This window comes from Salmo trutta, chromosome 31 (genome assembly GCF_901001165.1).
Source record: "Salmo trutta chromosome 31, fSalTru1.1, whole genome shotgun sequence".
Classification (NCBI taxonomy): domain Eukaryota; kingdom Metazoa; phylum Chordata; class Actinopteri; order Salmoniformes; family Salmonidae; genus Salmo; species Salmo trutta.
Window position 1 is genome coordinate 40102667 of NC_042987.1, and position 126339 is coordinate 40229005.

Consider the following 126339-nt stretch of genomic DNA (forward strand, 5'->3'; position numbering starts at 1 on the left):
TCTCTCCTATCACCCCCCCCTCTCTCTCTCTCCCTCTCTCGCTCTCTCTCTCTCTCTCTATTCCCCTCTCCCCCTTCGCTCTCTCTCCCCCCCCTGTCTCTCTCTATTTCCCTCTCCCTCCCCCTCTCTCTCTATCCACCCCCCCTCTCTCTCTCTCTCCCCACTCTATTTCCCTCTCCCTCCCCCTCCCCCTCTCTCTGCACCCCCCTCTCTCTCTCTCTCCCCACTCTATTTCCCTCTCCTCCCCTCTCTCTCTCTCTGGTCCCTCTCTCTGTCTCCCTTTGCCAACATCACTGTATATGGTTGTATTCTGATATTGATTCTTGGAAGTTGCCAGAGAAGTAACTATTTTTTAATGTTGGGTTCAATCATTATACAACACAATTACACTGGCCAATTTCCTATTGGTTCTAATAGAAAGACCATCTAAGACAGGGATGGGCAACTTTATTGGGAATGGGGGGGGGGCACCAAAAAAATCTGAACTCGTCATGAGGGACCACAGTGGCTTGCGGGTCTGTGTACCCACATCCATGCCCACACATGGAGGCAGAGCCGGCCCTAGCCTTTTGGGGGCCTTAAGCAACATTTTGTTGGGAGGCACCTCCACACCTTGAGAGCAAAACATTTTAGACCCCCCCCCCCTCTTGACAGTGTCGAGAGAATAAAACATACGTTTTAGAGCTAATTTCATGCAATTATACACATTTTGCCGTATGGTGGAGAGAAATGTTTGCCGTTTTTAATATGATATCTGAGCGAGAGTGAATAACAAAAATCAATGGGGGCCCCCTGGTCGGTAATTCCACTATGATTACTACACGTTTAGATAGCTGGAGTTTTAGCCTGCCTAGTGACATCACCAGGTGGTAAATGAGTTAATAAACCAATAAGAAAGAGCGTTCCAAACCTCTCTGCCAATAACAGCTAGTTGTCAGTTTTCCCCACCCCACTCAGACCACTCCCAAACAGTCCTAGCAAAATTCTTGCTTGAGAAATTTGTTCTTTGCTAAGAAACTATTTTTGTTTCTCTTTGACCATTTTAATGTAAATCTATTACTGTAAGGAACTTAATTGATACCCAGAAATGATTTGATATTGAGATAAAAAAAAAATGGCTGCATTGGACCTTTTTAAATATACATTTAGATTTTTCTTTAAATTAACAAAAAATCTTTATCGTCAATTATCTAAAAACCCGTCTATGTGTTGTAGATTAGACCCTGTAGATTAGACCCTGTAGATTAGACCCTGTAGATTAGACCCTGTAGATTAGACCCTGCTTCACATCATCTGAGGTTTTTTGTGTTGAATGCGCCATCAATCATAGAATGGACCTGTACCTTCAGACCACTGCAATTTCAATTGAAATGATAACTTCTTATTACTACCACAAAGATGGCCGCCGGTCCAGCCCACCATCGAATGTCAATTTAAATGGCCACGTCTATTGTATTACCTATAGTTCTATGATTTCAATAGGTTTCCTCTTGGAGGATTGACAGTATTATTTAAAAACAACTGATATTCCCATTCAAGTCACCGTTGTCTGATGTGTGGAACGCCAACCGTCTTTGTGTTACCGTTTGAAAGTACATTTATCTGCCAAAACTTGACACTTGACCCTGTATTCAAAAGGATGATGGCGGACACAACATGAAACATCCTATTATGTAAAATAGGTTCGGCTACAACATATGCGAATATGAAAATAATCGTTGTCTATGCATTTTTAGATAATGTACGTTTAAGATTAAAAGATTACATACATAAAATTAAAATAAAAAAATGTATTTTAAGAAATTATAAAATAGTTAGACAACACTGTTTGTAAGCATTTAAATTATAGCAATCTCAAGTGTTTATCGTTTCCAGTGACGGTATGGTGGGGTATGCAAAATAGATCAACTCAGAACACCTTTATCTCTGAATTTTGGGCATTCAGGTCCAAAAAGACTCTGTACGGAAGGTTTCCTTCAAATCAAAAGGGATTCTGTATAAAAAAAAAATGGATTGAATTGAAAGAGATTTACCTCCTTCAAGGCTTCCGGAGGTGAAATGGAGTGTGGAGAGACAAGGGGTATCGACATCACCTTTACATCATTTTAGACATAACCATAACCATAACCATAACCATACTGTTAACCATAACCATACTGTTAACCATAACCATACACATACTGTTAACCATAACCATACTGTTAACCATAACCATACTGTTAACCATAACCATACACATACTGTTAACCACACACATACTGTTAACCATAACCATACACATACTGTTAACCACACACATACTGTTAACCACACACATACTGTTAACCAGACACATACTGTTAACCACACACATACTGTTAACCACACAGATACTGTTAACCACACACATACTGTTAACCAGACACATACTGTTAACCACACACATACTGTTAACCAGACACATACTGTTAACCATACATATACTGTTAACCATACACATACTGTTAACCAGACACATACTGTTAACCAGACACATACTGTTAACCATACACATACTGTTAACCAGACACATACTGTTAACCATACACATACTGTTAACCAGACACATACTGTTAACCACACAGATACTGTTAACCATACACATACTGTTAACCAGACACATACTGTTAACCATAACCATACACATACTGTTAACCACACACATACTGTTAACCACACACATACTGTTAACCAGACACATACTGTTAACCATACACATACTGTTAACCAGACACATACTGTTAACCACACACATACTGTTAACCAGACAGATACTGTTAACCAGACACATACTGTTAACCATACACATACTGTTAACCAGACACATACTGTTAACCACACACATACTGTTAACCATACACATACTGTTAACCAGACACATACTGTTAACCAGACACATACTGTTAACCATACACATACTGTTAACCAGACACATACTGTTAACCATAACCATACTGTTAACCATACAGATACTGTTAACCATACACATACTGTTAACCAGACACATACTGTTAACCACACAGATACTGTTAACCATACACATACTGTTAACCAGACACATACTGTTAACCACACACATACTGTTAACCATACACATACTGTTAACCATACACATACTGTTAACCACACAGATACTGTTAACCAGACAGATACTGTTAACCACACAGATACTGTTAACCATACACATACTGTTAACCACACACATACTGTTAACCATACACATACTGTTAACCACACAGATACTGTTAACCATACACATACTGTTAACCACACAGATACTGTTAACCACACAGATACTGTTAACCATACACATACTGTTAACCACACAGATACTGTTAACCATACACATACTGTTAACCACACACATACTGTTAACCATACACATACTGTTAACCACACAGATACTGTTAACCACACAGATACTGTTAACCAGACACATACTGTTAACCATAACCATACTGTTAACCATAACCATACTGTTAACCACACACATACTGTTAACCAGACACATACTGTTAACCACACACATACTGTTAACCACACACATACTGTTAACCACACACATACTGTTAACCACACACATACTGTTAACCATACACATACTGTTAACCATACACATACTGTTAACCACACACATACTGTTAACCACACACATACTGTTAACCACACACATACTGTTAACCATACACATACTGTTAACCACACACATACTGTTAACCATACACATACTGTTAACCAGACACATACTGTTAACCATACACATACTGTTAACCAGACACATACTGTTAACCACACACATACTGTTAACCAGACACATACTGTTAACCACACACATACTGTTAACCAGACACATACTGTTAACCAGACACATACTGTTAACCAGACACATACTGTTAACCACACACATACTGTTAACCAGACAGATACTGTTAACCACACACATACTGTTAACCACACAGATACTGTTAACCACACACATACTGTTAACCAGACACATACTGTTAACCACACACATACTGTTAACCAGACACATACTGTTAACCATACATATACTGTTAACCATACACATACTGTTAACCAGACACATACTGTTAACCACACACATACTGTTAACCATACACATACTGTTAACCATACACATACTGTTAACCACACAGATACTGTTAACCAGACACATACTGTTAACCAGACACATACTGTTAACCATACACATACTGTTAACCACACACATACTGTTAACCATACACATACTGTTAACCACACAGATACTGTTAACCATACACATACTGTTAACCACACAGATACTGTTAACCACACAGATACTGTTAACCATACACATACTGTTAACCACACAGATACTGTTAACCATACACATACTGTTAACCACACACATACTGTTAACCATACACATACTGTTAACCAGACACATACTGTTAACCACACACATACTGTTAACCATACACATACTGTTAACCATAACCATACTGTTAACCAGACAGATACTGTTAACCACACAGATACTGTTAACCAGACACATACTGTTAACCACACACATACTGTTAACCACACACATACTGTTAACCACACACATACTGTTAACCACACACATACTGTTAACCATACACATACTGTTAACCACACACATACTGTTAACCACACACATACTGTTAACCACACACATACTGTTAACCATACACATACTGTTAACCAGACACATACTGTTAACCACACACATACTGTTAACCATACACATACTGTTAACCATAACCATACTGTTAACCAGACACATACTGTTAACCAGACACATACTGTTAACCACACACATACTGTTAACCAGACACATACTGTTAACCACACACATACTGTTAACCAGACACATACTGTTAACCAGACACATACTGTTAACCAGACACATACTGTTAACCACACACATACTGTTAACCAGACAGATACTGTTAACCACACACATACTGTTAACCACACAGATACTGTTAACCACACACATACTGTTAACCAGACACATACTGTTAACCACACACATACTGTTAACCAGACAGATACTGTTAACCACACACATACTGTTAACCACACAGATACTGTTAACCACACACATACTGTTAACCATACACATACTGTTAACCACACACATACTGTTAACCAGACACATACTGTTAACCATACATATACTGTTAACCATACACATACTGTTAACCAGACACATACTGTTAACCACACACATACTGTTAACCATACACATACTGTTAACCATACACATACTGTTAACCACACAGATACTGTTAACCAGACAGATACTGTTAACCACACAGATACTGTTAACCATACACATACTGTTAACCAGACAGATACTGTTAACCAGACAGATACTGTTAACCACACACATACTGTTAACCACACAGATACTGTTAACCACACACATACTGTTAACCAGACACATACTGTTAACCACACACATACTGTTAACCAGACACATACTGTTAACCATACATATACTGTTAACCATACACATACTGTTAACCAGACACATACTGTTAACCACACACATATTGTTAACCATACACATACTGTTAACCAGACACATACTGTTAACCATACACATACTGTTAACCACACACATACTGTTAACCATACACATACTGTTAACCACACAGATACTGTTAACCACACAGATACTGTTAACCAGACAGATACTGTTAACCACACAGATACTGTTAACCATACACATACTGTTAACCACACACATACTGTTAACCACACACATACTGTTAACCACACAGATACTGTTAACCACACAGATACTGTTAACCATACACATACTGTTAACCACACAGATACTGTTAACCATACACATACTGTTAACCACACACATACTGTTAACCATACACATACTGTTAACCATACAGATACTGTTAACCACACAGATACTGTTAACCAGACAGATACTGTTAACCATACACATACTGTTAACCATACACATACTGTTAACCACACACATACTGTTAACCACACAGATACTGTTAACCACACACATACTGTTAACCAGACACATACTGTTAACCACACAGATACTGTTAACCATACACATACTGTTAACCACACACATACTGTTAACCACACAGATACTGTTAACCACACAGATACTGTTAACCACACAGATACTGTTAACCACACAGATACTGTTAACCAGACAGATACTGTTAACCATACACATACTGTTAACCATACACATACTGTTAACCAGACAGATACTGTTAACCAGACAGATACTGTTAACCAGACAGATACTGTTAACCATACACATACTGTTAACCATACACATACTGTTAACCAGACAGATACTGTTAACCAGACAGATACTGTTAACCAGACAGATACTGTTAACCATACACATACTGTTAACCATACACATACTGTTAACCAGACAGATACTGTTAACCATACACATACTGTTAACCAGACAGATACTGTTAACCAGACAGATACTGTTAACCAGACAGATACTGTTAACCAGACACATACTGTTAACCAGACAGATACTGTTAACCATACAGATACTGTTAACCAGACAGATACTGTTAACCAGACAGATACTGTTAACCAGACAGATACTGTTAACCATACAGATACTGTTAACCAGACACATACTGTTAACCACACAGATACTGTTAACCAGACAGATACTGTTAACCAGACAGATACTGTTAACCAGACAGATACTGTTAACCATACACATACTGTTAACCAGACAGATACTGTTAACCACACAGATACTGTTAAACAGACAGATACTGTTAACCAGACAGATACTGTTAACCAGACAGATACTGTTAACCATACAGATACTGTTAACCAGACAGATACTGTTAACCATACAGATACTGTTAACCATATAGATACTGTTAACCATATAGATACTGTTAACCATACAGATACTGTTAACCAGACAGATACTGTTAACCACACAGATACTGTTAACCAGACACATACTGTTAACCATACAGATACTGTTAACCATATAGATACTGTTAACCATACAGATACTGTTAACCACACAGATACTGTTAACCAGACAGAAACTGTTAACCAGACAGATACTGTTAACCACACAGATACTGTTAACCATACAGATACTGTTAACCATACAGATACTGTTAACCATACAGATACTGTTAACCACACAGATACTGTTAACCAGACAGATACTGTTAACCAGACAGATACTGTTAACCAGACACATACTGTTAACCAGACACATACTGTTAACCATACACATACTGTTAACCAGACACATACTGTTAACCAGACACATACTGTTAACCACACACATACTGTTAACCAGACACATACTGTTAACCACACACATACTGTTAACCAGACACATACTGTTAACCACACAGATACTGTTAACCACACACATACTGTTAACCACACAGATACTGTTAACAATACAGATACTGTTAACCAGACAGATACTGTTAACCAGACACATACTGTTAACCAGACACATACTGTTAACCATACACATACTGTTAACCAGACACATACTGTTAACCAGACACATACTGTTAACCACACACATACTGTTAACCAGACACATACTGTTAACCACACACATACTGTTAACCAGACACATACTGTTAACCAGACACATACTGTTAACCAGACACATACTGTTAACCACACACATACTGTTAACCAGACAGATACTGTTAACCACACACATACTGTTAACCACACAGATACTGTTAACCACACACATACTGTTAACCAGACACATACTGTTAACCACACACATACTGTTAACCAGACACATACTGTTAACCATACACATACTGTTAACCATACACATACTGTTAACCAGACACATACTGTTAACCAGACACATACTGTTAACCATACACATACTGTTAACCAGACACATACTGTTAACCATACACATACTGTTAACCAGACACATACTGTTAACCACACAGATACTGTTAACCATACACATACTGTTAACCAGACACATACTGTTAACCATAACCATACACATACTGTTAACCACACACATACTGTTAACCACACACATACTGTTAACCAGACACATACTGTTAACCATACACATACTGTTAACCAGACACATACTGTTAACCACACACATACTGTTAACCAGACAGATACTGTTAACCAGACACATACTGTTAACCATACACATACTGTTAACCAGACACATACTGTTAACCACACACATACTGTTAACCATACACATACTGTTAACCAGACACATACTGTTAACCAGACACATACTGTTAACCATACACATACTGTTAACCAGACACATACTGTTAACCATAACCATACTGTTAACCATACAGATACTGTTAACCATACACATACTGTTAACCAGACACATACTGTTAACCACACAGATACTGTTAACCATACACATACTGTTAACCAGACACATACTGTTAACCACACACATACTGTTAACCATACACATACTGTTAACCATACACATACTGTTAACCACACAGATACTGTTAACCAGACAGATACTGTTAACCACACAGATACTGTTAACCATACACATACTGTTAACCACACACATACTGTTAACCATACACATACTGTTAACCACACAGATACTGTTAACCATACACATACTGTTAACCACACAGATACTGTTAACCACACAGATACTGTTAACCATACACATACTGTTAACCACACAGATACTGTTAACCATACACATACTGTTAACCACACACATACTGTTAACCATACACATACTGTTAACCACACAGATACTGTTAACCACACAGATACTGTTAACCAGACAGATACTGTTAACCACACAGATACTGTTAACCATACACATACTGTTAACCACACACATACTGTTAACCACACACATACTGTTAACCACACAGATACTGTTAACCACACAGATACTGTTAACCATACACATACTGTTAACCACACAGATACTGTTAACCATACACATACTGTTAACCACACACATACTGTTAACCATACACATACTGTTAACCACACAGATACTGTTAACCACACAGATACTGTTAACCAGACAGATACTGTTAACCATACACATACTGTTAACCATACACATACTGTTAACCACACACATACTGTTAACCACACAGATACTGTTAACCACACACATACTGTTAACCAGACACATACTGTTAACCACACAGATACTGTTAACCATACACATACTGTTAACCAGACAGATACTGTTAACCAGACACATACTGTTAACCACACACATACTGTTAACCACACAGATACTGTTAACCACACAGATACTGTTAACCAGACAGATACTGTTAACCATACACATACTGTTAACCATACACATACTGTTAACCAGACAGATACTGTTAACCAGACAGATACTGTTAACCAGACAGATACTGTTAACCATACACATACTGTTAACCATACACATACTGTTAACCAGACAGATACTGTTAACCAGACAGATACTGTTAACCATACACATACTGTTAACCATACACATACTGTTAACCAGACAGATACTGTTAACCATACACATACTGTTAACCAGACAGATACTGTTAACCAGACAGATACTGTTAACCAGACAGATACTGTTAACCAGACACATACTGTTAACCAGACAGATACTGTTAACCAGACAGATACTGTTAACCAGACAGATACTGTTAACCATACAGATACTGTTAACCAGACACATACTGTTAACCACACAGATACTGTTAACCAGACAGATACTGTTAACCACACACATACTGTTAACCAGACAGATACTGTTAACCATACACATACTGTTAACCAGACAGATACTGTTAACCACACAGATACTGTTAAACAGACAGATACTGTTAACCAGACAGATACTGTTAACCAGACAGATACTGTTAACCATACAGATACTGTTAACCAGACAGATACTGTTAACCATACAGATACTGTTAACCATATAGATACTGTTAACCATATAGATACTGTTAACCATACAGATACTGTTAACCAGACAGATACTGTTAACCACACAGATACTGTTAACCAGACACATACTGTTAACCATACAGATACTGTTAACCATATAGATACTGTTAACCATACAGATACTGTTAACCACACAGATACTGTTAACCAGACAGAAACTGTTAACCAGACAGATACTGTTAACCACACAGATACTGTTAACCATACAGATACTGTTAACCATACAGATACTGTTAACCATACAGATACTGTTAACCACACAGATACTGTTAACAATACAGATACTGTTAACCAGACAGATACTGTTAACCAGACAGATACTGTTAACCACACAGATACTGTTAACCACACAGATACTGTTAACCAGACAGATACTGTTAACCAGACAGATACTGTCTGTTAACCACACAGATACTGTTAACCATACAGATACTGTTAACAATACAGATACTGTTAACCAGACAGATACTGTTAACCATACAGATACTGTTAACCAGACAGATACTGTGTGTTAACCATACAGATACTGTTAACCAGACAGATACTGTGTGTTAACCATACAGATACTGTTAACCAGACAGATACTGTTAACCAGACAGATACTGTGTGTTAACCATACAGATACTGTTAACCAGACAGATACTGTGTGTTAACCATACAGATACTGTTAACCATACAGATACTGTTAACCATACAGATACTGTTAACCAGACAGATACTGTTAACCATACAGATACTGTTAACCATACAGATACTGTTAACCATACAGATACTGTTAACCAGACAGATACTGTGTGTTAACCATACAGATACTGTTAACCAGACAGATACTGTGTGTTAACCATACAGATACTGTTAACCATACAGATACTGTTAACCATACAGATACTGTTAACCAGACAGATACTGTGTGTTAACCATACAGATACTGTTAACCAGACAGATACTGTTAACCAGACAGATACTGTGTGTTAACCATACAGATACTGTTAACCAGACAGATACTGTTAACCAGACAGATACTGTTAACCATACAGATACTGTTAACCATACAGATACTGTTAACCAGACAGATACTGTTAACCATACAGATACTGTTAACCAGACAGATACTGTTAACCAGACAGATACTGTGTGTTAACCATACAGATACTGTTAACCATACAGACACTGTTAACCAGACAGATACTGTGTTAGCCGATGGCCACATGACGGGAGTCTTGCGTTGGTTGATTATTGTCAGGAGGAATATCCATCAGAGACCATTTTACTGTTTAATGAGCTCACTTGAACATTGTGTGTGTGTGTGTGTGTGTGTGTGTGTGTGTGTGTGTGTGTGTGTGTGTGTGTGTGTGTGTGTGTGTGTGTGTGTAGACAGTCAAGCCTAAGGAAGGCTGGCAGGTGTACAGCTCGGCCCAGGATTCAGAGGGGAGGTGTATCTGTACAGTAGTGGCTCCTGAACAGAACCTCTGCTCCAGAGATGCCAAGGAGGGACAGCTCCGACAGCTACTGGAGAAGGTACTGGACACACACACACACACACACACACGCACACGCACACACACACACACAGATGCACTCTCACACTCATTATGAACCAACGTCACTAGCATTACTCTCATCTATGATAATAATCTATGAAACATGGGCCTTTAATGTATTCTGTCTGTATAGCAGGCCAGGGGGTTTCTCTATCTTATTCACTGTGGTCCAGTGTGGTAAAGTTAACACTAATGTACAAACATGCCTTAGGGCAGTTTCAACCAGGCCGTTTCAGGATCCCACCATTGGAAACAGAGGAGTGTGGGTAATGTAGCACAGAGTTTGAGTTTGACGTAGTGGTGATTTTGTTGGTTCTTTTCTGTAAAAGTCAAACACAATGGAGGAAGCATTGTAACTAACTGTTGGCTGAACTTGGTCCAGACCCGTTCCACACCAATTGATGAGCTATAAAAAATTAAATAAAAATTAACTTCAAATTAAACCCACCACTGTTGTCCCTATCCATTAAAAATAAATCAACAACAAAAAATATATATATATGAAAACAAAATGTTACAAAATAAAATCAAAACATTTGAATCTTGAGGGTGCAGAAAACCAATGTTGTGTCTTCTTCTCCTCTTTCGTTGAGGTGCAGAACAACTAATGTGATGCCTCTTCTTCTCCTCTTTCGTTGAGGTGCAGAACAACTAATGTGATGCCTCTTCTTCTTCTCTTTCGTTGAGGTGCAGAACAACTAATGTGATGCCTCTTCTTCTCCTCTTTCGTTGAGGTGCAGAACAACTAATGTGATGCCTCTTCTTCTCCTCTTTCGTTGTGGTGCCGAACAACTAATGTGATGCCTCTTCTTCTCCTCTTTCGTTGAGGTGCAGAACAACTAATGTGATGCCTCTTCTTCTCCTCTTTCGTTGAGGTGCAGAACAACTAATGTGATGCCTCTTCTTCTTCTTCTCTTGTACTGTAGGTCCAGAACATGTCCCAGTCAATCGAGGTGCTAAACCTGCGGACTCAGAGAGACTTCCAGTACATCATGAGGATGGAAGGCCAGTTCAAAGAGCTAAGGTCAAAGTTCAGACAGATAGAGACCAACAGGAAGACACAGGTCAACAGGAACTTCCAGGTCAGTCTGTTTGATAGGAACATTAGAGGAACATTTACAGGGACATACAATACCCTTTGACACAAGCTACCAAGCTTTCAAATTAACATATTTTGTGACATCATGGTCAGGTTGTCAACTGATTTTTTTCTTCTAATCTTGTTATGTGATTTATCTGCAATCAGAAAACTCCAGGATGCTAATGATTGATGTTCCGGGATGATAATGATTGATGCTCCATGCAACATTTTGTCCTCTGGGCTTGTGTTTGTCCTTCCCCAGGAGTTGAACTGAATTGAATTGAACCATATGTTTCCCCAGGAGTTGAACTGAATTGAATTGAACCCTGTGTTTCCCCAGGAGTTGAACTGAATTGAATTGAACCCTGTGTTTCCCTCCCTATAGGAGTTGAAGGGTAAGATGGATGCCCTACAGCCTCTGATCCCTGTGTTGGAGCAGTACAAGACAGATGCCCAGCTCATCTCCCAGTTTAAACAGGAGATCAGGAACCTGTCCATGGTGCTCACAGCCATCCAGGAGGAGATGGGAACCTATGACTACGAGGAACTACAACAGAGGGTCTTGAATCTGGAGAGCAGGCTACGCAACTGCATGAGCAAACTCAGTGAGTCACAAGCAAACACACGGACAGACACATCAGTGGCGGTTTGTGACGTTCGGGATTCTTTTTTTGAGCATGGTTTCTATTATAGCATATTGGATGACTGTCATTCATATTCTATTCACCCAGCTCAATGTAACAGCGATAGGTTTAGGCTACTACAGTGGCTTGCGAAGGTATTCACCCCCTTGTCATTTTTCCTATTTTGTTGCCTTACAACCTGGAATTAAAATTAATTTGGGTGGGGGGGGTTGTATCATTTGATTTACACGACATGCCTAACCACTTTGAAGATGCAAAATATTTTTTATTGTGAAACAAACAAGAAATAAGACAAGAAAACTGAACTTGAGCATGCATAACTATTCACTAAGTCAATCTTTGTAGAGCCACCTTTTGCAGCAATTACAGCTGCAAGTCTCTTGTTGTATGTCTCTTTAAATTTGGCACATCTAGCCACTGGGATTTTTGCCCATTCTTCAAGGCAAAACTGCTCCAGCTCCTTCAAGCTGGATGTTTTCCTCTGGTCTACAGCAATCTTTGTCATACCGCAGATTCTCAATTGGATTGAGGACAATCCAATTGAGAATCTGTGTTATGACTTCTTTACACCAGCGGAACCCATCCACCTTGAAGGAGCTGAGCAGTTGTGCCAAGCCAAGCTTATAGAGACATACCCCAAGAGACTTGCAGCTCTAGTTGCTGCAAAAGGTGGCTCTACAAAGTATTGACTTTGAGAGGGGTGAATAGTTGTGCACGCTCAAGTTTTCTGTTTTCTGTGTTATTTCTTGTTTGTTTCTCAATAAAATATTTTGCAACTTCAAAGTGGTAGGCATGTTGTGTAAATCAGATGATACAAACCCCCCTAAAAATCCATTTTAATTCCAGGTTGTAAGGCAACAAAATAGGAAAAATGCCAAGGGGGTGAATACTTTCGCAAGCCGCTGTATATGTGGAGGTCTGAAAACTGATCAACTTTGATGTTGGAGTGAACTGTGACGGTCTCTTTTGCACTAGTTTTGACCAGAGCTTTATGGGAATAAGGAATAGCGCTCCATTTGGGACGCAGCCCTGGTCACAGATTAACTAGATAACAGGTGGAGTGTTCCAGTGGTCAGAGTTTAATGCCTGTGCCATTAAACCCCTACAACTCATCCAGAACGCCGCAGCCCGTCTGGTGTTCAACCTTCCCAAGTTCTCTCACGTCACCCCGCTCCTCCGCTCTCTCCACTGGATTCCAGTTGAAGCTCGCATCCGCTACAAGACCATGGTGCTTGCCTACGGAGCTGTGAGGGGAACGGCACCTCCGTACCTTCAGGCTCTGATCAGGCCCTACACCCAAACAAGGGCACTGCGTTCATCCACCTCTGGCCTGCTCGCCTCCCTACCTCTGAGGAAGCACAGTTCCCGCTCAGCCCAGTCAAAACTGTTCGCTGCTCTGGCACCCCAATGGTGGAACAAGCTCCCTCACGACGCCAGGACAGCGGAGTCAATCACCACCTTCCGGAGACACCTGAAACCCCACCTCTTTAAGGAATACCTGGGATAGGATAAAGTAATCCTTCTAACCCCCCCCTAAAAGGTTTAGATGCACTATTGTAAAGTGTTTGTTCTACTGGATATTATAGGTGAATGCACCAATTTGTAAGTCGCTCTGGATAAGAGCGTCTGCTAAATGACTTAAATGTTAAATGTAAATGTAATGAAATGAGCTGTTAAGAACTAACACAGTCAGGGGAAATCTATTCTGAGTTGTGTGCTTGTGTGCTTGTGTGCTTGTGTGTGTGTGTGTGTGTGTGTGTGTGTGTGTGTGTGTGTGTGTGTGTGTGTGTGTGTGTGTGTGTGTGTGTGTGTGTGTGTGTGTGTGTGTGTGTGTGTGTGTGTGAACAGCATGTGGTAAACTGATGAAGATCACTGGACCTGTGACGGTGAAGACCTCTGGTACACGGTTTGGAGCTTGGATGACTGATCCACAGGCCTCCCCTAGAAACAACCGGGTGAGTGGAGGGAGGACCGACCGACCGACAGACCGACAGATATATAGATAGTTTCTTAGACCAGGGGGTTTGATCTAAACACAGACACAAGTGTGATACCTCAGTTTCAAGGGTGTTTATTTAAACCAATAAAGAAAAATAAAATTAACCGGTCTCCTCCAGCAGACCTCCTCCGGGAGACCTGCTCCAGTAGACCTCTTCCAGTAGACCTCTTCCAGTAGACCTTTCTCAGTAGACCTTTCCCAGGAGACCTCCTCCAGGAGACCTCCTCCAGGAGACCTCCTCCAGGAGACCTCTTCCAGGAGACCTCCTCCAGGAGACCTCTTCCGGGTTACCACCTTCTGGGCTCCGGGGAATGCTGTCTCCTCTGGAGTAGAACACCGAGGCCCTCGGCTCTAGCTGACCGTGAGGACGTATATCAACCTTTCACCTCTTCCAACCTCTCCCTTGTGCTGCCCTCCTGGCAGCTTTATGGGCCCCGTACGGCTGGTGAGCAATCAGCCCCTAGATTACTCCCCAGCCTCAATCAGCCCCAATTAGTCCTGGCGGGTGGACCCGTCGAGACCTGGCACGTCCAGCAGAGGTAGCCACCACCGCGTGATGTAGACTCCGTCTTTCACCAGGCCTCGACGAGACTCCCTCTGGTGGCTAGTCCGCGGTACGCCACAATAGATAGATTAGACAGATTAGATAGATTAGACAGATAGATAGATAGATTAGACAGATAGATAGATAGATAGATAGATAGATAGATAGATAGATAGATAGATAGATAGATAGATAGATAGATAGATAGATAGATAGATAGATAGATAGATAGATAGATAGATAGATAGATAGATAGATAGATAGATAGATAGATAGATAGATAGATAGATAGATAGATAGATAGATAGATGTAGTTCATGGGTGTTATATTTATGAATAATTATAAACTGGGTGGTTCGATCCCTGAATGCTGATTGGCTGACAGCCATGGTATATCAGACTATATATTATGGGTATGACAAAACATTTGTTTTTACTGCTCTAATTACATTGGTAACCAGTTTATAATAGCAATTAGGCACCTCAGGGGTTTGTGGTATATGGCCAATATACCACTGCTAAAGACTGTGTTCAGGCACTCCGCAATGTGTCCCGCAATGTGTCATGCATAAGAACAGCCTTTAGCTGTGGTATATCTGTAACGGCAGTCATAGAGGGGACCAAGGCACGGCGTGTTGAGTGCTTATGATTATTATTTAATGGAAAAATGAAACACTTTACAAAGGAACGAAAACGACAGCAAACAGTTCCGTCAGGCAACAACCACAAAACGGAAAACAACTACCCACAAAACACCATAGAAAACCCCCAACTTAAATATGATCTCCAATTAGAGACAACACGAACCAGTTGCCTCTAATTGGAGATCATCCCAAAACTCAACATAGAAATAGAAAAACAAGAACTAAACATAGAAACAACAAACATAGACAGCCCCCCCATATCACACCCTGTCCTAACTACACAGAGAAAAAACAGCTCTCATAGGTCAGAGCGTGACAATATCGGTCATCATATACCACAACCCCCCTGGTGCCTTATTGCTTTTAAATATACTTTTGGGCTGGTCTAACTACATCATACTGCCCCTGCTTTCAAAGTGATGGAAAGGTATTTGAGACAAAGAGCTGATGTGGCTTTGTCCAACCTTCTGTATGTGTGTCTTTCCACGAAAAGAGGGTCTTTTGGGTCCCTTTGATATTTTAAGTAGAAATTGTGCACCAATATTGAATTTTATAAACTTGTTATATTACACAAAGTGCACTTTAATACAGACTACATGGATAATTCAGTAATTCAGATTTGTTTTATATGAATAAAGACTTGCTAAAGTGCCAAAATTCTGTATTTTGACCCTCCGTCAACCCTGTGTCACTTCTAGGAATATTTTAACCCAATTAATCCCAAAATGTATCGCAAGTTTGCACCATCATTGCAAAGCCCTAGTTATTTTGTTTCTTTGACAAAGTCATTTCTAAAGATAATAGTGATAAATTTACGTCTGTCCCTCATTTTATGGTCAACACTTTTACGTGAACGTGAATTCTCCTTTTAATATGGTAAAACTATTTATTTTCAGAAGAAACATCTAATAGTAAAATAATAGCGTTAACGCAGGTGAGCTGGTTTCACTCTTTTTTGTCAATTTTTCTGGTGTTTTGTGGTGGAAAACTGAGTGGGACGAGCATAACACGTAACCCTGTTACTAATAGATAGACAGACTAGAAATGTAAAATATCTACATTTTTTTATGTGAAGCTTGCATTCAATTGTCACTCCCTGTTTCATACAACACGCTTCCACTCCTCCTGTCACAAGGGAATTTATGGCTTATCCAAGATGAACCCCGTTACTTTATTTGATACTTAATATGCACTTATTACTATAGTATGTATTGTTATTTAACCTCTTGAGATGGGAAAACAAGTTTAACGTACTTTTTATGACAATGTTGAAATTCGGTATAAAATAGTTACAGTACACTTCAAAAGGATTGGTGGAACGACCCATGTGCTATGCTGTGACTAATGTACGTACAGAGTAGACCTTTAAATTGTTTATGTTCTCTTGTACTTGTGTTCTAACCACAGGTCTGGTACATGGATAGCTACACCAACAACAAGATCGTCAAAGAGTACAAGTCCATAGCAGACTTTGTTTCCGGGGCCGAGTCTCGAACCTACAACCTGCCGTTCAAGTGGGCCGGGACCGACCATGTGGTGTACAACGGCTCTCTGTACTACAACAAGGTCCAGAGCAACATCGTGGTGTGTTACCGCTTCGAGACGGGCCGCGTTGTGACCCAGAGAGCCCTGGAGAACGCCGGCTTCCACAACGTCTACCCTTACACCTGGGGAGGCTTCTCCGACATAGACCTCATGGCCGACGAGCTGGGCCTGTGGGCCGTCTACGCCACCAATCAGAACGCAGGAAACATCGTCATCAGCCAGCTCAACCCCGACACGCTACAGGTCCTCGGAACCTGGAACACGGAATATTCCAAACGGAACGCTGGGGAGTCCTTTATGATCTGCGGAACGCTCTACATCACCAACTCTCACCTGACTGGTGCTAAGGTTTACTACGCATACTCCACCAAGACCTCTAACTATGAGTACACAGACATTCCCTTCCATAACCAGTTCTTCCACATGTCCATGCTGGACTATAACGCCAGGGACCGGGCGCTGTACGGCTGGAACAATGGACACCAGGTTCTGTTCAACGTCACGTTGTTCCATATCATCAAGACAGAGGACGATTCGTGAGGAGGAAGAACCGCCGAGGAACTCAAAGGATTCCACTGACTAACATTCCTGGTGTTCCGGTGTTCCGTCAGTCATTGTGGGAGTTCTATTGTTGGGTCTCTAAATGGTATTTTTTGCTCTCTTCTTTTGACAATCCATCTTCGGATCTATTGGCTTCCCTTTCAAATTCCTGATGCAACAATTACTAAAGATGTTGGCCTCCGAACTCTGAACTGTCTCCCAATGTCATGACAGAGTCATGATATTCTATGGTAGTCCTACCTAGCAACCCCAATTTTAAATCATCTGGCCCTCTAACGATGACATCATGCACTGACAGTCTTCCTCTTGGTTTTTTTAAAAATTCATTTTCCTCTCTTTTGACACAAGCCTTTATTTTCACTTTATCCCTTTCCTTTCAGCTACTCTACACTGGACTCTATGAGAGATTGTCTGGGCTGGGTAACATGCCTCTGATTGGCTGGGCTAGGGTAACATGCCTCTGATTGGGTGGGCTTGGGTAACATACCTCTGATTGGGTGGGCTTGGTTAACATACCTCTGATTGGGTGGGCTTGGGTAACTTAGCTTTTGTATCCATTGCAACAGTATCAATAGGAGTATGCCTTATTCAGTACAGTCTGTTCTGTAAGTCCATAGGATAACAGGTGTCCTGTCCTGCATGAATGTCTATGATAGCATGTCTAGCTCTCTGTGGTTTGCATCCAAAATGGCACCCTAGGTCCCAAAGGGCTCTGGTTAAAAGTAGCACACTATATAGGGAGTAGGATGCCATTTTGGATTCAATGTATGGCTGTCCTGATAGAATCTATAACTCTGTCTATGGACTCTCTCAGCAACCATCTCTCTTTCCCATTGTAACACAATTAATGATTATTGTCTGATTATACTGTATATGGATAAACAGGAAAATACACATTTATATACATAATTACTGTTACATTATGGAAATAAAGTTATTATTGTTCTTGATTAAGTTTTGTAGCCGGAGTATTGATTTGCTCAGAATATTAGTTTGTGTTGAACTGCAATGTTACTACGATGTAGTATCTTTATTTTGTAACTTGATGAGGGAATCGATTGTCTGTGATAACACATTATGCTAACCACCATGGGCCCTATTCAGACTTAAGATAAGTTGACTTAATATGGACTTAAGTCAAACATTTTGCCTTAAAGATGGAATGCGCGGAACGGGGAAACAGCGCCACTGGCCGCCTGGTAAAAAAACTATGTAGAGTACATATTGTGTTGTTCTATCGCGCGTACAATGATGTCAGAGAAATGATGTCAGAGCAATGATGTCAGAGAAATGATGTCAGAGGGTAAAAAAACAGTGTTGGTTGTTTGCTGTGACTTCTTTGTTGTTGTAATATCGCCAACGGACGAGGCAGTTTCACCATTAAGGATTCCAGCTTTAATTCCATGTTTTAATGACTTAAGTCCAAGTTTCCAGTATGAATCGGGTCACAAGAACATATGATATATTCGCATTGTTAGTGATCTCTATCAGAACAAACTGAAGCCTTTCTAATCAGAATTGCAGGAGAATAGCAGAGTAAATGAGCTCCTATGGTGATTACCACTCTATCAGGTCTGACCTGAGTGTTGTTGCCATGGTGTGTGTGCCTGCGTGCAGGTGCGTGCATGCGTGTATCCAGACGACCATGCACCAAAGCACCCTGACCTCCCCATCAGAAGCCCCACCCACCACCAGCTCCAGAATCCCCACCCACCACCAGCTCCAGAATCCAGAATCCCTACCCACCACCAGCTCCAGAATCCCTACCCACCACCAGCTCCAGAATCCAGAATCCCTACCCACCACCAGCTCCAGAATCCCTACCCACCACCAGCTCCAGAATCCCTACCCACCACCAGCTCCAGAATCCCTACCCACCACCAGCTCCAGAATCCCTACCCACCACCAGCTCCAGAATCCCTACCCACCACCAGCTCTAGAATCCCTACCCACCACCAGCTCCAGAATCCCTACCCACCACCAGCTCCAGAATCCCTACCCACCACCAGCACCAGAATCCAGAATCCCTACCCACCACCAGCTCCAGAATCCCTACCCACCACCAGCTCTCTCTCCTAAACCAGACATACAGTACCAGAGGCTGTGGTTCAGCTAAGACCAGAGACATACAGCACCAGAGACATACAGTACCAGAGACATACAGTACCAGAGACATACAGTACCAGAGACATACAGTACCAGAGGCTGTGGTACAGCTAAGACCAGAGACATACAGTACCAGAGACATACAGTACCAGAGACATACAGTACCAGAGACATACAGTACCAGAGGCTGTGGTACAGCTAAGACCAGAGACATACAGTACCAGAGACATACAGTACCAGAGACATACAGTACCAGAGGCTGTGGTACAGCTAAGACCAGAGACATACAGTACCAGAGACATACAGTACCAGAGACATACAGTACCAGAGGCTGTGGTACAGCTAAGACCAGAGACATACAGTACCAGAGACATACAGTACCAGAGACATACAGTACCAGAGGCTGTGGTTCAGCTAAGACCAGAGACATACAGTACCAGAGGCTGTGTGGTACAGCTAAGACCAGAGACATACAGTACCAGAGGCTGTGTGGTACAGCTAAGACCAGAGACATACAGTACCAGAGGCTGTGTGGTACAGCTAAGACCAGAGACATACAGTACCAGAGGCTGTGGTACAGCTAAGACCAGAGACATACAGTACCAGAGACATACAGTACCAGAGGCTGTGGTTCAGCTAAGACCAGAAGCATACAGTACCAGAGGCTGTGGTACAGCTAAGACCAGAGACATACAGTACCAGAGGCTGAGGTACAGCTAAGACCAGAGACATACAGTACCAGAGACATACAGCACCAGTCAAAAGTGTGGACAAACCTACTCATTCCAGAGTTTTTCTTTATTTGGACTATTTTCTACATTGTACAATAATAGTGAAGACATCACAACTATGAAAAATCCCATATGGAATCATGTATTAACCAAAAAGTGCTAAACAGATCAAAGTATATTTTATATTCTTCAAAGTAGCCACCCTTTGCCTTGATGACAGCTTTAAACACTCTTGGCATTTTCTCAACCAGCTTCACCTGGAATGCTTTTCCAACAGTCTTGAAGTAGTTCTCACACACACTACCGGTCCAAAGTTTTAGAACACTTACTTATTCAGAGGTTTTTATATATTTTTACTATTTTCTACATTGTAGAAAAATAGTGAAGACATCAAAACTATAAAATAACACGTATGGAATGATGTAGTAACCAAAAGAGTGTTAAACAAATCAAAATATATTTTATATTTGAAATTCTTCAAATCTCAACCCTTTGCCTTGATGACAGCTTTGCACACTCTTGGTATTCACTCAATCAGCTTCATGAGGTAGTCACCTGGAATGCATTTCAATTAACAGGTGTGCTTTCTTAAAAGTTGATTTGTGGAATGTCTTTCTACAGTGTAGAAAATATTAAAAATAAAGAAAACCCCTGTAATGAGTAGCTGTGTCCAAACTTTTGATTGGTACTGTATGTGAAAAAATAAAACCTATTCAGACTTACCTGTGCTAATGGTTTTCCCAAAGTCAAAAGATCCAAATCACTTTGCTCGTGATGCACGCCTCTCAAATGATTCAAATGTAACAACAGCCTGAGAACACTGGACTTAAAAAGACTTTAAACAACCCCACAGATGTAACCATGTGATGTTTACTGTTTTATCTGACCTCCACTAGTGCTCCCAAGTCAACAGTCCAATGTGCATTCTACAGGTCACGTTTATCAGTGAGTGATTATATTATCAAGATTAGGATATATTTTTTGGCACACCTGAGAGTTCCTCAAGGCACACCTTTTGGGAACAACTGCCGAGAACTAGAATCAGCTGTCCCCTCACCTAAACCATTAGTGTGGTTTAGGGCTGTTTAACACCAAGTTTTACAACACCAGGGCTGGTTAACCCCACGTTTTAGAACACCAGGGCAGGTTAACCCCACGTTTTAGAACACCAGGGCAGGTTAACACCACGTTTTAGAACACCAGGGCAGGTTAACACCCATTTGGACACACCTACTAAACCAGGATACCACATTTATATTTTACCTTTATTTATCTAGGCAAGTCAGTTAAGAACAAATTCTTATTTTCAATGACAGCCTAGGAACAGTGGGTTAAGTGCCTTGTTCAGGGGCAGAACAACAGATTTGTACCTTGTCAGCTCGGGGATTCGATCTAGAAACCTTTCGATTACTAGCCCAACGCTCTAACCACTAAACTACCTGCCACCCCACCTCTGAAGTATCTCCTGAACGAGGATACCACATCTCCTGAAGTCTCTCCTGAAACAGAATAATGCATCCCTGAAGTATCTCCTGAACCAGAATACCACATCTCTGAAGTATCTCCTGAACCAGAATACCACATCTCTGAAGTCTCTCCTGAACCAGAATACCACATCTCTGAAGTCTCTCCTGAACCAGAATATCACATCTCTGAAGTCTCTCCTGAACCAGAATACCACATCTCTGAAGTCTCTCCTGAACCAGAATACCACATCTCTGAAGTCTCTCCTGAACCAGAATACCACATCTCTGAAGTATCTCCTGAACCAGAATACCACATCTCTGAAGTATCTCCTGAACCAGAATACCACATCTCTGAAGTCTCTCCTGAACCAGGATACCACATCTCTGAAGTCTCTCCTGAACCAGGATACCACATCTCTGAAGTCTCTCCTGAACCAGGATACCACATCTCCTGAAGTCTCTCCTGAACCAGGATACTGCACCCCTGTGCCGGAGACCGGGGTTTGCTTCCCGGTACAGGCTGACCATTTGTGATCTGTCTCCCCCCTCTATATTCTACTGTCTGAATATAAAAATGAATTATTTTTTTAATCTTCTCTGCTATTCAACAACAGTCCTGCCCTAAAGTGATGTTGTTCAGAACACCAAGTGTTGCCTTCTCGTGATTAATGATGGAACAGCTGTTTCATAGCCATCTCACCCTGTACGTATTGCACTTTACATTGAACCCGATCAATAGATGTGATTGATGTCTTACTAATGAGACGCCATACTGTCCTCAGAGGATTTCTGCATCCCAAATGGCATCCTATTGCCTCTATAGTGCACTACGTTTGACCAGAGCTGGTCCAAAGTAGTGCACTATACTGTATAGTGAATAGGGTGCATTTTTGGGGTTGAAGACCTGGTCAGCAAACAGCTGATCTGTTGCTCTGGTCTGACGTCAATCAATCAATCAAATGTATTTATAAAGCCTTTTTTACATCAGCCGATGTCACAAAGTGCTGTTACACAGAAACCCAGCCTAAAACCCCCAAACAGCAAGCAATGCAGGTGTAGAAGCACGGTGGCTAGGAAAAACTCCCTAGAAAGGCCAGAACCTTGGAAGAAACCTAGAGCGGAACCAGGCTCTGAGGGGAGGCCAGTCCTCCTCTGGCTGTGCCGGGTGGAGATTATAACAGTATAAGATCTTCAAATGTTCATAGATGACCAGCAGGGTCAAATAATAATAATCACAGTGGTTGTCGGGGGTGCAACAGGTCAGCACCTCAGGAGTAAATGTCAGTTGGCTTTTTCATAGCTGAGCATTCAGAATTAGAGACAGCAGGTGCGGTAGAGAGCGAGAGTTGAAAACAGCAGGACCGGGACAAGGTAGCACGTCCGATGAACAGGTCAGGGTTCCATAGCCACAGATAGAACAGTTGAAACTGGAGCAGCAGCACGACCAGGTGGACTGAGGACAGCCAGAAGTCATCAGTCCAGGTAGTCCTGAGGCATGGTCCTAGGGCTCAGGTCCTCCGGGAGGGGAGGGAGAGGGAGAGAGAATTAAAGGGAGCATACTTAAATTCACACAGGACACCGGATAAGACAGGATAAATACTCCAGATATAACTGACCCTAGCCCCCCGACACATAAACTACTGCAGCATAAATACTGGAGGCTGAGACAGGAGGGGTCGGGAGACACTGTGGCCCCATCCGACGATACCCCCGGACAGGGCCAAACAGGCAGGATACCACCCCACCCAAAGCACAGCCCCCACACCACTAGAGGGATATCTTCAAACTTACTACCCAGAGACAAGGCTGAGTATAGCCCACAAAGATCTCCCCCATGGCACGAACCCGAGGGGGGCGCCAATCCGGACAGAAAGATCACGTCAGTGACTCAACCCACTCAAGTGACGCACCCCTCCTAGGGACGGCATGGAAGAGCACCAGTAAGCCAGTGACTCGGCCCCTGTAATAGGGTTAGAGGCAGAGAATCCCAGTGGAGAGAGGGGAACCAGCCAAGCAGAGACAGCAAGGGTGGTTTGTCGCTCCAGTGCCTTTCCGTTCACCTTCACACTCCTGGGCCAAACTTCACTCAATCATAGGACCTACTGAAGAGATGAGTCTTCAATAACTTCTGATGGACACCTGTTTTAAATGTGCCTCAGTCAGTTTCAAGATGGCTGTGACTATATATAAATCTCTATCAGAGCATGTGTCCATTTGTCTGGATGGGTAGACAGTCAGAACCTTTTGCAGGGTATTGAGGAGTGTACACTCTAAAAATGTATGGTTCAACAAGGGTTATTCGATGATCCTCAAAGTTCTTTGAAGAACCTTAGATTTTTGGCCCTGAAACATGGCACCCAAAAGGTTATTCTAAGAACCCCATAGAAGGTGGGGTTCATCGAGGTGCCTCCTTAGTTAGTGGGGGTTCTTGCAGGAACCTAACTGCCCAACTGAAACATTTTTATTTGAAAGGACAGCAGGTGCAAGCATTTAACTGAAGAATGTTAAGAACTCCATAATTTAAGATAAGGTTTGTCCCTTAAATTATTTAAATGTATATTGTTTCATGATGATACCATCTATCTTTTCATATTTGTGCAAATCTTTCTAAAACAGAAAATGGACACAATTCAATGGATATCAATCAACAAAGAGGTAAGAATATGTAGGCTATAAGAATATGTTGAAGGCAAGAAGTATTGTGGGAAAATGACTGAACTGCTCACTTTGTGTCTGCAGGTATACAGATGAGGAGGCATAAAAAAGGTATGTCAATTGGTATTGGTATGTTATGCAAATTACATTTACCATCCTCCTCCCTGACCTCTTCAATCAATATCCCATAGGCCTCTACATTATGGACAAGGTTTGTGTATGAATACCATTATCAAAACAGTTTTTTATTCACATTTCCCACAAAAAAAAAACTATGTATGAAGAATGTCATGTGTATGTTTTGTTAATTACTGTATAATTGTATAATTACAATTTTTGGAGGGGATTCACACCCTCTCTACACCTCTGATGAATATAACAGGAAAACTGTTCGATCACCATGCACTGCAAAATCATTCTGGCTATGGATACGGAGAACATCAACACGCCAGAGGATAAACCCATTGGACTTGGGGCTCTGCAGGTAGGAACACATAATCAAATACAGGTAGGAACACACCCACACATTCAATACAGGTAAGAACACACCCACACATTAATACAGGTAGAAACACACACATCAATACAGGTAGAAACACACACACACACACTAATACAGGTAGGAACACACACACATTAATACAGGTAGGAACACACACACACATTAATACAGGTAGAAACACACACACACATTCAATACAGGTAGGAACACACCCACACATTCAATACAGGTAGAAACACACCCACACATTAATACAGGTAGAAACACACCCACACATTCAATACAGGTAGAAACACACCCACACATGCAATACAGGTAGAAACACAAACACATTAATACTGTCACGTCCTGACCAGCAGATGGAGCTGTTGTAGTCGTTTTGGGGTCAGGACGTGGCAGTCTTGCGTGTGAATGTTCTGTGTTGGTCTTGTGACTCCTGATCAGGAACAGCTGGGAATCGTTGTTCCTGATTGGGAGTCATATATGTAGGAGTATGTTTGTCACTTGGTTTTGTGGGTAGTTGATTTTGCACTGCGTTTTGTATAGCCTGCAAGACTGTCCATGTCGTGAGTACTGTCTAGTGTTTTTTTTCAAGTGGATGCCTTACATGTTTTGTCAGTAATAAACATGAGTGTCCACAATCCCGCTGCGCCTTGGTCCTTCTCTCTCCCATACGACATATTCACCGAAGAGTACGACATCTTATGTGACAGAATTCCCCACCAAACCAGGACCAAGCAGCGGAAGAAGTCTGGCGAGGACTGGGGAGCACGACGGATAAGGGAGACCGAGAGGCACCCCCAAGATTTTTTTAGGGGGGGGCACAAGGGCTGTTTGACGGGGCAAGACTGGATTGCCAGTCAACAGTTACCAGAGCTGCCCGCCAGTCAACAGTCACCAGAGCTGCCCGCCAGTCAACAGTCACCAGAGCTGCCCGCCAGTCGTACGTCGCCAAAGCTGCCCGCCAGTCGTACGTCACCAGAGCTGCCCGCCAGTCAGGAGTCACCAGAGCTGCCCGCCAGTCAGGAGTCACCAGAGCCGCCCGCTAGTCAGGAGCCGCCAGAGCCGCCCGCTAGTCAGAAGCTGCCAGAGTGGCCCGACTGCCCGGAACTGCCAGAGTGGCCCGACTGCCCGGAACTGCCAGAGTGGCCCGACTGCCCGGAACTGCCAGAGTGGCCCGACTGCCCGGAACTGCCAGAGTGGCCCGACTGCCCGGGGCTGCCAGAGTGCCCTGCCTGTCAGGAGCTGCCAGAGTGGCCCGTCAGTCAGGATCAGCCCAAGTGGCCCTCCTGTCCTCCGGCCCAGCCCGAGGGGCCCTCCTGTCCTCCGGCCCAGCCCGAGTGGCCCTCCTGTCCTCCGGCCCAGCCCGAGGGGCCCTCCTGTCCTCCGGCACAGCCCGAGGGGCCCTCCTGTCCTCCGGCCCAGCCCGAGGGGCCCTCCTGTCCTCCGGCCCAGCCCGAGTGGCCCTCTTGTCCTCCGGCCCAGCCCGAGGGGCCCTTCTGCCTGGCGCAGCTATCGGCGCCACCGAAGTGGGCGACGCCGAGGGTGGAGCAAGGTCCACGTCCTGCACCTGAGCCACCTCCAGGATAGGTGGGTTGGGGAGGGAGGGTGTAGCACAGTGCCGTCGTTGACGGCAGCCTCCCTCCCTTATTGTTTAGGGGTTATTGTTTATGGGTTTTGTTGGGGATTTTGTTTGTTGGTGTTTTCTGTTAGGTGCATTCCGGGGTCTGCACCTTGAGGGGGGGGGGGTACTGTCACGTCCTGACCAGCAGATGGAGCTGTTGTAGTAGTTTTGGGGTCAGGACGTGGCAGTCTTGCGTGTGAATGTTCTGTGTTGGTCTTGTGACTCCTGATCAGGAACAGCTGGGGATCGTTGTTCCTGATTGGGAGTCATATGTAGGAGTATGTTTGTCACTTGGTTTTGTGGGTAGTTGATTTTGCACTGCGTTTTGTATAGCCTGCAAGACTGTCCATGTCGTGAGTACTGTCTAGTGGGTTTTTTTCAAGTGGATGCCTTACATGTTTTGTCAGTAATAAACATGAATGTCCACAATCCCGCTGCGCCTTGGTTCTTCTCTCTCCCATACGACATATTCATCGAAGAGTACGACATTTTATGTGACAAATACAGGTAGGAACACATAATCAAATACAGGTAAGAACACACCCACATATTAATACAGGTAGGAACACACCCACACATTAATACAGGTAGAAACACACCCACACATTCAATACAGGTAGAAACACACCCACACATGCAATACAGGTAGAAACACACACACACATTAATACAGGTAGAAACACACACACACACACACATTAACACAGGTAGGAACACACCCACACATTAATACAGGTAGGAACACACAAACATTAATACAGGTAGGAACACAAACACATTAATACAGGTAGAAACACAAACACATTAATACAGGTAGGAACACACACACACATTAACACAGGTAGGAACACACAAACATTAATACAGGTAGAAACACACACACACACATTAATACAGGTAGAAACATACACACACATGAATACAGGTAGAAACACACACACACACACATTAATACAGGTATGAACACACACACATTAATACTATAAGGGCACAAGGCGAGACCCAAATGTAGACACAGGAGGCAGATGGTTGAGCTCCGATATTTATTATAACAAAAGAGGTAGGCAAAAGACAGGTCGGGGACAGGCGAGAGTTCATAAACCAGGTCAGAGTCCAAACAGTACCAGGCGATAGGCAGGCTCGAGGTCAGGACCGGCAGGGGTCAGAAATCAGATCAGAGTCCAAAAACAGTACAAGGGAATGGGCAGGCTGGTATTCAGAAGAGGCAGAGTGGTCAGGCAGGCGGGTTCGGAGTCAGGACAGGCAAGGGGTCGAAACCAGGAGGATTAGAAACAAACAGAGACTGGGAAAAATAGGAGCAAGGAAAAACGCTGGTTCACTTGGCAAACAAGACGAACTGGCACAGAGAGACAGGAAACACAATCATAAATACACTGGGGAAAACAAGCGACACCTGGAGGGGAGGAGACAATCACAATGACAGGTGAAACAGATCAGGATGTGACAAATACAGGTAGGAACACACACATGAAATACAGGTAGGAACAAAAAACACATTAAATACAGGTAGGAAGACACACACATTAAATACAGGTAGGAAGACACATTAACACACACAGTAAATACAGGTAAGAATAGGTCTACCTGAAGACCTAGGTCTACCAAAGAACAATGTTCTTTGAGTTCTCCAGTGCTTTCAATACCATACAACCCCACCTGCTGGGCCAAAAGATAAAGGACATACAAGTAAATCTACACACAATCAAATGGATTGTGAACTACCTGACCACAGTTCGTAACACTGAATCAGGTAGTATCAGATCGGATATGTACAAACACAAGGGCACCGCAGTGGACAGTCCTTTCAACATTTCTGTTTAACTTTTCCACAAATGACTTAACAAACACAACAGTGAACTGAGCCACTTACAGCAATGATCTGATGACTCTGCTATAGTAAGCTGTGTGATGAGAGGAGACTGCTCATCACAGGGATATAACAGAGTCCTTTGTGAAATGGTTTGAGGCCAAATTCCTTGGACCTGAATTTATTTTGAAGACCAAGGAGCTAGTGGTAGATTTTAGGGAAAAGAAATATGTTTTTTTTATCCCATTTTTTTTTCATTAATGGTGAGGAGATTGGCACTGTTGACTCTTATAAGTACCTGGGTGTAATAGTGGACAACAGACTGAACTGGAAGGAGAATCCTCACCATGTCTACAAAAAAAAACCCAATCCAGATACTATGATGCATATTATTTGATCACGTGTTGGTCATTGTTGCGTGTCCCGTCATTTGTAAGTCATTGATGATGCATGCTGCGATAAAACAATTCCCCAAGTTGGAATAAATAAAAGTAACACTTTACTCTAATCTTTCACGCCAGCGTCCCGGGTTCCCTTCTCTGCACCACCGTTCACTTCAAAACTATTGCTCATTAAAAACAACAAAAAATCTTAACACACCTGAAAACTTGGTTGGATATTGAGAACAAGTTCTTAGATAGCATAAAAGTACACAGCTCTGAAGTCAAATTCTGTGTTCCTAAAGGGTTGGTACTGGGCCCTGCTGTTTCTGTATACACTGTATATATTTATGCTACTGGGACCTGTATGGTCTGTAGGTTCCAGTAGAATAGTAGACCTAGCTGTAAGTCTATAGGTCCCAGTAGGATAGTAGACCTAGCTGTAGGTCTATAGTTTCCAGTAGGATAGTAGACCTAGATGGTCTATAGGTTCCAGTAGGATAGTAGACCTAGCTGTAGGTCTATAGGTTCCAGTAGGTTAGTAGACCTAGCTGTAGGTCTATAGGTTCAAGTAGGATAGTAGACCTAGCTGTAGGTCTATAGGTTCCAGTAGGATAGTAGACCTAGCTGTAGGTCTATAGGTTCCAGTAGGATAGTAGACCTAGCTGTAGGTCTATAGGTTCCAGTAGGATAGTAGACCTTGCTGGTCTCTAGCTTCCAGTAGGATAGTAGACCTAGCTGTAGGTCTATAAGTTCCAGTAGGATAGTAGACTTAGCTGGTCTATAGTTTCCAGTAGGATAGTAGACCTAGCTGTAGGTCTATAGGTTCCAGTAGGATAGTAGACCTAGCTGTAGGTCTATAGGTTCCAGTAGGATAGTAGACCTAGCTGTAGGTCTATAGGTCCCAGTAGCATAGTAGACCTAGCTGGTCTACAGGTTCCAGTAGTATAGTAGACCTAGCTGTAGGTCTATAGGTTCCAGCAGGTTAGTAGACCTCGCTGTAGGTCTATAGGTTCCAGTCGGATAGTAGACCTAGCTGGTCTATAGGTTCCAGTAGATTAGTAGACCTAGATGTAGGTCTATAGGTTCCAGTAGGATAGTAGACCTAGCTGTAGGTCTATATGTTCCAGTAGGTTAGTAGACCTAGCCGTAGGTCTATAGGTTCCAGTAGGATAGTAGACCTAGCTGGTCTATGGGTTCCAGTAGGATAGTAGACCTAGCTGTAGGTCTATAGGTTCCAGTAGGATAGTAGACCTAGCTGTAGGTCTAAAGGTTCCAGTAGGATAGTAGACCTAGCTGGTCTATAGGTTCCAGTAGGATAGTAGACCTAGCTGGTCTATAGGTTCCAGTGGGATAGTAGACCTAGCTGGTCTATAGGTTCCAGTAGAATAGTAGACCTAGCTGGTCTATAGGTTCCAGTAGGATAGTAGAACTAGCTGTAGGTCTATACGCTCCAGTAGGATAGTAGACCTAGCTGGTATTTGTCTTCCATGGCACTCAGCCAGTTGCTTCCTGTGTCCTGGTGAATCACGTCCCCTCTGTCCTTCCTCTCTTCGAGGGGGCGGGGTGATGGAGGCCACCTTCTCCTTTTAGACACAAACACACACACTCTCTCTGTGTGTGCTCAGGGATGAATCAGAGCTGTCAGCATGACATTTTTTCACAACAGACTAGTTTCTATCACTCCCTGGGCTCAGGGTGGGCTCAGGGTCAAGTGTGTGTGTGTGTGTGTGTGTGTGTGTGTGTGTGTGTGTGTGTGTGTTCCAATTGACACTGAAGTGTAGAGTAAACCAATCACTCTTCCTGAAAGAGTGGTGATCATTAAACAGAAAGCTAGTCATTAGCCAGATATAGTCTGACAGCTAGCCATTAGCCAGGTATAGCCTGACAGCTAGCCGTTAGCCAGGTATAGCCTGACAGCTAGCCGTTAGCCAGGTATAGTCTGATTGCTAGCCGTTAGCCGGGTGTAGTTTGACAGCTAGCCATTAGCCAGGTATAGTCTGACAGCTAGCCGTTAGCCAGGTATAGTCTGATTGCTAGCCGTTAGCCGGGTGTAGTCGGACAGCTAGCCATTAGCCGGGTGTAGTCTGACTGCTAGCCATTAGCCAGGTATAGTCTGACAGCTAGCCATTAGCCAGATATAGTCTGACAGCTAGCCATTAGCCGGGTATAGTCTGACTGCTAGCCATTAGCCAGGTATAGTCTGACTGCTAGCCATTAGCCAGGTATAGTCTCACAGCTAGCCGTTAGCCGGGTATAGTCTGACAGCTAGCCATTAGCCAGGTATAGTCTGACAGCTAGCCGTTAGCCAGGTATAGTCTGACAGCTAGCCGTTAGCCAGGTATAGTCTCACAGCTAGCCGTTAGCCAGGTGTAGTCTGACTGCTAGCCATTAGCCGGGTATAGTCTGACAGCTAGCCATTAGCCGGGTATAGTCTGACAGCTAGCCATTAGCCAGGTATAGTCTGACTGCTAGCCATTAGCCAGGTATAGTCTGAAAGCTAGCCATTAGCCAGGTATAGTCTGACATCTAGCCGTTAGCCAGGTATAGTCGGACACCTAGCTGTTAGCTGGGTGTAGTCGGACAACTAGCAAATGTAAATGTTGGCTAATCGATGGTGTTTCAGGGGTCCCTCTCATTCACAAGAAAAGGTTAATAGTGTTGAAATGTCTCATGACATTTGATAATGGGGGGAAAAAAGATGTCATGTCAAAAAAAGATGTCACAATGTGCTCTGGACAAGTCCGGTCCTGGAGTGTCTTAACAAAATTAAACCAAAATATTTAGTCTGTGTCATCCAGTGTCCAGAAAAATAGATTTGTGGGATATGCACATTTTTTTGTGCATATTTATTGAGATCACAAAATTTGCATATATTAATAACATATTTCAGAGAGAAAAAAATATATGCCAAAACAGTATTATATTTAGTGTTTACATTCCACTGGTAAAAGTTGATTGTGATATGATTTAAGGGGGAAAAAACACCCTATGAGGGTATGCTGCCTGGCCTTAAAAGGATTTAGGTAGCCTTACGACAGAGTTATATAGCCCTATAACAGTGTTATGTAGCCCTATGACTGTTAAAAAGCACTTATGAAAGAGGGTTCAATTAAAGTGTTCAAATGTTTACCTATTAAGTCAATGCTGGTTAGTGATTGTTGTAATTTTTCTTTGTAGACGGTCCCTTCAATCTCTTCAATGCAGCAAGTGGCATTAGACAAGGGCTGGCACGCTGGGTGTCAGAGGGACGTCTCTACTACACCAACATTAGGAAGTGTGCTGGGGTTTCTGGGAAGACAGAGGGTAGTACCCTGGTGAATTCTGACTGTGATGAGAAGAGCCACCTTCAGCAGTGGGAGTGTAGTAACAACACACTGCTCACCCTGAAAGGACAGACTCTGTACCTCCACGTCAACGACAACAATGATCCGGTGCTGTCCAGAGACACGGGGCCTCGGAGTCGCTGGATCATCTCTGGTACAACCGATGGCCCCTACTCAAGGACCCACAGAGATACAAGATTAGAATGGCCAGTTTCTCATTTATTAGAATTGTAAAGTGGATTTTACACTAAGTCTCAACACACTTCACAACAAGCAAGGTTAAAAAAATACGTTTTAAAAAAGCAGGAGAAAGATCCATGTTAAATAGAAGTAAATCTGACAGTACATTTCTATCAAAACCCCCCCCCCCAAAAGCAAATAGTAACACAGAGACAAACACACATCTCCGTATATTGCATTACTCATCTCATATGTATAAACTGTACTCTATACTATTTTACGGTATCTTAGTCACTTTAATTGTGTGTAAATATTTCATCACCCATCTCATATGTACAGTTGAAGTCGGAAGTTTACATACACCTTAGCCAAATACATTTAAACTCAGTTTTTTACGATTCCTGACATTTAATCCTAGTAAAAATTGGTCCGGTATGCTCTGGTGTGAATCACGTTGTACAAACTAGCGAGAGCTTTCCGAGCTAATGGTTAGCTGATGACCGCTAGCAATGGTTAGCTGACTACTAGCTAGTAGCTAGTGAACTGGCTAGCTTCTGTTGGGGGATTCCGGTTTCCGAGGTAAATAAAAATACTTTAGAAAAAACAGATCCACACCACATTGGGTGAGGCGGGTTGCAGGAGAGTATTTTGAAGTTGAGGTTTAGAAAAATATAAAAAAATATATGCGAAGAAATATATATATATATATATAAAAAAAAAGATCAAAAAAGATATATACATGGGACACGACAAGACGAAGGACAAAGACGTCTGGACTGCTACGGATTGATCAGTGTGTTTCTTGTAGCACAGTATTCTACAATGTGTTTCTTGTAGCACAGTATTCTACAATGTGGTTATTGAAGCACAGTATTCTACAATGTGTTTATTGAAGCACAGTATTTCTACAATGTGTTTCCCTGTGTTGGTGATAAACAGAAGAGACAGGTTTCTGCTCCAGTCCGTGGATTCCCTACGCTGCCAGGTGCTTCCTCCTCCAGCGTACTAAGAAGACCTGAACCGAGTGCTCAGACGGAATGTCGCAAGGACGGAGGCGACCTGGCCAGCATCCACAACATTGAGCAGCACAGCTTGGTGATGTCACAGCTGGGATATGGTCAGTGAAACACCGACACGCTGAGTGAAAAGGTTAAGTCTAACCGTCCCCTCCTTTCCTTTCCCTTCCCTCCTCCACCCCTCTCCTCTGTTCCAGCGGCCGCTGACGAGCTGTGGATCGGGATGAACGACGTCAAGATGCCTCTGCTGTTTGAGTGGAGCGACCAATCCGCTGTCACCTTCACCAGGTGGGACGAAGCCATGCCAAGGGAGGGCAACTGTGTCTTGGTCAGAGGAGAGGTACGGTATACTCCCCACTGTACCATCCCCCTCCTACACTCTGTCCTCTAACCCTAACACTCCCTAACCTTGGCCCTAACACCCCCTAACCCTGGCCCTAACACCCCCTAACCCTGACACCCCCTAACCCTGACACCCCCTAACCCTAACACCCCCTAACCCTGACCCTAACACCCCCTTAACCCTGACCCTAACACCCCCTAACCCTAACACCCCTTAACCCTAACACCCCCTAACCCTAACATCCCCAAAACCCTGGCCCTAACACCCCCTAACCCTAACACCCCCTAACCCTAACACCCCCCTAACCCTAACACCCCCTAACCCTAACACCCCCTAACCCTAACACCCCCTAACCCTAACACCCCTAACCCTAACACCCCCTAACCCTGGCCCTAACACCCCCTAACCCTAACACCCCCTAACCCTAACACCCCCTAACCCTAACACCCCCTAACCCTGACCCTAACACCCCCCTAACCCTGACCCTAACACCCCTAACCCTAACACCCCCTAACCCTAACACCCCCCTAACCCTGGCCCTAACACCCCCTAACCCTAACACCCCCTAACCCTAACACCCCCTAACCCTAACCCTAACACCCCCTAACCATGACCCTAACACCCCCTAACCCTAACACCCCCTAACCCTAACACTCCCTAACCCTAACACCCCCTAACCCTGACCCTAACACCCCCTAACCCTAACACCCCCTAACCCTAACACCCCCTAACCATAACACCCCCTAACCCTAACAACCCCCTAACCCTAACCCCCCCTAACCCTGACCCTAACACCCCCTAACCCTAACACCCCCTAACCCTAACAGCCCCTAACCCTGACCCTAACACCCCCTAACCCTAACACCCCCTAACCCTAACACCCCCTAACCCTAACACCCCCTAACCCTGACCCTAACACCCCCTAACCCTAACACCCCCTAACCCTAACACTCCCTAACCCTAACACCCCCTAACCCTAACACCCCCCTAATCCTAACACCCCCCTGACCCTAACACCCCCCTAACCCTAACACCCCCCTAACCCTAACACCCCCTAACCCTAACACCCCTAACCCTGACCCTAACACCCCCCTAACCCTAACCCTAACACCCCCTAACCCTAACACCCCCTAACCCTGACCCTAACACCCCCCTAACCCTAACACCCCCTGACCCTAACACCCCCTAACCCTAACACCCCCCTAACCCTAACCCTAACACCCCCTAACCCTAACACCCCCCTAACCCTAACACCCCCTAACCCCCCTAACCCTAACCCTAACACCCCCTAACCCTGACCCTAACACCCCCCTAACCCTGACCCTAACACCCCCTAACCCTAACACCCCCTAACCCTAACACCCCCCTAACCCTAACACCCCTAACCCTAACACCCCTAACCCTAACACCCCCCTAACCCTAACCCTAACACCCCTAACCCTAACCCTAACACCCCCTAACACCCCCTAACCCTAACACCCCTAACCCTAACCCTAACACCCCCTAACACCCCCTAACCCTAACACCCCCTAACCCTAACCCCCCCTAACCCTAACACCCCTAACCCTAACACCCCCTAACCCTAACCCTAACACCCCCTAACCCTGACCCTAACACCCCCTAACCCTAACACCCCCTAACCCTAACCCTAACACTCCCTAACACCCCCTAACCCTAACACCCCCTAACCCTAACACCCCCTAACCCTAACCCTAACACCCCCTAACACCCCCTAACCCTAACACCCCCTAACCCTAACACCCCCTAACCCTAACACCCCCTAACCCTAACCCTAACACCCCCTAACCCTGACCCTAACACCCCCTAACCCTAACACCCCCTAACCCTAACACCCCCTAACACCCCCTAACCCTAACACCCCCTAACCCTAACACCCCCTAACCCTAACACCCCCTAACCCTAACACCCCCTAACACCCCCTAACCCTAACACCCCCTAACACCCCCTAACCCTAACACCCCCTAACCCTAACACCCCCTAACCCTAACCCTAACACCCCCTAACCCTGACCCTAACACCCCCCTAACCCTAACCCCCCCTAACCCTGGCCACATTATGTCTCTCTGATAAGCTACCCAGGAAAGGGCTATAAATAGCCCATATTAATATATGTAGCCTTAGAAATAAGGTTCATGAAATCAATAACGTGTTAACATCAGATAACATTCATATATTAGCCATTTTCTTAGACTCACTTAGATCATTCATTTGATGATACATCAGTAGCAATACAAGGATATAACATCTATAGAAGAGACAGGAATGCTTATGGGGGAGGAATTGCTGTATATATTCAGAGCCATATCCCTGTAACGCTTAGAGAAGATCTTATGTCAAGTGTTATTGAAGTGTTGTGGTTGCAGGTTCAACTGGCACAAGCCTTTTCTTTTGTGGTGTTGCTATAGGCCACCAAGTGCTAACAGTCAATATCTAAATATAATGTGTGAAATGCTTGATAGTGTATCTGATGTAAACAGAGAGGTCTACTTTCTTGGGGACCTGAATATTGACTGGTTTTCATCAAGCTGCCCGCTCAAGAGGAAGCTTCTTACTGCCCAGGAGTGTGAAGGTGAACGGAAAGGCACTGGAGCAACAAACCGCCCTTGCTATCTCTGCCTGGCCGGTTCCCCTCTCTCCACTGGGATTCTCTGCCTCTAACCCAATTACAGGGGCTGAGTCACTGGCTTACTGGTGCTCTTCCATGCCGTCCCTAGGAGAGGTGCGTCACTTGAGTGGGTTGAGTCACTGACGTGATCTTCCTGTCTGGGTTGGCGACCCCCTTTGGGTTGTGCCTTGGCGGAGATCTTTGTGGGTTATATCCGGGCTTGTCTCAAGTTGGTGGTTGAAAATAGCCCTCTAGTGGTGTGGGGGCTGTGCTTTGGCAAAGTGGGTGGGGTGGTATCCTGCCTGGTTGGCCCCTGTCTGGGGGTATCATCGGATGGGGCCACAGTGTCTCCTGACCCCTCCTGTCTCAGCCTCCAGTATTTATGCTGCAGTAGTTTATGTGTCGGGGGTCAGTCTGTTATATCTGGAGTATTTCTCCTGTCTTATCCGGTGTCCTGTGTGAATTTTAAGTATGCTCTCTCTAATTCTCTCTCTTTCTTTCTCTCTCTCCAGGAGGACCTGAACCCTAGGACCATGCCTCAGGACTACCTGGCTTGTTGACTCCTTGCTGTCCCCAGTCCACCTAGCCATGCTGCTACTCCGGTTTCAACTGTTCTGCCTGCGGCTATGGAACCCTGACCTGTTCACCGGACATGCTACCTGTCCCAGACCTGCTGTTTTCAACTCTCTAGAGACAGCAGGAGCGGTAGAGATACTCTGACTGATCGGCTATGAAAAGCCAAATGACATTTACTCCTGAGGTGCTGACCTGTTGCACCCTCAACGACCACTGTGATTATTATTATTTGACCCTGCTGGTCATCTATGAACATTTGAACATCTTGGCCATGTTCTGTTATAATTTCTTCCTTGCGGAGCGGCCTTTCAGGATTGGTTGACTTAGGACTCGTTTTACTGTGGATATAGATACTTATGGACCTGCTTCCTCCAGCATCTTCACAAGGTCCTTTGCTGTAGTTTTGGGATTGATTTGCACTTTTCTCACCAAAGTACGTTCATCTCTAGGAGACAGAACGCGTCTCCTTCCTAAGCGGTATGACGGCTGCGTGGTCCCATGGTGTTTATACTTGCATAGTATTGTTTGTACAGATGAATGCGGTACCTTCAGGCATTTGGAAATTGCTCCCAAGGATGAACCAGACTTGTGGAGGTATACAATTATTTTTCTGAGGTCTTGGCTGATTTTGTTTTGATTTTCCCATGATGTCAAGCAAAGAGGCACTGCGTTTGAAGGTAGGCCTTGAAATACATCCACAGGTACACCTCCAATTGACTCAAATGATGTAAATTAGCCTATCAGAAGCTTCTAAAGCCATGACATCATTTTCGGGAATTTTCCAAGGTGTTTAAAGGCACAGTCAACTTAGTGTATGTAAACTTCTGACCCACTGGAATTGTGATACAGTGAATTATAAGTGAAATAATCTGAGATGTGTGCAAACCTGGTGGCCAACTACAAGAAACGTCTGACCTCTGTGATTGCCAACAAGGATTTTGCCCCCAAGTACTAAGTCATGTTTTGCAGAGGGGTCAAATACTTATTTCCCTCATTAAAATGCAAATTAATTTATAACATTTTTGACATGCGTTTTTCTGGATTTTTTTGTTATTTTGTTATTCTGTCTCTCACTGTTCAAATAAACCTACCATTAAAATTATCGACTGATCATTTCTTTGTCAGTGGGCAAACGTACAAAATCAGCAGGGGATCAAATACTTTTTTCCCTCACTGTAAGGTCCCACTGTTGAAAGTGCATGTCAGAGCAAAAACCAAGCCATGAGGTCGAAGGAATTGCCCGTAGAGCTCCGGAGACAGGATTGTGTCGAGGCACAGATCTGGGAAAGGGTACCAAAACATTTCTGCAGCATTGAAGATCCAAGAACACAGTTGCCTCCACCATTCTTAAAAATGGAAGAAGTTTGGAACCACTAAGACTCTTCCTAGAGCTGGCTGCCCGGCCAAACTGAGCAATCGGGGGAGAAGGGCCTTGGTCAGGGAGGTAACCAAGAACCCGATGGTCACTCTGACAGAGCTCCAGAGTTCCTCTGTGGATATGGGAGAACCTTCCAGAAGGACAACCATCTCTGCAACTCTCTACCAATCAGGCCTTTACGGTAGAATGACCAGACGGAAGCCACTCTTCAGTAAAAGACACATGACAGCCCGCTTGGAGTTTGCCAAAAGCCACCTAAAGGACTCTCAGACCATGAGAAACAAGATTCTCTGGTCTAATGAAACCAATATTGAACTCCTTGGCCTGAATGCCAAGCGTCATGTCTGGAGGAAACCTGGCACCATTCCTACGGTGAAGCATGTTAGTGTAATTATGATATTTCAGTTTTGTATTTCTAATAAATTAGCAACAATTTCTAAACCTGTTCTTGCTTTGTCATTATGGAGTATTGTGGGTAGATTGAAAAGAAAAAACAACAATTGAATCCATTTTAGAATATGGCTGTAACGTAACAAAATGTGGAAAAAGTCAAGGGGTCTGAATCATTTCTGAACGCACTGTATACCTGTATACAGAAGCAGATCCTATTTACATATGTGGAGAGCTTAATAGTCTTATCGGGAGGTTAGATGGGAGGTTAGATGGGAGATTAGATGGGACGTTAGATGGGAGGTGAATCGGGAGCTTAGATGGGAGGATGGATGGAGTTTAGATGGGAGAAGAATCGGGAGGTTAGATGGGAGAAGAATCGGGAGGTTAGATGGGAGGTAGATGGGACGTTAGATGGGAGGTGAATCGGGAGGTTAGATGGGACGTTAGATGGGAGGTTAGATGGGAGGTTAGATGGGAAGTTAGATGGGAAGTTAGAAGGGAGGTTAGATGGGAGATGAATCGGGAGGTTAGATGGGAGGTTAGACGGGAAGTTAGATGGGAAGTTAGATGGGAGGTTAGAAGGGAGGTTAGATGGGAGGTGAATCGGGAGGTTAGATGGGAAGTTAGAAGGGAGATTAGATGGGAGGTTAGATGGGAGGTTAGATGGGAGGTGAATCGGGAGGTTAGATGGGAGTTTAGAAGGGAGGTTAGATGGGACGTTAGATGACTATATACATTATATTGATGATATTCCATTGCATGTTACTCTGAATGACATAATCATCATAGGAAAACCCTTTAAGAATGTACTCTAAAAGGTGTATCATTAATGGAAGAATATGCCCCTTAAGGTTTAAGCGATAACTATGCATTCATATCTGGAAATGGGAAAAGCTGTGGAGGACTATATAGTTACCCTCCACGACAGTCTATAAACTTGTTTGGAATTTAAGGTTTTACCCCCCTACACAGATGGTTGAAGAATGTGGATGTTTTAACTTAATTGGAGAAGAAAGTAGACTTCCTGATCGTTCTCTTTTTTTTATTTATGATATTTTCTGTTGGCCATGAACTTTCTCAACCAGGTATTACTGTGCATCACACGGGGAAAAATATACATACCCCGTATAGGACTAAATGTAAGAACAGAAACGGGCCAAATGACTTTCTATGTTCTGAATTAGCATGTAGAGCTCTGGTGGAAATCATTGAACATCTGCAAAGAAACAACATTTTGATTTAGACGTGTGGTATGAAACATTTAGTGATATTATATATTCTGAAACAGGGGGAAAAAGGATGTGAATAAAGAATGCACCACCAAACCAAACCTTTATTAAAATGATGAGTTAATGATGAGTTAATGGACTTGTAGTTTGTAATGCACAAGTCTGAGTACTTATTTATACAGTGTAAAGACAAATACAAGAGGACATTTTATGAAGGAATTTAAGAAAAAACAGCATGTGTTTGATAAAAAGGCTATTTAAAACGGAGATGTCAGAGAGGGCAGTTACACCTCGAGCAGATACAGACAAGAAATACAGATACAGACAAGAAATCCAGATACAGATACAGACAAGAAATCCTCAACAGAATGAGCCAAATCAATAAGTTGGTACCAACACGACATACGAAAATTCCAATGGAAATCAGAGAAGAGCAGGAGGGGGGGGGCTGAACTCTGATATTATACAGGTACTTAAGGAGTGGGAGAAGGGGTTTGTTCTCAGGTAACGAAAATGAGGCATATTTTAAGAAATCACTTTTATAAAGACATGTTCCCTGCAAGCTAAACTGGAAGATACTATGTTAGAACCCTCTTATATATTGTAATGAAACAGGCAGGGAGCATTGGGTTCGGTCTGGAACCCTCGACCTTCTAGCCCGAAGTCCAGCGCGCAAAAGCATGCTCGAGCGACAGAGTCGATATCCGCGCTTATAAACCCAGGGACGTTACACTATGTAACCCGTATTTAATTGAGGAGCTGTCTGTGGCAGAACTCAAGGTGATTGATGCTGTAAAAACAATTTGAAAAAGCATTTGGCATTGATGAACTACCTAATGAAGTTTTAAAATCCCCTAAATTAATTGACGTCCTATATAATTTGCTCCAAATGTGTTTTGAGTACAGTATACTGACATCCACTTTGGTATAAGTCTATAGGGAATCCCATTCTCAAATCTTCAAAAAAGAATGACCCGAGAGTGCCACTGAACTATGGAGGCATAAGTTTATTAAGTACGACCTATAAAGTATGGTCATCTCAGTGCAAGCGGCATCACTACAGACCCTGGTTCGATTCCAGGCTGTATCACAACCGGCCGTGATTGGGAGTCCCATAGGGCGGCGCACAATTGGCCCAGCGTCGTTAGGGTTTGGCCGGGGTAGGCCCGTCATTGTAAATAAGAATTTGTTTTTAACTGACTTGCCTAGTTAAAACAAGGTTAAATAAAGTTTAAATAAAGGTTAAAAATAGTAATCCATCCTCAACAGGAAAGGCAAATTACCTTTTTGGAGGATCAAAACATCCTGGTGGAAAAACAAAATGTTTTTTTTTGTAAATCCAGAGCCTGTATAGATCATATCATTTGCACACACTCTATATAGATTTTTCGATTGTGTTATTGACTGTACTTTTGTTTATTCCATGTGTAACTCTGTGTTGTTTGTGTCGCACTGCTTTGCTTTATCTTGGCCAGGTTGCAGTTGTAAATGAGAACTTGTTCTCAACTGGCCTACCTGGTTAAATAAAGGTGAAATTAAATACAAAATAATAAATATCTTCTGGGTCTATACAACAGTCAGAAATAGACGACAAGAAGAGAAGCCTACTTTTGCGTGTTTCGTTGATTTCCAGAAAGCTTTTTATTTTGTACATAGGGATCTTTTAGCCTGTATTTTGTTAAAGACAGGGGTTGATGGGACATTTTATCACATAATCCAGTCTCTTTACAAAGTACCAATTTGCTTGTGTGCGTGTTAATGAATATCGTACAGATTGGTTTCCCCCACACACTCAGGTATAAAACAAGGAGACACCTTATCACCTACTTTGTTTGCTATGTTTATTCATAAATTCCCTGTGGCTCAGTTGGTAGAGCATGGCGTTTGCAACGCCAGCATGGTGTATGCAACACCAGGGTTATGGGTTCGATTCCCACGGAGGCCAGTACCAAAAAAAAAAAATGCATGAAAATGAAATGTATGTATTCACTACTGTAAGTCGCTCTGGATAAGAGCGTCTGCTAAAATGTAAATTAAATATCGGACTAAGATATGAGGAAATGCTAAGTATCCTATATACTGATGATATTATTTTGATGGCAGAAACTGAACAAGACCTGCAGAAAATGTTGTTATATACAGTCAATTGGTGCATAAGATGGAGACTCACGATCAACCAGACAAAAACACAGATAATGACATTTTGAAAACCAGGTACTAAGAGAAATGTTTTTCCGTTTCTGTGAAGACAATTCTTGAGTTTACTAGCAATTATAAATATTTGGGTCTTTTTAAATCGATGAACATCTGCCCTGGTCCAACTCAGCAAGTAGAGCTCTTGGGGGGAGTTATGGGAAAGGCTAACCTGAAAACAAGGCTCCCTAAATTTTATCGGCATACCAAATGCGCGAACCAGGCTGGCAAAACACTAGAATCTTTACATTTTCTCTAAATTCTAACTTCCGCAACGCATATAAAGCCCTCCGCCGCCCTCCTTTTGGAAAATCTGACCACGAGTCCATTTTGTTGCTAGACAGAAACTAAAAACAGGAAGCGCCCGTGCTCAGGTCTGTTCAACGCTGGTCTGACCAATTGGATTCCACGCTTCAAGATTACATCGATCACGTGGACTGGGATATGTTCCGTTTAGTGTCGAACAATAACATTGATGAATACGCTGATTCGGTGAGCGAGTTTATTAGCAAGTGCATCGGTGATGTACCCACAGCGTCTATTAAAACATTCCCCAACCAGAAACCATAGATTGATGGCAGCATTTGCGCAAAACTGAAAGCGCGAACCACTGCTTTTAATCAGGGCAAGGTGACCAGAAACATGACCGAATACAAACAGTGTAGCTATTCCCTCCGCAAGGCAATCAAACAAGCTAAGCGTCAGTACAGAGACAAAGTAGAGTCGCAATTCAACGGCTCAGACACGAGAGGTATGTGGCAGGGTCTACAGTCAATCACGGACTACAAAAAGAAAACCAGCCCCGTCGCGGACCATGATGTCTTGCTCCCAGACAAAGTAAACAACTTCTTTCCTCGCTTTGGAGGACAATACAGTGCCACTGACACGGCCCACCACCAAAACCTGCGGGCTCTCCTTCACTGCTGCCAACGTGAGTAAAACATTTAAACGTGTTAACCCTCGCAAGGCTGCCGGCCCAGACGGCATCCCCAGCCGCGTCCTCAGAGCATGCGCAGACCAGTTGGCTGGTGTGTTTACGGACATATTCAATCAATCCTTATCCCAGTCTGCTGTTCCCACATACTTCAACAGGGCCACCATTGTTCCTGTTCCCTAGAAAGCTAAGGTAACTGAGCTAAATGACAATCGCCCCGTAGCACTCACTTCTGTCATCATGAAGTGCTTTGAGAGACTAGTTAAGGACCATATCACCTCCACCCTACCTGACACCCTAGACCCATTCCAATTTGCTTACCAACAGGTCCACAGACGACGCAATCGGAATCACACTGCCCTAACCCATCTGGACAAGAGGAATACCTATGTAAGAATGCTGTTCATCGACTACAGCTCAGCATTTATCACCATAGTACCCTCCAAACTCGTCATTAAGTTCGAGACCCTGGGTCTCGACCCCGCCCTGTGCAACTGGATCCTGGACTTCCTGACCGGCCGCCCCCAGGTGGTGAGGGTAGGAATCAACATCTCCACCCCGCTGATCCTCAACACTGGGGCCCCACAAGGGTGCGTTCTCAGCCCTCTCCTGTACTCCCTGTTCACCCATGACTGCGTGGCCATGTACGCCTCCAACTCAATCATCAAGTTTGCAGACGACACTACAGTGGTAGGCTTGAATACCAACAACGACGAGACGGCCTACAGGGAGGAGGTGAGGGCCCTCGGAGTGTGGTGTCAGGAAAATAACCTCACACTCAATGTCAACAAAACAAAGGAGATGATCGTGGACTTCAGTAAACATCAGAGGGAGCACCCCCATATCCACATTGACGGGACAGTAGTGGAGAAGGTGGAAAGTTGTTTAAGTTCCTCGGCGTACACATCACGGACAAACTGAAATGGTCCACCCACACAGACAGCGTGGTGAAGAAGGCGCAGCAGCGCCTCTTCAACCTCCGGAGGCTGAAGAAATTTGGCTTGTCACCTAAAACACTCAAACTTTTTACAGATGCACAATCTGTATCAGGCTGTATCACCGCCTGGTACGGCAAAGATGGAGACAACGTCCTCGGCACTTAAGTTCCAGGTAGCACAGGCCATTCAGATAGGATCAGACGACAAGTCCCAGGTAGCACAGGGACAGATAAGTCCCAGGTAGCACAGGCCATTCGGATAGGGTTAGATGACAAGTCCCAGGTAGCACAGGGACAGATAAGTCCCAGGTTGCACAGGCCCATTCGATTATGGGATACATCCATCAGGCCCAAGCAGCATCCAGCAACAGGATTTTCACCCTGAACAGTTTCCTGTGTGTATCAAGAATGGTCCACCACCCAAAGGAAATCCAGCCAACTTGACACAACTGTGGGAAGCATTGGAGTCGACATGGGCCAGCATCCATGTTGAATGCTTATACAGATAATTGTATGTGTGGGGTACAGAGATGAGGTAGTCATTCAAAAATCATTATTATTGCACACAGAGCGAGTCCATACAACTTATGTGACTTGTTAAGTAAAAATGTTAGTCCTGAACTTATTTAGGTGTGCCATTACAAAAGGGTTTGAATACTTATTGACTCAAGACATTTCAGATTTTCATTTAGAATTAATATGTAAAAATATATATATATATATATATATATATATATATATAAAAAAACATTAATTGACAATGTGTGTAGGCCTGTGTCAAAAAAATATTTATTTAATCCATTTTAAATTCAGGCTGTAACAAAATGTGTAAAAGTCAAGGGGTGTGAATACTTTCTGAAGGCACTGTATGTTAATTGTTAATGACTTAATTGGACATTTGCTAATAACAAAATGTCAACACTCAAGTAATGTTTCAACTATACTTTTAATTTGATGCAAGATGTTTTCGCATGTATTTTTTTGCATGGTCACAAGACGTTGACAAATAATTCACTGCGACAAAACGTGCAGTTTCAAAGTAACATATATAAAATGTAAACAGGTACGTACAAACAAAAGTGACATGAAGTATCAGATGATAATCTGAACAGGATTATGGGTAAAAAAAAAAAAAAGGCTTCCATCCATTCACTGCGCAATAAAAAAATAAAAAAGCTTGTAAAAACATTGAACCTGAATTAAGTAAGTGCATCACGTGGATAGAATCAAATCCCTACATCCAGAACAGGAACAAATTATAACATTTCCTGCACTGTATAATTAATTGTACAAGTAAAAACAACATTTTTATTTCATTCCCAATAGAACTAATTAATTGTTTCTCTCTAACATGACTACAAGAACTGATTACATGATTTCATTGAGAAAACTAACTTAACTTACAGTTCCATTTTGGAACCCCCCCCCCCTAAAAAAACATACAGTTTGTGATGAGATGGCAGGTAGAATATATTTGTAACTAATTCAAACATGTAACAGGCAGTGTTGACCAGGACATCAGATGTGACAGGCAGTGTTGACCAGGACATCAGATGTAACAAGCAGTGTTGACTAGGACATCACATGTAACAGGCAGTGTTGACCAGGACAACAGATGTAACAGTCAGTGTTGACCAGGACAACAGATGTAACAGTCAGTGTTGACCAGGACATCACATGTAACAGGCAGTGTTGACCAGGACAACAGCTGTAACAAGCAGTGTTGACCAGGACACAATATTGACACAGAATTCAATGAATTGCAGATGGTGGGATTCTGTATAGTGCTTTGAGAAGTATATTTGATTAGGATGGACCGGCCTCTGCTTATGCATTTGTTTGTTCTGACTTCATTATAGAACATAGAAAGGGGGGATACATAGTCAAGTTGTACAACTGAATGCATTCAACTGAAATGTGTCTTCTGCATTTAACCCAACCCCTCTGAATAAGAGAGGTGGGGGGAGGGGCTGCCTTAATCAACATCCACGTCTTCAGCGCCTGGCGAACAGTGGGTTAACTGCCTTGTTCAGAGGCAGAACGACAAATTTTTACCATGTCAGCTCGGGGATTCGATCCAGCAACCTTTTGGTTACTGGCCCAACACTATAATATATTAAAACACATGTAGGTAACACTTTCCTGTTCTACCTTTCACACACCTTATGACATCAAAATAATAGTTATTTTTCCCAATATACAATCTGGTACAGAGATACACATTGTAGAAATGATTTACAGACACACACATATATATATATATATATATATATATATATATATATATATATATATATAAAAAAAAAGGTTTTTGGCTGTAAAAGTAGACTCGGCAATATGACATCATCCACAGTGGGGAGACTTCCTGCTTACAGACAGACGTCAACAGTAATTCAAGACTGCCACTGTTGGGTTTTCCCCAATAATCCCCCCTGTTCCCTAGAGCCACGCAAAAGGGAGGAAAGAGATTGGTTGATGCAAAGTAATGACTGCCTATGGTTGTGTGCCACGTCACGGACTGTGCAGTCGGGCATCAGACGGCTTATATCATATGACGTGGTTAGCTGGTAGTACCTGTTCAGGCGTCGTCAGATCTGGCACACGTCTGCAATGTCGTCGGGCAGGAACGTGACCATTATCACGGCAGTTTTTTGCCGATGTTGTTGTCGTTGTTTTCTGTGTCCCCAGCTGCGTGTGATGACGTCACTGTTCAGACAAAGTGGGCCTTGCCGGGAGCGCTGGGTTTGGGCCGAGGTCTCAGTCTTTGGTGCAGCGGTTTGGCCTCAGTGGGGCCGAGGTCCTCTGGGCTGCTGGGGGGAGCTGAAAGGTCAGCGGAGGTCTCAACCTCAGGGTCAACGCTAACAGAGCTGTCCACTGAGTGCTGTGGACAGTGTATGGGAAGGTTTGAGGTCTGAAGGGTGGCGGTGGTAACCATAGGGGTAGAGGAGAAAGTAATGGTGGAGGAATGGGAGGAAGCGAGGAGGAGAGCAGTAGGAGAAGTCGAGGAAGAGGTTTTAACTGTAGGAGAAGTCGGGGAAGAGGTTTTAACAGTAGGAGAAGTCGGGGAAGAGGTTTTAACAGTAGGAGAAGTCGGGGAAGAGGTTTTAACAGTAGGAGAAGTCGGGGAAGAGGTTTTAACAGTAGGAGAAGTCGGGGAAGAGGTTTTAACAGTAGGAGAAGTCGGGGAAGAGGTTTTAACAGTAGGAGAAGTCGGGGAAGAGGTTTTAACAGTAGGAGAAGTCGGGGAAGAGGTTTTAACAGTAGGAGAAGTCGGGGAAGAGGTTTTAACAGTAGGAGAAGTCGGGGAAGAGGTTTTAGCAGTAGGAGAAGTCGGGGAAGAGGTTTTAACAGTAGAAGTTGGGGACATATTGATGGGGCTAGAGGTCCCAGAGGTACTTGATGATGGCCAGCCTCTCGTGCATGAAGAACAAGGAGGCTTGTAGAAGGTTCCGGGCGGAGGCTGCAGATTCCTTGGTTGTCTGAACACTATGGGGGAGTTGGTAGAGGTTCTAGTCTCCCCACCACCTCCAGCAGCAGAGTTAGGCCTGTCCTTAGTCTCCTCTCTGTCTCTTCTGGACGTCTGGCCAGCCTTCACCGACAACGTGTAAGGGCTGTTGGGGAATATGGTGTCGACACTACCACTGGATGGGAGAGCAGAGCTTATCGGCCCAGATATGGACGGTTGTGTCAACATCGTCGGCTGCTTCCCTGTCGGCTGTGTTCCGGGGCCAGTACCGGCAGGCGGTAAATTAGCCACGATCATGGCGGTGCGTGGCGTGACATCGTAGTGTTTGTACTTCCTGTCCCAGGTCCTACGCTGCACGGCCTGGGGATTGAAGGGTGTGATAAAATAGGTACTGACCCTTGACCCCTCACCAATCCGAGGCTTTTCCTTCTCCGGCTCAGCCGACTCCATGATGGAGTCAGCGGTAGGATCCAACATGGCGGCGTCGTTGGTGTTCTGGCTGTTTCTCTCAACGACCTGAGAGATGAGATTGTACTTTATTAATCCCCATGAAGGGAAATACTGTAGGTTTATCATACTTACAGCCACAGTAAAAAAGAGCAATACTAGACAACATTAAAAACCATCAGAAGACAATTCCAGTATATTGTCCTAAAACAAAAACGATTAAAGTGATGGGTGTTGACCTGGGAGGGGGTGGGGAGGGGCTGGCGCTCCAAGGGCATGCTGATTGGTCGGAACAGTATTCTAGAGCGCTGGGAGCGAAGTTGGACCCGAGGGGCCGTAGAGGAGGTAGAGGAGGAGAGGTTGATGCTGGGACGGCCAAACACAAGGGTAGACCTCTGCACCTATGGGACAGAACAGAAAGAAATTAGCTTCGTTGCTGATTCTTAACTCCGACACTTTAGCGATGACGTTGAACCTGTTGATGTTGCTACGATGATTAATATGCACTGTACCTGTCAAATACATTTCATAACTAACTGACTATCTCACTCAGAAACAAACCTTGGGAGCACCAGCAGTAGCAGAGCCAACGCCGTTGAGTCTCTCCAGGGCTGTTAACTCTCTGTCTGGTCCTGTCCTGTCTGGTCCTGTCCTTCCTGTCTTCACCTCATCCAGGATATGAGAGGATGGGATGACCGACGAGTGTCTCTTGCAGACTTTGGTGCTCTGCTTGGAAACAAGCAAAAGGATTAGGAACGACAAAGGACCACAACAAAGCCAAACAGTCAATTGATTCTTATCAAGGTGGTCAATCGTTAAATACAACCTTACCCGCCCCGTACAACCTTACCCGCCCCGTACAACCTTACCCGCCCCGCACAACCTTACCCGCCCCGTACAACCTTACCCGCCCCGTACAACCTTACCCGCCCCGCACAACCTTACCCGCCCCGCACAACCTTACCCGCCCCGCACAACCTTACCCGCCCCGCACAACCTTACCCGCCCCGTACAACCTTACCCGCCCCGTACAACCTTACCCGCCCCGTACAACCTTACCCGCCCCGTACAACCTTACCCGTCCTGTACAATTGCCACCTTTGATTAATATAATAAATAACCCCTAAAGTGATGTGTGTTTCCTCAGACTCCAGTTCATCTCCTCTGCAATGGGTCTGACTTTGTAGAAATGATTGAATCATTCAAGACACTTGGACCTCCTCACCTCCTTGATGTCGAGCAGGGAGGTGGAGTGACGGCTGAGTCTCTGCTCCTCCTGAAGGGTGAGTCGGGTGGAGGTCTGGTCCGCCGTGGAGGTGGTGGTGGGTGAGGAGGAAGAGGAGACGGAGCTGGCAAAGTCAAAGATCATCTTGAAGTGACGTACCAGCAACTCCACCATCAGTGCCTGGGAGGATAAAAGTCATCAGTAAATAAAAGGAGCAAAAAACTAAGGTGATCATTTTGATTTGTAAAGGTGACAGGAAACACATTTCATTTATACAGTGCTTTTCATTACAAGAGTAATTGATCGGTCATAGACTGGATAACGAAATGATAAGTCTCCAGGTACACACCTGGTAAGGGTTAGTCTCCAGGTACACACCTGGTAAGGGTTAGTCTCCAGGTACACACCTGGTAAGGGTTAGTCTCCAGGTACACACCTGGTAAGGGTTAGTCTCCAGGTACACACCTGGTAAAGGTTAGTCTCCAGGTACACACCTGGTAAAGGTTAGTCTCCAGGTACACACCTGGTAAGGGTTAGTCTCCAGGTACACACCTGGTAAGGGTTAGTCTCCAGGTACACACCTGGTAAGGGTTAGTCTCCAGGTACACACCTGGTAAGGGTTAGTCTCCAGGTACACACCTGGTAAAGGTTAGTCTCCAGGTACACACCTGGTAAGGGTTAGTCTCCAGGTACACACCTGGTAAGGGTTAGTCTCCAGGTACACACCTGGTAAGGGTTAGTCTCCAGGTACACACCTGGTAGGGTTAGTCTCCAGGTACACACCTGGTAGGGTTAGTTTACAGGAACTCACCTGGTAGGGTTAGTCTCCAGGTACACACCTGGTAAAGGTTAGTCTCCAGGTACACACCTGGTAAGGGTTAGTCTCCAGGTACACACCTGGTAGGGTTAGTCTCCAGGTACACACCTGGTAGGGTTAGTTTACAGGAGCTCACCTGGTAAGGGTTAGTCTCCAGGTACACACCTGGTAAGGGTTAGTTTACAGGAGCTCACCTGGTAGGGTTAGTTTACAGGAGCTCACCTGGTAAGGGTAATCAACAAGAGAAGACAGGGAAACCTCTGCATCAGTCTGTCGTGGTTTGACCAGCGTAGGGCCGAAAATAATGCCCAGGTTACTGGCTGTCATCTTGTTTTCCTCCGCCTGCTCTGTCACTCTGAGAGAAGAGGTACATATTAATACAATATTAACAGATTAAGAATAATTAAGAATAATAATATATAAAATTATATTTACAGATGAAGGATATGATTTCCTAATATCTGTCTCTGGGGGAGGGGAGAGATTGGTGTCGACTATATACAGTCAGAAAGGGATAATGCTTGATGTATTCCACATTACAGCCTTTTCCTCACCAATCTACATACTGGGATAGTGTTCTACACAAAAAAAATATTTAAGCTCTGTCAAGTTGTATTGTTGATCATTTCTTGACAGCCATTTTCAGGTCTTGCCATAGATTTTCAAGCCGATTTAAATCAAAACTGTAACTCGGCCACTCGAGAAACATTCAACATCGTCGTGTAAGCAACTCCAGTGTAGATTTGGCCTTGTGTTTTAGGTTATTGTCCTGCTGAAAAGGTGAATTCATCTCCCAGTGTCTGGTGGAAAGCAGACTGAAACAGGTTTTCCTCTAGGATTTTGCCTGTGTGTTTGAGTAATTTATAGCTCTACAAATGTTTTGTATAAAATTGTTTAGTCCTTCATGATGACAAGCATACCCATAACGTGATGCAGCCACCACTATGCTTGAAAATATGAAGAGTAGTACTCAGTGATGTGTTGTGTTGGATTCACCCCCAACACTTTGTAAAGTTAATTTCTTTGACACATTTTTTGCAATTTCACTTTAGTGCCTGATTGCAAAGAGGATGCATGTTTTGGAATATTTTCATTCTGTACAGGCTTCCTTTTCACTCTGTCATGTAGGTTAGTATTGTGGAGTAACTACAATGTTGTTGATCCATCCTCAGTGTTCTCCTATCACAGCCATTAAACTCTAACTGTTTTAAAGTCACCATTGGCCTCATGGTGACATCCCTGAGCAGTTTCCTTCCTCACCTGTGTTGAATCTGTGTTCGAAATTCATTGCTCGACTGAGGGACCTTACAGATAATTGTATGTGTGGGGTACAGAGATGAAGTAGTCATTCAAACATTATGTTAAACACTATTATTGCACACAGAGTGAGTCTATGCAACTTATTATGTGACTTGTTAAGCACATTTGTACTCCTGAACTTATTTAGGCTTGCCTTGACAAAGAGGTTGAACACTTATTGATTCAAGACATTTCATATTTTCATTTACATTTCTAAAAACATAATTCCACTTTGACATTAATCCATTTTAAATTCAGGACGTAACACAACAAAATGTTGAAAAAGTCGACGAGTGTGAATACTTCTGAAGGCAGTGTATTATAGGAATTATAGGACTATTTCTGTCTATACGATTTGGATTTCATATACCTTTGACTATTGGATGTTCTTATAGGCACTTTAGTATTGCCAGTGTAACAGTATAGCTTCCGTCCCTCTCCTCGCTCCTACCTGGGCTCGAACCAGGAACACATCGACAACAGCCACCCTCGAAGCAGCATTACCCATGCAGAGCAAGGGAAACAACTACTCCAAGTCTCAGTGCGAGTGACGTTTGAAATGCTATTAGCGCGCACCCAGCTAACTAACTAGCCATTTCACATCGGTTACACCAGCCTAATCTTGGGAGTTGATAGGCTTGAAGTCATAAACAGCGCAATGCTTGAAGAATTGCGAAGAGCTGCTGGCAAAATGCACGAAAGTGCTGTTTGAATGAATGCTTACGAGCCTGCTGGTGCCTACCACCGCTCAGTCAGACTGCTCTATCAAATCATAGACTTAATTATAACATAATAACACACAGAAATACGGGCCTTAGGTCATTAATATATTTTTTACATTTTCTTTTTTTGGTCGAATCCGGAAACGATCATCTCAAAAACAAAAAGGTTTTTTTTTTTTCTTTCAGTGAAAATACGGAACCGTTCCGTATTTTATCTAACGGGTGGCATCCCTAAGTCTAAATATTGCTGTTACATTGCACAACCTTCAATGTTATGTCATAATTACGTAAAATTCTGGCAAATTAGTTCGCAACGAGCCAGGCGGCCCAAACTGTTGCATATACCCTGACTCTGCGTGCAATGAACGCAAGAGAAGTGACACAATTTCACCTGGTTAATATTGCCTGCTAACCTGGATTTATTTTAGCTAAATATGCAGGTTTAAAAATATATACTTGTGTATTGATTTTAAGAAAGACATTGATGTTTATGGTTAGGTACACGTTGGAGCAATGACAGTCCTTTTTTGCGAATGCGCACCTCATCGATTATATGCAACGCAGGACAGGCTAGATAAACTAGTAATATCATCAACCATGTGTAGTTAACTAGTGATTATGATTGATTGATTGTTTTTTATAAGATAAGTTTAATGCTAGCTAGCCAACTTACCTTGGCTTCTTACTGCATTCGCGTAACAGGCAGGCTCCTCGTGGAGTGCAATGAAAAGCAGGTGGTTAGAGCGTTGGACTAGTTAACCGTAAGGTTGCAAGATTGAATCCCCGAGCTGACAAGGTAAAAACCTGTCGTTCTGCCCCTGAACAAGGCAGTTAACCCACCGTTCCTATATTTACAGAGTGACATGACAATCAATTCAAATTCTGAGCGAATCCCACCAATATGGGGGCGTGGCTCCAAATCGAGCCGGAAAAGTGTTTCATGGCGCACCACGGAAATAATTCCCTGGAACCTGAGGTAGCAGGAACACCTGGACCCAGAGTTTCTAAACTACTGAACCACTGAGGTAGCAGGAACACCTGGACCCAGAGTTTCTAAACCACTGAGGTAGCAGGAACACCTGGCCCCAGAGTTTCTAAACCACTGAGGTAGCAGGAACACCTGGCCCCAGAGTTTCTAAACCACTGAGGTAGCAGGAACACCTGGACCCAGAGTTTGTAAACCACTGAGGTAGCAGGAATACATGGCCCCAGAGTTTCTAAACCACTGAACCACTGAGGTAGCAGGAACACCTGGCCCCAGAGTTTGTAAACCCCTGAGGTAGCAGGAACACCTGGACCCAGAGTTTCTAAACCCCTGAGGTAGCAGGAACACCTGGCCCCAGAGTTTGTAAACCCCTGAGGTAGCAGGAACACCTGGACCCAGAGTTTCTAAACTACTGAGGTAGCAGGAACACCTGGACCCAGAGTTTCTAAACCACTGAACCACTGAGGTAGCAGGAACACCTGGACCCAGAGTTTCTAAACTACTGAGGTAGCAGGAACACCTGGCCCCAGAGTTTCTAAACCCCTGAGGTAGCAGGAACACCTGGACCCAGAGTTTCTAAACTACTGAACCACTGAGGTAGCAGGAACACCTGGACCCAGAGTTTCTAAACTACTGAACCACTGAGGTAGCAGGAACACCTGGACCCAGAGTTTGTAAACCCCTGAGGTAGCAGGAACACCTGGCCCCAGAGTTTCTAAACTACTAAACCACTGAGGTAGCAGGAACACCTGGCCCCAGAGTTTGTAAACCCCTGAGGTAGCAGGAACACCTGGACGCAGAGTTTCTAAACCACTGAGGTAGCAGGAACACCTGGCCCCAGAGTTTCTAAACCCCTGAGGTAGCAGGAACACCTGGCCCCAGAGTTTCTAAACCACTGAGGTAGCAGGAACACCTGGCCCCAGAGTTTCTAAACCACTGAGGTAGCAGGAACACCTGGCCCCAGTGTTTCTAAACCACTGAACCACTGAGGTAGCAGGAACACCTGGACCCAGAGTTTCTAAACTACTGAACCACTGAGGTAGCAGGAACACCTGGACCCAGAGTTTGTAAACTACTGAGGTAGCAGGAACACCTGGCCCCAGAGTTTCTAAACTACTGAGGTAGCAGGAACACCTGGCCCCAGAGTTTCTAAACTACTGAACCACTGAGGTAGCAGGAACACCTGGACCCAGAGTTTGTAAACCCCTGAACCACTGAGGTAGCAGGAACACCTGGACCCAGAGTTTCTAAACTACTGAACCACTGAGGTAGCAGGAACACCTGGCCCCAGAGTTTGTAAACCCCTGAACCACTGAGGTAGCAGGAACACCTGGCCCCAGAGTTTGTAAACCCCTGAACCACTGAGGTAGCAGGAACACCTGGCCCCAGTGTTTCTAAACTACTGAGGTAGCAGGAACACCTGGCCCCAGTGTTTCTAAACTACTGAGGTAGCAGGAACACCTGGACCCAGAGTTTCTAAACTACTGAGGTAGCAGGAACACCTGGCCCCAGAGTTTCTAAACTACTGAGGTAGCAGGAACACCTGGCCCCAGAGTTTCTAAACTACTGAACCACTGAGGTAGCAGGAACACCTGGCCCCAGAGTTTCTAAACTACTGAACCACTGAGGTAGCAGGAACACCTGGCCCCAGAGTTTGTAAACCCCTGAACCACTGAGGTAGCAGGAACACCTGGACCCAGAGTTTCTAAACCACTGAGGTAGCAGGAACACCTGGCCCCAGAGTTTGTAAACCACTGAACCACTGAGGTAGCAGGAACACCTGGCCCCAGAGTTTCTAAACTACTGAGGTAGCAGGAACACCTGGCCCCAGAGTTTCTAAACTACTGAACCACTGAGGTAGCAGGAAGACCTGGACCCAGAGTTTCTAAACTACTGAGGTAGCAGGAACACCTGGCCCCAGAGTTTCTAAACCACTGAACCACTGAGGTAGCAGGAACACCTGGACCCAGAGTTTCTAAACTACTGAGGTAGCAGGAACACCTGGACCCAGAGTTTCTAAACCACTGAGGTAGCAGGAACACCTGGCCCCAGAGTTTCTAAACTACTAAACCATCTTCAATATCACCGTTCATACTAATAGTTAGTCAGCATAACTCTTGCTAGTCGTCCTGTAACCCGATGTACACCGTCTTCAAATAGAAAAAGGTAAGACATGCCATCCAAGGCAGAATGATGTCGTGGTTGTGCAGAACACTATCCCAGTAAAAAGTGCAAGCTCTGTCTTTTCAGCACCAATGGCAACGATTCAGAACGCTACGACTACTGTAAAGAACTGGAGGAGCGAGTTGGACCCATCTCTGTGGGAGATGTCTTGCCACTGGCAGTTTGTGAAAAAGTGTTGGACTCTACCACAAACGCTGCTGTGAATTGGCGAGAATAGGAAGTTTATTATCGAGAAAGACAATATTCATATTGCACGAGCTAACCGAGTTGCACACAAACACAAAACCATACTGGCCCCTGGATGCAGCACACTAAAGGGGAGGTTCTAAGGGTTGTCCTAGATAGTGATGGACAGAGCGATCAGCCAATTAAAACTATACTGGCCCCTGGATACAGCACACTAAAGGGGAGGTTCTAACTTGTTATGGATAGGGGGCAGTATTTTCACGGCCGGATAAAAAACGTACCCGATTTAATCTGGTTATTATTCCTGCCCAGAAACTATAATATGCATATAATTATTAGCTTTGGATAGAAAACACTCCAAAGTTTCTAAAACTGTTTGAATGGTGTCTGTGAGTATAACAGAACTCAAATGGCAGGCCAAAACCTGAGAAGATTCTGTACAGGAAGTACCCTGTCTGACCATTTCTTGGCCTTCTTTGCCATCTCTATCCAAAACAAAGGATCTCTGCTGTAACGTGACACTTTCTACTGCTCCCATAGGCTCTCAGAAGGCGCCAGAACGTTGAATGATGACTTTGCAGTCTCTGGCTGAAAAACAGTAGCGCATTTGGTAAGTGGTCAATCTGAGAACAATGAGACGGGGGCGTTCGTGCACGAGACGACTCCATGTTTACATTTTCAGTCTTTGAACGAAAACAACGACTCCCGGTCGGAATATTATCGCTATTTTACGAGAAAAATCGCATAAAAATTGATTTTAAACAGCGTTTGACATGCTTCGAAGTACAGTAATGGAATATTTTGAAATTTTTTGTCACGATATGCGCCGGGCGCGTCACCCTTCGTTACCCTTCGGATAGTGTCTTGAACGCACAACAAAACGCCGCTATTTGGATATAACTATGGATTATTTGGAACCAAAACAACATTGGGTGATGAAGTAGAAGTCCTGGGAGTGCATTCTGACGAAGAACAGCAAAGGTAATGCAATTTTTCTTATAGTAAATCTGAGTTTTGTGAGTACCAAACTTGGTGGGTGTCAAAATAGCTAGCCATGATGGCCGGGCTATCTACTCAGAATATTGCAAAATGTGCTTTCACCGAAAAGCTATTTTAAAATCGGACACCGCGATTGCATAAAGGAGTTCTGTATCTATAATTCTTAAAATAATTGTTATGTTTTTTTGTGAACGTTTATCGTGAGTAATTTAGTAAATTCACCGGAAGTGTTCGGTGGGAATGCTAGTTCTGAACGTCACATGCTAATGTAAAAAGCTGTTTTTTGATATAAATATGAACTTGATTGAACAAAACATGCATGTATTGTATAACATAATGTCCTAGGAGTGTCATCTGATGAAGATCATCAAAGGTTAGTGCTGCATTTAGCTGTGGTTTTGTTTTTTGTGACATTATATGCTAGCTTGAAAAATGGGTGTCTGATTATTTCTGGCTGGGTACTCTGCTGACATAATCTAATGTTTTGCTTTCGCTGTAAAGCCTTTTTGAAATCGGACAGTGTGGTTAGATAAAGGAGAGTTGTCTTTAAAATGGTGTAAAATAGTCATATGTTTGAAAAATTGAAGTTTTCGGATTTTCGAGGAGTTTGTATTTCGCGCCACGCCCATCATTGGATATTGGAGCAGGTGTTCCGCTAGCGGAACGTCTAGATGTAAGAGGCTAAGGGTTGTCCTAGACAGTGATGGACAGAGCGATCAGCCAATTAAAACTATACTGGCCCCTGGATGCAGCACACTAAGGGGGAAGTTCTAAGGGTTGAGCTCGATATTGATGGACAGAGAGAGATCAGCCAATTAAAACCATCGGTTGTTTTATCCACTCCTGCCATTGGCTCCCAGTCGAGTCCCGTTCGACAGAGGCTGGTGGGCGAGATTATGGCTATTAAGGCAATCTCCATTTTGAAGTAGCCCATTTTTATTTTCCTACAACTTCTATGAGTTGGTAAACAAACCTGAAAGGGTGCACACTGCCACCTGGAGGGTGTTGTCTGAACAGCTATAAAGCCAAGGTTAGTGATTTACTGCCATCTACAGTTATGGAAAGTTTTCTCACCAGTATATTTCATTGGCTGATCCCTCCTGATGACCTGGATGGAATTATGTGATCCTTCCTTAACCCATAAGAAGTCCCACCCAGTTGACTACTTCAAAATGGTGAAAGTCTTCAATGGTGCAGCCCATGCTAAAACTGGCTTTGGGCACTAGAGTCCTCTATATATCTCTATGGTTCCAGCATGCACGTCTTGTCTGCACAAGTTCCTGCCGTCAGTCAGAACAGGGCATAGATATATATTGAGATTGCAACATTGTATCTGTGCCATTATGACAACACCACTGAGACTACCTTTAAAAATAAGTACATTTCCTTATTTTTATGTTTGAAAAAGTCTAAAACTAATATTGGTGACATACTGTCGCCTGCAGTGCTGGAGGACTAAACCAAATCTTGTGTCATTAATTTATTGTAGCCACTAGATGGCGGTGATATAGCTTAAAGACATTTACAAACTTGGCTTCAACCAACTTGAAGAAGACAATGTTCTCTGATCATTGGCTTATCACTCTCAACCCATAGGAAACCCCCACCCAGTTGACTACTTTAAAAATGGTGGAAGCCCTCAATAGCAAAAACGGGTTATTTCCATATAATGATCTCTTATACATCTCTAATGGAACAGGGAAGCGAGTCACTGCCTTATCCAGTGACGTCACGGCCTTATCACCTTGCTACCCTAGCGTCAACATCCCCGGCAGACACAAACTAGTAGCTAGCTAGTTAGAGGGAGAACGCAGAAGTTATTTCTAATTAGGTACATTTTGCAAGTGACTAGTTTACATCATCTACCTTCACTAAAACCACTGCAAAGGTTTTGCATCGGGAAATGTCCAAGAGAATCCGACATCCTCCCCAAAACACATAAATTACTCCGAACCTCCCATGCAGAAGCTACTTTCTGTCTAACACAACAACTGAAATTAAATTATAGAACAAAATGAAATAGGAATATTTTTATCAAAACTAAAAATAAAACTAGTAAATCAAGTCAGAAAACTAACAAACTAAAACTTGGAATTAAAAACTAAAACGATTAGAAATACAAACAAATATAAAAACACAAAACTACAATAACCTTGGTTTGGTGTGTGTGTGCCTTTGTGCATGCATTTCTACCCATATCTTACCTGTGTAGGTGAGCTATGAAGAAAGGCTTCTGTAGTGTGTAGGTGAGCTATGAGGAAAGACTTCTGTAGTGTGTAGGTGAGCTATGAAGAAAGGCTTCTGTAGTGTGTAGGTGAGCTATGAAGAAAGGCTTCTGTAGTGTGTAGGTGAGCTATGAAGAAAGGCTTCTGTAGTGTGTAGGTGTGCATGTATATACCCATCTCTTACCTGTGTAGGTGTGCGACGAGGAAGCGTAGGGTCTTGTAGTTTGCAGGAGGTAGCTGTCGTAACAGGTCTCTAATCTTAAAGATGACTCGATTGAGTTTGATACTGGGCTGGTCTCCTCCAGGCTGGCTGGTTCTCAGGGGAGGCTGCTCTCCCTCTACCCCAGGCTGGGTGCCTCCTGGTCGGGGTTGTTCTCCCCCTGGCCGCCCCTGGTCCTGGAGGGCCCTGGCTGCAGCCTTCTCTTCGACGATTACCCTCTGGCTCTCCTTGGCCAATCCGATGAAGTCATTATAGTAACGGTACAGGATCAGCGGCTCTGGTAACTACAGAAGATATAAAATCAATCAAGTAATCAATCAATATCTTTGGGAAATGTGTTGTACATTATTATATTAGAATGATTTAGCGGTGTAAAACAAGGATGCTCTTTATCCCCATTTGAATTTAGACTGTCCCACCTGTCTCAGGTAGAGTTTGAGCACGTTGCCGATGTCGTGGGGTGAGAGGTCAGAGAGCTCAACCAGGTCCTTGCCGTTCTCAAACGCCTGACACAGCTTCTCCACACGAGACTTAGCCCCGTTCACACGGTAGATTCCCTGGACAAGAACACACAATATACCAGCTCATCAACACCACAGCCATGACAGATACCGTCAGGCACATATACCCTGGCCAGATACCATCACAAATACCCTGGACAGATACCATCACGCATACCCTGGACAGATACCATCACAGATACCCTGGACAGAAACCATCACAGATACCCTGACAAGATACCATCACAAATACCATCACATATACCCTGGCCAGATACCCTCACATATACCCTGGCCAGATACCATCACGAATACCCAAGCCAGATACCATCACACAATCCCTGGACATAAACCATCACGCATACCATCACACATACCCTGAACAGATACCATCACACATACCCTGGACAGATACCATCACATATACCCTGGACAGATACCATCACATATACCCTGGAAAGATACCATCACATATACCCTGGACAGATACCATCAAATATACCCTGGACAGATACCATCACATATACCCTGGACAGATACCATCACATATACCCTGGACAGATACCATCACATATACCCTGGACAGATACCATCACATATACCCTGGACAGATACCATCACATATACCCTGGACAGATACCATCACATATACCCTGGAAAGATACCATCACATATACCCTGGACAGATACCATCACAGATACCCTGGACAGATACCATCACAGATACCCTGGACAGATACCATCACAGATACCCTGGACAGATACCATCACAGATACCCTGGACAGATAGTCATTGCTCTAACATAGTGTTTCTTAATGCTGGTCCTGGGGACGTAAAGGGTTCACATTTTAGTTGTTGACCGAGCACTACACACACCTGATTCAAAACCATCAAAAATGTTTGACGAGTTGATTAGTGGAATTGTTAGTGTATTGCTAGGGCAACAACTAAAATGTGAACCCCTTTTATGGTCCCCAGGACCAGGATGAAGAAACAGCTGCTATTGCAGATGCCCATTATGAAGGAAGATGTCCTGAGCGCTAGCTAACTTCCCTACATTATTTTACCTCACATTTAGAAATCAAAGTTAGACTGCAGGCTGTTTTCTCTCTCTCTCTCTCTTGTTTCTAACCTTGTTTTTACCTTGAGGTTGAGTGCTCTGCCCTCAATCTCAGAGGTACACTTCCTGATGATGAAGGGGATCCCGTCTGGGCTGTTCTTAGCTGCCTGGGTAAAGTCTATCCCAAACAGATGTAATCTTCCCTGCAGCTTCTTATGACCACACTGGATGGCCAGAGTCTCCAGACACTTCTTATGACAGGCCAGGGAGCACTGAGACAGGAGACGGGGAGAGACATGGGGAAGGTGACTGGTACAAACCACACTTTGGAGCATAGATTATTTATATCTTCTACTTTGAGCCCCAGTAGCCCCCCTAGCAGCCCTAGCCAGCAGCCCCCCCAGCAGCCCTAGCCACTAGTCCCCCTAGCAGCCCTAGCCACTAGTCCCCCCTAGCAGCCCTAGCCACTAGTCCTCCCCAGCAGCCCTAGCCACTAGTCCCCCTAGCAGCCCTAGCCACTAGTCCCCCCCAGCAGCCCTAGCCACTAGTCCCCCCTAGCAGCCCTAGCCACTAGTCCCCCCAGCAGCCCTAGCCACTAGTCATCCCTAGCATCCCTAGCCACTAGTCCTTCCTAGCAGCCCTAGCCACTAGTCCTCCCTAGCAGCCCTAGCCAGTAGCCCCCCCTAGCAGCCCTAGCCACTAGCCCCCCCTAGCAGCCCTAGCCAGTAGTCACCCCAGCAGCCCTAGCCAGCAGCGCCCCCAGCAGCACTAGCCAGCAGCCCTCCAGCAGCCCTAGCCAGTAGCCCCCCTAGCAGCCCTAGCCACTAGCCCCCCCTAGCAGCCGTAGCCAGTAGTCACCCCAGCAGCCCTAGCCAGCAGCGCCCCCAGCAGCACTAGCCAGCAGCCCCCCAGCAGCCCTAGCCAGCAGCCCTAGCCAGCAGTCCCCAGCAGCCCCCCCACTAGTCCTCCCTAGCAGCCCTAGCCACTAGCCCCCACCTAGCAGCCCTAGCCAGCAGCGCCCCAGCAGCATTAGCCAGCAGCATCCCAGCTGCCCTAACCAGCAGCCCCCCCTAGCAGCCATAGCCACTAGTCCTCCCTAGCAGCCCTAGCCAGTAGTCCCCCCAGCAGCCCTAGCCAGTAGCCCCCCCTAGCAGCCCTAGCCAGCATTCCCCAGCAGCCCTAGCCACTAGTCCTCCCTAGCAGCCCTAGCCACTAGTCCCCCTAGCAGCCATAGCCACTAGTCCCCCCTAGCAGCCCTAGCCACTAGTCCCCCCTAGCAGCCCTAGCCACTAGTCCTCCCTAGCAGCCCTAGCCACTAGTCACCCCAGCAGCCCTAGCCAGCAGCCCCCCAGCAGCCCTAGCCAGCAGCCCCCCAGCAGCCCTAGCTAGCAGCGTTCCCAGCAGCCCTAGCCAGCAGCCCTAGCCAGCAGCCCTAGCCAGCAGCCCCCCCAGCAGCCCTCCTAGCAGCCCTAGCCACTAGCCCCCCCTAGCAGCCCTAGCCACTAGTCCTCCTAGCAGCCTTAGCCACTAGCCCCCCCTAGCAGCCCTAGCCACTAGTCCCCCTAGCAGCCTTAGCCACTAGTCACCCCAGCAGCCCTAGCCAGTAGCCCCCCCAGCACCCCCAGCCCCCTCCAGCATCCCCAGCCCCCTCCAGGATCCCCAGCCCCCTCCAGCATCCCCAGCCCCCTCCAGCATCCCCAGCATCCCCCCAGCAGCAACCCCTCCCCCCGGAGCTTGTGTGTGCTATCGGTTTATTTCTACCTCTTCACATTCGGCTCCGTGGAACACCACCAGACTGTCACACTCCCTGCACTTAGACGGCGCTCGGAGTTTCCTCAGCTTGTGTGTCTGAGACGCCTTGGACATCTGGGCGTTACGAAACGGACCAGGGGAAGCGTCTGCCTCGGTCACCATCTCACCCAGACCTGAGGGGAGAGAGAGAGAGAGAGAGAGGATCTCAGTATTATATTTTTACAGATCAAGAGTCCTTAGAAATAGAACTGTCTGTAAACAAATGGGCCATATCACTTCTGCTAATCTTCACACAATAATGAGATACACACACACACACACAATAGCTTGTGTAAATTACACAAGTATTACAACAACCTATATTGGTCTAATCAGATCCTTTCCTTAAACCAGAAAATCCACAATAATAAAGCACAGAATTAGAGTTGTATTGAGTTGGTTAAAACCTGTGCAGAGCCCCTGATGCCTCGAACAACAAAGAGTTGATAAAAAAATAAAAATAACACATTCTCCTGTAGAGAGAGAGAGAGGTCAGGCTAAAGACAGGAACTAGCTAGCTGGGGGACGCAAGCCAAAACCAACACACCTCATCTCATTCACTACAGCTGTGCCCAGAGTAAAAAACATTTGGTCTGAGGGTTACATGCAGAGATACACACAGGCACATGCAAGCAGACACACCAAAACAACTTCAGACCTTGTCTCTTTAGACTGACTGACTGACTGACTCGCTTTTACCGTTGTCTGAGGGTGGTTGTCTCTCGTCCAGGTCGTCTGCTGAGGACATGGTGCCAGTGGAGGGGGTTCTGGGTAGTCTGCGTTTAAAGTCACCTGACAACAGGAAGTAAAAAAAAACTTCCTCAAAACTCACATTAAAAAATAGCAACGTCATTTAACTCAGTGAAAAAAAACTCATTGTTTAGATCAGACCATTCTCTTTTTCTGTAGAATTGTTTTTAGTGAATTGATAAACATACACATTTGCTAGAACATGACAGATAACTATCACTTTTTTTTAACAGCTTATATATACACACAGTATTATACTCAGCAAACATGTCCACATTGGCACGATTGTGGGCAAAAATATTGGCCAATGTGGAGCTATTGAGCCAAAGCGGTTGGCTTCACTTCTCCTGAAATAAACCCACCCTTTAGGATCAGCTGCCTGTTACACTTCAAAAGTTTCTCATATTGGTCACATGCACTTCAAAGTCATTTTTGACTAACTTCCTTATTGGCAGTGTACAAGATCAACTGGAATGTCACAGTAACGGTTAAATCAAAAATAACTTGTGACCTCAGAACTACAGGGATTAATCTGAAGAAAAATATATATTCTGAGATATTTGGCTTTAAAGTTCGTCAACTCTCATCGGATTAAATGGTGTCAGCAATTTTTTTTATCTTACATTCTGTTTTTAACTTAAAACCATGACCACAAAGATTCTAATGACACCCCTCCTCTACATTATGAAGCAGCTGGCCCGTGTTGGGGGCGGGGCGCTGGCCCGTGTTGGGGGCGGGGCGCTGGCCCGTGTTGGGGGCGGGGCGCTGGCCCGTGTTGGGGGCGGGGCGCTGGCCCGTGTTGGGGGCGGGGCGCTGGCCCGTGTTGGACTGGTGTGGGCTAGCCCGTCTACCCTGCCCACCAAATACCCACATGGGGCAAATGGGGTCATGTTTGTTGGGATAATGAACCATGGGTAAATAATAATGAACCGTAGCACTGATGGGGCTACATGCTCCCCGGGCTGGCGGAGGGGAGTCCATGGATCCAACATTTCCCAAGGTAGAGCTCCCATACTGCATTTCTTTTTATTTAACCTTTATTTAACTAGGCAAGTTGTTATTGTTACAAATTGTTATTTACAATGACGGCCAACACCGGCCAAATCAGGACGACACTGGGCCAATTGTGCGCCGCCCTATGGGACTCCCAATCACAGCCGCATGTGATACAGGCTGGAATCGAATCAGGAACTGTAGTGACGCATCTAGCACTGAGATGCAGTACCTTGAGACCACTGCGCTACTTCGGGAACCCAATACTTCTCAGATACTCTAAGATCATAAGATCTTGTCTGTCTCACTTGTCTTTTCCTACTAGCTCTGACTTTGCTGATAGCTACTTTAAAAATGAGGAGAAATGTCTCACCTAGCTAGTTTAAGATTAATCCACTAACTAAGTCGCTCTGGATAAGAGCGTCTGGGGGTTAGGTGATCATTTGTGATTGGGCAATCGAGTTATGAACAGGTCACATTGTCTACCCTCACCTGCTCTGGGCCAACTGGCTGGCTGCCATCATAGAGGCTTTACTGGGACATCTGGTATTGGTAAAAAAAATTATAAAAGTAGCCTGGCTCCTAGAGATCTTCGGCTTCAGATCAGTTCAGTCAACTCTGTGACCCCAGCAGGCGATTCAGCTTGTCATACCACTATATATACACACACACACATACATACATATATATATATATATATATACACATACACACACACACACCACTATATATACACACACACCAAGTATATATACATATATATATATACACATATATACACACACACACACACACACACCACTATATATACATATATTTATATATACACATCTATACACACACACACACACACACACACACACACACACACACACACACACACACACACACACACACACACACCACACTAACGGTGTACTCCACCACACTAATATACTACACTGTACCACTGGTATACTGGACTAATATATTATACTACAGTGTACTGTACTACAAAACTATTATACTGTGCTGTATTATACTGGTGTACTCCACACAATCTCAATCCCACCTGGAAATAATGAACACCTATGTGAGAATGCTGTTCATTGACTACAGCTCAGTGTTCAACACCATAGTGCCCTCAAAGCTCATCAATAAGCTAAGGACCCAGGGACTAAACACCTCCCTCGGCAACTGGATCCTGGACTTCCTGACGGGCCGCCCCCAGGTGGTGAGGGTAGGTAACAACACGTCTGCCATGCTGATCCTCAACACTGGGGCCCCTAAGGGGTGTGTACTTAGTCCCCTCCTGTATTCCCTGTCCACCCACGACTGCGTGGCCAGGCATGACTCCAACACTATCATTAAGATTGCTGATGACACAACAGTGGTAGTGCCCTCACCATAGTAGGCCTGATCACCAACAACGATGAGCCAGCCTATAGGGAGGTCAGAGACCACACCTTTTCCCGCTCAGGAGACTGAAAAGATTTGGCATGGGTCCCCAGATCTTTTTTTTTACAGCACTGTACTACTGGTGTACTATACTGTGTTGTACTATACTACTGTACCTTGTATGCATGTCTGACTGTGTACTTTTATGTCTGTCTGACTCTACCTTGTATGTCTGTGGCGCTGTTGGACCTCTTCCCAGGTCGCGACCCCAAGGGACTATCCACCTCGTCCCCACTCAGGACGTCATCGGAGGTCAGGGACACCTGGGACAAGTTACCATGGGAACTGGTGCTGCCCAGCGAACGCTTGCTGAACAAAGCAAACCTGGACGGGGGAGACAGAGACACAGTCAATATTTTTGAACACTAACTCGAAGCGCAAGCTTAACTCCCATTTTTGAGACAATCCCTTGCTTGAGACTTCCCTGGTTTACATGCTGGCAGCAGCAACAACACGGGGATGAGGACTTCCCTGGTTTACATGCTGGCAGCAGCAACCACACGGGGATGAGGACAGCATGAAGCCTACTCTGAATCTAGTCTAAATGATGAAAGTGATTGTGAATCAGTGGCTGAAGGTGTTAACAACAACCACTGCATAGAACAGTGAGCAGAGCAGAGGTTAGCTGATAATTTTTTTTTAAAAAGACTCTCACGAGGCAACACTTTTGTGCTCGTTTAAAAAGCACAGGGAGAATCTCACGCTCACAATCTCCTCTGCTGCATTCAGCGCTCGCCACAGATATTTCCTCAGGAAGGGCATGAATTCAACGCACACTTTTTCCTCTTACAAACTTTCTCTCTCCCTAAATGTCCCTCTGAAAGAGTCAGACTGTCATTCAGTCTCCCATCACACTTTGGCTCTTAACATCTCCCTCCCGCGTCTCCCTTATTAAGGCTTCCCGCATGTTTCGTTTCGGCTGGCGATTCGGCTAGGCGAATCGTACGAGTGTGCTCGTTTGTAAAGACCTTCGCTTGAAAAATGAAAAAAAATAAAAATAAATACTGTTTGTCCATCTACTCAGATTTAACCAAAGATCAGTCAAGAAATCTGTCATTCATTTTTATGTTTTTGCAGGTGTGATCTTATTCGTACAATTTTACATCTAACTAGGATGTTTGGTGCAGTATTTCTCAAGTGAAAAAATGTGCATGAAAACGAGTCGTTTATATTTGAATGACAACAAACACTTCTGTTGACCAATCACAGACGAAGGGTCATAGACTTCGGCTTCAGAACTTCGGCTTCCCTCGAGAGAAAAAGGTGCGCACAAAGAGCAGAGAAAACCCGAAGGCCTAAAACAAACAAAAACGTCAGAATATGTTGTCATAATATAACTGTTCTGAAGTGTTTTGGACGGGAAGCATGCGGACACCTTAACTCACACCGAATCTTACACCCTCTCTCACCCTGACTCGCCGTGCCTCACCCTGACTCGCCGTGCCTCACCCTGACTCGCCGTGCCTCCACCCTGACTCGCCGTGCCTCCACCCTGACTCGCCGTGCCTCACCCTGACTCGCCGTGCCTCACCCTGACTCGCCGTGCCTCCACCCTGACTCGCTATCCTCTTTCTGAGCAGTCAGCAGATTTCTACAGTAGGGTTACAGTACATAAGATAGAAGTTTACAAGAGAAAGCTCCACCTGTCAAACTAAAAGCATGATGGTTAGTCTCTAGCAAACATCAAACTATAATCAAAAACACCTGTATCAACATTATTACTTGACCAAAAACAAGGATTGAAAAACAAAACTAACATTGCTTTTGGTTGTTGTTCCAAAATGGTGGCCAAATTACTGTTTGCTTGTATTATTCAATACTCCATGGACTGCCACCTTGCCGTGCAGGAGGAGCTTGTGAGTTCCAAAGATCCTGAGAGATATTTGTCTGTCTGACACCTAACTCATCCTTCCTGAGTGGTTTCTGCCAGGCTAGAGAGATATGAGACTATTCTAGAAGGAAGTACGTAAGGATAGGCCTCTATAATATAGTGCACTACTATTGGCAGGGGCGTGGCAGTGGGCGTGGCCAATGGCTCGGTCCCGACCAAACATTTTAGAGGCCCTCCTCTGGGTCGCAGAGACAAAACGTTGCTGTTTTAAAAAGAAAATGTTCTGAAATTCCACACCTTTTGCATTAGGGTTTAGAGAAAATTTGCCTTTTTAAAGCTAATTTCCTGGATTTCAACATCTTTTGCCATAGCTAATGCCATGTTCTTATGCTTTCTGAGTGACTCAAACATTTACAACAAAATCCCCATTCCATGACAAAAATATTCCTGAATGCATTTTCCTGAATGCAAATTATTTTTTTTGATTCTCCCTGACTGTCTAGCTTTTATTTTGGTGATTGATAGTTCTCAAAGATGATCTCATTTATAAATATCATATTTTATACATACTTTAGATCTGGTTTATGTTGTTTAAGTTTTCACTAAAAACCTTTTACCATCCTTAAAATGTGTCTTGGGCGGGCCGCCCCAATACTTTTCTATGCAGAAGAAAAATCCTTTATGGGCCCTGGACAAAAGTAGTGCACTTCAAAGGGAAAAGGGTACCAGTTGGGTGACAACCTATATAAACCACAGCCTGTATAAGGAAGTGTTATTGACTTACCGTCCATCAATGGAGAAGGACTCCATGTGTATCTGATCTTTGGGTAGATTTCTGACAAACTCAGCGTATCTCTGTCCAGGCTCGTACATTTTAGCGTTCTCACACAGGGCCTGGTAGTGGACGGGGAGAGACACGGTCTGGGCCTGCTGCAGCTGGAACCAGTTGACTGTCACCTGGAGGGAAGGGGATATACAGTTAGAGAGAGAAAGTCAAGTCAATAAGTCACCCAAACTCTGGCGCTATGCTCATGTTGTGTACGGTCCCTGAACCCTGAACCATCAATAACTACAGTGAGGGAAAAAAGTATTTGATCCCCTGCTGATTTTGTACGTTTGCCCACTGACAAAGAAATTATAAGTCTATAATTTTAATGGTAGGTTTATTTGAACAGTGAGAGGCAGAATAACAACAAAGAAATCCAGAAAAACGCATGTCAAAAATGTTATAAATTGATTTGCATTTTAATGAGGGAAATAAGTATTTGACCCCCTCTCAATCAGAAAGATTTCTGGCTCCCAGGTGTCTTTTATACAGGTAACGAGCTGAGATTAGGAGCACACTCTTAAAGGGAGTGCTCCGAATCTCAGTTTGTTACCTGTATAAAAGACACCTGTCCACAGAAGCAATCAATCAATCAGATTCCAAACTCTCCACCATGGCCAAGACCAAAGAGCTCTCCAAGGATGTCAGGGACAAGATTGTAGACCTACACAAGGCTGGAATGGGCTACAAGACCATCGCCAAGCAGCTTGGTGAGAAGGTGACAACAGTTGGTGTGATTATTCGCAAATGGAAGAAACACAAAATAACTGTCAATATCCCTCGGCCTGGGGCTCCATGCAAGATCTCACCTCGTGGAGTTGCAATGATCATGAGAATGGTGAGGTTCTGATCCATCAATAACTACATCCTGTGGATTACAACTCACAGCTTTGAGTGTGAGGTCACACTGAGCCAGCAGTTCTCTGATCTGAGTGAGGATGACTGTCTTGGTGCTGGCCAGCTCTGCCCTCCTGACTTCTGCATCAGCTACACACGATTTGTAGTGGTCCCTCGCATCCTCAGCCTGGGAGACAGGGAGAGAGGAGAGGAATAACACAGTCTATACTGGTCCTTCACATCCTCAGCCTGGGAGACAGGGAGAGAGGAGAGGAATAACACAGTCTATACTGGTCCTTCACATCCTCAGCCTGAGAGACAGGGAGAGAGGAGAGGAATAACACAGTCTATACTGGTCCTTCACATCCTCAGCCTGGGAGACAGGGAGAGAGGAGAGGAATAACACAGTCTATACTGGTCCTTCACATCCTCAGCCTGAGACACAGGGAGGAGAGATATATAGCGGGAGAGACCTGGCAAATGGGTCAGATTCACCTACTGCTGCTGGGCCCTTGAGCAAGGAAGTTAACATAACAGATTTTCTAATTGGACAATCAAGCATAGCCTATTGACTACAGTTAAATGGAGTAAAAAAAATAAAAATAATCAGGCCTTCCTCCATACCTTCTGTAGCGCTTCCTCCTCCAGTTTCCTCTTCTTCTCCAGCTGTCTGGGCTGTTCCTCCTGGGAGCGGCTGGCTGACGACTGGGCCTTCTGGTACTCGTCTGTCCTCTGGGTCTGGGTCCACTGGGCCTTACGCAGCGCCGCCTCGGACTCTTGCTGCACGGGAGAGGGGAGATACACACACACACACACACACACACACACACACACACACACACACACACACACACACACACACACACACACAGGTGAGTGAAGTAACACACACACACACACACAGGTGAGTGAAGTAACACACACACACACACACACACACAGGTGAGTGAAGTAACACACACACACAGGTGAGTGAAGTAACACACACACACAGGTGAGTGAAGTAACACACACACACAGGTGAGTGAAGTAACACACACACACACACACACACACACAGGTGAGTGAAGTAACACACACACACAGGTGAGTGAAGTAACACACACACACAGGTGAGTGAAGTAACACACACACACACACAGGTGAGTGAAGTAACACACACACACACACAGGTGAGTGAAGTAACACACACACACACACACACAGGTGAGTGAAGTAACACACACACACACACACACACAGGTGAGTGAAGTAACACACACACACAGGTGAGTGAAGTAACACACACACACAGGTGAGTGAAGTAACACACACACAGGTGAGTGAAGTAACACACACACACAGGTGAGTGAAGTAACACACACACACAGGTGAGTGAAGTAACACACACACAGGTGAGTGAAGTAACACACACACACAGGTGAGTGAAGTAACACACACACACACACACACACAGGTGAGTGAAGTAACACACACACAGGTGAGTGAAGTAACACACACACACAGGTGAGTGAAGTAACACACACACACACACAGGTGAGTGAAGTAACACACACACACACAGGTGAGTGAAGTAACACACACACACAGGTGAGTGAAGTAACACACACACACAGGTGAGTGAAGTAACACACACACACACACACACACACACACAGGTGAGTGAAGTAACACACACACACAGGTGAGTGAAGTAACACACACACAGGTGAGTGAAGTAACACACACACAGGTGAGTGAAGTAACACACACACACAGGTGAGTGAAGTAACACACACACACAGGTGAGTGAAGTAACACACAGAGAGAAAGGCAGAGGGACAGAATTCTCACAGACCATTTTCTTCTGTTCTCTCTGCCACTGCTCGTTAAGATCTTTCCTCAGTTTGTCCAGCTCAGTCTTTCTGGACAACAGCGGCTACAGGACGCACAAAGAAGCACAAAATACAGGATTGTGAACATTGCACTTTTTTCAAAAAAAATATTTTAAACCCAAATGAAAAATGTTGCCTTGTCAGAGGTCAGATCACCGTCGATCGCTACATTATTGAGTCTTGAAGGTTTGTTAGTGTCAGTCCTACCTGTTATAGTGTGTTATAGCGTATCAGTCCTACCTGTTATAGTGTGTTATAGCGTGTCAGTCCTACCTGTACTAGTGTGTTATAGCGTGTCAGTCCTACCTGTACTAGTGTGTTATAGCGTGTCAGTCCTACCTGTTATAGTGTGTTATAGCGTATCAGTCCTACCTGTTATAGTGTGTTATAGCGTATCAGTCCTACCTGTTATAGTGTGTTATAGCGTGTCAGTCCTACCTGTTATAGTGTGTTATAGCGTATCAGTCCTACCTGTACTAGTGTGTTATAGCGTATCAGTCCTACCTGTACTAGTGTGTTATAGCGTGTCAGTCCTACCTGTACTAGTGTGTTATAGCGTGTCAGTCCTACCTGTACTAGTGTGTTATAGCGTATCAGTCCTACCTGTACTAGTGTGTTATAGCGTGTCAGTCCTACCTGTACTAGTGTGTTATAGCGTGTCAGTCCTACCTGTTCTAGTGTGTTATAGCGTATCAGTCCTACCTGTACTAGTGTGTTATAGCGTGTCAGTCCTACCTGTTCTAGTGTGTTATAGCGTGTCAGTCCTACCTGTACTAGTGTGTTATAGTGTTATAGCGTATCAGTGCTACCTGTTATAGTGTGTTATAGCGTATCAGTCCTACCTGTACTAGTGTGTTATAGCGTGTCAGTCCTACCTGTTATAGTGTGTTATAGCGTGTCAGTCCTACCTGTTCTAGTGTGTTATAGCGTATCAGTCCTACCTGTACTAGTGTGTTATAGCGTGTCAGTCCTACCTGTTCTAGTGTGTTATAGCGTGTCAGTCCTACCTGTTCTAGTGTGTTATAGCGTGTCAGTCCTACCTGTACTAGTGTGTTATAGCGTATCAGTCCTACCTGTTCTAGTGTGTTATAGCGTGTCAGTCCTACCTGTACTAGTGTGTTATAGCGTGTCAGTCCTACCTGTACTAGTGTGTTATAGTGTTATAGCGTATCAGTCCTACCTGTTCTAGTGTGTTATAGCGTGTCAGTCCTACCTGTACTAGTGTGTTATAGCGTGTCAGTCCTACCTGTACTAGTGTGTTATAGTGTGTTATAGCGTGTCAGTCCTGCCTGTTATAGTGTGTTATAGCGTGTCAGTCCTACCTGTTCTAGTGTGTTATAGCGTGTCAGTCCTACCTGTACTAGTGTGTTATAGCGTGTCAGTCCTACCTGTACTAGTGTGTTATAGTGTGTTATAGCGTGTCAGTCCTGCCTGTTATAGTGTGTTATAGCGTGTCAGTCCTACCTGTTATAGTGTGTTATAGCGTGTCAGTCCTACCTGTTATAGTGTGTTATAGCGTATCAGTCCTACCTGTTCTAGTGTGTTATAGCGTGTCAGTCCTACCTGTTATAGTGTGTTATAGCGTATCAGTCCTACCTGTTATAGTGTGTTATAGCGTGTCAGTCCTGCCTGTTCTAGTGTGTTATAGCGTGTCAGTCCTACCTGTTCTAGTGTGTTATAGCGTGTCAGTCCTACCTGTTCTAGTGTGTTATAGCGTGTCAGTCCTACCTGTACTAGTGTGTTATAGCGTGTCAGTCCTACCTGTACTAGTGTGTTATAGTGTGTTATAGAGTGTCAGTCCTACCTGTTCTAGTGTGTTATAGCGTGTCAGTCCTACCTGTTATAGTGTGTTATAGCGTATCAGTCCTACCTGTACTAGTGTGTTATAGCGTGTCAGTCCTACCTGTTATAGTGTGTTATAGCGTATCAGTCCTACCTGTTATAGTGTGTTATAGCGTGTCAGTCCTACCTGTTCTAGTGTGTTAGTGTGTTATAGCGTATCAGTCCTACCTGTTCTAGTGTGTTATAGCGTGTCAGTCCTACCTGTACTAGTGTGTTATAGCGTGTCAGTCCTACCTGTACTAGTGTTATAGCGTGTCAGTCCTACCTGTACTAGTGTGTTATAGCGTGTCAGTCCTACCTGTTATAGTGTGTTATAGCGTGTCAGTCCTACCTGTTATAGTGTGTTATAGCGTGTCAGTCCTACCTGTACTAGTGTGTTATAGCGTATCAGTCCTACCTGTTCTAGTGTGTTATAGCGTGTCAGTCCTACCTGTTATAGTGTGTTATAGCGTATCAGTCCTACCTGTTATAGTGTGTTATAGCGTGTCAGTCCTGCCTGTTCTAGTGTGTTATAGCGTGTCAGTCCTGCCTGTTATAGTGTGTTATAGCGTGTCAGTCCTACCTGTACTAGTGTGTTATAGCGTGTCAGTCCTACCTGTTATAGTGTTATAGCGTGTCAGTCCTACCTGTTCTAGTGTGTTATAGCGTGTCAGTCCTACCTGTTATAGTGTGTTATAGCGTATCAGTCCTACCTGTTATAGTGTGTTATAGCGTATCAGTCCTACCTGTTCTAGTGTGTTATAGCGTGTCAGTCCTACCTGTACTAGTGTGTTATAGTGTGTTATAGCGTGTCAGTCCTACCTGTTCTAGTGTGTTATAGCGTGTCAGTCCTACCTGTACTAGTGTGTTATAGTGTGTTATAGCGTGTCAGTCCTACCTGTTATAGTGTGTTATAGCGTGTCAGTCCTACCTGTTCTAGTGTGTTATAGCGTGTCAGTCCTACCTGTACTAGTGTGTTATAGCGTGTCAGTCCTACCTGTTATAGTGTGTTATAGCGTGTCAGTCCTACCTGTTCTAGTGTGTTATAGCGTGTCAGTCCTACCTGTTATAGTGTGTTATAGCGTGTCAGTCCTACCTGTACTAGTGTGTTATAGCGTGTCAGTCCTACCTGTACTAGTGTGTTATAGCGTGTCAGTCCTACCTGTACTAGTGTGTTATAGCGTGTCAGTCCTACCTGTACTAGTGTGTTATAGCGTGTCAGTCCTACCTGTACTAGTGTGTTATAGCGTGTCAGTCCTACCTGTTATAGTGTGTTATAGTGTGTTATAGCGTGTCAGTCCTACCTGTTCTAGTGTGTTATAGCGTATCAGTCCTACCTGTACTAGTGTGTTATAGCGTGTCAGTCCTACCTGTACTAGTGTGTTATAGCGTGTCAGTCCTACCTGTTCTAGTGTGTTATAGCGTGTCAGTCCTACCTGTTATAGTGTGTTATAGCGTATCAGTCCTACCTGTTATAGTGTGTTATAGCGTATCAGTCCTACCTGTTCTAGTGTGTTATAGCGTATCAGTCCTACCTGTTATAGTGTGTTATAGCGTGTCAGTCCTACCTGTTATAGTGTGTTATAGCGTGTCAGTCCTACCTGTTATAGTGTGTTATAGCGTGTCAGTCCTACCTGTTATAGTGTGTTATAGCGTGTCAGTCCTACCTGTTATAGTGTGTTATAGCGTGTCAGTCCTACCTGTTCTAGTGTGTTATAGCGTATCAGTCCTACCTGTAATAGTCTGTTATAGCGTGTCAGTCCTACCTGTTATAGTGTGTTATAGCGTGTTATAGCGTGCCAGTCCTACCTGTAGGAATTTGTTGGTCTGCAGGGCAGTGGCAGTCTGCAGGAGGAGTTGGCTGTACTCTGTGTCATTCTTAAACGTAGAGATATAGGTATCCCTGAATGGCATGTAGTCCTGTGGGCCAGACAAAACAGACATATAGAAACATATCATTAGTCATATCCTCTTCTGCACTTCAAAAGAGCGACTGAACACACCGATTCCACGTTTCTCTGTTGCTCATTTAAGAAAAACGAGATTTCAGTTTTTTTTGGGGGGGTGTGGTTTTGATGAGGCAGTTACTGAGGTTCTTTCCCCCATGAGACAAATTAGGAACCAAATGAGGGATCGCTTCCTCAAAATAGTCAGAATCTCTAAGGTAAACTCATGAAATCTTTCATTCATTTTGACAAGGTTTAAGTCGAGCAATTTTACATCTAGCTAAGATGTTTTTTTGGTGAAGTATTTCTCAAGACACAAAATGTCCGACGTGTCATCTTATTTAAACTATGTCCGATCCACTGCGCTGCTGGGCCGGTCTGTCTCACTGTCTGTTCTGCAGTAGGATTGGATAGAGAGCAATGACTGTAGCTGTTTATCACGTGTTAGTGGGCATTGTCGCAACAAAAAAAATTAAAACAAATATATAAACCCAAAGTCAGAACGAACTCACTTACAAACCTCTGTTTTGGACAAGACTGACTTTATGAACAAAATTATCTAATTTACACTTTGTAGTTAATTTTGACACTAGAATCAAATGTTGGACTAATATCGATGCACATAGGCTGTTTTCTATCAGTGAAGTTGTTCACTGCCATCAGTTTAAGAGGGTTATGTTTTAATCTGTTTAGCTGCAGTTTTAAAGCATAGATACACCGAGTGTACAAAACATTAGGTACACCTGCTCTTTCCATGACAGACCACACCAGGTGAATGTAGATTAAATTCACTTCAAATCAGTGTAGATGAAGGGGAGGAGACAAGTTAGAGAAGGCTTTTTAAGCTTTGAGACAATTGGGACATGGATTGTGTACGTGTGCCATTCAGAGGGTGAACGGGCAAGACAAAATATTGAAGTGCCTTTAAACAGGGTATGTTAGTAAGTGCCAGGTGCACCGGTTTAAGAAAAAAACAGCCAACTTCACACAACTGTAGCAAGCATTGGAGTCAACATGGGCCAGCATCCCTGTGGAACACTTTTAACGTTTTACGTTTTAGTCATTTAGCAGACGCTCTTATCCAGAGCGACTTACAGTAGTGAATGCATACATTTCATACATTTTTTTTCTCTCCATACTGGTGCCCCGTGGGAATCGAACCCACAACCCTAGCGTTGCAAACACCATGCTCTACCAACTGAGCTACACGGGACTAGGACAGTAGTAACACCTTGTAGAGTCCATGACCCAACGAATTGAGGCTGTTCTGAGGGCAAAAGGGGGGGGGAAGGGAGTGGTGGTGCAACTCAATATTAGGAAGGTGTTCCTAATGTTTTGTACACCCAGTGTATATCCGTGATCTGTGCTTGTGTTAAATTATTGTTAGACAAAAACATATTACCTGTTGACTCGCAAGCATCTTTGCAGTTTCTGCCATTTTGGCATAGCTCTTGGCACATTCGATGTCTGGGGCGGGGGGGAGAGATATAGCAGATAAGTCAGTGTGGATGTGTTGTTGACGAGGTTCATAAATTAGTAAGCACGTCCGTCCACTACCATGGACGTCTAATACACTACATGACCAAAAGTACATGGACACCTGCTCGTCAAACATCTAATTCCAAAATCATGGGCATTAATATGGAGTTGGTCCCTCCTTTGCTGCTATAGCAGCCTCCACTCTTCTGGGAAGGCTTTCCACTAGATATTGGAACATTGCTGCGGGAACATGCTTCCATTCAGTCACAAGAGTATTAGTGAGGTCTGGCACTAACGTTGGGCGATTAGGCCTGGCTTGCAGTCTGCGTTTCAATTCATCCCAAAGGTGTTTGATGGGGTTGAGGTCAGGGCTCTGTGCTGGCCAGTCAAGTTCTTCCACACCGATCTCGACAAACCTTTTCGGTTTGGACCTCGCTTTGTGCACAGGGGCATTGTCACGCTGAAACAGGAAAGGGCCTTCCCCAAACTGTTGCCAAAATGTTGGAAGCACAGAATCGTCTAGAATGTCATTGTATGCTGTAGAGTTAAGATTTCCCTTCACTGGAAGTAAGGGGCCTGAACAATGAAAAACAGCCCCAGACCATTATTCTTCATCCACTAAACTTTGCAGTTGGCACTACGCATTCAGGCAGGTAGCGTTATCCTGGCACCCACCAAATCAAGATTCTTCCGTCGGATTGCCAGATGGTGAAGCGTGATTCATCACTCCAGAGAACGTGTTTCCACTGCTCCAGAGTCCAATGGCAGCGAGCTTTACACCACTCCAGCCCGACGCTTGGCATTGCGCATGGTGATCTCAGGCTTCTGTGCTGCCGCTTGACCATGGAAACCCATTTCATGAAGCTCCAGACGAACAGTTGCAACCGAGCACAGACGATTTCCACTTCACAATAAAAGCCCTTACAGTTGACCGGGGCAGCTCTAGAAGGGCAGAAATTTAACGAACTGACTTGTTGGAAAGGTGGCATCCTATGACGGTGGCACGTTGAAAGTTACTGAGCTCTTCAGTAAGGCTATTCTACTGCCAATATTTGTCTATGGAGATTGCATGGCTTTGTGTGCTCGAATATATACACCAGTCAGCAACAGGTGTGGCTGAATTAGCCGAATCCACTAATTTGAAGGGGTGTCCACATACTTTTGTATATATAGTGTATGTCCACTAACATGGATGTTTAACATGGATGTCTAGCTCAGTTTAAGCAGTTCTGCATTGAAGAGTGGGCCAACATTTCCTCCACAGTGACGTGAGAGACTGATCAACAGCTACAGGAAGTGTTTGGTTGGAAACATTACAGCTAAAGGTGGCACAACCAGTTATTGAGTGTAAAAGGGGCAATTACTTTTTCCACACAGGGGAATTGGGTGTAACACATAACTTGTTAATTAAATGAATGAAATGAGTATCAACATTTTGATTCCATTTATTTAATTAGTAGGTTTTGACTGAAGATCTGAGGTAAATACTTTCACTGCACTATATGAGTTGTGCTTGGGGTATTTTCTAGCCAGGTGTGTATGTGTGAGTCGTGTATGTGTGTGTGTGTGTGTAGGTCATGCGTGTGTGCATGCTTGCAGGTGAATGCATGCGTCTAACTAACCCAGTCCCAGGCGTTTGTCGACCCAGACCAGTAGATCTTTGGTGTACTTAGACCAGGTCTTGGCATAGAGCAGAGCTGACTCCACCCCGCTGTCGTTCTTCTGCAGCGTCAGGTCAACATCCTCCTCCTCAGACAGCGCCACCTCTGGGCCTGGAGATGTAGTACAGGAGGAGCATCTATCATACAGTTTCTACTGTTGTTTCTACACGACTGCTTTTCACGGGGGGGTCCTAACCACATGACCTAACAGATACAGTGAATCAGAGGAAGAATTATTCACACAGTTAAATGGGCAGTTCGCAATAGGTAAATTCATTTTTACCTATGAATTTGAGTGGTTAAATTTCCAGCCCCATTACCCCAGCTGTTTACCAAAACAGTGGCAGGGTGACCGACCGGTGCTTTGATAATTGAGATTGCCCGGTTAAGCTGCTCTTTCAGTCCCATAGAGTCCATATGTATTCATGTGAGTTGACTAGGATAGTCTTAGACTGGGCTCTAGACCCACCCTACACTAAGCGATGAGAAAGCTAGGACAGGTATGAATGACACATCCAGTACACCTAGAAGTGTGACATATAGCAGCGTAAATTAACTTTTTTATTTAACTAGGGGAGTCAGTTATGAACAAATTCTTATTTTCAAGGAACAGTGGTTTAACTGCCTTTGTTCAGTGGTAAAACGACAGATTTATTTACCTTGTCAGCCTGGGGATTCGATCTTGCAACCTTTTGGTTACTAGTCCAAACGCTCTAACCACTAGGCCACCCTGCCGCCCCAGAATGCAGGTATGAATGACAAAAAAACCACTCCTATATAGTAAAAGCACAACATATAGCTTTATATGGCCTAGTTTTAAATTCTATGCTATGTGTGCATAGCGATGTCATAAAACCCTGTCATAACTTCTGACCTCACATCCCAGCTGCCTTCCATATGATTCAATACAGGTTTCAGCATTACAGAGCTAACACAGTCACCACTCCCATCCATCTGCTTGGTATCTGGTTCTACAGAAACCCCATGCCTGCATCCCCTATGGGCCCTGGTCTAAAGAAGTGCACTACCCCTATGGGCCCTGGTCTAAAGTAGTGCACTACCCCTATGAGCCCTGGTCTAAAGAAGTGCACTACCCCTATGAGCCCTGGTCTAAAGTAGTGCACTACCCCTATGAGCCCTGGTCTAAAGTAGTGCACTACCCCTATGAGCCCTGGTCTAAAAGACGTGCACTACCCCTATGAGCCCTGGTCTAAAGTAGTGCACTACCCCTATGAGCTCTGGTATAAAGTAGTGCACTACCCCTATGAGCCCTGGTCTAAAGTAGTGCACTACCCCTATGAGCTCTGGTATAAAAGATGTGCACTACCCCTATGAGCCCTGGTCTAAAGTAGTGCACTACCCCTATGGGCCCTGGTCTAAAGTAATGCACTACCCCGATTGGCACTGGTCTAAAGTAGGGCACTACGCAGAGACTAGGGGCACTACACAGAGACTAGGGTGCCATTTGGGACTTGGTCCATGTGTTTTGCATCACACAGAACTACTTCTAAAATAGCCAAAGAATGTCAGCCATTTGGTGGTAAAAAGCCACAGCCCAGGCTGAACACCATCTGTAGCAGAATTAACAAGGGTATGTGCTAAAGGCTAAGGGCTAAAGGCTAAGGGTGGGGTCCACCACCATTAAAGGAATCTGAAGGTCTATATCATTTAGCTGCTTAGCTGACACTCAGTCAGCCCTAAGCTACTCACGATCTATGGAGATCTGCATAGCGGTAATGAGTTATTATTAATAGTACATTACAATAGTGGACGGACACATTTTACACAATCATTTAGCTACAGGTGATCTTATGTATGGGCTCCGCATACATAAAGGACACCTGTAATGGATTACACTGTACATTCCAATAGGGTTGTTTCTTACACTTAGAAGCGTTATGTGTACAAGAGACAGTTCCTTCAGAAACTATTACAAAGTAGGATTAAAAATGTCCAGTTTTTTTTTGGTCAACGATCTACACAAAATAATATAATGTCAAAGTAGAAGAAAAATTCTAACATTTAAAATAAAATGTATGGAAAATAAAACACTAATATATATTGATTAGATAAGTTGGAATATTTGGATTCTGTACAAGCTTCCTTTTCACTCTATCAATATGATTAGTATTATGGCATAACTACAATGTTGTTGATCCATCCTCAGTTTTCTTATCAGCTATTAAACTCAAACTTTTAAAATCACAATTGACCTCATGGTGAAATCCCTGAGCAGTTTCCTTCCTCTCCAGCAACTGAGTTAGGAAAGACACCTGTATCTTTGTAGTGACTGGGTGTATTGATACACTATCTAAAGTATAATTAATAACTTCACCATGCTCAAAAGGGATATTCAAGGTGGTGGGTGTGGTAGGGGAGTGACAATAGGTGCGGTCGGCCCATCAGCGCAACTAGATTTTTTATTGGAGGCCCAATCTTGGAGGTGTGGAGAAATTTGTGAATTTTTAAGTCAATTTCCAGCAATTCTATACATTTCTACATGGAGCTGAAACATTTTTTGCAGTTTTAAAGCTAATTTCCTATAATTCTACACAGTGCCATGGAGCTGAGAGAAATGTTGCAGTTTTAAAGCTAATTTCAGCAATTCTATGCCTTTTGCCTGACTAATGTTCAGAGCTGGGACGAAGAAAACACCCTCCTCTTACGGAAGCAATTTTACTTATGTCGGCAATCTCTGATTAGGCTACACAACATTCCTGTAGATTTTTTTGTTTGTTCTAAAACCATTATTTGGTCAACAGTAACGTACAGTAACCTGCAATGGTAGTATCTGCCCTGTCGCCGTGTCGCTGCTGGCTCCCGCTCCCTCTTTGTACACAGATGCATTCTGATGAGCAAGCATTACTGACAGTTGAGCAACATTTCAAAAATGTAAATTGTGGGAAAGACAACATTTTTAAAACTACAGTTTCTGTTTATTAAAAAAAAATAAAAAAAATAGGAGGATCTCAGCTTTATGTGAGTATTAACAATTATTTCTCAACTGTTAATATAGAGGACATAACACCACTTTACAAACAGAGAAAGTAATTGAGATGATCCGCCAGCGGAATGGATGTAAAAATGTTTTTTTTTATTGTTCAATGAATTGCATGGATATCTACCAACAATATCATATTTCAAGTTAGCAAACTAGCTAATGTGTTTCCCACTTCCTCAGGTGGTAAATAATGTAGCATATAGCCTAGGCCAAAAGAACATGCAAAATAATCTCTAAAGAGTCAAAAATAACTCCCTACTCTTGACATCAAAATATCCACCATTCATTCCCTGAACACGTAAGAGGAAATAGCCAACATCATTCATGTCTTACTTGGAACTAGAAAAATTCAGTCTAGAGCCCTGCCACTAACGGAAAGTAACTGCGCATTAAAAAATATTGGTGTATTTATCATTATCAAGCAAAATGGGTCAATTTATGGCCGTATGACTGTTTGTCCATATCACCTAGCTCTACTAATGTGTTACTTTGCGCAAACATAATAACAAAATCAATACTGCTAAATTAAATAGTTTTTTCAATTTTTTTACTCCCTGATGGTCTAGCTTTATTTTGGTGTTCCTTCTAAAGATGACATTCTTAAAATATACAGTGCATTCGGGAAAGTATTCAGACCCCTTGAATTTTCCACATTTTGTTACGTTACAGCCTTATTCTAAAATTCAAATCGTTTCCCCCCCCAATCTACACACAATACCCCATAACGACAAAGCATAAACAGGTTAAGACATTTTTGCAAATGTATAAAAAAAATTAAAACAGAAATACCAGATTTACATAAGTATTCAGACACTTTTCTATGAGACTTGAAATTGAGCTCAGGTACATCCTATTTCCATTGATCATCCTTGAGATGTTTCTACATCTTGATTGGAGTCCACCTGTAGTAAATACAATTGATTGGACATGATTTGGAAAGACACATCCGTCTAAATATGGTCCCACAGTTGACAGTGCATGTCAGAGCAAAAACCAAGCCACGAGGTCGAAGGAATTGTCCATAGAGCTGCGAAACAGAATTGTGTGGAGGCACAGATCTGGGGAAAGGTACCAACAAATTCTGCAGCATTGAAGGTCCCCAAGAACACAGTGGCCTCCATTCTTAAATGGAAGAAGCTTGGAACCACCAAGACTCTTCCTAGAGTTGGCTGCCCGGCCAAACTGAGCAATCGGGGGAGAAGGACCTTGGTCAGGGAGGTGACCAAGAACCCAATGGTCACTCTGACAGAGCTCCTCTGTGGAGATGGGAGAACCTTCCAGAAGGACAACCATCTCTGCAGCACTCCACCAAATCAGGCCTTTATGGTAGAATGGCCAGACAGAAGCCCCTCCTTAGTAAAAGGCACATGACAACCCGCTTGGAGTTTGCCAAAAAGGTACCTAAAGGACTCTCAGACCATGAGAAACAAGATTCACTGTTCTAATGAAACCAACATTGAACTCTTTGGTCTGAATGCCAAGCATCACATCTGGAGGAAAGCTGACACTATCCGTACGGTGAATCATTGTGGTGGCAGCGTCATGCTGTGGGGATGTTTTTCAGCAGCAGGGATTGGGCTCCCAAGTGGTGCAGCGGTTTAAGGCACTGCATCTCAGTGCAAGAGGCATCACTGCAGTCCCTGGTTCGAATCCGGGCTGTATCACATCCGGCCGTGATTGGGAGTCCCATAGGGCGACGCAAGATTGGCCAAAGGTTGTCCAGGTTTGGCTGGGGTAGGCTGTCATTGTAAATAAGAACTTGTTCTTAACTGACTTGCCTAGTTAAATAAAGGTTAAATAAAAAAATGTTAGGTCGGGATCAAGGTAAATGAAGCAAAGTACAGAGAGATCCTTGATGAAAACCTGCTCCAGAGTGCTCAGGATCTCAGACTGGGGTGAAGGTTCACCTTCCAACAGGACAACGAGCCTAAGCACACAGCCAAGAAAACACAGGAGTGGCTTCGGGACAAGTTTCTGAAGGTCCTTGAGTGGCCCAGCCAGAGCCTGGACTTGAACCTGAATGAACATTTCTGGAGAGACCTGAAAATAGCTGTTCAGCAATGCTCCCCATCCAACCTGACAGAGCTTAAGAGGATCTGCAGAGAAGAATGGGAGAAACTCCAAATACAGGTGTGCCAAGCTTGTAGCGTCATATCCAAGTAGACTCGAGGCTGTAATCGCTGCCAAAGGTGCTTCAACAAAGTACTGAGTAAAGGATCTGAATACTTAAGTAAATGTGATATTTCCATTTTATATGTAAAAAAAACTGTTTTTGCTGTGTCATTATGGGTTATTGACCATGGTTACTGATCAAAACCTTAGAAAAACCTTACCAAAAGTACAGGCTCAGTGAGCACAGCCTTGTCATTGAGAAGGGTAGACACAGGAAAACCTGGCTCCCTGTAGAGGAAAGGCTGTGCAACTACTGCACAACAGCAGAACCTGAGACAGAGCTGTATTTCCTGACAAAATGTAAAAGATATAAAACAATTAGAGAGTGTCATTTCCCCAAATTTGAAACCCTCATTCAAGGTTTCAAAAGATCTCTCTGATGAGAATAGACTACCCATCCTGTTGGGGGAAGACGCAGAGAGCTGTGGGTTGGCAGTACATTGCTGCCTGCCATAAGATAAGGGACAGTGTCTGACAGACCTATATGCTTATTGTTAAATGTTATTTTTTTTATTTTGACCCTTGGTTATTGTTGTCCCATTGACAATTTTGATTATAATAATATTGTAAATCTCCAAAGAAAGCTGTGGCAATATGCACATTGTTACGTCATTACAATAAAGCGAATTGAGAGAGAGAGAGAAGGCTGTGCAACCACATTTTTTTACATTTTAGTCATTCAGCAGACGCTCTTATCCAGAGCGACTTACAGTAGTGAATGCATACATTTCATACAATTTCATACATATCATACATTTTTTTTCTGTGCTGGCCCCCCGTGGGAATCGAACCCACAACCCTGGTGTTGCAAACACCATGCTCTACCAACTGAGCTACAGGGAAGGCCACAGCATAGCCTGAGACAGAGCTGCATTTCCTGACAAAATGTCAAAAGTATTAAACAACAAGGCTCTGATGAGAATAGACTACCCGTCCTGTTAGGGGAGGACGCAGAGAGCTGTGGGTTGGCAGCGCACTACATCGCTGCCTGCCATAAGATGAGGGACAGTGTCTGACAGACCAATCAAACTGCACATGTCTTGTATGCTTATTGTTCAATGTATGGTTATTTTGACCCTTGGTTATTGTTACTGTTGTCCAGTTGACAGTTTTGATTCTTTATTATTTTAATATTGTAAATATCCAAAGTGGCAATATGTACATCGTTACGTTATGCCAAAAAAGCAAAATGGGGGGGAGAGATGCTCAAGGTGATCTCCTGATTTATTTATCTGTTTTTTGTTGTTTTTAGAATTAGATAAAACACTGGATGTAAAAAGAATTCAAGACAAGAAGTGATGAACAATCAATCAGAATAGGAAAAAAAAATAAAAAAAGTTACTTTACGCCTCAAATTAAGAAGTTGACTCTCGCTAGCTACACAACAAAAACCCAGCTAGCTACACAACAAAAACCCAGCTAGCTACACAACAAAAACCCAGCTAGCTACACAACAAAAACCCAGCTAGCTACACAACAAAAACCTAGCTAGCTACACAACAAAAACCCAGCTAGCTACACAACAAAAACCTAGCTAGCTAAACAACAAAAACCCAGCTAGCTACACAACAAAAACCCAGCTAGCTACACAACAAAAACCTAGCTAGCTACACAACAAAAACCTAGCTAGCTACACAACATAAACCTAGCTAGCTACACAACAAAAACCTAGCTAGCTACACAACAAAAACCTAGCTAGCTACACAACAAAAACCCAGCCTGCAGGCTAACAAGCTAGCCAGAAAAAAAAGCTAGAACAAATCTTTATTTATTTCACTTTTATTTAACCAGGTAGGCCAGTTGAGAACAAGTTCTCATTTACAACTGCGACCTGGCCAAGATAAAGCAAAGCAGTTCGACACATATAACAACACAGATCTACACATGGAGTAAAACAAACATACAGTCAATAATACAGTAGAAAAATTAAGTCTATATACAATGTGAGCAAATGAGGTGAGATAAGGGAGGTAAAGGCAATAAATAGGCCATGGTGGCAAAGTAAATACAATATAGGAATTAAAACACTGGAATGGTAGATTTGACAGTAGATGAGTGTGCAAAGTACAAATACTGGGGTGCAAAGGAGCAAAATAAATAAATACATAAATACAGTAGGGGAAGAGGTAGTTGTTTGGGCTAAATTATAGATGGGCTATGTACAGGTGCAGTAATCTGTGAGCTGCTCTGACAGCTGGTGCTTAAAGCTAGTGAGGGAGATAAGTGTTTCCAGTTTCAGAGATTTTTGTAGTTCGTTCCAGTCATTGGCAGCAGAGAGCTGGAAGGAATTGGCTTTGGGGGTAACCAGTGAGATATACCTGCTGGAGCGCGTGCTACGAGTGGGTTCTGCTATGGTTACCAGCGAGCAGAGATAAGGCGGGACTTTACCTAGCAGGGTCTTGTAGATGACCTGGAGCCAGTGGGTTTGGCGACGAGTATGAAGCGAGGGCCAGCCAACGAGAGCGTACAGGTCGCAGTGGTGCGTAATATATGGGGCTTTGGTGACAAAACGGATGGCACTGTGATAGACTGCATACAATTTGTTGAATAGGGTGTTGGAGGCTATTTTGTAAATGATATCGCCAAAGTCGAGGATCGGTAAGATGGTATGTTTGGCAGCATGAGTGAAGGATGCTTTGTTGCGAAATAGGAAGCCAATTCTAGATTTAACTTTGGATTGGAGATGTTTGATGTGAGTCTGGAAGGAGAGTTTACAGTCTAACCAGACACCTAGGTATTTGTAGCTGTCCACATATTCTAAGTCAGAACCGTCCAGAGTAGTGATGCTGGGTGGGCGGGCAGGTGCAGGCAGCGATCGGTTGAAGAGCATGCATTTAGTTTTACTTGTATTTAAGAGCAGTTGTAGGCCACGGAAGGAGAGTTGTATGGCATTGAAACTCGTCTGGAGGTTAGTTAATACAGTGTCCAAAGAAGGGCCAGAAGTATACAGAATGGTGTCGTCTGCGTAGAGGTGGATCAGAGAATCACCAGCAGCAAGAGCGACATCATTGATATATACAGAGAAGAGAGTCGGCCCAAGAATTGAACCCTGTGGCACCCCCATAGAGACTGCCAGAGGCCCGGACAACAGGCCCTCAGATCTGACACACTGAACCTTGTAAAGGGAGTTACATCAAATGACCAAACTGAGTGAGTAAACCAAAAAGGAGCACGGACTCTAACTTTAAACATATCTTCTGTTTTTTCTGTGTGAATATTTCACTATTTTTGCTGGCTATTGAGCTTGCTAGGTAGCAACAGCAGAAGACAATCAAAACGGGTTGCCATGGCAACGGCGCAGCAGGACAGAGCAGCAGCAGTAGTCGTCGTAGCAGAGCCCACAGGCACCATGTCCCCACTCCCCCTCAATGTCAATTATCCCCCTCCCAGAGGCCAAAAATGACACAACGAGGAAAGCTTTTAAAACAGAAACTACTAAAGTGGAGGCCAGAAACTCTTTTTTGCAGACCTACACAAAAAACTGTGATAGGAGTAACCTCGTCTTTCTCACTGACCAGCCAAATGCATGGCGCTCAGCGGTCTGTAATGGGTGGAAGCTGAAAGTCAGACAACCCCCTGACAGCACCAGGATAACAATCAACCTCTACAAGACTGGGACTGTCATGGTGCCAGATAACAGACTGGGACTGTCATGGTGCCAGGTAACAGACTGGGACTGTCATGGTGCCAGGTAACAGACTGGGACTGTCATGGTGCCAGGTAACAGACTGGGACTGTCATGGTGCCAGATAACAGACTGGGACTGTCATGGTGCCAGGTAACAGACTGGGACTGTCATGGTGCCAGATAACAGACTGGGACTGTCATGGTGCCAGATAACAGACTGGGACTGTCATGGTGCCAGATAACAGACTGGGACTGTCATGGTGCCAGGTAACAGACTGGGACTGTCATGGTGCCAGGTAACAGACTGGGACTGTCATGTTGCCAGGTAACATCAGACTGGGACTGTCATGGTGCCAGGTAACATCAGACTGGGACTGTCATGGTGCCAGATAACAGACTGGGACTGTCATGGTGCCAGATAACAGACTGGGACTGTCATGGTGCCAGATAACAGACTGGGACTGTCATGGTGCCAGGTAACAGACTGGGACTGTCATGTTGCCAGGTAACATCAGACTGGGACTGTCATGGTGCCAGGTAACATCAGACTGGGACTGTCATGGTGCCAGGTAACATCAGACTGGGACTGTCATGGTGCCAGGTAACAGACTAGGACTGTCACGGTGCCAGGTAACAGACTGGGACTGTCATGGTGCCAGGTACCAGACTGGGACTGTCATGGTGCCAGGTACCAGACTGGGACTGTCATGGTGCCAGGTAACAGACTAGGACTGTCATGGTGCCAGGTAACAGACTAGGACTGTCATGGTGCCAGGTAACAGACTGGGACTGTCATGTTGCCAGGTAACATCAGACTGGGACTGTCATGGTGCCAGGTAACATCAGACTGGGACTGTCATGGTGCCAGGTAACAGACTAGGACTGTCACGGTGCCAGGTAACAGACTAGGACTGTCATGGTGCCAGGTAACAGACTGGGACTGTCATGGTGCCAGGTAACAGACTAGGACTGTCATGGTGCCAGGTAACAGACTGGGACTGTCATGGTGCCAGGTTACAGACTGGGACTGTCATGGTGCCAGGTAACAGACCTGGGACTGTCATGGTGCCAGGTAACATCAGGCTGTTTGAAACAGACTGGGACTGTCATGGTGCCAGGTAACATTAGGCTGTTTGAAACAGACTTTCAGACTATTAAGGAGAGAGCGGAGAGAGGACACCACCAGTGACATGCCCTCCCACCAGCACCACCCTCACCCCCACCCAAAAAAGGCACATCCAGCACCTCTCTTCCCACCATAGTGGAGGACACGCCCCAGGAGGAGAGCAACCCCCTCAGTGCAGAGCAGGCTCAGGCCCTCACCACCACCATGGCTGCCATGAGGGATGAGTTCACCAGACTGGAGGGGGGAGGTGGTCCTGCTCAGCGAGTGTGAGAGCAAACAGACACCAGATATCCACACCTTAGAGCAGCTCCTAAACAAGGTACGGACAGAGCAGGACAGCAGCCTTGCAACACAGCTGAAAGAGGTTCAGCAAGAGAGACAGACTCAAGAAAGCTGGCTGATCTAACAAAGGAGGTGAGAGAGCTCCTAAAGGACAGGCAGAGCAGTAATAAAGAGCTGACCACACTAAGAGAGGCCAGGCTGCAGGAGAGAAAGAGAACAGAGGACAGGCTGCAGGAGCAGCTAGATCACCACTCTATGACCTGCCCTCACACAGCAGGGGGGCCCACCTCAACCAGCCATGCCTCCCCAGCCCTGCCCTCACACAGCAGGGGGGCCCACCTCAACCAGCCATGCCTCCCCAGCCCTGCCCTCACACAGCAGAGGGGCCCACCTCAACCAGCCATGCCTCCCCAGCCCTGCCCTCACACAGCAGGGGGGCCCACCTCAACCAGCCATGCCTCCCCAGCCCTGCCCTCACACAGCAGGGGAGCCCACCTCAACCAGCCATGCTTCCCCAGCCCTGCCCTCACACAGCAGAGGGGCCCACCTCAACCAGCCAGGCTTCCCCAGCCCTGCCCTCACACAGCAGGGGGGCCCACCTCAACCAGCCATGCCTCCCCAGCCCTGCCTGCTGCACATCTCCCCAGCCCTGCCTGCTGCACACCTTCCCAGCCCACAGAGACAGAGATTCAGGGGGAATGTTAATATGGTATAAATCTGAACTAACTCAATCGAATTGATCAAAAATCAACAAGGAGGCTAACATATAAAAACATCCTCCTCTGTGCCACAAACAGTTGAAGTCGGAAGTTTACATAAACTGAGTTTAAATGTATTTGGCCAAGGTGTTTCACAATTCCTGACATTTAATCCTAGTAAAGATTCCCCTGTCTTAGGTCAGTTAGGATAACCACTTTATTTTAAGAATGTGAAATGTCAGAATAATAGTAGAGAGAATGATTTATTTCAGCTTTTATTTCTTTCATCACATTCCCAGTGGGTCAGAAGTTTACATACACTCAATTAGTATTTGGTAGCATTGCCTTGAAATTGTTTACCTTGGGTCAAACGTTTTGGGTAGCCTTCCACAAGCTTCCCACAATAAGTTGGGTGAATTTTGGCCCATTCCTCCTGACAGAGCTGGTGTAACTGAGTCAGGTTTGTAGGCCTCCTTGCTCACACACACTTTTTCAGTTGTGCCCACAAATTTTCTATCGGATTGAGGTCAGGGCTTTGTGATGGCCACTCCAATATCTTGACTTTGTTGTCCTTAAGCCATTTTGCCACAACTTTGGAAGTATGCTTGGGGTCATTGATCATTTGGAACACCCATTTGCAACCAAGCTTTAACTTCCTGACTGATGTCTTGACATGTTGCTTCAATATATCCACATAATTTTCCATCCTCATGCCATCTATTTTGTGAAGTGCGCCAGTCCTTCCTGCAGAAAAGCATCCCCACAACATGATGCTGCCAGCCCCGTGCTTAACGGTTGGGATGGTGTTCTTCGGCTTGCAAGCCTCCCCCTTTTTCCTCCAAACATAACGATGGTGATTATGGCCAAACAGTTCTATTTTTGTTTCATCAGACCAGAGGACATTTCTCCAAAAAGTACAATCTTTGTCCCCATGTGCAGTTGCAAACAGTAGTGACGGCTGCGTGGTCCCATGGTGTTTATACGTGCGTACTATTGTTTGTACAGATGAACGCGGTACCTTCAGGCGTTTGAAATTGCTCCCAAGGATGAACCAGACTTGTGGAGGTCTACAATTTTTTTTCTGAGGTCTTGGCTGATTTGTTTTGATTTTCCCATGATGTCAAGCAAAGAGGCACTGAGTTTGAAGGTAGGCCTTGAAATACATCCACAGGTACACCTCCAATTGGCTCAAAGTCAGTCAATTTGCTTATCAGAAGCTTCTAAAGCCATGACATAATTTTCTGGAATTTTCCAAGCTGTTTAAAGGCACAGTCAACTTAGTGTATGTAAACTTCTGACCCACTGGAATTGTGATACAATGAATTATAAGTGAAATAACCTGTCTGTAAACAATTATTGGAAAAATTACCTGTGTCATGCGCCAACTAGATGTCCTAACCGACTTGCCAAAACTATAGCTTGTTAACAAGAAAATGTGTGGAGTGGTTGAAAAACGAGTTTGTGAAAAGTGTATGTAAACTTCCAACTTCAACTGTATGTTGCACCCTCAGAGTCACCCTACTTTAATGAAGAGAGTTTCTCCATTCTAGAGGGGGAGATGAGTCACTTTCAGGCCCAAGGCATCATACTGGTCTGTGGAGACCTGAATGCTAGAACAGACACTATTAACAGTCATGGGGATAAACACCTACCAGGAAGCAACAACCTTTCCCTCCACACATACCCCCTCCCCAGAAACAACTATGACAAAGTGAAAAACTAAAATGGAGTACAGCTCGTGAAACTCTGTCGAACACTGGGTCTGTACATAGTCAATGGTAGGCTGAGAGGGGACTCTTTTTGAAGGTACACCTACAGCTCATCCCTTGGCAGCAGCACTGTAAACTACTTCCTCACCGACCTCAACCCAGAGTCTCTCAGAGCTTTCACAGTCAGCCCACTAACACCTCTCTCAGACCACAGTAAAATCACAGCGTATCTGAGAAAAGCGGAACCCAACCATGAAGCATCACGGCCCAAGAAATGGTACTAAAACAGACCACTAGATACAGAAATCTCAAAAACAAAACTGTAGCCAAAAAATACAATCCGTCTTGGACAACGTTTTAGTCTTAACATTCTGTTGCAACAATGAAGGTGTAAACTTGGCCGTTTGGAACATACACTTCATATATGACAAATTAGCCTCCTTGGCTAATCTACAGAAACATAAGAGGAAACCGCCCAAAAAAATACATCTAAATCAAAAACAGAGAACCACACAACAAAAATATACACCTTCATAAGGCGGGAAGCAATACAAACACACCCTAAGAACAAAAAAAGGAACAGCACATTAGAAATCAGCTGGATGGAATTGAGGAGTCCATAGAATCAAACCACTTCTGGGAGAATTGGAATAAATTAAACAAACCTCATCATGAGGGATTGGCTATCCAAAATGGGGATATGTGAAGAAACCACTTAGCAAACCTCTACAGCAATATAACAAAGAGCCCAGAACAAAAAGATATACAAGAAACATTACAAATCCTTAAAATCAGCAGTCAAAGACTATTTCAGAATCCTGTGGATACCCCAATTACAGAACAACAATTATTGGGAAAACTATGCAATCTCCAACCCAAAAAGGCCTGTGGTGCTGATGGTATTTTAAATGAAATGATCAAATATATACACCACAAATTCAAAATTGGCTATACTCAAACTCTTCAACATTATCCTCACTACAGGTATTTTCCCTGATATTTGGAACCAGGGATTGATCACACCAATCTATAAAAATGTGGACAAATTTGACCCAAATAATTACAGAGGAATTTGCATTAACAGAAACTTTGGGGAAATGATCTGCAGTATCATAAATAGCAGACTACATAATTTCCTTGATGAACACCACCTGAGCAGAAGATTGGATTTAAAAAATATTATCGTACAACTGACCACATTTCCACCCTCCGACAAACAAGTTAACCAAAACAAAAGGCACAATCTACTCCTGTTTTGTAGACTTCAAGAAATAATTTGATTCAATTTGGCACAAAGGTCTTTTTATAGACTAATAGAAAGTGGTATTGAAGGGAAAACGTGATATTATGAAATAACACTAAAAATATATATTTGTATTAATATTGGCAACAAGCAAACAGACAGGGCAGCTCAAGTCCAACACTATTTAACGTCTACATTAATGAATTGGCAAAAACATTAGAAGAATGGGCAGCACCTGGTCTCACCCTAAACAACACTGATATCAAGTGTCTGCTGTACGCAGATGACCTGGTGCTGCTGTCTCCCATTAAGGAGGGTCTGCTGTACGCAGATGAACTGGTGCTACCGTCTCCCACTAAGGAGGGTCTGCTGTACGCAGATGAACTGGTGCTGCCGTCTCCCACTAAGGAGGGTCTGCTGTACGCAGATGAACTGGTGCTGCTGTCTCCCACTAAGGAGGGTCTGCTGTACACAGATGACCTGGTGCACCTAGATCATCTGCACAGTTTCTGTCAGACCTGGGCTCTGACCGTTAAACCCCCCCCCCAAAAAAAAATGAATATAATGATATTACAAAAAAGGTCAGGAAATCAGGATGACAAATATAAATTCTATTAGGACACAGTTCTATTAGAACACACTAAAAACGACAAGTATGCAGGACTAAATATCAGCAACACAGGTAGCTTGTGTGAACGAGTGAACGAGCTGAGAGACAAACTAAGAAGAGCATTGTATGCCATTAAAAGGAACATGAAAAATCTGAATTCCAATTAGAATCTGGCTCAACATTTTCCAATCAGTTATAGAACCAATTGCTCCTCTACATGGCAGCGAAGTACGTGGTCCGCTGTCTAATAAAATAAAACAGGTAGAGCAGAATGAGGCCAACAACCCCCTCTTTATTCAAATAGGGAAAAAAAGAGCCATCACATTTTACAGCCATCTAAAAACAAGTGACCCCAAAACATTCCATCACACAGCTCTACAATGTCAAGAGATGAAAGAAGAGTCCCCTCAGCCAGCTGGTTCTGAGGCTCAGTTCACCAACCCAAACCAACCCCATAGAGCCTCAGGACAGCAGTCAGCCAGCTGGTTCTGAGGCTCAGTTCACCAACCCAAACCAACCCCGTAGAGCCTCAGGACAGCACTCAGAAAATATGGCCCAACCAAATAATCACAAAGCAAAAAGAAAAATATATCACCTATTGGAAAGACACCATAAAGAAATCTAAGTAAACTTCAGTACTATTTGTCTCTAAACAGACTGTACCTGGTGGCAGAATATCTGACCACTGTGACTGAGAGAAAACTGAGGACAGCTTGGCTATAGAGACCGGTCGTCACAGACAAACCTGGCTGCCCAGAGAGGACAGTCTGGCTATAGAGACCGGTCGTCACAGACAAACCTGGCTGCCCAGAGAGGACAGTCTGGCTATAGAGACCGGTCGTCACAGACAAACCTGGCTGCCCAGAGAGGACAGTCTGGCTATAGAGACCGGTCGTCACAGACAAACCTGACTGCCCAGAGAGGACAGTATGGCTATAGAGACCAGTCGTCACAGACAAACTTGGCTTCCCAGAGAGGACAGGCTGGCTATAGAGACCAGTCGTCACAGACCAACCTGGCTGCCCAGAGAGGACAGTCTGGCTGCCCAGAGAGGACAGTCTGGCTTCCCAGAGAGGACAGTCTGGCTGCCCAGAGAGGACAGTCTGGCTTCCCAGAGAGGACAGGCTGTGCTCACTCTGCCCCAGGGGAGAGGTAGAGAGAGAGCTGCATTTCCTATTACACTGTGACTAAATACTCAGACCGAAGAGAATATTTCTTTCCCAAAATTATCATTCAGTACAAAGAATTTGGAAAAATATAAAAGATGAAATATTTATTGGGTGAAAAGCCACAATTGTGCAGTTTTGGCAGCCAAATATATGTCCTCCGGCCACAACCTAAATGACAGCCAGTGAAAAGTGCAATGTAATGTCAATTAATATTTCCCATTTCGTTTTGTCTTTCATACCAGGTCATGTGTCTTCTCAGTCAGGTTGAGACTGGTCTACTACTATTGCTGTAATGTATTATTATTCTCATTAATATTGTTGTTGTAGTTGCTGTTAATGGTAATCCCATTTCCACTACTACTATTATTGCTGTTGGTCCCACCATTTTTGTTAAATGTATACTTAGTAATTTAAACTTGCCATGTCAATAAAGTCTATTGAATTAAGAAACAAGAAAACGGAGGGAGCGAGAGAAACGAGAGAGAGAACAAAACAATGGGGGGTGAGAGAAACAAAGAGAAACTTCACTTGCTTTGGCAATGTTAACATATGTTTCCCATGCCAATAAAGCCCTTGAATTGAAACAAGAGAGAGAGGGAGAGAGGAAAACAAAGAAAAAGGAAACAGAAGAAAAAGGGAGAGAAGAAATAACTAAATGAGACTCTTACCCACTAGCTCATTCTTCCACCCAGAATCCTTTTCTGGAACACATCTCCCAGAATCCACAGAGAGATTCTCAGAAGACTAGAAATAACACAACATGGAGACATTTCTTCAATATAGTTGTCTGCATTTGTCATTTTGGAACTGTTTTGCAAAAAAATAAATACATTTTATCACAAAAAAACAACCAAAATATTTATATATTTTTTCCACTTGTATCTACTTTACTGAAAACGTTCTGTAAACCGAACATTCAACTCAATTCAACAGGGTTTAGACTACATTTAGAATCGTTCACAGAGTCAGTGTCTGATGGCATACCCTGCTTCTCCTGGTAGGTGGGATCCCCAACCCTGATTGGCTGTCCACATCTCCCATAAGAAAGTCAGACACTCTGAGGAGGAAGTCAGGAAGAAGACGAGTCAGCATTATAAAGTGAGCAAGACTAGCAAAGCTAAGTATCCGAGACTAGAGGTTTAAATATCGTTGATTTGAATAAATAGGCCTAACAAAAAGACAAGTGAGCAATACTGAGAAAACGAAGTGATCCAAGACTAGGAGGTTAAAACATATTTATTCAATCAAATAACAAAGAGTCCAAGGCTAGAGGTTAAAGATAAGTGTCCAAGTAAAAAAAAAAAAGGGTAGTTGCATATTTATGTAGACCATTACCTAACAATGCTCAGTGTGGTTTAAGTGAAATGTTCATGTGGACATAGTTAACATGAGCCTATTCATCATTTGTACTATTACAATCAAGACTTGTTCTTTTGACTGTTAGCAGAAAATATATAATCTCTGGCCAACTGACAAGAGGTTACTAAAAAGCCAACAGTGTTGAAAAAAGGTAAACAAAGAAAGTCGTACTCACACATTGCCAAATGTGAATGCCAAAGTGTCAATGGACGCGTATATCTCGCCAAATATAGCGGTTTTGTTTTCTTGGTTTACCTCCTTGAAGTTAATGCCTGTTGGAAAGTGATAAAAACCACATGAGAACATCAACCAGAGACCAAATTACATTCAACAAGCCAGCAAACAGGCAACAAAAAGCAGTCAGAGTTAGCCTGGTCATAGAGTTAGCCTGGTCATAAAGCTAGCCTGGTCATAAAGCTAGCCTGGTCATAGAGTTAGCCTGGTCATAAAGCTAGCCTGGTCATAAAGCTAGCCTGGTCATAGAGTTAGCCTGGTCATAGAGTTAGCCTGGTCATAGAGTTAGCGTGGTCATAGAGTTAGCCTGGTCATAAAGCTAGCCTGGTCATAAAGCTAGCCTGGTCATAGAGTTAGCCTGGTCATAAAGCTAGCCTGGTCATAAAGCTAGCCTGGTCATAAAGCTAGCCTGGTCATAAAGCTAAATAATGGATCTGTATGTTGTCAGCATGACAACACACACACACACACACACACACACACACACACACACACACACACACACACACACACACACACACAAACACAGTAAGATGGCTGTCATGTTAGATCAACACTATTATGGCTTCATTCATTGGGCTGATTGAAGTCAATTTAGTCATTTCATTCATTAGGGCCTACAGTAAATGAAGCATTTAAGAAATAAGCTACATTTTAAAACTTCCTAGTTTCTGTAGATGCAGATAGTAAGGCAACTGTGTATTTGGATTTATATATATATATTTTTTTTTCATGGACTTTAGAAAAGGTGTTGACACTCCACATGCCAAATCAGTGTGATAGCTCTTTCAGAACCATTAACTCACAAAATATGACCACGACATGTTGAAAGCACCGAGCTGTCTGTTCAAATGACTAGCACACAGCTCAGACATCCATGTTTACCCCGGAAAACATGCCACCAGAGGTCTTTTCACAGTTCCCAAGTCCAGAACAGACTATGGGAAACACACAGTACTACACAAAGCCATGACTACATGGAACTCTATTCCACATCAGGTAATGCAGTCAAATTAGATAAATAAAATACACCTTATGGAACAACGGGGACTGTGAAGAGACACACACACACACACAGTAATATTGTTGTATGGTGATATTATACATGTTGTATTGTACATATGTAGTGGTGTAGGGATGTTATATGATGTGCTGTTTTATCTTTTGTTTCATATGTAATGTAAGTAATGTGTTTTGGACCCCAGGAAGAGTAGCTGCTGTCTTGGCAGGAACTAATGGGGATACATAATAAACCTCAGGAAGAGTAGCTGCTGTCTTGGCAGGAACTAATGGGGATCCATAATAAACCCCAGGAAGAGTAGCTGCTGTCTTGGCAGGAACTAATGGGGATCCATAATAAACCCCAGGAAGAGTAGCTGCTGTCTTGGCAGGAACTAATGGGGATCCATAATAAACCCCAGGAAGAGTAGCTGCTGTCTTGGCAGGAACTAATGGGGATACATGATAAACCCCAGGAAGAGTAGCTGCTGTCTTGGCAGGAACTAATGGGGATACATAATAAACCTCAGGAAGTGTAGCTGCTGTCTTGGCAGGAACTAATGGGGATACATAATAAACCCCAGGAAGAGTAGATGCTGTCTTGGCAGGAACTAATGGGGATACATAATAAACCTCAGGAAGAGTAGCTGCTGTCTTGGCAGGAACTAATGGGGATCCATAATAAACCCCAGGAAGAGTAGCTGCTGTCTTGGCAGGAACTAATGGGGATCCATAATAAACCCCAGGAAGAGTAGCTGCTGTCTTGGCAGGAACTAATGGGGATCCATAATAAACCCCAGGAAGAGTAGCTGCTGTCTTGGCAGGAACTAATGGGGATCCATAATAAACCCCAGGAAGAGTAGCTGCTGTCTTGGCAGGAACTAATGGGGATACATAATATACCCCAGGAAGAGTAGCTGCTGTCTTGGCAGGAACTAATGGGGATACATAATAAACCTCAGGAAGTGTAGCTGCTGTCTTGGCAGGAACTAATGGGGATACATAATAAACCCCAGGAAGAGTAGATGCTGTCTTGGCAGGAACTAATGGGGATACATAATAAACCTCAGGAAGAGTAGCTGCTGTCTTGGCAGGAACTAATGGGGATCCATAATAAACCCCAGGAAGAGTAGCTGCTGTCTTGGCAGGAACTAATGGGGATCCATAATAAACCCCAGGAAGAGTAGCTGCTGTCTTGGCAGGAACTAATGGGGATCCATAATAAACCCCAGGAAGAGTAGCTGCTGTCTTGGCAGGAACTAATGGGGATACATAATAAACCCCAGGAAGAGTAGCTGCTGTCTTGGCAGGAACTAATGGGGATACATAATAAACCTCAGGAAGTGTAGCTGCTGTCTTGGCAGGAACTAATGGGGATACATAATAAACCCCAGGAAGAGTAGATGCTGTCTTGGCAGGAACTAATGGGGATACATAATAAACCCCAGGAAGAGTAGCTGCTGTCTTGGCAGGAACTAATGGGGATACATAATAAACCCCAGGAAGAGTAGCTGCTGTCTTGGCAGGAACTAATGGGGATACATAATAAACCCCAGGAAGAGTAGCTGCTGCCTTGACAGGAACTAATGGGCATCCATAATAAACCCCAGGAACAGTAGCTGCTGCCTTGGCAGGAACTAATGGGGATCCATAATAAACCCAAGGAAGTGTAGCTGCTGCCTTGGCAGGAACTAATGGGGGTCCATAATAAACCCCAGGAAGAGTAGCTGCTGCCTTGGCAGGAACTAAATGGGGATACATAATAAACCCCAGGAAGAGTAGCTGCAGTCTTGGCAGGAACTAATGGGGATCCATAATAAACCCCAGGAAGAGTAGCTGCTGTCTTGGCAGGAACTAATGGGGATCCATAATAAACCCCAGGAAGAGTAGCTGCTGCCTTGGCAGGAACTAATGGGGATCCATAATAAACCCCAGGATCCATAATAAATACAAACAGCAACCTGGGCAAAACTGTCACAAATACAGACATACTGTAAATGGATACTAACAGGAACACAGTCAGGGATGTCCATTTGGACCGGAACAGTCAGGGATGTCCATTTGGACAGGAACAGTCAGGGTTGTCCATCTGGACCGGAACAGTCAGGGTTGTCCATTTGGACCGGAACAGTCAGCGATGTCCATTTGGACCGGAACAGTCAGGGTTGTCCATTTGGACCGGAACAGTCAGGATTGTCCATTTGGACCGGAACAGTCAGGGATGTCCATTTGGACCGGAACAGTCAGGGATGTCCATCTGGACCGGAACAGTCAGGGATGTCCATCTGGACCGGAACAGTCAGGGATGTCCATCTGGACCGGAACAGTCAGGGTTGTCCATTTGGACCGGAACAGTCAGGGATGTCCATTTGGACCGGAACAGTCAGGGTTGTCCATTTGGACCGGAACAGTCAGGGATGTCCATTTGGACCGGAACAGTCAGGGATGTCCATTTGGACAGGAACAGTCAGGGTTGTCCATCTGGACCGGAACAGTCAGGGTTGTCCATTTGGACCGGAACAGTCAGGGATGTCCATTTGGACCGGAACAGTCAGGGTTGTCCATTTGGACCGGAACAGTCAGGGTTGTCCATTTGGACCGGAACAGTCAGGGATGTCCATTGGGACCGGAACAGTCAGGGATGTCCATCTGGACCGGAACAGTCAGGGATGTCCATCTGGACCGGAACAGTCAGGGATGTCCATCTGGACCGGAACAGTCAGGGTTGTCCATTTGGACCGGAACAGTCAGGGATGTCCATTTGGACCGGAACAGTCAGGGTTGTCCATTTGGACCGGAACAGTCAGGGATGTCCATTTGGACCGGAACAGTCAGGGATGTCCATCTGGACCGGAACAGTCAGGGATGTCCATCTGGACCGGAACAGTCAGGGTTGTCCATTTGGACCGGAACAGTCAGGGATGTCCATTTGGACCGGAACAGTCAGGGATGTCTATTTGGACCGGAACAGTCAGGGTTGTCCATTTGGACCGGAACAGTCAGGGTTGTCCATCTGGACCGGAACAGTCAGGGTTGTCCATCTGGACCGGAACAGTCAGGGTTGTCCATTTGGACCGGAACAGTCAGGGTTGTCCATTTGGACCGTTTTTCTGTGTCTAAAAAAATGTATTGGAAATCTTCTTGAAGCGCAGGAGAAGAGAATGGTGTAACCAAAGCATCAGATTATTATCAGGTGGTTTTCATACACTTTAATATATACGTTTCCAATTCATATGTACTATCAGGTCAGACTCACTGAGCCGGTCAAGACTACAGCCATATTTCCTTTCCTGTGAGCAGCCCGAAAATACACTGTCCAAATGCGTTGAAGGAATATTGAGGCCACAGAGTTTCGACGATTCTTCGAGAAGACAGCGGCGCACACGTTCTTACACAGGAAACAGTTCAGATCAGTAAGCGAGACACAGAAGCCAGGCTGAGGAAGCCCAATAAAACATGCAGAGAGAGAGAGAAGAGGAATCAGACTTGACATAGTAGCTTCCTGTCTCTCCGCCACAGGAAACGACTCAGGCAGCTTGAATTCTCAGAAAACCTTTAAAACAACCACTGCAAAAAAACTTACCCACTCTGTCTCTCTGTCTAGTCAACGGTCTGTCCGGTCAATCGGAGAGAACACTCCAAAAACCTCCTAGCTCTATTGTCTATGCTCTCCTCTGCCCTCCCTGTACAGAAGAGCAGTTTTCTCTTCATAACACTTTCTTGACACTTGCACTTTGTCCTGATGATGCAGTAGAGCCGACAAAACGAAAAAGACACAAAACTGAAACAAAAAGTTAAATTTCCGGTTCCCTTCAGGAGGGGGGGGTGGAGAAGACGGGATCTCCACAGCCCACGGTCCAGGCCAGGGCAGCACCTCAGGAGGCCGAGGGGGTGATAGAGGTGTAGAGCGTGCGTCCCTGCCGTGAGCCTCCCTGCCGTGAACGCTAGACAGCTGCTTGTTCTGCGCTCTGCTGCCGTGCTCTACTGGCCCCTGTAGAGGCAAGAGTGCGGAGCGTCTTCCTCAGGACATCCTGCAGTCCTACAACAATGATACCACCGCTGGCTGCCACCAATCGCAACGCGCCAAATATGGGAACTGCATCATTCACGCCCAGGCCAGGACGCATTGTGACTTTCCGTTCTTAAGAGCATGACAACACTGTCTGTGACCACAATGAGCCTGTTGCAGAGAGTTTCTTAGTGTGGTAGTTCTGCTGTCATTCTGTCTGTGATCACAATGACACACTATATTTTACTTGACAGAGGATGACAATTTATGGGCTGATTGGTGTATGAAAAAAAAGATGGCTAGAATAGGATCGAGAGAGAGAGAAACGGTTTTAGAACACAATTAAACTGTGAAACTTTAAAACTCTATAAACTCAGAACCCATAAAGCACAGTACAACAGCAAGCAGCTGACACTAATTGAAGAGTCTATAAACACAAAACACTTCTGGCAAAATTGGAAAAAACCTAGGAACATCTAAACAAGAGAAATTAGCGATACAAAAATGGTGACAATACAACATTAAATTGATGCAAACACAGAGCAATGCCAAATTCATGAGAAGTTGAATGGATTAGAAAAAGCTAAAGGACAATCCAAATCCATTGGACTCCCCAATTACTGACCAGGAGCTCTATAACAAACTTCAGGCCCTCAATTTAAAAAGAATCATGCAGCCTAAATGAGCTGCTCAAACTCACTAGTGCAAAAAATAATTTATATTGGCTATATTAAAACTGTTTAATTTGATCCTGAGTGTAGGTTATTTCCCTGACATCTGGAATCATAACCCCAATCTTTAAGAACAGAGACAAAATTTGACCCTAACAATTACAGAGGAATTTGTGTGAACAGTAACCTGGGGAAGGTTTTCTGTAGTATTATAAATGTAAGAGTTCTAAACTTCCTTGATAAAGCACAATGTCTTGAGTAAAAGCCAAATTGGATTTATATCAAAAACATCGCATGACTGATCATATTTATCCTCACACACCCTGATAGATAAACATGTCCATCAGCATTTGATTCTATTTGGCATACAGGACTGCTACGAAGTTACTTAAAGTGGTGTAGGGGGTAAAACATGACATAATTAAATCAATGTATACTGGCAATACGTGCAGCATCAAAATTGGCAAGAAAAGAACAGAATTCTTTAACCAGGGGCGAGGCCTTCGCCACAGTTGCAATCTGAGCCCTGCACTCTTCAATATTTACATCAACGAATTGGCCACTATTCTAGATAAATCCTCAGCCCCTGGTGTTGGTCTCCACAATTCAAAGTAGCCAGCCTTTTCCTTGACAGCTTTGCACACTCTTGGCATTCTCTCAACCAGTTTCATGAGGTATTCACCTGGAATGCATTTCAATTAACAGGTGGGCCTTGTTAAAAGTTAATTTGTGGAATTTCTTTCCTTCTTAATGCATTTGAGCCAATCAGTTGTGCTGAGTTCAATTATAAACCACATTTCCTGTTGCTGCAGGATTATTTTCATGCTTTAGCAAACAGGCTCAAATTAAAATTCTGTATGTAGCCTAGCAGATATTTATAATATGGAAAATGTAAATTAAAATTACACAATGAAGTCACCTTAATGAGAAGGACTGGACAGCTACGAACAACAGACTGGCTGTTGTTGAATCTGAATGGAGTAGACAAAGAAAGACGGGGAGTGGAGCAAAATTGCCTCCATTAGCCGTGCTAGCTAGTTGGCTAACTTATCTGGCTAGCGTAGCCATCTTCTTTACATGGATGTGAAGCGGTCACATGCATCCAAGCCGAACTGAAATCTGATCAGAAACATGTTGGGTCGTTTTTTTCCCCCACAGCTTTCCATTTCCTTTACAACCGATCGGACTGATGTCATTTGGACATTTCGCACAGAAAATCGTTTCAAATATTTCTCCCCGGTCCCTAAACATCTTTGCAGATATGACCGAGAACAATTTAGTTGACATGGGTAAAGTTAGTTAGACATTCATTCTATTAGTTATGACATTGTGGTGAACCAGGCTTTATTTAGTCTTCTAGGGCAACATATGACAAAACTGAAAGTTGCCTGTATCTAATTATAGACAAGTTGACTATCAAAAAGCCTACCAAAATGTCAGAAATTATAAAACAGAAACATCTAAATGAGGCAAAAAAATAATCTCAAGTCTGTTCTATGCTGCCTGCAACAGTAAGTATTTTCAGCGCATGCATGACCGACAGTCTCTGGTCGGAGCACCTCCTGAGCGTGTATTAATCCTGCTGTAGAATTAATTGCGGCCAGGTCGAACGACTAAAATTAACGAGTCCTGCCTTACACAGGAAGCGGCGCAGGTCCTAATCCAGGCACTTGTCATCTCCCGTCTGGATTACTACAACTCGCTGTTGGCGGGGCTCCCTGCCTGTGCCATTAAACCCCTACAACTCATCCAGAACGCCGCAGCCCGTCTGGTGTTCAACCTTTCCAAGTTCTCTCACGTCACCCCGCTCCTCCGCACACTCCACTTGCTTCCAGTTGAAGCTCGCATCTGCTACAAGACCATGGTGCTTGCCTACGGAGCTGTGAGGGGAACGGCACCTCCGTATCTTCAGGCTCTGATCTGTCCCTACACCCAAACAAGGGCACTGCGTTCATCCACCTCTGGCCTGCTCGCCTCCCTACCTCTGCGGAAGCACAGTTCCCGCTCAGCCCAGTCAAAACTGTTCGCTGCTCTGGCACCCCAATGGTGGAACAAGGTCCCTCACGACGCCAGGACAGCGGAGTCAATCACCACCTTCCGGAGACACTTGAAACCCCACCTCTTTAAGGAATACCTGGGATAGGATAAAGTAATCCTTCTAACCCTCCCCCCTACCCTCCCCCCCCAAAAAAGATATAGATGTACTATTGTAAAGTGGTTGTTCCACTGGATATCATAAGGTGATTGCACCAACTTGTAAGTCGCTCTGGATAAGTGCGTCTGCTAAATGACGTAAATGTAAATGTAAATGAAAGAAAAAAAACGACTCATGCTCTCGAGTCTGTAAACAGTCGTTCAAAAAGAAAGAATGGTTGGCAAACTGCACCTCACTAGGACCCACGAGCTGACTTCCACCCCCAGAACAGTTTTCAACAGAATAAAAAGCCTGCAATCCCAGTTTCCTTCAACCATACTGTTGATTGATCAAGAAAGATCCTTTTGACTCTGGACTGCGCTGGGACACATCTGTTAGAGTTGGGAGTTGGCACCTAGGACTTTAATTGTTTCTGAAAGTTGTAGATGTGAGAATAAATGATTATTGTCAACACAGTGCCACGCTGACAAAAGGAATTCTAACTTTTCGACTTTTCGATCACCAAGACGTGATCATTCCGCCGAGGGAGAGATTCTTCTCTTGGCTTCAGCACAAGAATGTTCCAGAAGTTTGTAGATCAGCATACCAAATGGCGCCCTATTATTCCCTAAATAGTGCAATACTTTTGACCAGGGCCCATAGGGGTAGTAGTAGTGCACTACTTTTGACCAGGGCCCATAGGGGTAGTAGTGCACTACTTTTGACCAGGGCCCATAGGGGTAGTAGTGCACTACTTTTGACCAGGGCCCATAGGGGTAGTAGTAATGCACTACTTTTGACCAGGGCCCATAGGGGTAGTAGTAGTGCACTACTTTTGACCAGGGCCCATAGGGGTGGTAGTAGTGCACTACTTTTGACCAGGGCCCATAGAGAATAAGCATGATAAGTAGTCCTAAAGATCTTCTTTCCTGAACGTTCAACAGTACAGAGTTGGAGAAAACCAAGTCATATCTTCCAAGAACTAATCAGAAGTGTGGATGAGGTGGCCTGTATGGTCTGGCGGTTAGAGCCGCAGACCACGGCATATACACCAGGGGAGGCTGCTCAGGGGAGGACGGCTCATAACAATGGCTGGAACAGAGCGAATAGAAAGGCATCAAACACCTGGAAAGAATGTGTTTGATACCATTCCACTATATTCCGCTCCAGCCATAACAACGAGCGTGTCCTCCCAAAATTAAGGTAGAACCAACCTCCTGTGATATATACAGTGAGGGAATTAAAATGCAAATCAATTTATAACATTTTTGACATGCGGTTTTCTGGATTTTTTTGTTGTTATTCTGTCTCTCACTGTTCAAATAAACCTACCATTAAAATTATAGACTGATAATTTCTTTGTCAGTGGGCAAACGTACAAAATCAGCAGGGGATCAAATACTTTTTTCCCCTCACTGTATGATATATATATACATATAAAAAACATAAAAGTTGGAATCCGCCCCAGTGCCCTTTGACTTGAACTCTCTCCTACTTTCCTGTCCTATCTAACGCAAATAAATAAAAAAAATGTTGTTTTTTTATATAAAATTAAATGAAAATATGAGGATACTAACCTTTGACCTTAGCGATGACGGTGCCAGCGGCCCTGAGGATGTCTACAGAGTTGAGGGTCTGGTGTTTGCCGATGACAGACTTGAGAACACGCAGCAGCTCTCCCAACCTCTCCTGTACCCGCTGAGGGAGAGCATCATGGGACTCTGGAAGATGAGGACAAAGAGATCTGTCAAGTAAAATCTTTTAACAGAATAGGGTCGATAACTTCATTACGTAGTTGTCATAGCCGTCCTGGCTTTCGGGGCGGAAAGATGAGAAAGAGAAACAGAGTAGAGTATTGACATCAATTAAACATCGGAAAGAGATTTGAAACAATAATGATCCCACCACTACCACTGGCAGCTGCATCATTCAAGGCCATAGAAGAAGCCATTGTTCCCCACTGAGAAGCCTATAGGATGTGTGATCACCATCAGCTTGTTAGGTCTAGTGCCGTGTTCACGTGTCGGGGGGGGGGGGGTGATGATCAGAGGAACGGCTTGTTTACTTGAGAGAAACGACTTCTGAGCGTTCACGTGTTCGGAGCTCAGTAAGGAACACAAGAACCATTCTCACCGTCGACAGTTGAAATCGCGGCCATGTTTGTTGCTATTTTCAGTGGGGTACGTGACATCAGAGTTCAGCATGTGGGAAAGATCGGGGTCCAGAGATCATATCAGAGTTTCCAAGTTGGAGTGTCGTTCACGTGCAGTAAGAAGGTCATGTTTACGAGTTCCAGACATGACGTGAAAGCGGCATAAGTGCTTTGGAGTGAATTATAGTTTGAATTTTTGACAAAACTAGAAAAAGGTGTTAGCTTGGAATTTTGGCAGTTTGAAATTTTACCACAATAGATTCTAGGTTACATAGCAGCCACGTATAATCTGTAAATTAAAATCAGAATTATGACCCGTTACATTGTGACCCTCAGGTCACCCATTGCAGAGAATGCATGGCATTGTTTTAGTGTTTACTGACGAGACAGCAATAACATAGTATGTCATTAGATGCAGGCATCTGTCACGTTTCTATCTCTGGACTGGGGTTGTGTAATACAGGAAACTACAGCAGTCGTGGTCAAGAGAAGCTGCAAGGACCGTTTGTGATGCAACTGTCCTGTTCCACTTTAGTCGACAAGTAAAATAAATGGCTTTGTTTTGTTTTAAATGAAAGAAAAGTAAAACAATCTCGCTGTACAGAGCAACAAATGACGATTAAGTTCACTAATGATTGGCCTCATTTGTGCCAATCAGGTGATAGGCTAGTACTTACACAGACAAAGGGTAGGCTATTCCATCTTTCACTATGAACAGTATGACAGATCTCCTCTGAGTTATCATTTCACCATGAACAGTATTAAGGATCACCCCTGAGTTATCCTTTCATTATGAACAGTAAGACAGATCTCCCCTGAATTCTAACAGGGTTGTTGACAGCTACCCAGTGGGCAGAAACAACTGAAAGAGGATGTTTCCTTGTCTCTGTGTGGAGTAAATCAGCAGTGGGTCTTGACCTGCGGCCCAAATAGCACCCTATACCCTATATAGTGCACTAGTTTTCACCAGACTCCATTGGGATCTGTTCAAAACCACTATGGAGAGAATAGGGTTCCATTTGGGACAAGCCCTATAGCTTGGTAAGAGGAGTAATGAGTAGTAGCCTAGTTCTATAGTAATCTGTTGTGGGTCTAGGGACCAGACAGTAGCAAGCTCATGTCTGAGTGTCTCACCCACTGTTTAGGACTGACTGACGATATGATACAGTGCCTTGCAAAACCCCCTTGGAGTTTTTCCAATTTTGTTAGATTACAACCTGTAATTGAAATGGATTTTAATTTGGATTTCATGTAATGGACCATACACAAAATAGTCCAAAATAGTTTCAGAAGTCACATAATTAGTTAAATAAAGTCCACCTGTGAGCAATCTAAGTGTCAAATGATCTGTCACATGATCTCAGTAATATATATATATATACACACACACACACACACACACACACACACCTGTTCTGAAAGGCCCCCCGAGTCTGCAACACCACTAAGCAAGGGGCACCACCAAGCAAGCAGCACCATGAAGACCAAGGAGCTCTCCAAACAGGCCAGGAACAAAGTTGTGGAGAAGTACAGATCAGGGTTTTATAATGAAAAAAATATTAGAAACTTTGAACATCGCTCGGAGCACCATTAAATCCATTATTAAAAAATGGAAAGAATATGGCACCACAACAAACCTGCCAAGAGAGGGCCGCCCACCAAAATTCACGGACCAGGCAAGGAGGGCATTAATCAGAGAGGCAACAAAGAGACCAAAGATAACCCTGAAGGAGCTGCAAAGCTCTCCAGTGGAGATTGGAGTATCTGTCCATAGGACCACTTTAAGCCGTACACTCCACAGAGCTGGGCTTTACGGAAGAGTGGCCAGAAAAGAAGCCATTGCTTAAAGAAAAAAAATAAGCAAACACATTTGGTGTTTACCAAAAGGAATGTGGGAGACTCACCAAACATATGGAAGGTACTCTGGTCAGATGAGACTAAAATTGAGCATTTTGGACAGTCAGTCAGTTAAGAACAAATTCTGTGCACCGCCCTATGGGACTCCCAATCCCAGCCGGTTGTGATACAGCCTGGAATCAAACCAGGGTCTGTAGTGAAGCCTCTAGCACTGAGATGCAGTGTCTTAGACCGCTGCGCCACTCTGGAGCCCTGTACTAAGCCTATGGTAGCTAGAAGTAGGTCTATACATTCTTACAACATGATACAGACAGAGCCCCGCCCCCCTGTCACTCAACGAGAGAGCAGCTTCTCGACCACAGGACAAGGGGATAGATGGGAGCGCCAAGATAACGTTGTGTCAGCACAGAGGTTGTCAATCCTCTCCAAGAGCTGACACTCAACTGGTTAGCTAGCCTGGCTGGCTCTGACTGGAACAAGCATTTTGTTATAACTTTTGTTATACTCAGACAGAAAACACAAACATGACTTATTCTGTGAAACCTTGGCATGAGGTATGCTACTGTAGTTAGCCTAAAAACCATGACAACCAACCAACTAATCACCCACCCTGCCACACACTAGGTACTAGTACTGTAACTTCCTTTCTGGTCTCACCTATAGGTTGCCATTTGGTTCAAAGTAGTGCACTAAGTAGGGAACAGGGGGCCATTTGGCACTGACTCACCTTTAGAGTGGCAGGTTTCTTTAAGGCTGAGCAGTACATCTGCGAACCTCCGCACGTCGTTCAACAGCTGCATGACGTAGTCCGGATCCACCCCAGGCGCTCCTACCACGGTGAACCCCAGCCCCATACTCCCCAGAGGGTTAGTAGTCCTGGAGCTCCGGCCCATGTCCCAGGTCTTTGTTGACCCAGCCGACGGTGACCCTGTGTTTGGGTTGGAGAGGCGAGACAGTCCCTGGGTAGAGCTGGAGCGATGCTGTTTGTTCTGTTTAGTATTATTCTCTCCTCCTCCTCCTCCTCCAGTGTCACTGCTCTTCCGTAACATCCCAGCGGGTCACTGCCACTGGTTCTAGCCCGATGAAACTACCTAGAATATGCTACAGGTCACTGGGCTGTGTTACACCCCATATGGGTGGTCCAGACCGGTCCCGGTTTGGGGCCCTGAAAAAACAGAGGCTGTGTCCTTTTATTTGTTTGTTTTTACTACATTTCAAATGTTATTTAACTTTCTTTTCTGCCAAAACACATGTTTGTTTTGTGTGTAAATACATTTATAGATAACTTCTAATTGGAGAACATTGAGCTTGTATTAATAACATTAACATAAATACCTAGCCAATTACCAGGGTTGGGTAGGTTACATTCTAAACGTAATCTGTCACAGTTACTAGTTACTTGTCCAAAATTGTAAACAGTATCTTAACCTTTGTATTACCCAAACTCAGTAAATGTAATCTGATTATTTTCAGTTACATTCCCCTTAAGAGACATTAGAAGACAAAAAAATTATGATCCATCAAACAAACACATTTGGTGTGTTATCATAGTAATCTTGTGGTCACATTCGCTCAGGTGGAACAGTACTTAAAACATGCCTCTTTTTTCAATGCTGAATTGAATGTCATTTAAGAAAATTTAAGGTGTCATAATGTTTTTTTTTTCTTCCAGCAAACATCCTTTCTGAATTTAAAAAAAGTCATCCAAAGAGTAATTTATCTAGTTTTTCCAAAAGTATCTGTAATCTGATTACAATTATAGATTTTTTTTTCTGGTAACGTAACTGATTACAGTTAGTTCTTTGTAATCAGATTACATGTAATCGGTTACTCCCCAATCCTGGTAATTACAGTGCAGTTCGTAAACATGTTAAATTGTTCTTTCAACTGTTAACAACGTTACACCTGTAACGGTTAAATGCATTTTGTTTTTAGGCGACTGTAAAACAAACGACAAAATAAGACTACATTTTTACATAGGAGCAGCTGTTACTTTCCTAACGTTAGCAGCCACTCGAACGTCAATTTCATTGTGAAATTAAAAGTATAAAATGATAAAACTCTGAAACCAAATTACATGATCGAAAATGCAATTCTTTAAAATTGTGGCTAACGTTAGCTAGTTTAGTTTGAGTTTTGAATAAATCTTAACGTAGACTTAACGGACATCCCAAACACTAACGTTAGCTAGCTCGAATCGGGCGCTAGCCAGTAGCGTTTCTTCTTGCTATCAACAACAACAAAAAACAACAAACTCACCTGACTTGTACTTCAATAACATTGCATCCAAATTCTCAAGAAACGTTTTTCTTCATAAATAAATTTAAAAAAGGGGGGGGAAAATGAGAGAAAAGTAACATCTTTCGTGAGGAGAATAGCTTCGGTCGTTGTGTGTTTAGCAACGGTTTTGAGCTTCGCTAAGTGAAGCTCTCCGTTTACCAGCACAGCTACAATCACATGACTCTGGAAACTACTTTCCTACTGAAGGACAGAGATGTGTTTACATTTTAGTCATTTTTAGCAGACGCTCTTATCCAGAGCGACTTACAGTGGTGAATGCATACATTTCATACGTTTTATTTTTCTTCTCCGTACTGGTCCACCGTGGGAATCGAACCCACAACCCTGGTGTTGCAAACACCATGCTCTACCAACTGAGCCACACAGGACCTAGAGATGCCAAACGCTTCTTCTACCGTCGCTTTTATCAGCTGTGTTTCTAGTCTTCAACTCTGAAAATGCCTTTTAATTTTACACCGTGAACCGGCGACTGTCTGGTGTTGCTATTTTAAATGCCTTTTATTTTTACACCGTGAACCGGCGACTGTCTGGTGTTGCTATTTTAAATGCCTTTTATTTTTACACCGTGAACCGGCGACTGTCTGGTGTTGCTATTTTAAATGCCTTTTATTTTTACACCGTGAACCGGCGACTGTCTGGTGTTGCTATTTTAAATGCCTTTTATTTTTACACCGTGAACCGGCGACTGTCTGGTGTTGCTATTTTAAATGCCTTTTATTTTACACTCTGAAACGCGACTGCCTGGTGTTGCTATTTTAAATGCCTTTTATTTTTACACCGTGAACCACGACTGCCTGGTGTTGCTATTTTAAATGCCCTGTAAATAAAGTGTGATGTAGAATATTCAGTCATCATTACTGAGTTATATAGCGTAACATAACTGCGGGATGTAGGGGTGCTGAGAGTGAAGTCTGAAATTAAAAAAATCTGAAAAAAAAAGATTATTAATTAAATAAAAATAATTCACAAAAGTACTGGGCCTTTACTAGTCCTGTATTAGCTTACCACCCTATTTTCTAATAACGGCTTTGTGAGTGTGTACGGTAAGTCACTTTAGTAACACTGTCTGTAATCAAATAACGCATTTTAGTGAACCACACAAATAGTATTCTGTAGCCTATTACATGACTGTTAATCAATGTGCCATTTTAGTCAAATGCTCCATGTAGGCCTTTGCAGCTATATTGTTCAAACTAAGTATATCTGTATTTTGTTGCTATGGTAACTACACTGAACAAAAATATAAACGCAACTTAAAGTGTTGGTCCCATGTTTCATGAGCTGAAATAAAAGAGCCCAGAAATGTTCCATACGCACAAAAAGCTTATTTCTCACGAATTGTGTGCATACATTTGTATTTCATCCCTGTTAGTGAGCATTTCTCCTTTGCCAAGATAATCCATCCACCTGACAGGTGTAGCATTTCAAGAAGCTGATTAAACAGCATGATCATTACACAGGTGCACCTTGTGCTGGGGACAATAAAAGGCCAATCTAAAATGTGCAGTTTTGTCACACAACACAATGCCACAGATGTCTGTGTTGAAGGAGCGTGCAAATCAAATAAAATTGTATTTGTCACATGCGCCGAATACAACAGGTGTAGACCTTACAGTGAAATGTTTAGTTACAAGCCCTAAACCAACGATGCAGTTTTAAGAAAATAGAGTTAAGAAAATATTTTCTAAATAAACTAAAGTTTAAAAAAAGTAACAATTAAATAACAATAACAAGAGGGGTACACAGGGGGTACTGGTACCGAGTCAATGTGTAGGGGTAGAAGTTAGTCACGGTAATTGAGGTAAGTTGGACCGCAGAGTGAAGGAAAAGCAGCCAACAAGTGCTCAGCATATGTGGGAACTCCTTCAATACTGTTGGAAAAGCATTCCAGGTGAAGCTGGTTGAGAGAATGCCAAGAATGTGCAAAGCTGTCATCAAGGCAAAGGGTGGCTACTTTGAAGAATCTCAAAAATAAAATATATTTTGATTTGTTTTAACACTTTAACACTTTGGTTACCAAATGATTTATTATGATGTGTTATTTTATAGGTTTTGATGTTTTCACTATTATTCTACAACTTATAAAATAGTAAAAATTAAGAAAAACCCTTGAATCAGTAGGTTTGTCCAAACTTTTGACCAAACTTTTGATATATATATGTAAAGAACGATGTGTAAAGACAGAATGGACAGTTTATGAATAGAAAAGGTGTGTACAGCTGTAGTTATATAGGATTTGCCATGACTAGAATACAGTATATACAAATAAAGTGGATAAAGCATTATGTAAACATTATTAAAGTGACCAGAACTGATATGGCTGGCAAAAAATGGGGTCTACATATTTTTAATTTCACCTTTATTTAACCAGGTAGGCAAGTTGAGAACAAGTTCTCATTTACAATTGCGACCTGGCCAAGATAAAGCAAAGCAGTTCGACAACATACAAAAACACAGAGTTACACATGGAGTAAAACAACATACAATCAATGATGCAGTAGAAAAAAATAAGACTATATACAATGTGAGCAAATGATGTGAGATAATGGAGGTAAAGGCAAAAATATAGGGGCGGACCCCAGCCGTGACACAGGTGTACACTGGAGTACATCTGTAAATCCTCACCTCGGATATATCCATCCGCTGCGGAGTGATACCAATATATTGGAGTGATCCAAATAGCTCACATAACCGTGGTTACAAACGTAACCTTCGTTTCCACGGGTGCTTCATGTTTAAGTTTCTGCTTATAGGAGGGGAGGGGCAAAATGGAGGCGTGATCTGATTTGCAGAAGGGAGGGCGGGGGAGGGCCTTGTAGCCATCCCGGGAAGGGAGAGTAGTAATTATCCAGGGTCCATTTTACGTGTGTAGCACAGCAGATGTGTTGATAGAATTTCGGTAGAAGATTTCCTTTATTAAAGTCCCCGGCTACAATAAATCCGGCCTCAGAATATGTGATTTGCAATTTGCACAAAGTCCAGTGTAGTTCCTTGAGAGACGTTGTTGTGTCGGCTTGGGGGGGGATATACATGGCAGTGATGATAACTCGAAGTAATGTGGTCGGAATGTAATGGGGAGGTATTCCAGATCTGGAGAACAAAAATAAGACATGAGTTAACTAGTACAACCATAGCATCATCCAATATTTATTTGTGCCATAGACATTGGTTGCATATGCCAGAAATAAGATTACATTACTGTCAGGCCTGCTCCCGCTCCTGCTCCCCCTTCCTGGCGCTCGAAGGCGCCAGCTCCCCAGCATTACGCACACCTGTCTTGTTCCATGTCTGTTCCTTATTAAATGTTGACTCTCCGTAGCTGCTTCTCTACTCCAGCGTCGGTCCTTACAATTACTAAAGTAGGCAAATAATTAGTAAGAAACAACTTTGCCATATTATCATGTTGTTAAATTTACATTAGAAAGATGGTAATGTTGCCATTACTGTTACTAGCTAGCGAAGTTTGTAAAAAAAAAAACTAGGAACGCTAACTTAGTTAGATGGCTTAAGTTATACTGCATCTAAAACCAATCCGGCGACATCACAATCATTACAAAAGTTATTCCTACTTATTATTTGCCTTTTGAAATGTTATGTTTCCAAGCCAAATCCGAATTGTATTAAGGTAGGCTAACGTTAGCGAGCTAGCTAGCTAGCTAGTTGGTAGCTAGTTTGCTAATGTCCGCTATGCTAGCTATGGGCAGTCTCTCTTTAACCACTCATAATTAATGCCTAAACTGTTAACCTTTTGAGTTGTTTCTGTTTTAACCCTGTAACCATGGAGAATTAACATGGAGAATTAACCTTGTAACCATGGAGAATTAACCCTGTAACCATGGAGAATTAACCATGGAGAATTAACCCTGTAAGCATGGAGAATTAACCCTGTAACCACAGAGAATTAACCCCCTATCCATGTGGAATTAACCCTGTAACCACACGGAATTAACCCTGTAACCACGCAGAATTAACCCCGTAACCACGCGGAATTACCACGTGGAATTAAGGGCAGTGGGCCAGATTCCAACCCATGCCGACTCTAGCATGTGTGTCCCGGGGTCAGAGGCTGGATTACACAGGCACTGAGGTAACCAATCATGTGTGTGCCAAGGTCAACGGCTGGACCCACTGGACCAGACAGGCACTGAGGTAACCAATAATTTATTCTGCCTATTACTTGCCTTCTACATTTAATAAAACAATTTATCTGAAGAAACTGATTTTCCCAAACAAAAAATACATCTACCCCCCCCCTACAAATATGTCAATTTATTACAATCCACATCTGAATTCACAGGAGACATGCTGTAGCCTGCACCTAGCCTTCAAACACCGCTTACTGCTGCCCCCTGGTGGCCATTCTAAATATTTATTCAGATATTCAAATCTTCCTGCTGCTGGATTATTTTCCTCCTGCGACGAAAGAGGTCAAATTAAGATCCGACATCTGTAGTGTGTACTAGCTAGTGTTCATGTAGTGACGTAATGCTTGTAGTGACGTAATTCTAGTGGGCGCGGCATGTACCCTCAAGGGCAGTGGGTGCAGCGTGTGGGCGGGTGTTAAGAAGCGCGGTTTGGCGGGCCATGTTTCGGAGGACGCCTGACTTGACCTTCGCCACCCGAGCTGGTTGGGGAGTTGCAGCGATGTGACAAGATGGAAATTGAGGAGGAAAAGAGGGGTGAAATAACAAATAAAAAAACACACATAGGCTATTGATTGCAGTGTCTCAACATGATTAGCTTTATGATGTCTCTAGGGCTGCGTTTACACATGCAGCCCAATTCTGATCTTTTTGACCAATTACATCCGATCTTTTCACACTAGATATTTTTCACACACACACACACACACACACACACACACACACACACACACACACACACACACACACACACACACACACACACACACACACACACACACACACACACACACACACATTCTCCCATATATCGTCATGGCAACTAAAGAGACAACATGAACTGGCTGGTAGAGCTGGTCTAAGGTAGGAACCACTGAAGAAGAGACAACGTGAGCTGGCTGGTAGAGCTGGTCTAAGGTAGAAACCACTGAAGAAGAGACAACATGAACTGGCTGGTAGAGCTGGTCTAAGGTAGAAACCACTGAAGAAGAGACAACGTGAGCTGGCTGGTAGAGCTGGTCTAAGCTAGAAACCACTGAAGAAGAGACAACGTGAGCTGGCTGGTAGAGCTGGTCTAAGGTAGAAACCACTGAAGAAGAGACAACGTGAGCTGGCTGGTAGAGCTGGTCTAAGGTAGAAACCACTGAAGAAGAGACAACGTGAGCTGGCTGGTAGAGCTGGTCTAAGGTAGGAACAACTAGAATCACAAGGCAAGACAAGACATTTTTCATAACAACAGTGGAGAGAGATCACAACAAACATGACTAGAAATATTGTGATTGCATCGAATGTATATAATTGCATGTAATCCTTCATACTGTAGCCTACATGTTCTTGTATGTACCAATTCATCACCACACATGAAATTCCCAACCTGGAAATTAAAGTCAACAGAATTTAATTAGAATTTGAATTTGAATTGGTCAGAACTCGCTTTAGGTTCAAATGAACACCAGGGAAAGGTCTGAGCTGTCACCCTTCAGCACGTGATGCTGTTATTCCATTCATCAACCTAGAAAGCATGACACTTGATCACATAGGAACAGATGAGTTATTTCAGTTGTGTAAATTCTAAGTTGTCTGTCTGTCTGTCTGTCTGTCTGTCTGTCTGTCTGTCTGCCTCTCTGTCTCTCTGTCTGTCTTTCTGCCTCTCTGCCTCTCTGCCTCTCTGTCTTTCTGCCTGCCTGTCTGTCTGTCTGTCTGTCTCTGTCTGTCTGTCTGTCTGTCTGTCTGTCTGTCTGTCTCTCTCTCTCTCTGTCTGTCTGTCTGTCTGTCTGTCTGTCTGTCTGTCTGTCTGTCTGTCTGTCTGTCTGTCTCTCTCTCTCTCTCTCTCTCTCTCTCTCTCTCTCTCTCTCTCTCTCTCTCTCTCTCTCTCTCTCTGGTGTGAGTGTTACTGATATTGGCCAGTAGGAGGCAGAGTCTACTCTACTCTCTATAGAAACCTTCACTGGTAAGATCCTCACAGGGTGACGTTTAGAGCCATTATAGATGTGTGTGTGTGTAGACGTGTGTCATTATCAGGGTCAGTGAATGACAGCTTTACACCGGCCCAGTCCAGCTACACTCTGATCCTCTAGGGTTTCTGTCTCACTGTAATAAGACAACCTGGCCCTGATTGGGAGAATGCACCTAATGTAGTTCACCTGCATTCTAATCTAAACCTCAACTCTAATCTATAATTATCTATAATCTCATCTCTCCATTGATCATGTCTTCCTTCCTCTGGTCAGACTCTGGTATGATGACACCTATAGGACCAGTATGTACTGTCCCCAACCTCAACATCCCAGCTGTGTGTCCCTGAGTTAAAGCCCCTTAGACCCCAGAACCGTTACCCAGTAATCAAACCTCTCTGGGTTGTCAAGAACCTGCTGTCTCTCTCCACTCCATCTCACACTGGTCAGATCCTCAGACAGGATGTGATCCTCCCTCAGAAAGGATGTGATCCTCCCTCAGAAAGGATGTGATCCTCCCTCAGACAGGATGTGATCCTCCCTCAGACAGGATGTGATGTGGGATGACAGTGTTGGGGTCCAGAATCACAGGAGCTGAACGTTAGATTAGAACTGATCAGGACTGACCAGGAGAGAGGGAACTTGTAAATTATTTAAATGTGTTTAATATTTTGAACACTATAGCATATTTTTTAGCTATACAAATAAAGTGTGTTACCATAACACATTTTTGGCAAAATATTATCGTACATATTGTCATACTGTTTGCAGGCACATGCACAGATAGGACTCTACCTGTGCAAATAGGGTTCTACCTGTGCAGATAGGGCTCTACCTGTGCAAATAGGGCTCTACCCGTGAATATAGGACTCTACCTGTGCAGATAGGGCTCTACCTGTGCAGATAGGACTCTACCTGTGCAGAGAGGGCTCTACCTGTGCAAATAGGACTCTACCTGTGCAGATAGAGCTCTACCTGTGCAGAGAGGGCTCTACCTGTGCAGATAGGGCTCTACCTGCGCAGATAGGGCTCTACCTGCGCAGATAGGACTCTACCCGTGCAGAGAGGACTCTACCTGTGCAAATAGGACTCTACCCGTGTAGATAGGGCTCTACCCGTGTAGATAGGACTCTACCCGTGCAGATAGGACTCTACCCGTGCAGATAGGGTTCTACCTGTGCAGATAGGGCTCTACCTGTGCAGATAGGACTCTACCTGTGCAGATAGGGCTCTACCCGTGTAGATAGGACTCTACCCGTGCAGATAGGACTCTACCCGTGCAGATAGGGTTCTACCTGTGCAGATAGGGCTCTACCTGTGCAGATAGGGCTCTACCTGTGCAGATAGGACTCTACCTGTGCAGATAGGACTCTACCTGTGCAGATAGGGCTCTACCTGTGCAGATAGGGTTCTACCTGTGCAGAGAGGGCTCTACCTGTGCAAATAGGGTTCTACCTGTGCAAATAGGGCTCTACCTGTGCAGAGCACATTCCCCTTTGCCCTTCCAGTTGTTCTGAACCCTCTGACCACAAGTAGTCATTAAATTATCCTCTATGTTTCAGAACCAATGCGTTTGCGTGTCTTGATTGTTGACCAATGACCAGTCATCAGCACTGGCGCACAAAGGCAGGCCCACATATCCAGAGCAGTGACCAGGAAGTACTTGTTTCAATAGCCTACGTTTACCATCTAAAATACAGTTTAGTATCCACTACTGACTCATGTTAGCCAGAACAATAGACTACCTGGTGATGTGATTGGTCATTTTCATACTTCAGACAGGACTAGTTTGGATGGCTACTGGATATATGTCTAAAGATAAGCAGCTGTAACATCATCTTCAATATTATTAGATGAAGAATTAACATGTGAATTTATTAGGATATTTGTGAGGAAAAACATGGCTACCAGGCTGGCAACGGGCACTCAGCAGGCAGGCTGCCCTCCAACGTGATGGTGCGGTTCAGACAGAATATGCCGTCCTTCTGATCCTGCAACCTCCTCTGTTGCAAGAAGCTGTATGATTTAGCTTTCTCTGGACTCCAGAGAAGTGACATGATATATCCCTAGTTGATATTGGCTGCTAACATGATTGACCTTCAGCTTTAATGCAGGTGTAAAACACTGTTTATTTCTGTAGCCTATCTTTTGAAAAAGCATCACCATTTATGATAGGCTACAATTGTGCAGCAGTGCATGAGCGTAGGCGGGGTAGAACGTTTTTGTGCCACTCCTTTTTGGGGGTCACAGGTCAAAATGTTTGGAAACCACTGGGTTATAAAAGTGTGTGCGTGTGTGTGTGTGTGTGTGTGTGTGTGTGTGTGTGTGTGTGTGTGTGTGTGTGTGTGTGTGTGCGCGTGTGTGTGCGTGTGTGTGTGTGTTTGTAGGTGGGGAGTGAGAGTTATAAAATGACTGTGTATGCATTTTTGACTTCAGAACGTTCTCTGAATAAACCACTACGAACCTTTTGCAGAATCTGAGACTTTGCCTAATTATTATTCAACCCAGGGTCTTACAAACCTTGGGGAATTAGTCAAAGCTTTAATGATTGTTTAGTTATCATCATTGGGATTGAAAATTCTCGTGACAATATCGCTCTGCTCATCTCTTCAAGCTTCTTCAAATCAAATCAAATTCTATTTGTCACATGCGCCAAATACAACAGGTGTAGATCTTACAGTGAAATGCTGAATACAACAGGTGTAGATCTTACAGTGAAATGCTTACTTACAAGCCCTTAACCAACAATGCAGTTTTAAGAAATTCCCCCCCCCCCTCCAATGTAAGAGATAAGAAAAACAAATAATTAAAGAGCAGCAGTAAATAACAATAGCGGGGCTTTATACAGGGTGTTACGGTACAGAGTCAATGTGGAGGCTATATACAGGGTGTTACGGTACAGAGTCAATGTGGAGGCTTTATACAGGGTGTTACGGTACAGAGTCAATGTGGAGGCTTTATACAGGGTGTTACGGTACAGAGTCAATGTGGAGGCTATATACAGGGTGTTACGGTACAGAGTCAATGTGGAGGCTTTATACAGGGTGTTACGGTACAGAGTCAATGTGACCGCTGTATTTAGCCCCGCTGTTGTTATTTACTGCTATTTGTTTTCCTTATCTCTTACTTTTTTTAGGTATTTTCTTAAAATGTTCTCTCATCTGAGTCTTCCTCTCCACTTCCTCCCTCAGGGCAGCTAGCCTGGCCTCCTCTTCCTCCCTCAGGGCAGCTAGCCTGTCCTCCTCTTCCTCCCTCAGGGCAGCTAGCCTGTCCGCCTCTTCCTCCCTCAGGGCAGCTAGCCTGGCCTCCTCTTCCTCCCTCATTGCAGCTAGCCTGGCCTCCTCTTCCTCCCTCAGGGCAGCTAGCCTGGCCTCCTCTTCCTCCCTCAGGGCAGCTAGCCTGTCCGCCTCTTCCTCCCTCAGGGCAGCTAGCCTGGCCTCCTCTTCCTCCCTCAGGGCAGCTAGCCTGGCCTCCTCTTCCTCCCTCATTGCAGCTAGCCTGGCCTCCTCTTCCTCCATCAGGGCAGCTAGCCTGGCCTCCTCTTCCTCCCTCAGGGCAGCTAGCCTGGCCCTCTCCTCATCTCGTAGAAACTGGTGAAGCTTCTCAAACTCCTCCTTAATCTGCCTCTGTGTGTGTCTGGGCAGGGCTCTGGAGACAGCGAGAGGAATATATGATGATAGAACATCAATCTAATGTTAATTTCATATGCTCTGCTCCTTTATCAACGGGCTTTCTAACTGAATCAGAGAACTTCAGCGACTGCTTTAGGAGCTTCAATTGCAGTCTAACTGCATCAGAGAACTTCAATCTGATGTTAATTTAAGAAAAATTCTCTCTGATAGCCTACATTACCATCTCGTTGTATTTTCATATTCCATTGTAACATTACACCTGAATTCTTACCTTCATATGCTGTTTGATCACAGGTTAGTTTAACTTCGTTAAAGACTTCCAGCTTCTACTGGAAGAGCTTCAGGACAGTCTGAAGTTCTTTCTACAGGTGCGGCAGGTAGCTTAGTGGTTGGAGTGTTGGACCAGTAACCGAACGGTTGCAGGAGTGAATCCCCGAGCTGACAAAGTAAAAATCTGTCTTTCTGCCCCTGAACAAGGCAGTTAACCCACTGTTCCTAGGCCGTCATTGTAAATAAGAATGTGTTCTTAACTGACTTGCCTAGTTAAATAAAAAATATACAGTTCTTCCTACAATTAAACATAAACCCTTTAGTGTAGACAGTCTCTGTATTTTCTTTCAATAGCATCGTATCGCCATCAGTACAGGGGTAAGACATTTATTTATTAGGCATTGTTTACACACACACACACACACACACACACACACACACACACACACACACACACACACACACACACACACACACACACACACACACACACACACACACACACACACAGACAGCTGTAGACAGGCTATTGATCCTCCAGACAGAATAGTTTCTCAGTGTGCAGACTGCAGAGCATCACTGACCTTTTCTGCTCTCTTTCTGAAGCTGCCTGACCAGCTATCTGTGACTGTGAGATGGGCTCTTTAGAGAAAAGTTAGGAGGAAAACTATCTTTGGAACATTTCCTGCTGCACACTGGACATTACTGAGATTCCCTTTGTTTCCAGTATTCCTGCAGACATGTTTTACAGAAGCTGGGGCCACATGACAGGATAACAGGATCATTGTAGATGATCACAGCACAAAGGACAGGACACATCTTCTTGGAATGACGAACCAGAAGCCATTTTGTAAAGAAATCACTGTCACTTATCTGTAAGAGCCTCTGAAGGAAGCAGACAGTGACTTCAGTCCTTTTAAAGTGTTGAGTGTCCCACCAGAGCTCAGTAGCTGCTCTGATCTTGAAGTTTACCTGACAGAGCAGGTAAAACAACACGGTAACAGTGAAGGACCTTACCCTTCTGAATGTCCTGCTCTTGATACAACACCAGTTTGACAACCTACTGAAAAACCTGTGTGTGTGTGTGTGTGTGTGTGTGTGTGTGTGTGTGTGTGTGTGTGTGTGTGTGTGTGTGTGTGTGTGTGTGTGTGTGTGTGTTGTGTGTGTGTGTGTGTGTGTGTGTGTGTGTGTGTGTGTGTGTATGTGAAAGAGAGAGCGAGGAAGAGGGAGAGAGAAGAAAAAAATCCAGTGTGTTCCCCTTTCCACTATGATAGGTAGATCTAGTATGGTGGCTCTATGATAGGTAGATGTCGTCCCCAGATTGACCGTACGTACATACCCCAACCAGAAGCCATGGATTACAGGCAACATCCGCACTGAGCTAAAGGCAAGAGCTCCAGCTTTCAAGGAGTGAGACTCTAACCCGGAAGCTTATAAGAAATCCTGCTATGCCCTCCGACGAACCATCAAACAGGCAAAGTGTCAATACAGGACTAAGATCGAATCGTACTACACCGGCTCTGACGCTCGTTGGATGTGGCAGGGCTTGCAAACCATTACAGACTACAAAGGGAAGCACAGCCGAGAGCTGCCCAGTGACACGAGCCTACCAGACGAGCTAAACTACTTCTATGCTGGCTTCGAGGCAATAACATTGAAAAATGCATGAGAGCACCAGTTGTTCCGGAAGACTGTGTGACCACGCGCTCCGCAGCCGATGTGAGTAAGACCTCTAAACAGGTCAACATTTACAAGGCTTCAGGGCCAGACGGATAACAAGGACGTGTACACCGAGCACAGGCTGACCAACTGGCAAGTGTCTTCTCTGACTTTTTCAACATCTCCCTGTCTGAGTCTGTAATACCAACATGTTTTAAGCAGACCACCATAGTGCCTGTGCCCAAGAACACTAAGGCAACCTGCCTAAATGACTACTGACCCGTAGCACTCACGTCTGTAGCCATGAAGTGCTTTGAAAGGCTGGTCATGGCTCACATCAACACAATTTTCCCAGAAAACCTAGACCCACTCCAATTTGCATACCGTCCTAACAGATCAACAGATGATGCAATCTCTATTGCACTCAACACTGCCTTTTCCCACCTGGACGAAAGGAACACCCATGTGAGAATGCTGTTCATTGACTACAGCTCAGTGTTCAACACCATAGTGCCCTCAAAGCTCATCAATAAGCTAAGGACCCTGGGACTAAACACCTCCCTCTGCAACTGGATCCTGGACTTCCTGACGGGCCACCACCAGGTGGTAAGGGTAGGTAACAACACATCTGCCACGCTGATCCTCAACACGGGGGCCCCTCAGGGGTACCTGCTTAGTCCCCCTGTACTCCCTGTTCACTCATGACTGCACGGTCAGGCACGACTCCAACACCATCATTAAGTTTGCCAATGACACAACAGTGATAGGCCTGATCACCGACAATGACGAGACAGCCTATAGGGAGGAGGTCAGAGACCTGGCCGTGTGGTGCCAGGACAACAACCTCTCCCTCAACGTGATCAAGACAAAGGACATGATTGTGGACTACAGGAAAAAGAGGACCGAACACGCCCCCATTCTCATCAAAGGGGCTGTAGTGGAACAGGTTGAGAGCTTCAAGTTCCTTGGCGTCCACATCACCAAGAAACAAACATGGTCCAAGCACACCAAGACAGTCGTGAAGAGGGCACGACAAAACCTATTCCCCCTCAGGAGACAGAAAAGATTTGGCATGGGTCCTCAGATCCTCAAAAGGCTCTACAGCTGCACCATCGAGAGCATCCTGACTGGTTGCATCACTGCCTGGTACGGCAACTGCTCAGCCTCCGACCGCAAGGCACTACAGAGGGTAGTGCGTACGGCCTAGTACATCACTGGGGCCAAGCTTCCTGCCATCCAGGACCTCTATACCAGGCGGTGTCAGAGGAAGGCCCTAGAAATTATCAAAGACTCCAGCCACCCTAGTCATAGACTGTTCTCTCTGCTACTGCATGGCAAGCTGTACCGGAGCACCAAGTCTAGGTCCAAGAGGTTTCTAAACAGCTTCTACCCCCAAGCCATAAGACTCCTGAACATCTAATCAAATGGCTACCCAGACTATTTGCATTGCCCCCTCCCCCTCTTTTACACCGCTGCTACTCTCTGTTGTTATCATCTGTGCATAGTCACTTTAATAACTCTACCTACTTGTACATATTACCTCAGTTACCTCGACTAACCGGTGCCCCCACACATTGACTCTGTACCGGTACCACCCTGTATATAGCCTCCACGTTGACTCTGTACCGGTACCCCCTGTATATAGCCTCCACATTGACTCTGTACCGGTACCCCCTGTATATAGCCTCCACATTGACTCTGTACCGGTACCCCCTGTATATAGCCTCCACATTGACTCTGTACCGGTACCCCCTGTATATAGCCTCCACATTGACTCTGTATCGGTACCCCCTGTATATAGCCTCCACATTGACTCTGTACAGGTACCCCCTGTATATAGCCTCCACACTGACTCTGTACCGGTACCCCCTGTATATAGCCTCCACATTGACTCTGTACCGGTACCCCCTGTATATAGCCTCCACATTGACTCTGTATCGGTACCCCCTGTATATAGCCTCCACATTGACTCTGTACAGGTACCCCCTGTACATAGCCTCCACATTGACTCTGTACCGGTACCCCCTGTATATAGCCTCCACATTGACTCTGTACCGGTACCCCCTGTATATAGCCTCCACATTGACTCTGTACCGGTACCCCCTGTATATAGTCTCACTATTGTTATTTTACTGCTGCTCTTTAATTAACTTGTTACTTTTATTTCTTATTCTTGTTTGTACTGCATTGTTGGTTAGGGGCTCGTAAGAAAGCATTTCACTGTAAGGTCTAAACCCGTTGTATTCGGTGCATGTGACTAATAACATTTGATTTGATTTGATTTGAGCTCTAGTATGGTGGTACTATGATAGGTAGATCTGGTATGGTGGTAGATCTGGTATGGTGGTAGATCTGGTATGGTGGTACTATGATAGGTAGATCTGGTATGGTGGTAGATCTGGTATGGTGGTACTATGATAGGTAGATCTGGTATGGTGATATTATGATAGGTAGATCTGGTATGGTGATACTATGATAGGTAGATCTGGTATGGTGGTACTATGATAGGTAGATCTGGTATGGTGATACTATGATAGGTAGATCTGGTATGGTGATACTATGATAGGTAGATCTGGTATGGTGATACTATGATAGGTAGATCTGGTATGGTGGTAGATCTAGTATGGAGGTAGATCTGGTATGGTGATACTATGATAGGTAGATCTGGTATGGTGGTACTATGATAGGTAGATCTGGTATGGTGGTACTATGATAGGTAGATCTGGTATGGTGATACTATGATAGGTAGATCTGGTATGGTGATACTATGATAGGTAGATCTGGTATGGTGGTACTATGATAGGTAGATCTGGTATGGTGGTGATCTGGTATGGTGGTACTATGATAGGTAGATCTGGTATGGTGATACTATGATAGGTAGATCTGGTATGGTGGTACTATGATAGGTAGATCTGGTATGGTGATACTATGATAGGTAGATCTGGTATGGTGGTACTATGATAGGTAGATCTGGTATGGTGATACTATGATAGCTAGATCTGGTATGGTGGTACTATGATAGGTAGATCTGGTATGGTGATACTATGATAGGTAGATCTGGTATGGTGATACTATGATAGGTAGATCTGGTATGGTGGTACTATGATAGGTAGATCTGGTATGGTGATACTATGATAGGTAGATCTGGTATGGTGGTGATCTGGTATGGTGGTACTATGATAGGTAGATCTGGTATGGTGATACTATGATAGGTAGATCTGGTATGGTGGTACTATGATAGGTAGATCTGGTATGGTGATACTATGATAGGTAGATCTGGTATGGTGGTACTATGATAGGTAGATCTGGTATGGTGATACTATGATAGCTAGATCTGGTATGGTGGTACTATGATAGGTAGATCTGGTATGGTGGTAGATCTGGTATGGTGGTAGATCTAGTATGGAGGTAGATCTGGTATGGTGATACTATGATAGGTAGATCTGGTATGGTGATACTATGATAGGTAGATCTGGTATGGTGATACTATGATAGGTAGATCTGGTATGGTGATACTATGATAGGTAGATCTGGTATGGTGATACTATGATAGGTAGATCTGGTATGGTGGTACTATGATAGGTAGATCTGGTATGGTGATACTATGATAGGTAGATCTGGTATGGTGATACTATGATAGCTAGATCTGGTATGGTGGTACTATGATAGGTAGATCTGGTATGGTGGTAGATCTGGTATGGTGATACTATGATAGGTAGATCTGGTATGGTGGTAGATCTAGTATGGAGGTAGATCTGGTATGGTGGTACTATGATAGGTAGATCTGGTATGGTGATACTATGATAGGTAGATCTGGTATGGTGATACTATGATAGGTAGATCTGGTATGGTGATACTATGATAGGTAGATCTGGTATGGTGATACTATGATAGGTAGATCTGGTATGGTGATACTATGATAGGTAGATCTGGTATGGTGGTACTATGATAGGTAGATCTGGTATGGTGGTTCTAACATGTGATTTTATATCTGTCTGTTATATGTTTTCTGTAGATCCACGATCAGCGAAGGATCACGGCCAGTTTCCCGAACACATATTTAAGACTAAGTCTAGTCCAGGACTTTTTTTTAACACCATAGAAGTGTGTTTTAGTCCACGACTAGATGTCATCTTTGTCTGGGAAAATGTCCCAGTAAGAATGGAGTGTGTTGATTAAATATAAAGATATTTATATATATAATAGATAATAGAAAATAAGGATCTTTGTATCGTCGTACAACAAATATAAATAACACTGAAGGTGATGATAGCGTTATCAGTAGAAAAATAAACACAAATATTTTTTGGTTCTGTCTTTTTATTATTTTACGACTCGATTAGAAGATAAAAGAAACATTTCCAAGTGATGTAAACCTTGTTGACTATACCTCGCCAAGCTCCGTCGTGTAATCCATGTATGCATGTGTGTATGTATGTATTTTCTAACCAGGGATGTATTCACATTGAGGTGAGGTGACACGTTCAGAAAGTTACAGATACAAATGTCATGAATAGAAATGATTATGTCATCTGAACATTTTCCGTAAAGTTGTGCCCCTTACTGGTTGACATCCCAGGTTTGACCCCCTCGGACTAAGGTCAGAGGTCAGGGGTCGTGGTTTAGAAGTAGTTGACGACCCTGCGGATGGACTGGATGTTGGGGTTCTGGGCCTGCCACTCCACGTGACTACAGTAGTCTCCTCTCTCCACGATATACATACGGC

The 126339-nt window shown here is 44.1% G+C and overlaps 2 protein-coding genes, 1 long non-coding RNA gene and 1 pseudogene across 6 annotated transcripts; 1 reads left to right on the forward strand and 3 right to left on the reverse strand.

Annotated features, from left to right (window-relative positions):
- The first annotated feature begins 11462 nt into the window (after nt 1–11462).
- On the forward strand, nt 11463–19543 carry LOC115170193 (noelin-3-like). The gene is made up of 5 exons (XM_029726560.1): nt 11463–11556; nt 12506–12661; nt 13046–13265; nt 15153–15259; nt 17899–19543. The coding sequence occupies exons 2-5, from the start codon at nt 12515–12517 to the stop codon at nt 18574–18576; spliced, it is 1152 nt and encodes a 383-aa protein (XP_029582420.1). The 5' UTR covers nt 11463–11556; nt 12506–12514; the 3' UTR covers nt 18577–19543.
- Nucleotides 19544–47328: 27785 nt separating this feature from the next.
- Nucleotides 47329–110117, reverse strand: LOC115170194 (rho GTPase-activating protein 29). Of its 4 annotated transcripts, none has more exons than XM_029726561.1 (24): nt 109914–110117; nt 108382–108819; nt 105223–105366; nt 95774–95870; nt 95224–95296; nt 94908–94983; nt 78564–78713; nt 76865–76929; nt 75326–75436; nt 71659–71739; nt 70446–70601; nt 69871–70008; nt 68943–69115; nt 66491–66651; nt 63847–63939; nt 63118–63281; nt 61440–61628; nt 60215–60352; nt 59760–60079; nt 51198–51330; nt 50159–50338; nt 49495–49659; nt 49173–49334; nt 47329–49002 (listed from the first exon to the last, which is right to left on the reverse strand). In XM_029726561.1, exons 2-24 carry the CDS (start codon nt 108701–108703, stop codon nt 47731–47733), a joined length of 4563 nt encoding a protein of 1520 aa, XP_029582421.1. In that variant the 5' UTR covers nt 108704–108819; nt 109914–110117; the 3' UTR covers nt 47329–47730. The 4 variants fall into 4 exon arrangements, with proteins under 4 accessions (XP_029582421.1, XP_029582422.1, XP_029582425.1 ...); XM_029726562.1 differs by having other exon boundaries at nt 108382–108834; XM_029726565.1 differs by lacking the exons at nt 105223–105366; nt 108382–108819; nt 109914–110117 and adding an exon at nt 100419–100885.
- LOC115170195 (uncharacterized) lies at nt 72176–72841 on the reverse strand. The gene is made up of 2 exons (XR_003870980.1): nt 72505–72841; nt 72176–72463 (listed from the first exon to the last, which is right to left on the reverse strand). It is a non-coding gene; the product is annotated as an uncharacterized LOC115170195 (long non-coding RNA).
- A 15780-nt stretch (nt 110118–125897) lies between the features above and the next one.
- On the reverse strand, nt 125898–126339 carry LOC115169269 (gamma-crystallin N-B pseudogene; annotated as a pseudogene).

Bases quoted from the DNA above. Each gene is read 5' to 3' on its own strand.
- LOC115170193 (XM_029726560.1), top strand. From the start codon at position 12,515: ATGTCCCAGTCAATCGAGGTGCTAAACCTGCGGACTCAGAGAGACTTC. The intron at 12,662-13,045 runs GTCAGTCTGTTT...CCCTCCCTATAG, and splicing joins AGGTCAACAGGAACTTCCAG to GAGTTGAAGGGTAAGATGGA. The intron at 15,260-17,898 runs GTGAGTGGAGGG...TTCTAACCACAG, and splicing joins CCTCCCCTAGAAACAACCGG to GTCTGGTACATGGATAGCTA.
- LOC115170194 (XM_029726561.1), bottom strand. From the start codon at position 108,703: ATGTTACGGAAGAGCAGTGACACTGGAGGAGGAGGAGGAGGAGAGAAT. The intron at 69,116-69,870 runs GTGAGTTGTAAT...CCTTCCCTCCAG, and splicing joins GTGACCTCACACTCAAAGCT to GTGACAGTCAACTGGTTCCA. The intron at 63,282-63,846 runs GTAAAAGCGAGT...CTCTCCCCTCAG, and splicing joins ACAACCACCCTCAGACAACG to GTCTGGGTGAGATGGTGACC.